Source organism: Corythoichthys intestinalis, chromosome 6 (assembly GCF_030265065.1).
Source record: "Corythoichthys intestinalis isolate RoL2023-P3 chromosome 6, ASM3026506v1, whole genome shotgun sequence".
Classification (NCBI taxonomy): Eukaryota; Metazoa; Chordata; class Actinopteri; order Syngnathiformes; family Syngnathidae; genus Corythoichthys; species Corythoichthys intestinalis.
The window spans coordinates 41089222-41211712 of record NC_080400.1 but is presented as its reverse complement, the minus strand read 5'-3'; the positions used below and the strand labels follow the sequence as shown (position 1 = coordinate 41211712).

The 122491-nt window shown below is 38.7% G+C and overlaps 4 protein-coding genes and 1 long non-coding RNA gene across 8 annotated transcripts; 1 reads left to right on the top strand and 4 right to left on the bottom strand.

The window, feature by feature from the left end:
• Positions 1-1395: 1395 nt before the first annotated feature.
• Positions 1396-47413, bottom strand: ubash3bb (ubiquitin associated and SH3 domain containing Bb). Its single transcript, XM_057839162.1, has 14 exons — positions 47187-47413; positions 30898-30951; positions 24246-24432; positions 23971-24169; positions 22346-22515; positions 21753-21961; positions 18291-18432; positions 17943-18069; positions 13753-13872; positions 13588-13680; positions 13358-13502; positions 11638-11744; positions 11269-11378; positions 1396-1883 (listed from the first exon to the last, which is right to left on the bottom strand). The coding sequence occupies exons 1-14, from the start codon at positions 47312-47314 to the stop codon at positions 1746-1748; spliced, it is 1929 nt and encodes a 642-aa protein (XP_057695145.1). The 5' UTR covers positions 47315-47413; the 3' UTR covers positions 1396-1745.
• Positions 31162-44106, top strand: LOC130917587 (uncharacterized). Its single transcript, XR_009063494.1, has 4 exons — positions 31162-31624; positions 32106-32184; positions 39803-39889; positions 43776-44106. It is a non-coding gene; the product is annotated as an uncharacterized LOC130917587 (long non-coding RNA).
• An 8403-nt stretch (positions 47414-55816) lies between the features above and the next one.
• gkup (glucuronokinase with putative uridyl pyrophosphorylase) lies at positions 55817-77948 on the bottom strand. 3 transcript variants are annotated; one of them, XM_057839371.1, is made up of 23 exons: positions 77779-77948; positions 69644-69753; positions 69496-69540; positions 69234-69387; positions 69088-69159; positions 68932-69020; positions 68704-68857; positions 68372-68449; positions 67937-68028; positions 67706-67811; positions 67551-67630; positions 67373-67441; positions 63440-63500; positions 63328-63344; positions 63146-63203; positions 62590-62682; positions 62191-62251; positions 61997-62110; positions 60336-60393; positions 60162-60230; positions 59557-59620; positions 59357-59428; positions 55817-56458 (listed from the first exon to the last, which is right to left on the bottom strand). In XM_057839371.1, the coding sequence occupies exons 1-23, from the start codon at positions 77833-77835 to the stop codon at positions 56363-56365; spliced, it is 1869 nt and encodes a 622-aa protein (XP_057695354.1). In that variant the 5' UTR covers positions 77836-77948; the 3' UTR covers positions 55817-56362. The 3 variants fall into 3 exon arrangements, 2 of the variants coding, with proteins under 2 accessions (XP_057695354.1, XP_057695357.1); XM_057839374.1 differs by having other exon boundaries at positions 69644-69750; XR_009063510.1 differs by lacking the exons at positions 55817-56458; positions 59357-59428; positions 59557-59620 and having other exon boundaries at positions 60336-60407.
• Positions 77949-78626: 678 nt separating this feature from the next.
• On the bottom strand, positions 78627-89803 carry usf1 (upstream transcription factor 1). 2 transcript variants are annotated; one of them, XM_057839375.1, is made up of 11 exons: positions 89731-89803; positions 89161-89243; positions 89033-89082; positions 87840-87952; positions 85443-85556; positions 83652-83805; positions 83428-83515; positions 83280-83338; positions 83115-83209; positions 82453-82581; positions 78627-81780 (listed from the first exon to the last, which is right to left on the bottom strand). In XM_057839375.1, the coding sequence occupies exons 2-11, from the start codon at positions 89166-89168 to the stop codon at positions 81691-81693; spliced, it is 900 nt and encodes a 299-aa protein (XP_057695358.1). In that variant the 5' UTR covers positions 89169-89243; positions 89731-89803; the 3' UTR covers positions 78627-81690. The 2 variants fall into 2 exon arrangements, with proteins under 2 accessions (XP_057695358.1, XP_057695359.1); XM_057839376.1 differs by having other exon boundaries at positions 89675-89737.
• A 13932-nt stretch (positions 89804-103735) lies between these two features.
• On the bottom strand, positions 103736-104056 carry LOC130917074 (dynein axonemal light chain 4-like). Its single transcript, XM_057838159.1, has one exon. It carries the CDS (start codon positions 104054-104056, stop codon positions 103736-103738), a length of 321 nt encoding a protein of 106 aa, XP_057694142.1.
• Positions 104057-122491: the final 18435 nt, after the last annotated feature.

Here is a 122491-nt window from a genome sequence, read left to right as displayed (position 1 = left end):
AAATACAATGATCCATAAATTAAAACAGTGGAAATTGTCAGGGCTGCCCACACTTTTTCATGTAAATGTCATCATGCTGCCTGCATTACCCACATTCACAATCTGTTTGTGACCACAATGCATTTACATAGCCTTTATTATAGTGCTTAGTTTTTCTTCCCCTTGAGTTCAAGGTTGCTTTCAGCTTTAAATGTCAATTTATTTGTACAGATCACAGAACCTGTTAAACTTAATGAGATATTAAACTATTTTCAAACGGCCTTTTCAGTTTAACCTGCTGTAAACACATCTATTTAAATAAAACTTGTGACCTGTTTTTTTTTCTTTTAACAAAAATAACTGCAAGGGCTTTAACACAAGAAGAAAGCCATCCTTCATGATTTTTTTTTTTTTAATTCAATTAAAAAAAAAAAAAAAAAAAAAAGAAATGGATTTCCACATCGATTCTCTTCCAGCATGTGCAAAGACCACAAACGAATGTACGTAAAATCCAGATCAATCCAAACAAAAAATGCTACATTGGATGTTTAAAGATATTTCAAGCTTCCAATGTCAATGAGAAATAAATACGTTTTACAACATGTTTGAGTTCGTAAAATAAATAAAATGCACATAGTGTAATATTATTGACAATTCATTTTCGTCTTATTACTCCTGGCGTTTACAATTTTTTTCATTAAGTACATTGGAAATCAATGTGAGATCTGCCATATAAGGCAATAATTAAAGTAACAGTGAAATCGATAAATTATACTGAAGAAAGTAACAAAAAAATCTAGTCAAGTACTGCCCGGACTGAATTTTATTTATTTTTTTCAAATTAATTTAAATATTGCTCATTACCTTGTTCATTTGTACAACGCAAAAACTGAGTGATGCTAATGTGTGAGTAATGCTGACGAAGCAAGCATGTGTGTGCCTGTAGATGTAAAAAAAAAAAAAAAAAAAAAAGTACTGCGCTGTATATCATGGAATACCAGAACAAATGACCTACAAAACAATGTCTTCATAGCTCAGGACAGACAGGTACACTGCAGCTATCATAGCAAAACAGACCATTTTAAATTTTTTCACCGAACTCTTTGGCGTGAGCTTGTTTATGCTGATCGCTGCACTCTGCCAAAAGGTTTTGACGGTACCTAGCGTTGTGTTAAATTTAGCTTTTTCCGCATATATATTTTTTCTTTTTAAGGTTTTTTTGTTGCTATATTTGCAGTATTTTTTTTCACTGTGGAACCTCCGAAATTGAACACAATCATCAGTCTGTAAAGGATAACACAGCTATTTCAAAAGCTCATGCAAACAGCGATTAATGTCATTACCCAGAAAGAAAGCTAAGTTGGAACAGTGTTAAACTTTTCCAGGAGTGTCAGGCCCACAAAAGGTTAAAAAAAAAAAAAAAAAAAAAAAAAAAAAAGATCCCACTTAATTTCAGTTTTTGCTGCTGAGAGTTGTCCAGTCAGTTACGTATTTTTTCTTTAAAAGAAAAAAAAAAAGGTTCAATTTGGAGAATCCACTGTAACTTCTTCAGATTTACAATGAATGAAGTACACACATGCTTTGATTTCAGTGACCTTTTACCCACATAGTGTAACATACAAAATGAACATATCCCTTATTTTAAAAATTGATAACCCCTGGCAGTGGCTAAGCCATTGAGGAAACCAATATCTCATGTGGCCAGTACCAGTACAATATTCGGAACGTTTGCTACATTCAGTTGGAAGCGCTTGGTGGAATGTTTGTTATTCTTGCAAAAGTGTCTCCCTCCAGTCAAAGCTGTGGTTTGGTCCATGTGTGAGTGGGAGGATGGGGGGGTCGACCATCTGCCACTGTCCTGAGTTTCCTTGCTCCTCACATGAGCACAAGCCCAGGTAAGGGATCTGAAAACCCAGCAAACAGACCAGTGATGAAGTGTCAAAGCAAATGTTTCTATTTCAAAAATTCTCAGACCACAATTTCCAAAGCCACATCACCTCATGACCATAATGAGCATTTCGACTGGGAGGTTTGGCAGTGATGATTAGCTGCCAAATTGATTTTTGATTTGTCCCATTTGCCATTTCAGCACTCAATTACCTCCCATGATAACCCTGTAAGGGCCAGTTTTCTGAGTGTTCTTCTTGTCTTTCTTAAATGCAATCTCATTCTATTATGAAGTGATGTGTCTCTATCCATACATCATTCATTGCTATCAATGGTGTGGATGAGTTCAGTGGCACGGGGAGTGAGGTGTTGGGGAGAAGAAAAGTGCTTTGGTAGATTTTTTCTTGTGTGTGGGGGGGGTATAAATAAATAAAACATATTGAAACAATAGTGTACTTACCTTTGGGGATTATATATATCTTTATTTATTATCATTATTATCAGTTTTTAATAAGATGGTCACCCCCTAGCACTTTGCTTGCTCCCGGGTCACGTTGAGTAAGGCGCTAAGGGTTGACTGCTTATTGGACCTTTCAGTTTTTTAAAATTGTGTTTATATCATTGCGCCGTCTAGCAGCAGAGAATTGGATTATAATACGCCTTTATTTCCAATACAAAACTCCAACACACACTGTAGGTGAAATAGTGTAGCATGTGTACTACAATGGTTCACGCCTTGTATGGAAAAAACGAGCTCACATGACAAATTTGGACCAAAACGGCAATTTTTGGATGGGAAAAACTACAACAACAAAAAAAAGTGACTTCCAGTGCCCCTGAATGACTTAGCAATGAAGAAACAAATATAATTTTCACTGGAACAAGCTAAGTTTATTAACGTTAACCCTTTCTGGGACATAAATTATTGTATTTATATGTTAATAAAATATCAGATAAAGTTATTCACTTCCAGCTCAGGTCACAGAGTGTGTTCTGGTAGTTTGTAAAAGCAGTACATTGATATTGAAAACACGTATTGACTCCAGTAGATGTCCAATCCATTTCAACTAGAAGGGGCTAGAAGCAATCGATGCCCCTCCCTGTTAGAATTGAATGTTCGTCCATTGCTGTCAAAAGCAGTCAAAGTGTTAAGCAACAAAGTCACAAAACCAATTAATAAATAAATAAAATCCCCAGAGCACAATATACATGGGCCACACTTATCTGAATTTATGTCATACTTTTTTTTTTTCAATTTAGTACTATTTTTTTTTATTTCATTTTATTTTATTTTATTTACAATTATTTATATTTTCTATGAATCATGGCTTGTTTTTATTTTTTAAATTCTTTTTCATTTATTGCTATTTAAATAATTGATTTCCCCCCCAAATGGATCCTTCATTTGATTCATTCAAAACATTTTCATATATATATTTATATATGTGGCGGAAAACACAGACAACACTGAAAAAGCAGCTTCTGCTCTTGCACTCCTCTTTAAAAGAAACTGCTGTATTTCTTTAAAAGAAACTGCTGTATTTTAAGTCAAAACAACTGTTGCGTTTGATAGAACAATATGTCTATATGCTCCCATAGCAGATTTCATGGCGCATTAAGCCCCCGAACTATTTTTAACCAGTCAGTTTTACCCTGGATACCCCCTTTTACGGACGTCGCGCAGCCGCTTTTGTTTCAACCCAGCCATAAAACGAAGGTAATTAATTATATTTATTTTTCAAAATGTCTGCCATTTTTAGCTTAGAATCAATAAATGATGTGTAATATTTCGTAAAAAAAAAAAAAAAAAAAACTTTAAAAAATTATTCACTCGCATATTTTAAACTTTCAAACAAATGACGTCACAATGAAAAAATTGGCGTCTGTAAAAAAGTCACGGATACCTACCTCATAACTGTCGCTTGATTGTATTTTTTTTGTTACTGTCGCATTTTTCCCGATATGTTAGATGATAAATAATCGATCAAAACATAGAAAAAATGAAAAAAAAATGTTTAAAAGGGTAAATATATGAAAAAGAATATCTCGACCACTCCTTGATGTCTGCGATTTCTGCTTCGCCACCCTCATTATATTACCGTGTTTCACCCATAAAATCCCCAAAACTCCAGCTGTGGCCATTCACATCTGTCTCTTGACACTCAGTGATACATGCTACATGGAGTTTTTGGATGGAAACGAGGTAAGTACGCGATAATATCTCGTTAAAGTCATGGCGTCTGTAATTCTGCTCTCACATGCTCTCACCTCCAGATAGGGTTTTGCTATTTAAAAAACATTTTTTTTAAAAAATGCCCTCCTGTTCCAAATTTTTCTTCCCCCAGAAAATTGAGACTTTAAGGTATCACACATGCATATTGGACAATTTTGAAATTTGGCCAAATGGGGGTCCCAGAGCGGAACTTCATGTCACCTGAGTGTTTTCCGCCATTAATATATTTATGTATATACTGTATATATATATATATATATATATATATATATATATATATATATATATATATATATATGTGTGTGTGTGTGTGTATGTATATGTATATATGTATGTATATGTACAGTTGTGGTCAAAAGTTTACATACACTTGTGAAGAACATAATGTCATGGCTCTCTTGAGTTTCCAGTTATTTCTACAACTCTGATTTTTCTCCGATAGAGTGATTGGAACAGATACTTCTTTGTCACAAAAACATTTATGAAGTTTGGTTCTTTTATGACTTTATTATGGGTTAGCAGAAAAAGTGATCAAATCTGCTGGGTCAAAAATATACATACAGCAACACGAATTAGCAATTTCTTGTGAGTGATTATTGACTTGAACAATCATTAACTTGAACAAGTCAGGAAAGTCACTTGGAGCCATTTCAAAGCAGCTGCAGGTCCCAAGAGCAACAGTGCAAACAATTGTTTGTAAGTATAAAGTGCATGGCACTGTTGTGTCACTGCCACGATCAGGAAGAAAATGCAAGCTATCACCTGCTGCTGAGAGAAAATTGGTCAGGAGGGTGAAGATTCAACCAAGAATCACCAAAAAGCAGATCTGCCAAGAATTAGAAGCTGCTGGAACACAGGTGTCAGTGTCCACAGTCAAGCCTGTTTTGCATCTCCATGGACTGAGAGGCTGCTGTGCAAGAAGGAAACCCTTGCTCCAAAAGCGGCACCTTAAGGCTCGACTGAAGTTTGCTGCTGATCACATGGACAAAGATAAGACCTTCTGGAGGAAAGTTCTGTGGTCAGACGAAATAAAAATCGAGCTGTTTGGCCACAATGCCCAGCAATATGTTTGGAGGAGAAAAGGTGAGGCCTTTAACCCCAAGTACACCATGCCTACCGTCAAGCACGGTGGTGGTAGTATTATGCTGTGGGGCTGTTATGCTACCAATGGAACTGGTGCTTTACAGAGAGTAAATGGGATAATGAAGAAGGAGGATTACCTTCAAATTCTTCAAGATAACCTAACGTCATCAGCCCGAAGATTGGGTCTTGGGCGCAGTTGGGTGTTCCAACAGGACAATGACCCCAAACACACATCAAAAGTGGTAATGGAATAGCTAAATCAGGCTAGAATTAAGGTTTTCGAATGGCCTTGACTTAAACCCCATTGAGAACTTGTGGACAATGCTGAAGAAACAAGTCCATGTCAGAAAGCCATCAAATTTAACTGAACTGCACCAATTCTGACAAGAGGAGTGGTCAAAGATTCAACCAGACGCTTGCCAGAAGCTTGTGGATGGCTACCAAAAGCGCCTAATTGAAGTGAAAATGGCCAAGGGACATGTTACCAAATATTAGCGCTGCTGTATGTATATTTTTGACCCAGCAGATTTGATCACTTTTATTCTGTTCACCCATAATAAAGTCATAAAAGAACCAAACTTCATGAATGTTTTTTGTGACAAAGAAGTATCTGTTCCAATCACTCTATCAGAGAAAAATCAGAGTTGTAGAAATAACTGGAAACTCAAGAGAGCCATGACATTATGTTCTTCACAAGTGTATGTAAACCTTTGACCACAACTGTATATATATATATATATTAGGGCTGTCAAACGATTAAAATTTTTAATCAGTTAATTACAGCTTAAAAATTAATTAATCGTAATTAATCGCAATTAATCGCAATTCAAACCATCTCTAAAATATGCCATATTTTTATGTAAATTATTGTTGGAATGGAAAGATAAGACACATGACAGATATATACATACAACATACTGTACATCAGTACTGTATTTGTTTATTGTAACAATAAATCCACAAATGGCATTATTAACATTCTTTCTGTTAAAGTGATCCACGGATAGAAAGACTTGTAGTTCTTAACGATAAATGTTATAGTTACAAGTTATAGTAATTTTATATTAAAACCCCTCTTCATGTTTTCGTTTTAATAAAATTTGTCAAATTTTCATTCAAAAGTAGAGTTATTATAATAACAATAAGAATAAAAATAACAATAATAAAAATAGAGTGAAAAGTTTTGCGTGTATTTTGCATAGCTAAATTGATATGGAATGCCAGTTTATTTAGCATTGTTGTTTAACTGTGTGTCAGAATAGGGCCTCATTACTATTGACTGAAGTGCTTTTCTTTTTTAGAACTTTTTTTTTTTTTGAGAGATAGGAATATTATTTTTGTTGTGCTTTCACTAAAGGATACTTATGTTTGTTGTGAAGGAGAAGCTTATGCCAATAAACGGCACGCCTGTGTCCACTCGCCTTTACTGTATAACATATACAGTGGGGAGAACAAGTATTTGATCCACTGCCAAAACCCATTGGCAGTGTATCAAATACTTGTTCTCCCCACTGTATCTGTACATATCTTACCCAAAATAAAACAAGAGACACATAATTGCCACTAAAAGAAAGAAAACTTACCGAAATATGTGTGGAGCACAAATAGCAATTTGCATTGCATTGTGAATACAGCATAAATGTCTCACAACTACTATAGGCTGTATTGGCTGAGCCAAAATTGTGTTGGTTCGTTCCACTGAAATGGATCTACGTGACCTCTGCATTGTAATTTACATACGTTGCTAATTACTACCAAAAAAAAAGTTCTACTCACGGTTTCCAGTCATTTTTAAGTAATTAGCGTTTTCGTGTCGGTCTTTTTTTCCCCCGTGGCGCAGTGATATTGATACGGCGGAGTCGTATCGTCAGTGTGTGAAGCCATTTTAGGTCACGTGCACCAATAGGAGACGAGGACTGTTGCTATGCGCTTCGATAAACAAACAATATGGCGGCGACCGTGCCAAGCTACAACACGAGCGAAGATGAACCAAAGATAAGAAAACCGCATTCGGAATTTAGTCAAAAGGCATCGAAACGACGCTATATGCATCTCTCAACTGTCCAAGGGTGAAAAAGGGCAGGAATTTGGAAAAAACGTGCAGAGCCCGCGTGGTTGCGTCAGACAATGGCTTTCTTCCCAGGCTCCGTCGAAGGATCTTGCTGAAAATGTGTCGACTGGGATTTTTAACGACATTCACTACAGGTAAGCCACACGCACGCCTTTACTACAAGGTTAATTGTTATTAACTTATGCTAAAAAAAATCTTATTTAAACTAGTGTCGTAACGATACCATTTTTTAGCCCAAATATCAATACCACTTTGTTATAAAATGTATATAGGGTACAGTGTGTCGAAAGTGAATCCAGTAGAACTTTTTATTGCATACCAGTTATGGGTGACAATGGCTAAATAAACCTTTTGGCTCAAGAACATCAAGCTGTAGTCAATAAAAGCCCTGATACTGACGTGGCAGTGAATGCTGTTAGTCTGCAGATAGATTTACAGTGTAAATTGCATTTTTTCACAGGAGGAGGCAACAGAACGAGGACTGACGTCTCTAAGGTCTCTGCAGCTCCTGGCACTAGTGTGTGTTCAGCACTCATTGGCATCCATACATTCACAGGTTGTGACTCTGCTTGTGCCTTTCATGGCAAAGGCAAAAAAAACCTTTTCTTTTGCACGTCATAAAAAAGAATACCTGACTGGGTTTGCAAAGCTGGGCAGCAGTTTTAAACTTGACCTACAAACATTTAACACGTTGTGTAAATACGTGTGCCACCTGTTTTGCCAGTCATGTGCCAAAAATGATGCCAAATGCAGATCTTTCTGTATGGCCTCGTCAGTCTTGCCAGAACATTCTCTCCCCCCCAAAACTGATGCTCTGTACCAACATTGCAGGACAGCAGACTATCAAGCAGCAATTATGAAACGTTGTCTGACAGTTAAAATGTGTGCCCCTTCACCCATTGGGAATGGGTGGGACATTGAGGATGGGCAGTTGGCAGTGACATGGATGACTAAAAATCCTGCCTGATACTGTTTTGCAAGTAGTCAACTGTAGTTGAAAGGCAACCAATTGTGACATGGGAAGATGTTCCTGTATGTCTGCAAAACTTTCTTGTACTGATTTATATCGGTGCCAAGCATGTGAGAATGTTTCCAAAGAAACAGAAGACACTTGGATGGGATGATGACTTTGAGTAAAGCGATTTTGAGGAGTAATGTTGTCATGTACAGTTTTACTATTCTTCTATTTCTATTTTTTTTATTCGTTTTTCAATATTTGTATGTGTAATAATGTGTATTTCTATAGTATGAGATACTTCCATGTTTAAATAAATGTTTACCAACAGTACTATACTTGAATGATTCCAACCTTTTGTGTATATACAGTGTGATTAAAAAAGGCTGTGCCAAAATCAAAATGCCATGTCAAAAACGAAAAACATAAAAAAAATAAAAAAAAAACTACCTTGGACAGATGCAGGAAGTAACTAAGTTTAATTTCATGTTTTCATAGTACTCAAGTATGGCCATCACCAGCAGCATGGACAACATCAAGTTGACATGAGAATTCCTCCCTCCCGCGTTGATTGCGTCTGTTATGTAATCTTTCATGTCATCAATATTCGCTGGAAGTGGTGGAACATACACTTAGTGTATAACATACGTTATGTGCCATAAAGATGGATAACGAACTTTGTCTTTAACATACCAACACGTCCAGCAAGTACTGATGATGTGAAATATCGAACAACAGTCGCAATCAAGACAATAACTGCGACATGCACACGTTTGAGAGGAATTCTCATCGTGGCTTGATTTTGTCCGTGCTGCTGGGTGTGCTCACATTTGAGCACTTGTGAAACATGAAATAAAACTTGGAAGTTATCTTCAACACGTGTCCATCACTTCTTTTGTGATGTCTTTCATTTTTTAAGTATCACCTTATGATTTTGGCACATTATATTTTTGATCACCCTTTAATTTTTTTGTCTTATTCCATTTTTGCCATGATTCACATCTAGGAGGGTGTGGTAGCAATTGGGTTGATTTTCAGCTATTTATGATCATGGCGTGCATTTTTTATTTTATATATTTCATTGCATAGTAGGTTGTGATATTTTTAATATGACACATAAGCCTTTAGCTTAATTCAATATATATTTCATTGTGCTGGGTGCAAATCATTAATGTTGAAGTGTTTCCTTCAAGAAATTAGCTACATTTCTCATTCTGAATTCACCTATGTGTATACTAAGGCACCAATACTTGTTTCAAATGTTTGGTAGATGTGTTTATGACATTTGATAAAGATTTTGTGTTGCCAGAATTAATATAACACTTAAAACAAGCAAAAACAGCAACACTAGATCTGTATTTTTGTGTATTCACATCAGGATACATTTCTGGCTGGTGACTAAGTTAGGAGGGTATTGGCTTTGAAAAAATCCATTTTCTAAGCACTTTTTCCATGGTCCCAATAAAGCCATATTTCCACAAGCTTGTCCATTCGCAGCACTTCCTGGTCAACTCTAATCTTTTAATGGACGACGGTCTCACAGAAGAAGTTGTAGCTGTCAGTGAAGGGTGTTTCAGTTCTGAAAAACACGCACACACACATAAACCATGTGAGAACTGTTTCATCCATATCATATTTACATAATCTTCCAATCCAAATTATATAGGCTTGTCTATTCTGCCATTTTTTCCTGAATAAAATTATCAGATAGGTTTTTGGAACTACGGTTAAACAGACTAAATACTATGTTATTTGTCAATCTAAACTTTTTGCTCAAAGTTAACAATCTAACATCATAATAATGACCGCTACAGCCCAGAACTCACATTGCAAGTCTTAACTTCATATGTGATCTGACCAGAAGCCCACAACTCCCATAGTTATTCACAACAAAAGGCGTGTGTGTGGCTTACCTGTAGTGAATGTCGTTAAAAATCCCAGTCGACGCATTTTCAGCAAGATCCTTCGACGGAGCCTGGGAAGAAAGCCATTGTCTGACGCAACCACGCGGGCTCTGCACGTTTTTTCCAAATTCCTGCCCTTTTTCGCCCTTGGACAGTTGAGAGATGCATATAGCGTCGTTTCGATGCCTTTTGACTAAATTCCGAATGCGGTTTTCTTATCTTTGGTTCATCTTCGCTCGTGTCGTAGCTTGGCACGGTCGCCGCCATATTGTTTGTTTATCGAAGCGCATAGCAACAGTCCTCGTCTCCTATTGGTGCACGTGACCTAAAATGGCTTCACACACTGACGATACGACTCCGCCGTATCAATATCACTGCACCACGGGGGAAAAAAAGACCGACACGACAACGCTAATTACTAAAAAATGGCTGGAAACCGTGAGTAGAACTTTTTTTTTGGTAGTAATTAGCAACGTATGTAAATTACAATGCAGAGATCATGTAGATCCATTTCAGTGGAACGAAATCCATTTTCTAAGCACTTTTTCCATGGTGCCAATACAGCCTACTAATTCTCCCACGTTTAGAAGACATAACATGAGTATGGGACGGCGCTGCCCCCAAGCGGCCGGTGGCATTCTCTTCACTCTTAATGTCCATAAACGGCCTCATTGTAATGTTTGAGGCAATATGCCAGCGGGTGCGTTAATTGCGTCAAATATTTTAACGTGATTAATTAAAAAAATCAATTAACGCCCGTTAACGCGATAATTTTGACAGCGCTAATATATACTGTATGTATGTACTGTGTATATATATATATATATATATACATACGAAATACATGCTGGGGACACTAATATTTCAACTTGATGTCAAATGGGGGCAGCTAAATATGAGACCCTGTCCTATATAAATGTAATTAAAATATTTAAGAAAAAAAAACATAAATCATGCATGAAAGGGTTCAATAATAATAAAAATAAAAGGAGACCTTTTTTTAAAGACACATAACGAAAATTACATATTATGTTTCCAAAACTAACTAAAAGTAACTATAATTACTTTTAAATTTTATACATGATCCTGTGTCTTAAGAGACATGCTGCATCGAGTGCAAAAGTCTTTTGGGAGAACGATAAATGAAAAAAGTAACCTTTCGAACTACTTGGATGAAGTCTTTGGCGCTCCGTGGGACGAAACCCTGCAGCTGGCGTGTGCACGCCTCTAAGGAAGAGGCGTGGGCTACAATCAGCACATTGTTTCCTAAAGGAGAACGGAAACAGGACGCAACAGTGGACAAATGCTTGACACAATACAATGTACAATACATGAAAAAGATAAGTATAGACCAGATACACTCCAACTTAGAAGCTGTTCTATTGCTTGTCTGAAAAACTGATTAAATAATAGTTCAAAGCATTCATTCCTAAAATGTCTCTGGCAGCTTTGTGTCAGGCATGCTTACTGTGCTCATTATAGTACATTACAGGTAAACATTTGCACTCAGCGTCTAAAATCTTACCAGCGTTTTTGCAATCTGATAGGATCTCTTTGGTCACTTGATGGCTTCGACTCATGTAGTTCTCATACGATTCAGACACAGTGAGCTTGCTGATGGGGATCAGCGGTCTGTTTAGAATAAAAAAATCCCTGCTCATTCATGTGTTTTTAATGTTATTATTTGAAGATGGCATTTGAAAATTACGTAGGCATGTGGAGAGCCTAAATTGTGATTTGAACCTGAGAGGACAGATTTGGAACAGGTTGTTCACACTGAACAACATGGAAATTCAAGATTTTCTTTAACATACATGTCAACCCGAGGCCTTTGGCAATCTTGCAAATAGTGACGTATGCCCTTACAAATTGGTGACTAATCTTACAACGTTCTTTATAGCGTGCAATATGAAACAAAAATAAAACTCAATTTTTGAAATAATATGAATTTATTGGTAATATTGTAACATATAACCTGGTGCAATCAAATAACAATCTATATCTTCAGCTACATCATGATTACTAAAATTTAACAGTGACTTTGTTTTAATTGCATGTAGCACTTTTGGCAATTTCTATTATGTCTTGATGGCTGCACTTCATGGCACTTCAGCTCGCAATTCAGTTTGACTTGAAGGTAGTTCGTTAGTGTGTCCAATCATAAATTAAAAAGGTCAATTGATAAAATTAATTTACCGATGCAATCTGTGAGTCAGGGAACATTTCTTTTGCTAATTCTGAGAAGTGATCAGCAATAGTTGCAGGTAAATTGTGTTCGGCAACAAATTGGCAAAATGAAATCTCCGCTTTCGTCACTTTTCATTCTGCAGACTTCATCTTTATGACCAGTGTTGTTAATCTTACTTTTAAAAAGTAATCAATTAGTTACAAATTACTCCTACCGAAAAGTTATTGAGTTAGTAACTCAGTTACCTGAAGGTAAGAGTAATGAGTTACTTGGCAAAGTAACTGGTGTTACCTTTCATGTTTTTGTTGTCATTTAAAAAAACAAAAACAAAAAAACTAACCTTTGCTATATTTGGAAATCGTTTAATGTTGTGAATCAACTGTTAAAGTTGTTAAAATTGCTACCATTTTTTCATTAGTTCCCTTAGGTCTACTTTCGACATGTTAAAGTTTTAAAGCTGTTTCATCATTTAAAGATAGATTCAAGTCAAGATTTAGCTGATTTAGGAGTATTTTAGATAAAAAGTTATCTAAGTTCGCTAGGAAGGTTCACTACAACAGAGCCTTTCTGAGAAGTCTACTGCTTCAAAATGGCAGCTGTTTGTTAACGCCGCTGTCTGTCATTTCGCATGTAGTTCTATAAGCATTTGATATCTAGGCGTAGTTTGTAGGCTGTCGGCTACAGTCAGGAAATATTGGAGCCACCTAGCCTAGCATCGCGTTTGCTACAGCGGCACAACACTCTTCTCTCTCAGTGCCTCTGACTTTTCTCGCGTAATTCAACCAACGTAGTAACGCATCGTAACACACATTGTCACGTTGCCGAAACGGTGACAAAATCCGAACGGAGAAAAAAAAAAGTAATGCACGAAAAACGTACAGATTTTGAACGTACGGCGTACACATTTAAAAATCAGTGCTCACTTGTACAAATTACGCCGAAACCTTACAACTTGACAGGTATGCTTTAAGTATATTTTTGAAAAAAATCTTTCTCCATTACCTTTAATTGAAAAACTTTATTCGCCCAAAGATACTGAAAAAATATGTGTCGTCACCTGTATGTTGTGTCGACACTGAACTGGGTTGCGGCCAGGTCAGCAGGAGGAATCCATGCTGGCAGAGAACTCCCAAAAACCCATTTGGTCCATTCAAATAGTCCCGGTTCCACACGTATTTTCAGTTTGCCGTCCAGCTGCATACCTCCCTCACAGAAACATTTTTGGTTATCTTGGGGAGAAGTGGGAGGTCTCAACTCCATGTGACTTTGGGAAAGAATCTTCCTTACCTTTAAGGATGCTCTGCGCAGTCTGTACGCATCGCAGAGCAGGAGAGCAGTAGACAAAATCAATCACAGTGTTATTTTCTGAAAGAGCCTCGCCTGCAAAACATGCGGGTATTTACAGCACAGCGCACACAGGTCAGCGTAACTCTTCAAAAGTAGGTGACATACCCACTAATTGTGCTTGTGTGGATCCAAACACAGTGACAGGTGCATCCATGTCATAATCCCTTTGTCCTCCCCATAGTGGCAAACTTGGAGGCATATTCAGATTGGACCGAACGTATCTACCTGCAAAAAAATATATATGGCGGAAAACACTCAGGTGACTTGAAGTTCCGCTCTGAGACCCCTAATTTGGCCAAATTTCAAAATTGTCCTATATGCATGTTTGATACATCATTGGAAAGCTTAAAGCAGTAATGTGAAGTAATTTCATAACATGCCAAATAGGGTCACAATTAAAGTAATTAAACATTGTCCAACAAATAAAGCATGAAAAAATAATTTATATGTTGTATATTTGACAAAATAATCGCGTTCCCGAAGTTCGAGCGTGAAAGGGGACGAACCCGGAAGTGATACGTCACACCGGGAACAGCGATGGCAGCTCCATACTTACGGCCGCCACACAAAGCCCTTCAAACAATGATTCAAACAGCGATATAAGCGATAGATCGAGCGCAAGGGAGGAGATCCAAGTTTTTGAAGAGTTGGAGGAAGAAGAGGACCTTGGAATTTTATGTTGGACCTAACATGTATTAGCCAGACGCTAATGAGGATGCAAACAATGTGCCTAGACTACCTGACATGGAATGGATACAAGACCCATCGAGATTACAAGATTGGTAAGATATAGGCTGTTATTATTTTCATGATTTGAAGATGCAGGCATTTGCACATAATTTTATGTTTTTGTCTATCTGATGACATTGTTAAAAAAAATAATAGTCAGACTTCATGTTCATTTTGGCAGATCTCGTGCATATAAAATAATAATATAAAAACGTTGGGGGGAAAGAAGGAGATGAGTCGTTGATGGCTTTCTCCACTTTATTGTGGCAACAATAAGAAAACAAAATAATAGCGGACTGCCGCCACATTCGACCGCGAAGTTTTGCTTCTCGCTGATCTCCTCTCGCCTCCTACTACTCCAGCGTCTCTTAAACGGATCGTGCATAGTGTCTTGTTATGAGCTTTTTGTTTTTGTTTTTGTTTTTTGTTTGTTTTGTATCGAACACACGACGTGCTGACAACTTTGTTTCTTTATTAACACATGGAGCTAACAGTACAACACGGCTCAGGGCTCTCGGGAGGAAGTGGCGTCTAATGGCGTGAGGAAATTTAGTTTTTTCACACAAGCGAACAGATTACAAAGCACCACTTCAGTATTGTCCCGAGACTACATTTCCCATGATTCACTGCGTGACCTGCGCGCTTGCTGATTCGCTGCCAGACATTGAAAGCAACACGCATGTTGTTGTCATCTGTCAGTGGCTCTTGTACGTAAAACACAAACTAGAAGGCTATCAAGCGATCACCGTGAAAGAAACGCCGAACCGTACAAATGCAATGCAATGCTTGACGCATGAAGGTGGAAATACATAATACAAATACAAATAAATGTGCACAAACTCACCGGCGGTGTGTGTCTCTTACTGCAACGTGACCGTGAATTACCGCGACGCCGACCCGTTTATATGCACATCCACACCCCTTTCCCAATAGACAGTGGATTAACCCTTTTGGACAAGATCGTAGATGACGCAAAATTTAAACACGCTTAACCTAGCGAACGCAAGAACAACTATGATCGGGGATTGCCACGAGTTAACTTTCAGCTAATGTCGCTAGCTTATACTGTTCATTCCACAACAGTTGGCAGCTCTGCTTTGACAAAGTCATCAGTCATCTATCCAAAAATCACACTTACTTTTTGGCAAATCCTTGATCATAAGCAGAACGGTTAAAGAAGCAGGCATCTTCGAAGTATTTGCAGCAGAGAACACTACTCGATGATAGCGTGAAATTGATTCGCTTCGTGCGAACGAAAGATGTCCATTTACGTGCCCTGCTGTCCTTTGGCCACTCATACAACTTTTCGTTTGAGTGAGAACAAAACATCGCCACACACCGCCGTGGCATCTTACCGAGAAGCAATGCAACAAACAATACTGTTCTATGGCGCACTTCCCGGTGTGACGTAATTTCCGAAGATTGTCGAAGAAAAGCATTTTCGTTGTCAAGGGCGTTGCTATGGCTTAAACAAAGAATCTGGAAGGGTTGCGTAAAAAAAAAATCACGAAAATATGCTTATAACTGTTTAGCCATTGGTATTATTCAAAAACATGGTTGGCCAACCTTACTTCACATTACTGCTTTATAAGGAGGGCATTAATTTTTTTTTTTTTTTTAAACAGCAAAATCCTAACTGGAGGTGAGAGCACGCTAGAGCATAATTAAAGATGACATTATTTTAACGAGATTATCGCGTTCTTACCTCTTTTCGGTCCAAAACTCCATGTAGCATGTATCACAGAGTGTCAAGACACAGCTGTGATTGGTCACAGCTGAATTTGTGGGGGATTTTATGGGTGAAACATGGTAATATAACAAGGGTCGCGACGCAAAAATCGCAGACATCAAGGAGTGGTCGAGATTTTCTTTTTCATATATTTACCCTTTTAAACATTTTTTTTTTCTTTTTTTTTTTCTTTGATCGATTACTTATCATCTAACATATCGGGAAAAATGCGACAGTAACAAAAAAAAAAATACAATCAAGGGATAGTTATGAGCTAGATATTTGTCACCTTTTTACAGACACTATTTTTTTCATTGTGACATAATTTGTTTAAAAGTTTAAAATATGCGAGTAAATAATATTTTAAAGTTTTTTTTTTTTTTTTTAACTAAATATTACACATCCATTAATGATTCTAAGCTAAAAATGACACACATTTCAAATAATAAATATAATTACTAAGCTTCTTTTTATGGCTGGGTTGAAACAAAACTTCTAACTTGAAATTCTACTAGCACAATTTTATAACCGGACATTACGTCATTTTTGGTCGGACTCGGCTGTCACATTCTGTTGGTCAGATCGTGTTTTGTTACAGAGCCAGTTGTGGAAGCGCGCAGCCAATTCAAGCTCATCATGACTTTTAAACCCAGGCGAGCCAAGAGATTGGTGCCGAGATATAAACTTGGTGGGCGCCATTTGACACCTTGTACTCTCAAATTTCGTGCATTTACTGGCTTGTTTGTCTGCAGGCCTTGTTTTGAAATCCCCTACGTTGTGCTGGTGTTTGAATGTATTTGTTTAGCTGTCTTATCGGCTCTTTGCCGATTAGATCTTAGGTTAGTATTATTAATCACTATCAACCTACTGTCACGGACCCATTGTGTTTATTCCCGCTTTTCTGCGCTCACGTGAATTTTTGTTTGTATTTAATAAACGCATCCCTCCGTTGTTTTCTGCTTTGAGGTACAACCTTTTTTCCGCAGTTACGGACCCTAACATCGGCAACAAAATAAATAACACATTTCCAAAGATGGACGATGGAGTCTCTTCCTCGGCTCTACGATCCAGTAGCAATTTGATTTTGTAATGTTTTGTTTAATTTTGCTATTTCCAGTTTGCCACGTTGAAAATTGTGATGTTTGTTTACCGCTTTTAATGTTACTGCGAAGAAAGAGGAAATGATGATCGGCCCGCCATGATATTTACCCTGGAATGACTACTTTACCAATTGCATTGTATGGAGTCACTTACTACATATCCTGACACTTATTCAATGACCTTCTGATAAATGTATTTTGTAATTAAAAAAATATATATATTTATGTTGACGCTACTTTGCCTTGTAATGAGGACAATGGCGTAAGGCAGGGGTGTGGAAGATGACTTCAAGGGAGGCGCAGTAGTTTGAGAAAATTCAGATTTTTATCTGTTTGTTCATATTAGTGACCAAGGCTATACAAGCCAAAACAGGAGTTAGGAGCGAGCTTTGGATACTCTAAATCTCGAGTGAAGTGAAAAAAAAAAAAAAAGCAATTATGTTACAGTAATGTTCATGCATGTGGACAAAGTGAGCCACCATTCCAAAGGCGGTTGGAAAAAAACAGCCAAACATATACTGTGTGTATGGTGACAGTGTTCAGTCAATCCCAGCCCTCCCAGTTCAAATGAATCAGTCTATCACAGCCAGTCACAGCCAATGAGTAAATGGCATTTCAATTCATTTTGAAAAATTGATTTGACAAACATACACAGTATACATAAACAAAGTTATGACCTCGGTTATGAAACAAGTCGCCATTCAAGGTAGCACTGTAAATTAGCATTTAAAGCTAACCTTTACTGTCTGAGCAAAGAGAGAGCCAGTGTTTTCCAAACACGACGTCCATCCTCTCACCGTGCCGACAAACAAAAAAAGACCGTTTGGGCTGCCGAGTGTGATTACCACTTATCCGTAGGACCTGCTGTAAATAATACACAAATTAGTAACAATTTTGGAAAATCTGCTTGCATGCTTTCACCTGACTGCAATCAGCCACGGATTACTTAGTACTAGTGGGATTAACTTTTACCCTGTTATTTTTCGGTCAGCGTTGGGCATCATCGTCATCATTTTATTCTTCAGTTCATCTCGGACAATGAAAGACAATAATATGTCTACCATCCCCGAAAAATATTAACTAACCTGCATTGGATGACAAATAAGACTGACGGTTGGCGTGTCACCAGGACTCATATCAGGGTACCGGGTGTCCAGCAGTCCATCAAACATCCCCCTCTCCCTGCTGGCCTTATCAGAGGGTCCACAGCTAAAGAATGAGTGGGAACTGCGGTAGACAGATACTGTATGTCACAAAAAGCGAAACTACCACATTCAGTCTTTCTTTACAGACTTATCTAAGTTACATTTAACAGAGGATAACTTCCAAGAGCTGTGTAAGCCTTTTTTAAAGTTCTTGCAATTGAGGTCAAAATCTGATCTTGTGCAACAGTTTTGCTTAAGACTGCTCTGTGAACACAATCATCATAAAACACTGCAACTGATGCAGTGCTGGCGATAACACCTTTCTGGCAGCTCAGCATGGTAAACCTTAACTTATTCATAACTTTTCATAACTTCATAACTCAGCCCAATGTGCTGCAGGCTTTTGTTGCGGCACTAGGGACAGGCGTGTGAGCCTTTTTGGGTTTCAAAAAGATCCTGTTCACCGCAAAGAATGGGTGAAAGAAGTCCGACAACTGTGGGACCATGGGACGGATGACGAAGTGAGTGTGCTTCGTGTTTTATATTATGTCAAATACTGGGATCATGGCACATGTTTTGATAAGGAGGTGGCTTGCATTTTGTGGGTGACTATGCTCCCTGTCCACCGAAAAGGCGGGAGCGGCCGCCTCCCTCAACCGACGACCGGCGGCTTGTCGCACACCATGGTCACCGGCTGATAAGCGTCCGTGCTCGGGCAGCGACACACTCTCGTCTGAGGTTCTTGATTGTGTAGAGACTTGCCCGCCGAGAGAGCACTATCCTCAGCTTGGGCTCGAGCAGCCACGCACTCCGACGTCATGTCGGCCAGTTTGTACTGGCCAATCGGTGAAGGTGTGTGACATGAGTCAGGGTAGTTTAGTGTGATTTTTCATTTTCAAAAGGCAAGGAATAGACTTGGAAGAGCCCCTCAGTTCAAGTTAACATGTAGCATATCTCTCACACTCTTTTGTTTACATTCTTTCCTTGTCTCTGAGTCCACGCAGGGAAATGACAAGAGCCGACTAACTACAGTGGCATAAAATACTGTTCTTGAGGTTTAAAAAGTTGGCAGTTTTGACCATTATGCAGTAATTTAACCCTCTCGTACTGAAAAAATGCATTTTTAATATTTCATATTCCATTTAGCATCAGACTGTTATTTGTCATGACCATACAATTTATTTAGCGGTGGTGTAACGCTACACAAAAATCTCGGTTAGGTAGGTACCTCGGTTTTGAGGTCACGGTTCGGTGCATTTTCGGTACAGTAAGAAAATAAAATGCAAAATATAAATGTGCTAGTTGTTTATTACACACTTTTGTGCTTTCAACAATAGGAACATTAGCATATACAATGCTAGAATTCTGCTCAAAATTAGAAAATGCAATATTCTGAAATGTAGATATTTTGAAAAACAAAATAAAAATAAATAACATTGGCTCAGACTTTTTCTTTAAAAAAAATATCTGATGTGCAAAATTGAACAGTTGCAACACTGAACAGTTTCAAGTTTGTCATATTAACTTTATGACCACAGTCTCGAAAAGTAAGGGTTACATAATAGGGCTGTCAAACGATTAAAATTTTTAATCGAGTTAATCACAGCTTATAAATTAATTAATCGTAATTAATCGCAATTCAAACCGTCTCTAAAATATGCCATATTTTTCTGTAAATCATTTTTGGAATGGAAGGCTAAGAGACTAGACGGATACAGTATATACATTCAACATACTGTACATAAGTACTGTATTTGTTGATTATAACAATAAATCTACAAGATGGCATTAACATTAACATTTTTTCTGTTGAAGACATTTTCTTTTTCTCTGCAAAAACAAACACACAACAGAGCCTTAGAGCAGTAACAAAAACAGTACTATTTAGAATGTGTGAAAAGTGTGTGTATTGTACATATAAATGTAACCCTCTTCTCTACTCATCCTCTAGCCAGTCGCTGAGGCAAACCAGCTTATTTACATTTTCTGAGAGTTGTTCCATCTATATTCTTTTTAAATTTGAATTCCCCACTCAGAGGGCCAACCTGCGTTTCTTCCATGTTTACATTTAACCGTTACCCACGCAACTCACTGCACTTTTGAGTGGTGCGACGGCCCTGGTCGTTTAATTTTTATCTTTTTTGAGACTGTCAGTCAGCTGATCGTCGCGTCCGCGAGCTGGCTGCCCCCCCTCCCAACATGACGTACTCTGATTGACGATGGACAGAAAGACGACATCGCCGTCGGTGATGGGCCACCCGAGGAAGGGTGCCAACTTCAAAAACTAGCCGCTGTCAACAGTCTGAGAGTTCGCATTTGACAGCATACGTGCCGCGTGCCTCCTCTCCTCGCCAGCTGTTTGCTCGCCATTCATTCACCTGTGCATTTGATCGCTACTTTGTTATAACTCCCGCTTTTTCGGTGAGGTCTTTTGTGTTCATTCGTTATTGGATCGTTTTTGTTCACCACTGTAAATAAAAGCACCGCAGAGGTAGGCGTAAACTGCCGTTTTCGTTCAACTCGTTTTCTCCTGCTTTGTTTAGTGTAGTTTAGTGTTGTTTTATGTTACGCCCTTACCGAGCCGTGCGTGGGACGTAACAGTGGGATTATGGTATGCATGAGCGGGTCATCACGCACTTGCGTTAAATGCGTCAAATATTTTAACGCGATTAACTCAAAAAATTAATTACTGCCCGTGATTAACTCAAAAAATTAATTACTGCCCGTTAACGCGCTAAATTTGACAGCACTTCACTACATTACGTCAGAAACTCGTTCGGTACGCCTCCGTTCCGAACCGAGCACCCCGTACCGAAACGGTTCAATACAAATACATGTACAGTTACACCCCTATTATTTAGCAATTGGGGAAAATACTAAGATAAAAAGAATATCCTGTAAAAATATTGGAGTAAAGAGATAAAAACAATGATGATTTTGCTGTTGTCTGTCGCATTTTCCTCGTTCTGAATCTTCCTCCTTTATTGGACTGAATTCTAAATCAGCTGAAATCGTTTGAAATCGTTACTCTGCCGACGTCATCACCCAGATAGCGGCGCCAGAGTGCTATAATGACAGGAGAAGCTAAACGGCTGATTGAAACACTCATTTCTTGCCATCTGCGATTTGCCAAATTGTTGAATATAGTCGAACCGTCTCAAAATGTGATTTTAATTAACATAATAATGCGATTTAAGATTTTTTTTATGGTTTCACAGGTACTCTAACGGGATAGATGCCTAATCCATTTTGACTGGGAGGGACCACCACCCATTGGACATCTATTACTATAAATCGCACAGAAACATGATCATTCACTGTGAGACCTCCCAGTTCAGCATCAGCTGTGCAAAATATGGTGACTTCAAGTGTAGTGTGATTAAATCTGTGTAAGCCAATTACCTATGGTAGATCCAAGTGTCAGACTCATCAGCTAAACCTACGTAGTTTTCGGGCAACAGGCCTGAGAGCCCGCTGGCGAGGGACGTCCCATACACCCATCCCTCCGTGGCATTATTCTGGTCCATTGGAGACATGAAAACAAAATCCCCTGCGACCAACTCCAGCTCATCTTCGTTTTGTGGCATGTAGGGGTACATCACTCTGAGAGTCTGCAAGTGGGACAATATGGAGCAGATAAACATTACATTAGGGGTTAAGCATTGGTGTGACTACGATTGTTTAAACAGTAAATACTGTATGATGCCCAAAACTAGTGAATATGTGGTGGATTGTAATTAAAAACGTAAAATGTTTACAAATTGTTTTAAACCTACAGTATATTTAATTATATTATTATATATTATATTAAAAAAAAAAAAAAAAAAGACATGATGCGGCATATAATATTCAACCTAACAAAGATGATTGATTTAGCAAATTTCACATTTTGAATTTGATGCCTGCAACACATTTCCAAAAATACACTACTACTACTAATTGTCACAACTCATGGAACAACAATGACCTATAATTAGTATGACTAAAAATCTTACCTCATGGTTCGCAAAACGAATATCCCGGGAGAAAAGGACTGCCATCCAGTCACAACCTAGCTTGACCTCGATGCCCTTTGCCAGTTTTTCCAGTGAAGCGAGATGATCAGTAGGGAAGTTGTAAGCCAGTGTTACATGGAGCTGTTTCTTATGAGGCTCCACACAGACCTCTGGATAAAACAGGAGAGCTCGAATCAAACTGATACTGAACATATAACGAATAGACTCAATAGAATGAGAAAATCCATCCATTCATTCATCCATCCATCCATCACACATCACACTTATCCTGTTTAGAAAAACTAACAGCACATCTGGAACTAGTTGCCACTAAAACAAACAACCAAGTTGATGCATAACAAATTAAATTACTCAACTGAATTCCTATTCAATTTACAAAATGAAAATCTAAATAAATTTTATTCTACATGAGTTAAAATGATATTATTAGGGCTGTCAAAATTATCGTGTTAACGCGCGGTAATTAATTTTTAAATTAATCACGTTAAAATATTTGACGCAATTAACGCACATGTCCCGCTCAGACAGTATTCTGCCTTTTGGTAAGTTTTACAGCAAGGCTTTTTGTGCTGTCTAACAGCGAACTCTTGTGGTCGCTTTGCGACATGGTTTATTGTTTTCTTGCCAATCCAGTATGGCTGCACGACGTCTCGGGCTGACGCCTACGTTGTAATGTTGTGCTTATATGATCCTTGGACAAGATTTGTCCGTAAGTATGGTTGTTGTAAAGAATGTACATATTATGTTAGTAAGCGAAATGTTATATTTTTTGTATGAGACGCTTTTTGTTTATGTTTAGTGAACCTGTATAGCGTGCTAAGCTAACGTTGTTGCTAATGCAATGCTTGTGTACTTTTTTTTGTAGTTTTACGACGGTCTAAAGAGGACAATGGTTTGAGGCCATTTTATTAATAAATCAGATGAAAAAGGGAGAAGACTGATTATTAAGGCGTCGTTCACTAGCTGTCTAGCTTTGGAAAAAGTAAACGCTTCGGAGTGAGGACAGCATAGACAGATTTAAATGACAGTAGAGTGAAATGCCCACTACAGTCCTTATGTACCGTATGTTGACTGTATATATCCATCTTGTCTTTTCATTCCAACAATTTAATTTACAGAATATATATATAATTTACAGAAAAATATGGCATATTTTATAGATGGTTTGAATTGCGATTAATTGCGATTAATTACGATTAATTAATTTTTCAGCTGTAATTAACTCGATTAAAAATTTTAATCGTTTGACAGCCCTAGATATTATTAAAACAAGAAAACTAGACTGATGTTGTGCAGCACTTTTGATAAATATTTGCACAATAAACTGTGTGACAGAAGTACAATTGTGATGACAGCCCCAAAAAACTGACTGTTCACCACGAATCACATGACTGACATAGAATTAGCACGGATCACACAATGTCTCAAATCTTGTTTGGCACCGAGTTAGAGGGAATAATTAGTTTCATTTTTGTCGGGGCTCAGTGAGTGCATTGCTAACCGAATCTGACATCCAATTAGTCATTGTAAAAAATGAAAAAAAAATAAAACATCACATGATTACCTTCTTTGTGACAAGCAATTATAGCATTCTGTTCTCATACCAGCTTTCTTGGCGGCCTCTGTGCTGAAATCAAATGCAAATTGCTTGAGCACATCAGCCACATGCTCCTCAACGAAAAGACCAATGAAGTTGGAGGATGTGTACAGTTTGAGGGGCAGTGGGCTGGGAAATCTACCCCGCCACTGCTGTACGGTATCCCGGAGGGCCTCACAAAGAGCCTCTACCTTGTGGTCTGCACACTTTAGAAATAGCAAACCAAATGAATTTTGATGCAGAAAACCCATCAATTGTAGTCAGATGAGTTCCTTTACTAACCATGAAGAACTGGCACAGGGTGATGTGAGGGAAAATGTTGTGGGCTTTGTTTTTGCCACATTTAACTCGACTCTGTTGCCAGAAGTGAGAGAGCTGGTTCTGGAGCGGTCCACTCGGTCGCAGGTACAGAACAAACTCCCGAGGTAATGCGTCGTCCAGGAATGGGTCGTCCACATGTGAGAACAACCTGGAGTAAGTGTGGTTCAGATGAGGGGAATATCTTGGTCAACAAATTTCATTTGCAATGCATTATGCATTTACTTTCACAGAAGAACCTATGTTTTCAACATTGTTAACAAGATCAAATGACAATGACATTTTAAAGGGGATGTTTCGGCAAAGGGGGTGTGAGACATCAATAGAACCGTTATGCGCCAAGATAACAAATATTGATAAAGTTAACAAAAAAATCAATCACATTAATGAGCAATTATCGAAAATAGATCGAAAATGACGAACACTACCGAAAGTGTTCCGGAAACAGCCGAATGGGGCGGCGACGTCACGACAAGTGATTGAAAGTCGAGGCGGAGCTAGGTGCCATTGTTTTTTAACGACGAGAGAGTAGCGTTGGGGTTTGTTTGACCAAAACATCACAACAATGGTTCAAAACTGCTGTGCTATGTGGTGTACAAATAGTTGTTTATCGGAATATAGTATCCATGAGTTCCTGAACGCGAAAAAAAAAAGCTGGACTACACAGAAAATGGGTAAAGTTCGTCCGTGCAAAGAGGGCTAATTTTCTAGACACAGCCTCCGGCACGCTTTTCTGTGGTGCGCATTTTCCAACTGAAAGCTTCTCGAACTATGGACAAGAGAAATCGGGTTTTGCTAAAAGATTGCTGCTCAAAGGAGATGCGGTGCCGACCATAGATGCACAGCCACCTAAATGTCCCGAGATATCAAGAGAGAGACGATGACTGCTAAAGGAGGCTAAAGCTACGCAAAGAAGGGAGCAGCCAAGCTTGAAATGGCCAGAGTGAGTACTCTTTTATAATTAATTAAAAAAAATGTCACGCCTTTGGATACAGGACTCGACACATGTATAAATGATCGTTCGTAAAATATATAGAACAAATCCTCTGATCCCGTTCATATTTGTGTCTGTTGGCAGAGCGAAAAGCTATGATAGCGCAATAAATTATAATTATTCTATGCATTCCTTTATTTTGCAGTCACGGTGTATCAGCTTCACAAAAAGAAATGCTAAACAAATCATTGGTGTTTCCCACACGATCTGCTGCCGATGTTTCATCAGTGTCATTGCTCCCCTCAATGACCGTTTCATTACGCTGCATTGGCGTTCGTTTGGGCTCAAATTGGTCACCTATAACACCGATTAAAGCTTTGCAACTCTCCTCGTCACCATTAGATGAACATTCGTTACGTCCTTCTACGTCGGATTCGTCGCTGAAACTAGAAACGAAATTGTCTGCCATCATCGCCGCCATTCAGTATTAAAGCACTGAGCCTTTTTCTTGTTGAAGAAACAGCCCTCACTGCCAACTCTGAATTCTCTTTTATTGACAACGAGCGGTGTTTCTTCATGAGGGAACCTGGAATATGTGCAGGACGAACACAATGCATCAGCATAAACAGCTCAAAACACCCCCAATTCTCCCCACACTAGAAGGAATTATATTGATGCAGACAGGCGCTGCCCCCCTAGTGGCCGGTGGCACTCTCTTCACTTGACGTGACGTCACGCACACAATCTGCCAGATCTCGGGCGCCGGTCGTTTTAGCTTGACAATCGAGCCAAATTTCTCTCATTTTCTTGTGTGTAATTACACGAAGTGGCATGATATGAATACAAAAGGCATGCGTTTATGGATAAATGATGGAATATCAAAATTTTCCCAGGGCGCTACATCCCCTTTAATGAGATGCTGAAGGGGCTGAGGAAGAATGATTCAGCTCTTTTTCAATGTCACTTACTCACTATCCAGAGATGGTTAGTAAGGCATTAAATTTACTCTGTTACATTTACTCGAGTAACTTTTTGAGAAAAATGCGATGATTCCTCATTTTTCGCGATTAATGGGGACCAGAACCTCCCGCAACAAGTGAAAAACCGCGTAATAGCGCCCCCCACCAAAAAAAAAAAAAAAAGTATGTGTGTTCAATGTACAGTATTTATTCAGATTTAGCTTTGGAAAGAGATACATATAAGACATGTTTTTTTAAACTTTTTTTTCCCCAAAGTATAATTAAAAAAAAAACTTTATGTATATACAGTGGTACCTCTACATATGAAATTAATTCATTCCACGACCTTGTTTGTAAATCGGAATAGTCGTATGTTGAGCAGGATTTTCCCACAAGAATACATAATAATTCCATTAATTCGTTCCACACCCGAGAACCTACACTAAATCCTTGATAAATACTGCTGGCACTATTACAAATGGCAATTATACGTAGCAAAAAAAAAAAAAATTATTACTAAAAACCGGAATAATAAAATGATAATGATAACAAATCGTGTTCTAATGTGGCGGACGTGTTTTGCGTGTTGTACCTGAACGCACCGCGTCACTGATTTGACAGAGAAAGGGAGCGATGTGGTTGAGATTTACTTTCTCTTTTAATGTTTTGTTGAGAACACCGTCAACTGCGGCGGACAGTAGGCATTTTGTGTTGCACAAGTTCTGAAATAAATTATAAAATACTGACGAAGCTGGCGAATTCTTTGGCAATGTTACCACAATAATAATTGTCACCTTTTTCCTTGTTTCACCACCTTCACTAACCTTCTTGGAACCTGTGCTGATTTCCCTTACAAGAAAATCTGCCGTGCGTCCGTTTGCGGCGTTGTCATGTTGTCGTATTTCGGTGTGTCGTCGGATGTAGAAACAAATGGACAGTCAAATTTTACATCGGATGTCGAAAATATCGTGTGTCAAAGCGGATAGAATAAAGTATATAAATCTTTGTCTTTATTATATGCTTCATTGAGTGAGTACACTCAAATCTGCTCAAGCTGTTCATTTACACACAATAAGTTGCCACAGCAACTGCTTAACAAGTTAAACAATGATTGACGCACGCAGCGCTTTTAAGCTTCGGGTTGCAGATATCTGTGGCTAGATTAAGCATTAAATGTCTGTCAATCATTGTTAACTTTATTAAGCAACTCTTGTACACTGCATGAGCAACAAAGAGCAGGGAGAGGGATGGAGGGAGAGTGACATTACCAGATCGGCTCAAGACAGCTTATCTGTATTTAATTTTTGTTGTTGTTGAAAAAAAATCCTCAACTGAGGGGGCGAAGTTTGAAGCGCGATGTAGCGAGGGACCACTGTGCTTCTAAGAGTAGTTTTACAAAGCCGTACTTTTTACTTTTACTAGAGTAGATTCATGAAGAAGAAACGTTACTCTTACTCCGCTACTTTGGGCTACACTAGTCGTTACATTTTTCCTCTTTATTCTACATAATAGAATCACTTTTTTTGTCAGAGATTATGCCAACAACAGCTCACCCAGATACACCAATGAGACGTCACAAGAATAACCATAACTCCATTATATTCATCAGACACAAGCTTGCCGTTCTAAAATCACGCCGGCTGTTGTCACGTGGTGTCTTCAAAGCACAGTAAAAAAATTAAGTATTTGACAGAGCGCTGCCATCACACAACTAGAGAGTGCAGATTTTAAACTCTCCCAGTTTTTATTTATCCCCAATTGACCACGGAAAACCGGAAATACTGTATGATCCTTTTAATTTCCATCCATCCATCCATTATCTTCCGCTTATTCCGGGGTCGGGTCGCGGGGGCAGCAGCTTTAGCAGGGAAGCCCAGACTTCCCTCTCCCCAGCCACTTCAGCCAGCTCCTTCGGCGGGATTCCAAGGCGTTCCCAGGCCAGCCGAGCGACATAGTCTCTCCAGCGTGTCCTGGGTCGACCCCGGGGCCTCCCGCCGGTGGGACATGCCCGGAACACCTCTCCAGGGAGGCGTCCAGGAGGCATCCAAACCAGATGCCCGAGCCACCTCAACTGGCTCCTCTCAACGCGGAGGAGTAGCGGCTCGACACCAAGCCCCTCCCGGATGACCGAGCTTCTCACCCTCCTTTTAATTTCATAATAGGAAATGTTTTCTCCATTAGAGGGCACTCATACTCTTTGGACGAACGATGCTTCATTTGTCTAATTTTTTTTCTCTCGTCGGAATTCAATTAGTATTTTTTTTGTATTTCTTTGGCTTAATGTGGTTATGGAATAGGTTATAGTACTGTATAATAAAAACAGTTCATATAGATAGCTGAAGGAAAAAAAATCATTGTTAAAACAAAATTCAAATGTCATATGCAGTTACTCAGATTTTTACTCATTACTTGAGTATTCTTGTCACCAAAAACTTTTTTACTTGTACTTGAGTACATTTTTTGGATGAGATTTTTTACTTCAGATATATTATTTTGATGTAATGCTACTCTTACTTGAGTAACATCTTTGGTTTCTCTACCCACCTCCCATCACACATTTGAAACTTTTTCAGTCCAGCGTTCCTGAGTCTCAGATAAAAATCTCACACATTTGCATGAAATTGATGTCTATTTAGAAGGACAAACTAAGAGCCAATTTAATCTCTCCTGACCCTCATCCAGATTGTGGTAGCCGTATGCCACCACCTCCAAGATCTCCAAGACCACTAAATTTGACCTTTTAGCTTCCCGTAGAATCAACCATGGACCTCCTCAAATTGGGTTCTAGGACAATCGCTGTAACTTGAAAGGTGGAAAAGCGCTATACAAGTATACCACCATTTACCATCTACCACCAGATTTGATGACAGTCCATTGAATCTAATCTAATCTCATTAATCAATCAAATTTAGCAATTCCAATTCGCTATTCCTATAAATTTAAGGGATTCAAGTGTTATCCCGGCCCAGACTTCGGCAAGGTGAGAAAACAAATTCTTTCTCATACTTAGAACTCCATCAACTGATGTGAAGATCCTTTTTCCTTTGCTGATCGATAGATAATTCACAGGATTAGGGATGGGAATTGATACGATTTTTACGATTCGGATTCCCTTATCGATATTGCTTAGCGATTCGATTCTTTATCGATTCTCTTATCGATTCTAATTTAGTGTGTTTAGTGTGCTTTCACGCTCAAGTGGGGGCGCCCTTGCGTTTCCTCACACGAAGAAGAACGCGCTCACATGAAGAAGAGCGCGCTTACACGCAAAGAAGAAGTGCAACTACAAAGCATCCAAGTGAGTGAGCGAGTTAGTGAGGGAAGGAAACAATACGAGCCTACGTTCTTTGTTAATGTTTGTAGAATATCTACAAAGGCAACGCCTGTATGTATCATCTTTTGTGTTGTTGTTGTTGTGTGTTTCCACTCGTGATCGGACACTTAAATCCAATTGTGTAGTGGTTTGAACGATGTGCTAATGCTAGCGAACGCATGCTAACTGTTTGTGTTATTACTGTATTAGCAGCTAATCATCGCTGATTTATGTTGATGCGAACCTGTTTGTTATTGGGGACGAAATTGATTTGTTTCATTTCTATTTTTAGTTTCACTCTTCAAGTGATGGTTGAATGAAGTCAGCAAATTATACCAACATCTTGTGCATCGTCATTTGGGAAATTAGCTAGCTGTATAGCCAGGACTGAGTTTTAGCGTCTCGGAGAGGACAGTACAGTCGTATTTCCTCCCGATGCAGTTATCTTCACCTTGCAATGACTGCAAGTCGCTTTGTTGTAATTTTTCCTCGTGAAGTGAAGAGACACTGTCCAGCGTTTGAACCTACGTGCTGTCATTGTTATGTTTACGGCTGCAATGCTCGTGCTAAACCATCGTAGCCTTTCATTTTCACCCTCTTTCCTGGTGAAGTGTAGCCAAAATTTGGAGCGAGTGGTTCTTGGCGCCATGCTAGTTTGATGCATCTGGACAACAAGACACGTCACGTGATGACACAATACGCGTCTCTAGGAATCGTTAAAGGGATCGTTAAGGCTTTTTCATTGTGATGTCGAGGCCTCGATACACTAGGAACCGGTTCGGAATTGGAACCGGATTTCGATTCCCATCCCTACACAGGATAGCAACCAGACTTCGAAACAAGAAATGACTTAATGACCTTCAGATTCCTTGTGATATGTTAAACAATGTGAAATAATTCTATTTGTTGCCCTTTGTGGGAGTGGACACGTTTTCCATTGCCGTGTGTCAAATATTTAAACAGGATTTTCATACCCTTAAGCATACTTTTGGGAAAACTGTTGCTAATGTTTTAACGTTGCAACCTCTTCTGTTTACATCTGATACTTTTATGTGGCAGCACTATTTGATACATTTCAAACAGGTCTATTCAATGTTACTTGAAAATAAGACTTTTTCTATGTCGCCCAACCAGTACCACAAGTGTAATTATAATTGAATAGTATTTTGCTTGTTTTCCAGCTCAGACCCCAGAAAACGATGAGCATGTAACACTACACACAAATGACTGCCTTCAAAAATATTTTCTGTCCTGTATAATTATTACTGTCATAAGTAGTTATTTAAAATGAGCGCACCAGTGGTCTTCACCAAAATAGGGCAATGTAATAGATTACTGCCTGAGTCATGTTGTTATTTATGTGTATTTCCCCAACATATACTGCATATTCCAACCTTTGTTTCCACTCACCAGTCGCAAGCTGCTTGAACACTACGACCTCCAGTTGACGCCATAGCTTTTAACCTGTAACACACAAGAAAGTACAATATGAATACAGTATTTCAAAATGATCTGTTTGTCATCAAACCAAGAAACAAATATGATCTTAATGCAAAAAATGTCTGTTAAAGAATAATTTACAGTAAGTATAAAGTTCTCATTAAAATCATATCGCAGAATTCATCCTATACTGTAGCACCAGGAACCACAGCTTCTGTATTAAGAGTGTGACAATATCTCGATACAGCGATATATCGCGATATTTTGCAACCCGATGGGTTATCGATATGCTCCCGCCAAGTATCGATACTTTTATTTAACATATTGGCCATACAATGGAGTATGGATGCTGTAAACTGCTCAATGTTTGTTGAGCAATTCCTTGGCGGTCCACTAGGGGCGCTCGGGAGTGGCTGTGAGGGTAAAGTGCGCACAAGTTGTCTAGAGAAGAAGAGAGGCAGCTCCAAGGGGGTTGAAAAAATAAAAAAGCCCCATGAGAAGGGGGAGGAAAAAATTAGAAAAATATTGCTACAAATCACACATGGGGACACATTTTAGATTTTACACCAACAAGAAAGGAAGTAAGGTGAACAAGGACTTTGCTGTATGCAAGAATTGTCTAAGAAAAATAAGTTTCACTGGGAGCTGGTGACGTAGTGGAGACCGGAGTTTGTGAGCTTCGCTTTCATCACTTGAGGTAAGAAAGTTTTGCAATGTAATTGACTTTTTAATTTACATGTATTATTTTGATGACATTTGATGTTGAATGATATAAAATAAACCAGGACCCTAAACTGGATGAAAATGAATATCGAACAAGCCCACATGAATTTACCGATTTATTTGATATTATTTCAGAACCACTTTCCATCTAGTTTACTACACAAACTGTTATTACTGTCATTTTGATACAATAAGCTATAAAAATGGTTTGAATAGGTTCCAAGATATATAAAGTGATGTGCATGATAATTAATGTAGCCTACATATTAAAAATAGGTAATTATTGATTTTATTTATTTTATTTATTTATTTATTGATATTATTTTTAATTTCTATACATTCAATTCATATTTTTTTTAATTCAATACTTCCAACACACACACAAAAAAATCAGGATTTCAACTCAAACGGTATGAAGTAGCTAATATTTTTTGTTTTATTTTGTTGTTTTTAAGGTGAGGAAGACTGACTGAGCAAGTCTGACATCTTAAATGCTGAAGCAGATGGCGGAAGTCCTCAAACCAAGCAACAAAGGTCATATACAAAGAAAAGACCCACCAATTTTATCATTGCCCCACTCCAAGCTCAACTGCTTACACCTATGGCACTTTTTATTTATTTATTTATTTATTTATTTTTAAGATTTAAAACTTTAAAGAAATTAAGGGTGCCATTCATCATGATCTCTCAAAGTGATATCAGTGGTCGTGGTTTGTTTCCTCTATATGTGCAGGGGCACAATTTGCAGTAGATTTATATTTTACAGCAATGTTGCACAGAAAAGGTGTCACTGTTTAATAAATGACTTAAACAGTATTTTTTCAATTTTTCAATTTTTTTTTTTGTTTCAACAGTTGTATCGTAGAATGTCATGTATCCAATTTCTGACCAATATATCGATAATCGCTGTATCGTGATATAATCGTTATCGTGAGCCTTGTATCGCGAATCGTATCGTATCGTGAGGTCCCCTGAGGTTCCCACTCCTATTCTGTATAACATTTCCAAGCAATGTGTGGTCACAGGGATGGTTTATTTGCAGTTAACACAGCATGAGGGAGAAAAAAATAAACTGATTAATTAGTGAATGTCAATCTCATGCCATAGGAAATGGTCGGTCACAAGTCACAGGGCACTTTCAAGAGACTCAGACTTTCTCAGAGTAGATTTGTTTTAAACGGCCAAATTGTGATAATATACTGCACTCCATTTTTGGACTAGGCGTATTAACAGTCATCAACATTAATGTTCTAGTGTGAGAAAACCACTTGTTCACTCTCGCCCACCAAAACTACATAAAAGTATTCAAGCATTTTCAAGCAGCTTCTCTGGCAGGCGCGCCGCTCGAAAGGTCGGAAGAAACCCTCCCACACAGCTTAATTCTACTCATCCTTGTTCTATGGATCACATACTCAGGGGCGTAGTTGAATTAATTCATATTTTAAATGCTCATGTTCACATACTGAAAAGTATTTATTTGAGAATGATTGACTCCACTCTCACAAGGGTTTTTGTGGCCTTCAGACCTTTTCAAATTTTTGTTTTAAAACTAGTTGACCAGTTACATTAAGCTCCCGAAATGATAATAATGAAATCATTTTTGAACGCTGAAATCAATAACATTCACATTTGTGAACATTTATTATTTCAGAAGTGGGTTTCAAACTAGTAGAGTTTGCATTATTTACACAGTTGGTAGGTGACAGTTTAGTTAATTACCGATTCATATTTATAGACACCCGAAACCACCATTTGGCCACGCCCACACCGAAACATACAAACAAATATATTAACTCATTGGATGCCATTGATGGCAATAGACGTCCAATCCATTTGAACAGGGAGGGCTGGCAGAAAATCAACAATTCACAACAGAAGGATGAAAAGAGCCACATGACTGAAAGTCTATCACCACCAGTGGCACTGAAATAGTTACATGTATCTCAACGTTAATGAAGTACATATTATCCTGTGTTTGGGTTGCAGTGTGGAATCAAAATTTCAACATTTCAGCTGATCATATGAAAAAGCCGAGGACTTTATTATACTTGGGGGGAAATTACGCATTTTTAATGTAAATGGAAAACAGAAATGAATCAGCACACCCAGTGGACATGCAGACAAACAAACATTGCAACAATAAATTCTCTAGATTCTAAACAGAACAAAAATTGCTCCAACAAGGAACATACACTTGCACACTCTGTTAAATTTACTGTGGGAAATCCCACAGACTGCATACATACTCACATTTCCTGTTTACTAACAATTCATACACAAGCATACATATAAATGCAAATGCAGCATTACTTACGTTAAAACGAACTAACAGCAATTAACACATTTGAATTCACTACATATCAGGTGTTCTAATCACTGTAGCAAAAAGTAGTGCGTAGGTTTTTCATATAAATGTACAGTGGTATGAAAAAGTATCTGAACCTTTTGGAATTTCTCGCATTTCTGCATAAAATCAACATCAAATGTGATCTGATCCTTGTCAAAATCACACAGATGAAAAAAACTGTCTGCTGAACTAAAATCACCCAAACGTTTAGAGGTTTTCATATTTTAATGGGGATAGTATGCAAACAATGACAGAAGGGGGAAAAATAAGTAAGTGAACTATCACATTTAATATTTTCTGGTCCCCCCTTTGGCAGCAATAACTTCAACCGGACACTTCCTGTAGCTGCAGATCAGTCTGGGACATTGACTGGGACTAATGTTGGCCCATTCCTCTCTACAAAACTGCTGTAGTTCTGTCAAATTCCTGGGATGTCTGGCATGAATCGCTGTCTTTAGGTCATGCCACAGCATCTCAATGAGGTTCAAGTCTTGAACTTTGACTTGGCCACTCCAGAACGTGTATTTTGTTCTTCTAAAACCATTCTGAAGTTGATTTACTTCTGTGTTTTGGATCATTGTCATGTGCAGCATCCATCCTCTTTTTAGCTTCCACTGTCTGACAGACGGCCTCAGGTTTTCCTGCTAAAACATCCTGATAAACTTTTGGAATTCATTCTTCCATTAATGATTGTAAGTTGCAGCCCCAAATCACGATACTCCCGCCACCATGCTTCACGGTGGGAATGAGGTGTTGATGTTAGTAAGCTGTTCCATTTTTCCTCCACACACGTTGTTTGTTGCTCCAAAACAATTCAACTTTGGTTTCATCTGTCCACAAAATATTTAGCCAAAACTTCTGTGGATGGTCAAAGTGCCTTTTTGTAAGCATTAAGCGAGCAATAATGTTTTTTTTTTAAAGACAGTAGAGGCTTCCTCTGCAGATTCCTGCCATGAACAACATTCTTGGCCATAGTTTTACATATACAGTAGTTGAGTTGTACACAGAGATATTGGACTGTGCCAGTGATTTCTGTAAGTCCTAAGCAGTCTAGGGTTCTCTTTACCTTCCTGAGTATTCTGCGCTGAACTCTTGGCGTCATCTATGGTGGACAGCCACTCCTTGGGAGAGAAGCAACAGTGCCAAACTCTCTCCATTTGTAGACAATTTCCTTGACAGTCGATTGATGAACATCCAGACTTTTAGAGATGGTTTTGTATCCTTTCCCAGCTTTATACAAATCATCATTCCTTGATCGCAGGTCTTCAGACAACTCTTTTGACCGAGCCATGGTGCACATTAGGGCTGCAGCTATCGAATATTTTAGTAATCGAGTAATCGACTGAGAATTCTATCGATTAATCGAGTAATCGGATAAAACAAATATATTTTTAGGTGAAGAGAAATTATAGATATACATGAGAAAACAAGACATTTTATCATTTTCAGTCAATCAATGTCTTTATTTTTGATGTGTATTGTTGAAAACGGCCAACAAGTGCATCTCAGATGTAACTAGGATTAAAAAAAAAAGACTAATTCACTATATATATATATACACATACACACACCTAAAAATGCCTTTACGCTTGATAACACACTTCGCTTAAAAGTTACGATTTTTCCCCACGTTTTTCAATTGAATTTTTATTTGTGTCAAGCCATTTTTAAGTTCTAGTAAAGTTTTAAGTTAGTCTAAACTGTAAGTCCTGATAGGATTTTGAATTTTTGTTCAAAATAAATGTATGATACAGGCTGTATTGGAGCACATTAGGGACTAGTGCTAATTGGTGTTTTATCCAGCAATGACTACTGAGCTAAAATTGATAGTTAGCATTATTGAGTTTTTATTTGACACCCTCATCACTCCACAACGCTATGTTATGTTAAAGCCTGTATGTAAGACACGTTAGCCACGCATCGAAAGTGGTCTTAATTAATAGAAACCTAGCCCTCCGCAGGGCTAACGTTACTTGAGCTAGTAGTGACAGTAACGTTAATCTTATATATTAGCGCTTAGCGCTCTTTGTTAGCGCTTAGCGCTCTACTGCTTTAAGATGGCGGCTGTTTGCTAACGCTGCCCAGACGCGGCCTAGTCTGTCATTGTGCATCTAGTTCAACATACATGTGATCTCTATGAGACTCACCAGAGCTAACTGCAACTAACGTAGCATGTGCAGGCTAGTATTTTGCAACGTCGGAGTCGTTTGTAGCGGCTGTCTGCTGCAGTAAGATTTTTTTTTTGCTTCTTCCTCTACGCACGTGACATCAGCGCGTTGTCCCGCATTAAAAGTAGTCCGAGCAAAACGTGATGCTTAGAGCTGTCAAAATAAACGAATACTCGAGGTGAATAAAATTACTCGGATCAGTTTTTAAACTCGAGTTACTCGAGTTGCTCGAGTATTCGTTTCAGCTCTAGTGCACATTAGACAATGCTTCTCATCAAGACAGTTTTTACCAGGTGTGTGTTTTATAGTCGGCAGGGCAACTTTAAACTACTCATCAGTGATTGGGTACACGCCTGACTTAAATTTTTTGGTAAAAAATGGTTTCAATTGCTCTTTAAGTCTCCTTAGGCAGAGGGTTCATTAACTTATTTTCCCCCTCCTGTCATTGTTTGCATGCTATCCTCATTAAAATATGAAAACCTATAAATGTTTGGGTGGTTTTAGTAAAGCAGACACTGTTTTTACATCTGTATGATTTTGACAAAGATCAGATCCCATTTGATGGTTATTTTATGCAGAAATGTGAGAAATTCCAAAAGGTTCAGACACTTTTTCCTACCATTGTATAACCTTTGAAGCTGGTGTCCCCACATCATCTCTAACACAAAAAAAAAACAGTTAAGATGTAAAAATCGGTTTGTTTGTACCCTTTACAGAGGGAACCTGAGGTGAAATCTGCTGCCCCTACATATTCAGTTCTGTTTTTAATATAATAAAGAACAGAGAAGTCTTTATTTTAGTGTGCAGTAGTTATCAAACCAATTAAATGATGGGGATTAATCTGGAAAAGAATAGTCACAGTGCTGTTTGTTCGAAATACAGTCGATAAAATAATTTAGTTACTTATTGTTGCTAAATTAATTTTATTCTGATTCTGCCCGGAAATATATGCTTAGCATTTTTTTAGTGACTGACAGACACAACAAAATTATGGGTTTTTTTCACAAGAGATGAGAAACATCATAAAAAAGAAGGCTGTTGCTCGAATGAGTCTTGTATTCCTCATATACTGACATGACCAAGATCGTGCCAGAGGAAGCCAACACGCTTCCCTGGCTGCTCACCAACTCCTGGAAAAAACTGCTAACTACTCCAGTGAGACCTAATGTTGAAAAAATGTTTTGGGGAAATAGTGTGTCTCCAAAGTCAAATAAAATTGTTTCTTGTTTTGTTGATTTTGTTTTGATAAAGGTAAATTCAGTTTTATGGTATGTAATGTCAGCTATCAAATGAAGAATATGTTCAGCAGCAGTTATTTTTTTCTAAATTCAAACTGGAAATGTAAAACCTCAATTTTGACATACAATAATATAAAATACTTTGATTTTGTGAAGATAAAATGTTAACAGTCATATCTAAAAGTGATGAGAATAATTATTTAATTTCTACAAATGCCATTTTCTCACCATGACATACAAGCAGTCACGTAACATTTCTCCTTAAGCCAAATAATTCCAGTATGCTCTTTTGGATTCATATCCTTTCTTTGCAAATCTAACCGAATGAATCGCCACCTATACACCAGCGTTTATAATCCCAAAAAGGACATCAACAACGACGAACTGTTAATAGCCATTGTATGGTAAATTACTATTATTGTTCTTGTTTTTACTATTTGTTCCTGTGACTCTGTTCAAGTACCTTTACAAACATGAGCATGTATGCTGAGGTTGCAGGAGATGCAGGATGCAATGTGTTGAAACTATTCCAATTATTGGTTTGGCAAAGACCCTAAAAGCAACAGATGGCTGCGCCATTACAAAACACACACGTGCCTAATGTCCTTGATAGAAGTCAACATGCTAACCAGTACCACATAAATATGCGAATGAGCACTCATAAGCACACACACACACACGCACACACACACACACACAGTGTACATCAAATTGGGCAAGAGATTAAATGCAACATCAAATCTACTTTCCTTCCTGATCCCTTCAACTCTGCCATGCCCTATTTACAAACTCCAAAAGGAAACATCCACAGTATTTACAGATTAGTTTATGTGCAGCTGTAAGTAACCGGTAAATCGTTACTGACAGTAGGACATCCATTCAAGAATGAGGCCAACAAAACAAAGCAGTGCTTTAAAATTGCCAAAGGAGCGTGATTTAAAACCGTTTACAATGAAGTATTTTGGTGTAATCTTCTGTTTTTCTCCCTTTCTCTGACAAATTAGAAGATAAAGGTCACACATAAACATATTGTGAAATTGAGAACTGAATATATTTTTGCATCAGCTGAAGATCTTTTCTTTTTAATATCAATTCATTATTAAATTCTAAGACCAAAAATGACTGTGTTCTTAGTGTTTTATAGTAAATTTAGTAGTTCATTAAGAAGTACTCATACATTTTTAGGAATGCAGTCACAAATCACTTTCATACAAGCACATTATCATAACACACACACAGACATGAGGTATCAGACTGCGCAGGATTGGCCAAATTAATATAATCGGCTCGGTAGGTCTACTGTAATTGCTCATGTAAATTGCAAGTCAAATTTACATTGAGCAAACCAGTTTCACTTTCTGACAGGTATAGCACGAGTTGCCCCATAGGTGTGCAGCCATTAAAGGGAATGGGAAGAAGCCTAGTGATTGATTTATCACGTTTTGGCTGGATTACTGCAATGCAATTTATGAGCATGTCGTCCTCCCTCAGAAGTGTCAATTAGTCCCAAATGTAAAGGATACAGTGAACACATCAATGGAACTTGTATCTATTGGTGTTTTTCAATTATTAGTGCATTTTGCTGATCATGTATGACAAGCTTTGTCTAATTTTTCCATTTAAATTGAATTTATGACGTTTGTCCACATAGGCCAGCCTGATTCAAGTGTGATGATATATTATAAATTCTATACTCTATTTTATTTTATCCGCTAACAGCAGTCTTGACACATATTGTGTCACTGGCACGGGCCCAGTTGACTAGGTGCCCTTGGCGACGTGTAGGTAGGAGCCCCAAAGAAAAAAAAAACATATCTATTTTCTAATTATTTCATATTATGCCAAACACTGTATAAGCTATTGTTTCTAAATATAAAAGAATAGCAAATTATCCTTATAGCATATGTTCATACAGTACAACAAGCACATTCATCCAATTTCCTTAAACAAATAGCCATAGAATTTTCAACACTGTTTGCCTCTTGGGCTTCATTACCACTTGATCGCACCATAGAGCAAATGAACCACCATGAAGCTTTGAATCAATTGGGTGCAAAGCTTCATTGCTTCAAGAAACTTCATTTGGCTATCACTGCTCGATGTAATCTCTCACTTCCCTTGGGAGAGACAAACAACCTCTGCTGCCACCTGCTGTCAACATTGTTGTCGTACAACAAGCCTCATGCCTCCCAGCATGCAATTCAGCACTACTAACGTTTAAACTTCATGTTCTGTGGTAATTATTTATTTGGTTAGTTGTACAGTTGTTTCATTAATTGATAATTATGCTATTTAGTTTGTTGTTATGTATTAATTTTAGTTTTGTTTTGAAACCGTGAGTTTGAATGACCTTTGATTTATTATTGCCATTATTTACTATTATTTATTTATTCACTTAGGATGAAATACATCTGGCTACATACAACTGTGGTGACACACAAACATGTACTATACCTCCCTGCCTCAATTGTACCGCTAAACACCAGGTGGGTAATACAATTCCATTTGAAAACAGTAAATATTATTTACATGTAGTAGGGCTGCAACTAATGATTATCTTCATAATCAATTACAGAGCAATTAGTTAAATGATCAATCAATCAATCAATCAATCAATCAATCAATCAATCAATCAATCGGATAACTCACTTTTTAAAATTCCCTTCACAATTTACCTTGAGGTTGTTTTAGGCATGATGGCTATTTCCTTCAAAAATAATATTTTATTACAGTTTTCTGACTTAACTGTAGTCTACAATTGTGTCGATTATCAAATTCGTTGGCAACTAATTTATTAATCGATTTAATTGAATAGTTCCTGTGGCGTTATTAAGAAGCTTGTTTAGACAGTAAGATGTCAGAAAATTGGCAAAAATGTGAATTGTTTTTTCAAAAGTAAAAACTGATTTTTGTTCATGTCCCACTCTGACTTAAGAAAAGTATAACGATGAAATCTGATAATATATACTATAACTAAGAAGTTATATGCATATTATAATTTAAAAAATATAGACAAGTTCAAGGTGAAGAAGGTCCTAAACGATTAATTGGTTATCAAAATAGTTGTTGGTTAATTTGATCATCGATTAGTTGTCAGTTAAATGATTAATTGCTGCACCTGTAATGTTATGTAGATTATTTAAAAGTGCATATTGATACGTTAGAAAACATTCTGGAGGCGTAGTGCGAGAACATTTATTCAGGGTATTTATTTCCCCCCAAACAATTTGGCGCCCTACGCAACCGCCTAGCTCGCTTATGCCCAGGGCCATGTTTTGTCACATGGCACAAGGCCTGTCAAAATAATTACTATATCAAATTATCGTCCAATATGATTACCGATGACCAAACTATGACAAAATGGCTATGTTTTTTTTTAGGGAAAAATGCATTATGTGTCGTCAATTTTCATTTACATGGTTTTGTTCTCTCTCCTTCTGTAAGCTAACTGGCTCTCTGTGGGGGGAACTCATGCATATACACACAGACAATGTATAGAATAGTAGTGTGCGGTGCTGGATTAATTTGGCATCAATCTGGCCCGAGTGACTACAGGGCCAGTATTGCCGATACAGACATTATTTTCTATTTATAGAACATTTTTATTTTTTATTTTATTCTTCCTGTGTTGCACATACAGTATTCAGTTCAAGCAAGCTATAATTACTCACTTATAGCCTTAGAGTATCTATTTTCCTATGAATTATTCTATTTTTTTTTAGGACTGTCAAAATTATCGGGCGGTAATTAATTTTTTAAATTAATCACGTTAAAATATTTGACGCAATTAACGCACAAATGCCCCGCTCAAACAGATTAAAATGTCAGCACAATGAAATGTGTACTTGTGTTTTTCGGAGTTTTGGCGCCCTCTGCTGGCGCTTGGGTGCGACTGATTTTCTAGGCTTCAGCACCCATGAGCATTGTGTAAGTAATTATTGACATCAACGATGGCGGGCTACTAGTTTATTTTTTGATTGAAAATTTTACAAATTTGATCAAAACGAAAACATGAAGAGGGTTTTTATTATAAAATTTTTATAACTTCTACCAACATTTATCTTTTAAGAACTACAAGTCTTTCTATCCATGGATCGCTTTAACAGAATGTTAATAAGGGTAATGCCATCTGGTTGATTTATTGTTATAATAAAGAAATACAGTACTTATGTACCGTATGTTGAATGGATATATCCATCTTGTGTCTTATCTTTCCATTCCAATAATAATTTACAGAAAAATATAGCATATTTTATAGATGGTTTGAATTGCGATTAATTGTGATTAATTACGATTAATTAATTTTTAAGCTGTAATTAACTCGATTAAAAATTTTAATCGTTTGACACCCCTAATTTTTTAAATTTTAATACATATTTTTATACTGGAGTGCCACGTCAAATTTCGTTGTTGACAACGTTCTTGCTGACAATGACAATAAAGTTCTATTCTATTGGTAGATGGCTAATCAAATCGCTAAATCAAAATTTTCATGATTTTCATGAGTTTCTCTATTAGTTTACGTTTTGTAATATTACTGTATTTATAAACAATGCTATCATTTATCCCAGCAGTTTCTGGGAAAAGACATCATCCTAAAAAAAAAAAATGTTATCGTAACAGACGCGACACTGCATGCCACATGTCCAGACTGAAAGGCAACCAACTGCTGGTACAGCAACTGTAGTTAGACATCTGTCTGGGGAACTGAAAATAGGCAGCTGCTACAAGCTACAGTTTACTGTACAATATACTGCATTTCAAAATCAAAGAGGCCAGACACTGGCATTTTTCCTAGTAAAAACGTATTTTTTATTTTACACCCTGCTTGCATGTATTTGATAAAAAGCACTCAGCACCTCTGCATTTAGTGTAAAATCAGCAGCATATGAAATTTGTGAATGCATAGCAACAATATTGGAAATGTGTAAACTCAAAAGTGAGTTGACACTGCACATAGTGCAACACAGGAGGAGCTGTCTTTTCTTTGAAAATTAAAGATTGATGATGCTATTTTCATCTCAAAATTTACTGATACTAATATAAATCCTATTAAATATACATGCGCAGGTTATCACGTGATATTTTTCAGTCAATTGCCATCCCAGTAGCTTGTAACTTACTGACAGAGGGTACTGTTCTGCCATCTGACCTTTCCACCGGAAATGCTTAATGTGTTTCACTTCATAGTGTCCATTTCTTCTTCCACTATAAACACTTGAGCAGGGGGAGAATGCTATAAAAGCTGTGGCACAGTTGACATTTTTGGTGTTTTGCTCAGGGACAACACAGCTGTGATTTGGGGGGTGATTGGGGCTGGACGGTCGACCGTAGCAGCTGCTGAGAACGTGAGACTGAGGACTTCATGATAACTTCCAGTGGAGATAGTTCTATTTCGCACTTTTGAAGCATTGCAAAAAGATTATAAAATCCAAAATTAGAACCAGAAAATTAATGTTTATCTAGTTTTGGTAAACACATAAAATACTGACTTGAACATAAATGCCGAAAACACCTGCTAAGACAAAACAATTTAGTCCAGCATGCTGAGCTATTGCATTAAAATATTTTCCAAGTCCTCCTCGTTCAGATTTTTTGTGCGAGTCAAAAAATGAGCTTGATAACGGAAACATAACTGACACGAGTTGCCCCTCCCCCGTGGTTTAAATAATGAGCGTTTTCAGTTACTTCATAACTGATAACAACTTAGCCCATCTCTACGTGTTTGCCCTACAGTTAGCCATCAAGCTATGCCTACAAGTTATTAAAAGAAAATCTCTCGGGTGTTATGCTTTGTTATTTGAGCAGAAGTCTTATCACATCCCAGGGCAAAACGAAAAGCAGCACCAAGTGAACTAATAGCTGACAATTTAATTTAAGCCATACCTGATAATGGCCATGATTGTTTGAGGTTTATGATAAATGTTCAACAACAATAAAGGTCAAACTCCAAAGTAGATTGTGCTACTCCTGGTGTGTGTGCCTTGGCCAAGTTGAGGTGAATAAAACAAACAAACAGTTATACTGTAAATTATACTAAGTTTATTTGTTATTTTTAAAAAATTATATAAAATATTATTTTTTAAAAAACAGCACTTTTTACATACAAAACAAAAAATTTTTAAAAATCCAGACGGCCAGCGCAACCAATGAGGTCTCCCTTATTTTTTTTCAGGGAGTTGGAGTTTATTGTGCGCTCAAATAGCCATTGTTCGAAGTGTTCTGTGTTTGTGAGGTCATGTACGAGAAAACTCAAATCACTAATACTTTTCACACGCGCACACACACACACACACACAACCACACACACAGTTGGACACTTGAGTGCCACCATAATCTGATAAGGTTGTCTGATTTCCTGCTTCCGCACAGAGCATCAGATGAACCACCATATGATCACCAAGCCTCCTTAATAGGCTCAAGATGCTGCACCAAAGAAAACAAGGGAATGACTAAATAATTCATAACCAACTCCACGGCACTGAAAGATGGACTGAGATGGCTTGTACACAGCTTTTACTGATGTAGCAGAAGTGTTCCACTGCAATGCATTTGCTTCCCTCATTTATTGTTGTAAAAATAAAAGAAAAGTAAGTTATGTCTACCGCCCTGTCATATGAGATGCTTGGAAAGGGTTTTATTATGCTGACAGTTTCACTTGGGAACAGATTATTGTTCAATGTTCATTAAAGTTGTTCTGTACAGTCGGCAAAGGTGTTGTCGCTATATTTGGGATTTTTGGCTTGCTTGGATAATCCTCATCAAAAACATTCTTTCACTTTGACTAACTCTAAGAGTTGACAATTTATACTGTTTACATCTGAAAATCAGAATTTTCAGTATCATGTGTAATTTTTTAAAACATAGTAAACCCAAGCGATCACTGCGTTAGGAGGCCAAAGCTATGGCCATCTCACTAGACAAGTATAATGGAAGGTGCTCATAAGATTTCAAGCAAGATTAGCAAATTAAAAGATAAAAGACATAACATTTAGAATATATTTCACTTCATCCACTTCACATTAAAACCAATCGATGCACGCTACAAATTGGGTTGGCTTCACAGTTTAGCTCAACCACATTTGATCAAAAACGAAATAAAGTTTAGTGAATTCTTCACTGAATTGAGAAGACAATAAAGTAGCAACAATACAAACACCAGAAACTGTTTAGGTAGCAGGGCTCCAGACTGCAACCAAATGGTTGCATTTTGCAACTAAAATTAGAGCCATTGCGAATATTTTTTCATCCACGCGTAAATGTACAACCAGTAAGATTGCGTTTTTGTTTTTTGCTGACAAATGCCTTCACTTGTTGGCAGTAATGTAACGAGCTGGATTGCCAAAGGAAAATACAACCGAAGAAAAAGAAGGTGTAGGTGGGCAACGTGTGGGGTGGGTTATAATTGGGGTAGTGGGAAAACTTGACAGCACTTGCGAACAATGAGGAAAAGAACAATAAGTGACTACTTTCTTTCCAACAAATCTGCCGGCAGTGTTTCAAAAGAGGCCGATGGGGGGAATAAGTCCGACACGGGCTCAACACACGGGAGGCGATATGCTATGGCAAAATGCAAAATTCCTCACCGATGAGCTGAAAGCCAACACAGGGGGCGTGATGCGACTGCAGCGGCAAGCGACTGTGGCAAGCACCGCCCTCTGCCCGTGCGTCATCGCTTGTTTCTGATTAGCTATGATTTTGGAGAGCATTTTAAAATTTTGAAGGTCCACAACTATTTTTTTCATACAAGCATGGGGCCATTTATTAATGTCGGTCAAGTACAAGGCAGGTCGAAGGTGGTAAAGTTGGTTTTCTTCTGACCAAACAAAAATACAATGCACATTAAGATTAAATAAAAATAAATTAACAAAACATTTTCTTGACTTAAAATAATAATTTTAAAAAAACATGCAAGTAAAATGTTTACACATGTAGACTAAATGATTGACTAGATCTGTCATTAAGGTGCAAACAATAACTTCACAGTACATTTTGTAACTGTAAAACACTGCTAGACAAAAAAGAAAAAACGTGCAAGTAGTACAGTACATGTTCACATGTACAGAACGTCAATAACAAGCTCTGTCATTAAGGTGCAAACATAACAATTATTGACAGTAACTTTAACTGTAAAACACTGCTCAATGAGAGACATGGCATTTGGGGTTCACAAACCTGTTTACTCACATCATTAACCAGTACTTTAGTGCGTCTTGTGGTTGGTGAATATGAGAGTGAGAGTTGTTTGATTTTTCCCTTCGGACATTGCTGCCATCACTTCAGTCATACACTCCTTTACTATTTCTCCATCAGAGAACGGCTTCTTATGTTTGGCCAACAACCACAACACTCTGAGTGAGCACTCTGTTGCAATTTGTTGTTGTGTCATAGATTTAACAATAACCTTGCTTGACTCTTGATAGGACTGCTTCAAACTGTTAATTTCTTGCCCTCTCAATTCTAATTTAGGAGGAAACTTATCTTCAAAAGAGGTGTGCTGTTTAAAATAATGGCGTTTCACATTTTCACTTTTTATCAGAGCAACTGTCTTTAAGCATATTAAGCACATAGGTTTGGTACTTGCAGTTGGTAAAATGGATGCATTATTGTCAGTCCACTCCTCATTGAAACAGCGATTTTCGTTGTCCACTTTTCTTCTCTTGGTCAACTTTGAGCATGCCATTTTGTTAGATTCGGTCTTCTACTGGTGGCATGTAAACATGACCGGTGACCGTCGCCGTTTCGCGCAATGCGCAAAGGAGTATAATGTAGGTTTTTTTTAACAATTAAAGATTTGTCTGCGAGCCAGATGTCGTCATAAGAGCAAGATCTGGCTCGCGAGCCATAGGTATGCAGGTAACCCCTGCATCAACCTGTGCAACAACCCCTAAACTTTAGGATTGTATATTCCAGATGTTTTACTATGTGGTGTCTAAACAGAATCATAGGGTGACGGATTACTTAACAGACAACTGTTGAACACTCATTCCATCACTGTTGTTTGCAGACACACAGTCACCACTGACTCATTATCTCATGTTCATTCACCCACGAAAAGCCAGGAATAGCAACAACGGGTACTGATTGACAACTTTATGCTTAATGTTTCCACAAAAAAAAAAAAAAAAAAAAAACTTCTCCCACCACACACACTCACTGGCCACAGCTGACAGAGATACTGCATCACATATTACAGTTCTATTTCGATTACAGCAGGAAGACCTGTCCAAAAACGTGACCACAATTTCTTTCTTTTATATTGCCCTATCTTGATTATTTTCTCCATTTATTTGAGATTTTTCTATTCTTATTTCGAAATGGGTAGTTTTAAATACTGTATCTGCAATGAATCATAAACTAGAGAGGAGGTAAAAGTTTTAGTTGACATGGAGTAAGTACGGGTTAATTAAACGACCGTTGAAATTTTCATTTCGACGCGGCAAACTGCCTGTGCAAGTACGGAATAAAAAAAAACGAAATTGTGGGATGCTAATATGTCATCCAGTACCGAATACAGTGCAGTATCATCCCATTGAGTTTGAGCAGTCTGGACTTTCCTGATATTTTTGAGCGCAGTATGTAAAGCATCATGAGTAGGCTCAAACTTTATGATGTTATTATTAGTATTCCTACATAAGATATCGTAGGTAGTACCGAGCCGCCGACCGTCCACTTCTAAGCACTCGAACTTCCCCGCTTAGTCATCCCACACATCGGCCAAATCCACGTCAGCCCCCCGTGCGTCTTGTGACATGCATGCAGCAGTCCACACCGGACACTTACGCCCTTGGCCGCGGGAAGCCCATTGACAACAGCACATCCAGGTTGGAGCCGCATTTCACAGACCCCGAGCGGTTCTGCCGGAGTCTCCGTGGAAGGATTTTACTGTAGAGGTCCTCTCTGGCTGCCATGATCCGGTGGATCCCCCCAAGGGAGTCCCAAGACACGCACAAGAGCCCGACAAGTCCTTGGGTCCGCAACTCCAAATCAATGAAGAATTACAACCCAGACAGAGCAGCTACTGCTCCGCCCTGGAGGAAGCAGCAAATGAGACGTGCTTACCATAGAGCGCGCACGCGTGCGCACACACACGGTGCACGGATAAAAAAATTCGAGATTTTGAAATTTGGAAACCATCCATGGGAATTAACCCGAATTAATGCGAGTGAAAAAATAAGCAAGAATTCACTAAATTGAAGGTTTACTTATGGGAAACTTCAAAATATAGTTTGGGGAAAACATTTGACCATAATTCAGACAAAAACAACAGAATTTCATTCAACTACTTGACTTTAGGAGGGCAAATGAACAGTTTTCGACGCATGAACTAGTACTTGATCATATTTTTACAAGCGTTAGGGCGTAGGTTTGGTCTCCACATTGGTAGGGACGATATTACCATAATGCACATAATGTAAACAATGATCCAAATAAGGGACGGCTAGCTTGACTTCATTGTTCCTTGTGGAGGCTGGCCTGACCGCAGTAGTTTTGCAGGTTGAACTTTCAGTAGCAAAATTAGAGGTGTTTCCCCCCACTTGAACAAAATTGACATCTTATTACATGATTTACAGTGGGGGTGGACTGGCACATTCAGCAAGTGAAAAGTGATAAATGTAAGTCTGAATATGATGAAAATAATTCACTTAATAATGGTAAGGTATATTCTATCATTACAAAGAATGGAAAGACAATCTAAATTACCTATATAACTGAACTCTTTATGTAATGCAAATAAGGTTGCGTGAAAGTTGGTGGGGTCAATTTGAGCATCCTTTCAAATAAACTGCTGCATTTTAAGCCGAAAGAACTGTTGTGTTTGATCGAACAATATGTCTATATAAGCTGCCATAGGAGATTCATGGCGCATTAAGCCCCTGAACTATTTTTAATTTGTCCATTTTACCCCGGAGTCCCCCGTTTACAGACGTCATGCAACCGCTTTTGTTTCAACCCAGCCATGAAAAGAAGTAATTATATTAATTCTTCAATTTCTGTCATTTTTAGATAAAAATGGTGTCTGTAAATAAGTCACGGATTTCTACCTCATAACCATCGCTTAATAGTAGTTTTTTTTTTGTTACTGTTGCATTTCCCCCAATATTTTAAATGATAATCAAACCAAAAAAAAAATGTTTAAAGGGAATGATAATACTAAGGAGCTGTGAGATATCAATAGAACCGTTATGTGGCAAAATAACAAATATTAATAAAGTTGACAAAAAAATAAATCACATTCATGAGCAATTATTCAAAAAAGATCGAAAATTACGAACATTTCCGAGAGCATTCCGAAAACAGCCGAATGGGGCGGAGGAGACGTCACAACAAGGAAACAAAAGGTCGAGGCAGGTGCCATCGTTGTTTATCGACGAGAGTTGCGTTCGTGTTTTATCAAAAAAATCGCTAAAATGGTTCAAACCTGTCATGTTAAGTGGTGTACAAATAGCCATTTGTCGTAATGTAGTACCCATGAGTTCCCGAACGCGAGAAAAAGAGCTGGACTACGCAGACAATAAGTAAAGTTCGTCCATGGTAAGAGGGCTAATTTTGCAGACCCAGCCTCCGGCACGGATTTGTGTGGTGTGCATGTTACACCTGAAAGCTATTCGAACTATGGACAAATGAAATCAGGTTTTGCTAAGAAATTGCTGCTGAAAGCAGATGCGGTGCCCACCATACACGCGCAGCCACCTAAATGTCCCGACATATCAAGAAAGAGGATGGTGACTGGCTCTGATGAGACCACCCCACCACCCCAGGCTAACCAAAGGGGCGGAGCAGCCAAGCTCAAAATGGCCAGAGTGAGTACTCTTTTATAATAAAAAACATATCACACATTGGATATATGACTGGACCCATGTATAAATTATCGCTCGTAAAATATATAGAACAAATCCTCTAATCCCATTCATATTTGTGTCTGTTGGCAGAGCGAAAACCTATGATAGCACAATAAATGATAATTATTCTATACATTACTTTATCCTTGAGGGTCCTCAAGGGTGCATGGGAGTTCGCCCAACCAGTCTACATGTGTTTTGTGGATCTGGAGAAGGCGTTCGACCGTGTGCCTCGGGGAATCCTGTGGGGGGTGCTCCGGGAGTACGGGGTACCGAGCCCCTTGGTACGGGCTGTTCGTTCCTTGTACGACCGGTGTCAGAGTTTGGTCCGCATTGCCGGCAGTAAGTGGAATTCGTTCCCAGTGAGGGTTGGACTCCGCCAAGGCTGCCCTTTGTCACCGATTCTGTTCATAACTTTTATGGACAGAATTTCTAGGCGCAGCCGAAGCGTTGAGGGGTTCCGGTTTGGGGACCTCAGCATTGAATCTCTGCTTTTTGCAGATGATGTGGTGCTGTTGGCTTCATCAAGCCGTGACCTCCAACTCTCATTGGAACGGTTCGCAGCCGAGTGTGAAGCGGTTGGGATGAAGATCAGCACCTCCAAATCCGAGACCATGGTCCTCAGTCGGAAAAGGGTGGAGTGCCCTCTCCGGGTCGGGGATGAAAACCTGCCCCAAGTGGAGGAGTTCACGTATCTTGGGGTCTTGTTCACGAGTGAGGGTAGGAGGGAGCGAGAGATCGACAGGTGGAGCGTCCGCATTACTGCAGACGCTGCACCGGTCCGTAGTGGTGAAGAAGGAGCTGAGCTGAAAGGCAAAGCTCTCGATTTACCAGTCGATCTACGTTCCTACTCTCACCTATGGTCACGAGCTGTGGGTCGTGACCGAAAGAACAAGATCCCGGAAACAAGCGGCCGAGATGAGTTTCCTTCGCAGGGTGTCCGAGCTCTCCCTTAGAGATAGGGTGAGAGGCTCGGTCATCCGGGAGGGACTCAGCGTTGAGCCTCTACTCCTCCGCGTTGAGAGGAGCCAGCTGAGGTGGTTCGGGCATCTGGTTCGGATGCCTCCTGCACGCCTCTCCGGAGAGGTGTTCCGGGCATGTCCCACCGACGGGAGGCCCCGGGGACGACCCAGGACATGCTGGAGAGACTATGTCTCTCGGCTGGCCTGGGAACGCCATGGGATCCCGCCAGAGGAGCTGGTTGAAGTGGCTGGGGAGAGGGAAGTCTGGGCTTCCCTGTTAAAGCTGCTGCCCCCGCGACCCGACCCCGGAGCAAGCGGAAGATAATGGATGGATGGATGGACATTATTTTGCGGTCACGGTGTATCAGCTTCACAAAAAGAAATGGAAAACAAACCTTTCGGTGTTTGCCACACGATCTGTTGCCGGTGTTTCATCAGTGTGATTGCTCCCCTCAATGATCCTTTCATTAGGCTGCATTGGCTTTCGTTTGGGCTCAAATTGATAACCCAAAACACCAAAGAAAGGTTCATAACTCTCCTCGTCACCATTAGAAGAACGTTCGTTACATTGGATTTGTCGCTGCAACTAGAAACAAAATTGTCCGCCATCATCGCCGCCATTCAGTACTAAGCACTGAGCCGGTTGTTTCCTTGTTGTGACGTCAAGCACACAATATGCTAGATTTCCGGGATCTCGGGCGCCGGTGTTGTGCCGAAAAATAGCCGCCCAGCGTGAAATGTCCTCCCTGACGCCCACACGTCACTCGTACAAACAGTTTTTTCTTACCAATCGATGGACACGGAAACGACTTTCTTTTACCGTGAATACAGTATGTATTATTTTACCCTTATTGATCTAATAAATATTGTATTGTGCATATGTTTTATTTTACTCTGCTTGAACTAATGAATCTTGTACTGTGAATATGTATTATTTTGCTCTGCTTGAACTAATAAATGTCAGACCTTTGTGATTGTCATCGGGATATGGTCGTGAAAACCTGTAGACTAATACATTTCTGTTCAAAAATGGTTATGTGGCCCAGTCCACGGACTTATTGGCTCCTGTAGGTTAGGAGTTAGCCAGTAGAGGATATGCGCACACTGCCTTCAGCCTGTAGTGTTCTATGGCTCACTCCCGCTTGTTTATTAGATCTCCCTATGGGAGGTCTCAAGTCATCGCTCACTTTGTTCTTGTTCTTCTTCTTCTTGGTGAGGGCCCTAAAATTGCTACTCGACATGGATGGATCAGATAAATTTTTGTACCTATGTTTTTGGGATGTACACAGGGATGGAAGTGGGGTGCTGGAGCACCCCCTGGTGTTGGGGAGAAAAAAAATGTTATAAACAAATAAATAACAAAATAAATAAATAAATAAATACATAATAGAGTATTTAACTTTGGGGATTAAATATATATGTTGATTTTTTTTGGGGGGGGGGGTTAATAACATGGTGACCACCTGACACCTTGTTTGCTAACAGGTCACATTGAATAAGGCGTAGTTGGAAAATTTAATTGTTGACAGAGAAGGCGTGATGATGGCGCAAAAACGAATTATTCATTTTTTTTCTATACAAAAACAGCGAAAATTTTCCAAAATTCATAATTCCAAGTTGAAAATGAGGATGATAATGAATGACCGTTCTATCTACCTTTTGTGTCTTCAAATAGGTAAGACATGCTTGCATTGTAGTCAAATTATTGTATGTTGGTGATGTTGAGTTGCCGCCGTACAGAGTGCTGTTCGATATTCATGTCCAATTTATTTCAATGTTGAGAAAAGGGAATGTTAAAATAAAAAGGTCCAATAAGCCTCAGTTTTCAAATGTGTTCGTGTGTAATTGCGCTGACTAGCTGCGGGGAATTGCATTATAATACATTTTTTTTTTTTCAATACAAAAACTCCCAACACACACTGTAGGTGAAAAAGAACACTGTCTTTGTAGTAGCCTAGTAGTGGTATGTAAACTATCCAGCATGCGTGTGTTCTGCCATTGTGCACGCCTTGTAAGAAGAAAACACGAGAGGATGACTTATTTGGATAGAAACAGCTGTTTTTGGATGGGGAAAAACAAAATAAAATCGTCAGCACGCCCTGCTGTGAGTGACTTCCAGCACCGATACTTGGAGTTGGATTTGATTTTTTTTTTCTTGTCTCAGAGCTGATTAAGTGTGGAATTAAAAGTTATTCATGGACAGATCACAGTAAAATTTGTTAACTCTATTCTTGGGATGTATAGGCATAGATCATGAGAGAGATTTTGATTTATTTCTGTCTCGGGGCCAATTGATACAGGCATGAAAATGGGTCAGGGGTTAAAAAGGTGAGAAGGGTGTGGAGGAAATATGTTCCGGTACACTGTACAACCCAACAAAATATTGAGCTCTGTCGACCCACACTCTGTTTCAGCAAGGCCGTGCAGAGACCGACCGGTGGAGGGGCGGGTGCTCGTAGATCAAAAGCGGCACATGAACAAGTACTTAATACACCTTAAAACAACATAACTTCAATTTTAATCAGCTTTAGATAATAATTGGCTGCAACTGTGCCACACTTTAATTGGGAGGGGCAACAGTGAATAGAAATCAACACTGTCATCAACACTTTCTGGCTGTGACTCAGTCAGTCTCTTTTCTTCCTTCAACCTCTGCATCAAAACTTCCTTCCTCAACTTGTTCATTTGAAAACAAACCACAACAGATGGTCACTGAGCCACCAACAGCACAGTTTTCTCAAAACTATTATTTCATTATTATCCATACTTAACAACTCTAGCACCTAAAAATTAATAAAGCAATGACATAAAATCTTATAGAAAAATAACATTGTAATTGTGTTTATAATTGTATTTTATACCCGACTATCCTTGCAAACTTATTCTTACCAAGTCTGCCATTCACGCAGCTGATGAGGTATCCACTGCCTTTAGCAGCTTCATCCAACATTTTTATCCCTCAATCTCCTTTCCTTACAAGGCATATCTATATAGTGAAATATAAATCTTTAAAAAAAAATCCTGGTGGCTTTTATTTTTAAAGCTTTCTTAATTTCTTTCTCTCTCAATAACTATGGAGGTGGATTTGTGTCTTTATTATTCAATCAAAAAAAAAAGTTATATATAATATATATTTTTAATCCCAAAAAAGTCACTTTAAAAAAAAAAAAAAGTTTTTGATTGCAAAAATAAATTTGAGACAAAAAAAGCATTTGAAAACTATTTTTCTTGATTGAAACAACTTTTTCCATTAAAGTAATGTTGTTTTGCGTTTGGGTCACATTTTGGCTAGGACCTTTGTGTCTATTATTATTCAATCAAAAAAATAAGTTGCTTCCAAAAAAAAAAAAAAAAAAAATCAATCATAGAAAAGGTTTGCACATGTGTCAATCATCGTTTAACAAAGTGAGCAGCCTCAGAGGGTTTGAGTAGCCTCACTATGAAGCATTTAATAAGGCCAAGCATTTTCTTACTACTTTATTCTTGTTTAAAAAGAATTCGGTGGGGCAGTAACATGCTTATAACTTATCATAATTCTTACATTTTGAAGTGCTTAAAAACCATTTATAAATGATACTTTGGGGGGGGGGGGCATGTCTTACATATGTATTTTTCTCACAATGTAAAATCTGAATAAATACATTGAACACGCACGAAAAAAATTGAGGGGGGCCGCTGCTTCGCGGTTTTCACTTATTGCGGCGGGTTCTGGTCCCCATTAACCGCGAAAAACGAGGGACCACTGTATTTCTGAAAAGCTTTAAGAAGCAAGAATCATTCCCACCACTCATCGGGCCGGTGTTGTGCCGACACCGGCCGTCAGCTCAAGTCCCAGCCGAAAATAACGCGTCTCAGGCGGACGACGGGAGCGATGCGAGGCGCACCCTCCATCCGAGAGCTTGCCGCTTAATCTGACTCAACAGTGGGTTCTTCGTTTATATTACCGCTAAATATATAAGCTTGAGGTCAATTTAACGGAAGCTATTTTTTCACGGGAGATTTGGCTAGCTCTGGCAGTGTTCGACGCAAGCTGCAACGAATGGCAGTAACTTTATTTATATCGCAAAATATGAAAACGATTGAAACCATTACTCACCAAATTCAATCTGCTGGCAAATACAGGCAAAGTGTGTATGCTGCGCTCTGGTCTGCCCCGGTGTGGATAAGGCCTGCTTTTTGTTTTCGCAGCTTTGCAATGCAACGAAAGGCTCTCCAAGCACTCCACGTACACGTAAAGAGTGTGCGCGATTGGAATAATGAAACGCAGTTTGGGCCGATGATTGGTTCTCGTCAGTGAAGCATCTAGAAGGATTTGCTGACTGTCCAAGTGTGACTTTTGAAAAGGACCGATTTCTGAATTGCTCAGTTTACGTACTTAGTTAATCACATGATGATAATAATAATAATAAGTAATTAAATAAAATCTCCCTAACCCCCCCCCCCCCCCCCCCCCAAAAAAAAAAAAGAATTTCTCCTCGGATCTACGCAATTCACGTAGGTCACCCTTTTTAACTTCAAAACGGCGAATTTCGCCGAAAGGTGAGAGATTTTCATGCCTGTTGATAACATTAATAGCAGGGATATTGTTGCCAGTAGGTTCTGAGTTAGTCAATACAGAGTATGCATTTTCTTCGGTTGTGCTTTTTATTTCTCGGTTGATGTGACATTTAGGGAGCCATATATTCTTTTACACGGAAACTTGCTTAACTAAATAAAATGTTTCAGGCTTAAGTGTAACACTTTTCCATTAAATCATGCTCAAAAATCTGCAGCCCAGACAGATTCGAATCTATGGATTGAGAGGCAGCTACACGACAGTGCCACCACATTGGTAAATATTTGCAAAATTCTGCCGCTTAACTAATTGGGCTCCCAGTCCAAAGGAATTGGAATTGGTTTATTGTCATCAATGGCAGACAATGTTAGTTCACTATGGAAATTTACTAAATGTTTCCCAACCTTATGCAAACATATCTACAGTATTAAGTAATTAAAATGACAGACAATATTTTAAAAACATTTAATTCCCAAAGAAAATATAGATTTTCAACTGTACAATGTTTACATGATATATTCAGTTATAAACAGTAAAAAGTGATGACTTTTACATGAATCAATATAACGCACAGTAAGAGAATTAAATTAGGAGATACAATTGTTTTTATAATCTGGCTTTTTCTTTTTTAGGGTGTCAAACTCATTCATCAGTGGGTCAAATTTATATACTGGGATAAAGCCAATATTGTGAGTTAGTCCAATTATTTCTGGTCCCTCAAAAAGAGCCACATTTAACAGTGTTGTAATTTCTTCACTGTTCCTCTAATTTACCACAAAAACTCTTAGATTACTATTTAAGGTCTGCAGTTAAAGATCATCCTGTTCGTTTTATTTCCAAGCCATTGCAATGGTGTTTAGTCAAATATTTTTAGGGGCAACAGTGGCGCATGTGGTAGCGCAAGTTGTTAATTGACCGAATGGTCAGGGATTTACATCCTGACTCTCCACTGTCCTCTGTTGAAGTGCCCATGGATGGGAAAGACACTTAAGCCAGATCGTCAATGTAAATAAAAAAGTAATATCAATGCCCTTACCGGGTTAAATTATTTAAAAAAAAAAAGAAGAAGAAAAAGATAATGTTTGTGACATGGCTGTATTCAAGCTGTTTGCTAAAACCTGATTTATTTTGCTGCATACAGGTTCAGAGTTTCACACCTTCTTGTGTTACTTGTATACCATTTCATTAGAGGCACGTTGTCTTCATACATACGACCAAATTCTTCACATTCTTGGACAGATAACTTGCAACCTTCCTGTCTGGTAAACTTCAGTTTTCCATCATTTTGTCTGGCCAGTTTTAGGAAGGGGACGTGTCAACTTGGTATCAAGATTGAAAATGACTGCAACAGTATCATTGTGTGGCGCTTGTCGGTCTCAACTGACTTACCAATACACTAGTAAAGCTTTCCCAGCCTTGTAGTATTAACTACATGCCGATAGGCCATCTCTAATACACATTGGATATGATCTTGGGGGACAAATGTATAATCGGCTCAAGTTCAAGTACCTATTTACATATTTGCTTTTAGATTTGGGGATATTTCTCCAGTGGCCAATGTTGGCTTTAAGCAGCCTGACGTGAATCCTGCAGAAGCAGTTACAGTTGACTGTTGCCAGTGCTGGCAGATGGGTTGTATGGCGTGATAACACAGAATACACAGCCAGCCTCCTGGAAAGCTTGTCTCATCTCCACCTGATAGGACAGAGAGAGGCTGCGTTATACAAGCAGATACTGCTAGATTACTTGTAAACAAGATGCACCAACTTGGACTTGGTGTTAACATGTTTGGAGTCAAAACAACAAAACATGCTCGTCTCCGGTGAAAGGTAGACTACATCGTGGCCTGAACACGTCACTTTTTCGTCAAAGGGTATACAGAGATGGACAACTATTCGCATTCACATTCATTCTGTCATTGAGCAGAAATTGACCCAGCGCTGCCGTTGCCGAAGACAGGCAAACCATCCCACACAATTGTAATTTTACATTTTAGTGTATATATGTTTATTATACCCAACAGCTTTTCCTTTTTCTTTATCATTCATCATTTATCAATCCGAAGTCCCCCGGGAGTCAGAGCATTTTTAGACAAAACAGAACCTGTATTTGTGTGCATTTGCCAATAGCCTATTGTAAAGCAATTTGATATCGACAATGTTTTTTTTTTTTTTTTTTTTTTTAATAGTCAATTGATTTTACTTTAAAAGTTTTAGGATGTTCTTACAACAAACTGTTGATGCACCTTTGGACATGGCTAATTTAAAATAACAATATGATTTATTCATTAATTACATCTCTTTCAGCAGACATCAGTGCTGCTTAGCATTTTTGCAGTACAACATGGAACCACGTCAAAGACAAGGTACTACATATATACTGTCGGGCAAATAACTATTTAGTTAACCACCAATTGTGCAAGTTCTCCTACTTAAAAAGATGAGAGAGGCCTGTAATTGTCAACATGGGTAAACCTCAACCATGAGAGAGAATGTGAAAAAAAAAAAAAAAAAAAAACAGAAAATCACATTGTTTGATTTTTGAAGAATTTATTACCAAATTAGAGTGGAAAATAAGTATTTGGTCACCTACAAACAAGCAAGATTTCTGGCTGTCAAAGAGGTTTAACTTCTTCTAACGAGGCTCCACTCGTTACCTGTATTAATGTCAGGGTTAGGGTTAGGTGTTTTAACTCATTATCGGTACAAAAGACACCTGTCCACAACTCAGTCAGTCACACTCTAAACTCCACTGTGGCCACGACCAAAGAGCTGTCGAAGGACACCAGAGACAAAATTGTAAACCTGCACCAGGCTGGGAAGACTGAATCTGCAATAGCTAAAACGCTTGGTGTAAAGAAATCAACCGTGGGAGCAATTATTAGAAAATGGAAGACGTACAAGACCACTGATAATCTCCCTCGATCTGGAGCTCCATGCAAGATCTCACCCCGTGGCGTCAAAATGATAACAAGAACGGTGAGCAAAAATCCCAGAACCACACGGGGGGGACCTAGTGAATGACCTACAGAGAGCTGGGACCACAGTAACAAAAGCTACTATCAGTAGCACAATGCGCCGCCAGGGACTCAAATCCTACTCTGCCAGGCGTGTCCCCCTGCTGAAGCCAGTACACGTCCAGGCCCGTATGCGGTTCGCTAGATAGCATTTGGATGATCCAGAAGAGGACTGGGAGAATGTGTTATGGTCAGATGAAACCAAAATAGAACTTTTTGGTAGAAACACAGGTTCTCGTGTTTGGAGGAGAAAGAATATTGAATTGCATCCGAAGAACACCATACCCACTGTGAAGCATTGGGGTGGAAACATCATGCTTTGGGGCTGTTTTTCTGCAAAGGGACAAGGACGACTGATCTACGTAAAGGAAAGAATGAATGGGGCCATGTATCGAGAGATTTTGAGTGAAAATCTCTTTCCATCAGCAAGGACATTGAAGATGAGACGTGGCTGGGTCTTTCAGCATGACAATGATCCCGAACACATAGCCAGGGCAACAAAGGAGTGGCTTCGTAAGAAGCATTTCAAGGTCCTGGAGTGGCCTAGCCAGTCTCCAGATCTCAACCCCATAGAAAATCTGTGGAGTGAGTTGGAAGTCCGTGTTGCCCAACGACAGCCCCAAAACATCACTGCTCTAGAGGAGATCTGCATGGAGGAATGGGCCAAAATACCAGCAACAGTGTGTGAAAAGCTTGTGAAGAGTTACAGAAAACGTTTGGCCTCCGTTATTGCCAACAAAGTATTGAGATGAACTTTTGGTATTGACCAAATACTTATTCTCTACCATGATTTGCAAATAAATTCTTTAAAAATCAAACAATGTGATTTTCTGTTTTTTCCCCCCACATTCTGTCTCTCATGGTTGAGGTATACCCATGTTGACAATTACAGGCCTCTCTAATATTTTCATGTGGGAGAACTTGCACATTTAGTGGTTGACTAAATACTTATTTGCCCCACTGTAACTTGCCTGTTTATTTAGTTGATGAATCATGATATGGAGCACTTTGAATTCGTCCATTGTTGTGAAGGACTTGTAGCCCATTCCAACTGACTTGAAAGAGTGATAGACTACATCCTTGTCTGATGACCAGACTGATTAATCACACAGCAATTGTGGTTGGGGCACTTCCTGGGAAGCTACAGTACTTGAATTCAGGCATTTTGTTCTACTACACTAACAATGGGATCATAAAAGATTTAGGGAATATTCCATCTGCTTTAGAGCAAAAGGTTATCGCTCACCAGTTAATCACAACTCAAGTTTGGCAGCGGAAATGAGCCCACACAATGCATCAGAACACTTGTCATAGACATTATGATGAGAAAGAGGAAAGGGAGTGACAGTGACTCGTAATCCAGTTCAAATGAAATTTTAGAGACATTTCCTGGACTTCACATTGCATAAGGGAGTATGATGTGTTTCCATGCTCAGTTGTACAATAACAGCAAGTTCAAACAGCATTACATAGATTTGTTTTCAATATGTGTTGTGTTTTCATCAAAATATTTATGTTTTCTCAAAAATATCGATAAAGGCTACTGCATGTGAAAATGTTCTCTGGTGTAGTCTTACTAGTTTTGCAGGATCTAGACACAATCCCACCACTGCGCCACCACTGCCTGGTAACTTCACTGCGGAGCCAAACTGCATGAAGATCAGATCATTACAATAATAAGCATAGGACTTATGAAAAAGAACATACTTGTGAAGTTGAATATTGTTCATGTATAAACTTTATACCTATATAGAGACATAAACCACAGACTACCTACCTGCTTTGCTAACGCCACCATCTTGAGGTTGCCAGGACCAAGGCACTCATCAGAGTACACGGACCTATAGGAAGTATTGTTTTTGCTGTTTAGTATTAACATGTTTATCACTACTTGCAATGCAGTGAAATTAGCTATAATGACACAATACTGAAATAAATCATAATACTTTGAAAATTAAAAAAAAAAAAAAAACTTTTTTTTGACTGGATCATTTTGTCACTTTTTGTGAAATTTGTGAGTATGAGTACTCTGGTTCCTTCTTCAGTTGATACGTTAGCACATTTCAATCAATTACTCAAAGTTTTATTCATACAGCACGTTTCATACCAGAAAATGCAGCACACAGTGCTTTACAATACATAATAAAATGGGATCAAAAGCAGAAGTGATGTCATATGTTGTTTTTCTCAATTGGAACCATAAATTGAATGAAAAAGGCACTTTGATATAAAAGATCTATCTATACTTATGTTTAATTACTATGAGAAACTGTCAGTAAAAGTCCCAAAAGCTTCACAGAACACTTTTATGGGTTAAATGTTTAATATCGTGCCATTAAAATGTGTCCCAGCCGTACAAATGTATCAGAAAAGACAGTTTACCTCCGTAACTCAAAGTTCTGGTCCATTAGCTGTGCTAGATGGTTCCAGTTTTTATCCATTAGAGCAACTCTGAGAGATAAAATAGAAAGTTTATTTTAGGTACTGTTGAAGTGAAATAAAAGTTTCATCTAAAATGTGTTTTAAGACCAAATCTTCACGTTGAGATTGCTCTACCTGGCTTGATCAGTAAATTCAGCAAACGTCTTCATCGCTTCGACCACAAGAGGCTCTCCTAAAGATAGACAACTGTCAGAAAATACAAAAGAAAATATGCCATCACCTTTCACGATAGACAACAGTGATGAAATATTTATACCATTAACAATATGGATTATAAAACCACCTGAAATTCAATACTACTTTTTATTGACAATAGTAATCTAACTGATCTTAAAGAGAATTATAATACTAAGGAGCTGTGAGATATCAATAGAACCGTTATGTGGCAAGATAAATATTAATAAAGTTAACAAAAAAATAAATCACATTCATGAGCAATTATCGAAAATAGATTGAAAATTACGAACATTTCCGAAAGTATTCCGGAAACAGCCGAATGGGGCTTTGACGTCACAGCCAGGAAACAAAAGATTGAGGCAGGTGCCATCGTTGTTTATCGACGAGAGAGTTGCGTTCGTGTTTTATCAAAAAAAAAATCGCTAAAATGGTTCAAACCTGTCAAGCTATGTGGTGTACAAATAGCCATTTGTCGCAATGTAGTACCCACAAGTTCCCGAGCGCAAGAAAAATAGCTGGACAACGCAGACAATGAGTAAAGTTCATCCGTGCAAAGAGGGCTAATTTTGCAGACCCAGCCTCTGGCACGGTTTTGTATGGTGCACGTTTTACACCTGAAAGTTATTAGAACTATGGACAAATGAAATCAGGTTTTGCTAAGAAATTGCTGCTGAAAGCAGATGTGGTGCCCACCATACACGTGCAGCCACCTAAATGTCCCGAGATATCAAGAAAGAGGACGATGACTGGCACTGATGAGACCACCCCACCACCCCAGGCTAAGCAAATGAGGGGGAGCAGCCAAGCTCGAAATGGCCAGAGTGAGTACTCTTTTATAATAAACATATCACACATTGGATATAGGACTGGACACATGTATAAATTATCGCTCGTAAAATATGTACAACAAATCCTCTAATCCCATTCATATTTGTGTCTGTTGGCAGAGCGAAAACCTACGATAGCACAATAAATGATAATTATTCTATACATTACTTTTTTTTGTGGTCACGGTGTATCAGCTTCACAAAAAAAAAAAAAAAAAAACCATTCGGTGTTTCCCACACGATCTGTTGCCGGTGTTTCATCAGTGTGATTGCGCCCCTCAATGATCCTTTCATTAGGCTGCATTGGCTTTCGTTTGGGCTTCAATTGATAACCCAAAACACCAAAGAAAGGTTCATAAGTCTCCTCGTCACCATTAGAAGAATGTTCGTTACGTCGGATTCGTCGCTGCAACTAGAAACAAAATTGTCCGCCGTTATCGCCACCATTCAGTACTAAGCACTGAGCCGGTTGTTTCCTAGTTGTGACGTCACACACACAATATGCTAGATTTCTGGGATCTCGGGCGCCGGTCGTTTTAGCTTGACAATCGATCCAAATTTCTATCATTTTCTTGGTGTTGCGATGTGTGTAATTACACAAAGTGGCATGATATAAATCCAAAATGCATGCGCTTATGGATAAATGATGGAATATTAACATTTCCCCACGTGTTTTCATACTCTTTAAGGTCATTAATTTTATGATAGCTGATTTGAGCATTTACATTTTTCATATTAAAAAATACAGTCCGAAAAATAACAGTAGCCTACCGCTGAGCCAGCGTTGTCGGACATTGTTATGAATGCGCCCAGAGTCACTGGGATCATTTAAGTAGGCCAACCAGAATTGAGGCAGGCTACTCATATCCAATGAGATGTAGTTGCCTAAAAGTGGAAAACACCACATACACAGAATATTTACAATATAAATCTTTTACACATATAGTGTATAGTGATGTGAATACCGTAGCCCTGCTCTTCCATGAGGTTTTTACTGAAGTCCATGTACACTAAACCCTCGTAGACCTGCACATGATAAACCATAATTTCTTTTGCTACTGGTTGGACAAAGGGACACAACAGTAACATTTGACTAATTAGGTTAAGCGCTGACAAACAGAACATATAGTTTTGTCAATCTGATGGAGCATTAGTTCAATGCCCAAGTGTTACCATGATTTTGCTATGTTTTAGCATGTGTTAAAAGTATGTGCCCCCCCCCCCAAAAAAAAAATCAAATATTTTAATTAATCCCACTCGAAATTATTATTGTGAGCTGTATACTGTGCATGGTAAGCAAGTAATATGTAGTCTCTTTTCTTCCTCCTCAACTAACATTTGCCCTGTTTACATGCAATACTAACCTGCACAACTCTGTCTTGAAGACCTGCAGTAATGAATAGTTCATCAGTTTCCACATTGAGAATAAAGTTGGCTCGGACTGGCTTTGGGAGATCCTGGTATGCATATAAACCAACAGCTTGTCAATGTTTACAGTATATTAACTCATTAGCTGATCATTCACTGCCACCCATTCTAAGTTCAAATAGATTTGACGGGTTTTGCCACCAATGGCAGCCAACGAGTTAACGAGAGTTGCAAATGAAAGCTGTTTAGGATGTTGTTTGGACTCCCACTAAGTGTGAGTGTGCCTGTGTTTATTTGCAATATTGCTCTCATTGCAGTTTTCAGAAGTAGTGGTAACAAACACACAACTGTTGTCACAATCAAAAATATAAATGAAATTGTAAATGTTGTTCGCAAAATGCAATCTTAACCTTTAAAGAAGGTTGAACACAAACTAAAAAGCTTTTTAAATTAATAGAATTTAGAATGGGGTGGAATCAATGGGAATGACAACACAATGTACAAAGTAGCAATTAACTCAGGCCTAAGTGTCAAGGAGGAGGTTTCACTCACATTATCTGTGAGGTTGTAAAATTTCATGAGACTCTTCAGTGTAGCGGAGACGATGGCGCTGCACAGAAAAATGCACTAGTAAATGATTTCCAATTAGCTATATGAACCACATAATATACCTTGGCAAATTGCATTCAACAGTAAGTAAACATGTAGTATGAATTGAAAAGAAAGTTATTAACCTGCTCCCAGCAAGGCCCTAAAACAAAGACAGACAAATAATTATGTTTTATTTTTTCTCTTAATTTACTCTCTATAAGTGATGAACTGATGAGTACATGAGTGGACGCTCACCACTTGTCGAGGAATGTTTGTGTCATACTTTAGTGTGAAATTCTGCTTTGTCAACGCGATGCTGTGGAGAAAAATTGAAAGAATACATTAGTGGTGACACACTGCAGCGCCAGTGTGTCATCACACAGTCAAGGATTTAAAATCTGCTCGCTTTCAGGGATGTTTGAATTATCGATTGCATATTTTTGCACCCACGTCCGAGTCACCTGATTGTGAGAATCTGCTGATACTGGAAAAAAAAAAAAAAAAAGGGTTTTTTTTGTTTTTTTTTTTTATTTCAACAAAAGTTCCAAATATGTTGAAGTACTATACTGTTTTACAGTACTTCCTATTACTATTATATTTATTTCTGGGAGTGTTCTGGAGTATAAAACGTATATATTTTTGTTTCTTTTGGCTATTTGGATTTTGGCTATATATGTATATATTAGGCATGAATGATGTATTATATATATTATATATATATGAATGATAACATTGCGATATACTGTATATTGCAAAGGCTCCACACTTTTTGCATTGGTTGCTTTTTTCTTACGGTGCACCAGCACAAAATGTAGGTGCACAAACATTGCATCACCTTTGATGCCATACTTTATTTACTCTCCATAACATTCATATAATTCAAATGAGTAAGTTCACTCAAATTCACTCACGTTTTGACGCTCATGCTACTGAGATCAGCCTTAAGACAATGAAGATTGATTAAACAATGATTAACACATTTGTGCCTTTGATCATAGAGCTACCGAGCCTTCACTTGCCAGCTCGAAGCTACAAACCTGTCAATCATCGTTAACTTTAAATACCAAACGCCAGCTGCACTGGTGACCAAGAAAAGCAGCAGGAGGGAGAGTGAGAGGCTATAGACCCCAATCACGTGATGTCACAACTCCGCCCCCCTGACTGGTGCCGCCATATTGTCCGTCAACTTATCGTGTTTACCAGTGACGTGCAGTCAGGGGAGGCAGGTGAGGCAGAGCCTCACCTGTCATCATGACAAAAAAATAATTATAGCATCAAATTTATATTAATATTTGTCCATTGCTCTTTATGTATGACTCATTTCAAACATTTTTATAGTCAAAATCGCTGAATTTGCCTATTTCCTGTTCAAATAAAGAAATGAAACTAGAGGTGCGGCAGTAAAGCCTCACCTCTGAATGCGCAATCCATAACAAACTGGGTTGACACATGGAATTGGAGCGTGCTGGTTGCCGTACATATGCATGTCGCCATTATAATGTTTCCAGATACGTTTATTTGACCTGATTTTCCACAGTCTGGCTAATGTCTTTAACCCTTAAAGTTTAATGTTTGTTAGCGACATATTTAGTTTTGCTGATGGGAAATAAAACTGCAGTGAAAAGGCACAGGTTGCGGCAGATAGTACTCTGCCGCACTGAAAGGGGGTGTACGTGAAACTGGACTTTCCGTCAAAAGTGGACACAATTAACACAACACCGGAGTTAAAAGGCTTGCTTCAAACTACGGGACAGAAGATAACTCGCTCTTTTCAAACGGACTGGTACACCCGAAAAGACTGGCTATGCATCTGTCCTTCGAAAAATCGCCTTTGCTGCTTTCCCTGCCTTTTCTTCTCAACTTGTGCCAATGTCTGGACTAACACGAGATATTGTGACATTAAAAAACTACCACGAAGCCTCAGCAAACATGAGAGCTCGACCACTCACATTCAAAGCCTGATTGCTTTAAAAACTTTTGGAAGCTCAAGGATCGATTTGGCTTTGACGAACAGCGGAAGCTCAACGGTAGCATCCACAACACTAAGGTAAAGGAAAACCGAAAGAGTTTGAAAGACCTCATTAATGCAACCTGCATCTTAGCTAAACAGGAGTTAACATTTCGTGGTAACGATGAGCGTGTAAGCTCTTCTAAACGTGGCATATATGTAGAACGATTATATGGGTTTGCTGAGAAAGATGAAAGGTTAGCTAGACATTTGGACACATTCACTGTGTTTCCTGGCTTGTCAAACAGAACACAGAACGATCTAATTGAAGCAATCCTCTCCAATGAGGCGGAGAGATTTTTTAAAGTAAAGGAAAATAAGGAGGACTTTTACAAAAAGGGCGTAGGTTTGCATAGGGACGATAGGGACATAACACTACCAACTTTTCAGGATGCTAAAATTGTCCCCACCAACTTTTAAGCAACCTTACCTTTTTTGCATGATATAATGTTCAGTTATATAGAGAATTTAGATCTTTCAATAGTCCCATATGTTGTAAGGATAGAATTGACCCTACCATTATTAAGTGAATTTTTTTCATTATGTTTATGTTTGCTAATAAAAACCAGACATTTATTCAGGAAGTTTTCAAAATGTTTCTTTAGTATTTTTTGAAAACAAAGGTTTGAATCGAACAGTGTATCATCTGAACCAATGCACGTAAAAGTTATTATCAGTAGATAAGGATTTATTTTGCATTGATCATTTTGCCTATTAATTAATTAGGTTCATATACATGAGAAATGTGGCCCTTTTTGGTTTATATATTTGGAAATCTGACACTAAAGGAGTCAGGAGGACATTCCTCCTATTACTGCGTGTTTTTCTGCTTGTCTAAGGAATCACCGCCTAGTAAACGAACCCAAAAACCTTCCTGACAATCGTGAATATTGATTAATCAAAATGGTGAAGGCATGTGTGGCGGTTGGTTGCAGTAACAGAGAAGATAAACAGTCATTTTAGTAGTTGCTGTGTGCCCATTGTTAAAAGGGCAAATCTCTAAAGCAGCATGGTTTGTTTATCTCGGTCCATGAAGCATTTGTGTCGACAGCCGTCAGACAGTGGCGAAAACATCAATATAATGCCAACACGATCGCAGACACCAGACGGAGACTACGAAGCTCGTCGCCACGGTCGCGCAGCAAGAAGGTGAGCGCAACAACAGGTGTTGTGCCGAAAAATAGCTGCCCTGGGTGAAATGTCCCCCCTGACGGGAGCGCCCACACGGGAACGACTTTCTTGTACCGTGAATATGTATTATTTTACTCTGCTTGAACTAATAAATGTCACACCTGTGTGATTGTCATTGGGATATGGTCGTGAAAACCTGTAGACTAATACATTTCTGTTCAAAGATGGTTATGTGGCCCAGTCTATGACTTGTTACTAAAATACAGTACTAATATTTTGTGTAATTTAATTATTTAAAACTGATCTTACAGTTGTAAATCCATTACTGTAATGCGTCCATGAAAACATTTGATGTTTTCACGTCAATAAAGCGTTATAAATAAGCGCTCCCGTCAGAGGGGACATTTTACGCGGGGCAGCTATTTTTCGGCACACACCGGGCTGTTGTCGATCAAGTTTCATTTTACAATCGTAACAACGGTGACGTTCAGATGACCAAATGTCGGTTTATATTCGGGCTGGTGCCGATTTTGGGTACCCGACTCCTTATCGTGACATAAACTGGAGTATGATTGGAAATTTTGTGGTCTCAGGAAGACCTCTAACACACGGGATGGGATCGGACAGGAGGAAACATTGGTTTGGGCATCAAATATGGATCTGGCGACTGGATCGACCGAAGCTTTTCCAAATAACGGCTTTTATGCAACTCATCCAATGAGTTTATAGCGTCTGAAAGCACCGGGGCTTCCATAATTTGCAAGTGAATCCCCCCTTTAGAAACTACGAGCATTGACAATACGGACACCCAATGACGGACAATATGGCGGCACAATACAGCAATCACGTGATTGTGTGACGTTGGTGATTGGGGTCTATACGAGCATGAAGCAGAATAACATATATATATTTTTAAACCCGATCATTTTCACCTGATCCCAATCCTGTGAAAAATGGCGCAATCGGCCCGATTTCCAATCACGTGATTGGATCACAACATCCCTATTACAAACAACAGAATACAGACTTCATCCAGGTCAAGCACTCACCCTTGTTTGCAGCAGAACTGATAGAACTTCTTACAGGTCGCTTGCAGAAGCCGAAGGCCTCCAAGGTACCTGCAGTGGATGATCCATACAGTTTAGTGCATGATATATATGTGACAAGAACAAAAATGAAAAAACAGGTTTATGTGTTGCAGGTAATATATTATTTGATCATACACACCCTTCTTTTCTACTGATACTGAACAAATCTTGCAAGCTTCCAAACTCTGTGGGGTCATTAAGTGGGTGAGGAAGGAGAACCTGTAATATCAAACAACTTGACATTCTCTGTGATGATAATGTTGAGTGCACCAATGTATGTGTGCTTTACTTTACCAAAGTTTGGCTTTTCACTAGGGTGACATCAGCCCAGAAGTTGTTGATAGTCATAGCGATGGTTTTTCCATTAAAACCGTCTGATGGATTTCCGATTAATCCAACCCTGTGTAAGTATCAGTCACTTATTTTAAGAATCACATGTTCTTTGTGTTAAACATGTAAAAGGTTAAAAACACACTAAGTAAAGATAATCTCTGTTGAGAATATTATCGTTATTATGATACAAACCTGGCATAAGACCGACATGTGATTGGTTTGGATGATTTGTCTTGTTGTTTGGCAGAGAAACAATTGAGCCACTTGGTGTAGTCTGACAGTGTCTAAGATGTTGAGAGATGCGACCGTCAAAAAGGATGGATTCGTGAAATTCGGATGTTTTTTAAATCAGAATCCAGTTCAACTTTGAGGACACTACCATTAGTGGTAAATGTAAATGAACATTAATTCAGGTCAGGTAAAGTTGCACTGGATTTGGATGATATTTTGGAAATTCTAATAAATTCATGACAAGTTTACTCCTATTTAATAGATTATTTAATGTATCAATGCACTAATCTCAAACATGCGACAAATTATTAACCGAGCAAAATTTAAAAAGGTTATGCAGTATCTATTGCCATACAATTGGGGATCTAAATTATGATGTAAAGAAAGAAAACTTACCACTTGTCCTATTAGCTGGAAACCAGTTGGAAGCTTCATTCCAAACACATCAAGGAGATTCTTATTAATCACTTCCTCCTAAACAGAAATTGATGTATCAGCAACAGCTTGTCTGATCATAAGAAGTAAATACAGTAGAACCTGTTTATGAGTGGAATTGTTTATATTTACTTCACCAGTCGATTTACGTTGGGCATTTTACCCAGATGGGGATTTGAGGGTTTTTTTTTTTTACCTACTTTCTTAAACAGATGCCACTTATCCCCTGATGCCCCACTGTACTTTAGAAAAAGTGATCATGTTAAAAAAATGCACTATGTTTTTTTACATACCCAGAATCTTCCAAAGGACCCGTCTGTGACTTCCATCTGACTAAGGATGTCAGATAGGACGGGTAGAGTCTCTTTCTGGATGCAGTAAAACACCACGCTGGCCAATCGAGAAGATGTGAGCCCATCCTTGGCTTTCTCCAAGAAACGAATTATCCTATAAAGAAGGCAAAAACCAGTCTCGAGGTGAGATGATTAGGATTTCAATGTTATATTCTTATTTCTCATCACCGATGGGAATCAGGGCAGACTTCTACAATGCCTCTGGAGGTGCTTTTCTCTCCTTTTTCCATCTCATAGTAGATGATCAGCTCTCCAGGCTTTGAAACAAAAACAGTAAGTACAGTTCCATCAATATGTCATTGCAATGAATACAATTATCGTTACCTTTGAACGGAAGAAACGGATCACTTGAGCGACGTCAAAGTTTTGGTCTTCACACAACATGTCTCCTGCTATCTGCTTACACAAAGGTTAAATGAAGCGCAGAAAAATCACAAAAAACGATTTCATTTTAGGAAGGCTCATATTACCACCATGATGTCATCTTGCAGCTTGCGGCTGCGAATGACCAGCTCCAGATCAGCCACAGCGCCAAGAGAGTCACTCAGTGTAGTGCTGCCATCATTTATTATGTTTTCCACTGGAAAATCATTAGCTGTTGCCCAGCGCTCAAAATACTTGTACCTAATCAGAGGAGATAATTTAACAGCAAAAACAAATCATTGGTTTAGTTTTCTTTTGGTAGCTTTCTGGTGTCTAAAGAAGGTCAATTGGAGCGACATGTGCACTCACTTGTCTGCATTAGTGACAATATACACCTCTGTAAATAACTGACGCCTGAGGACAAAGCAGGCATGCAGTTAGCAAAATGAAGTTGCGTAAACATTAAAACAACGAAGACAAAACTATCAGTTTTGAAGCTAATATCACTGAGACTTACATGTTGACCGTTTTCCACCAGAAGTCCAAAATCTTCATTCCTCCGATGCCTGGAAGCAAGCTCTTTGGTACTCCGATTAAGTGACTGTACAAGCCTGTCTCATCATTCTGCTTAAGAAGAGATGAACAATAACATGATTTGTTATAGTACCTCATATTGTTAATATATGATACCCTAAGATTTGCATTAGGGCTTCTGATACAGACACTAAAACATGCTAACATACAGTATTTTTGGATCAATTAATCAGTGTTCAATACACTGTACTAAAACTACACTGTTGAGTGTAGGGACACTAAACCCTTCATACCAAAATCAGGGATTATACAGCAAGGTTTGTGACCTTGTACTTGTAATTCATTTAAAATTGGGCATCATGCCAAATGGAGACCACTGTAATTTTTTTACCCAATAAAATTGTTTGTGCAATATCTGTTTACTTACGGAATATTTTTTTTTTGCCTTGTGGCGCTAAATAACGGATACCGTAATTTTCGGACTATAAGCCGCAGGATTCCAAATGAAGGAAAAAAGTAGCGGTTTATTTGTTGATTTATTTGGATTAATAGGTTACACTTTTTTTTGACAGCGGCGACTCATAACCGTCATAATTTTGACATGACACTATCATGGCCATTACTGAATGCTTATGACAGATGTCATTAAGTGTCATCCACAAATTATGTCACTAACTTCATTTATGTCCAGCTCGGACCATTTTCATCCATTCCAAAGTGTGATAATTTGCCAGATAACACTAAATGACATCTGTTATAAGCATTCATTAATGCTCATGACAGTGTCATGTCATAATTATGATTGACTAACGACAGACTTATGGCACCACTGTCAAATAAAGAGTTATCAAATCCCATAATTAGCAAATCATTAAACAATTGGAACAGTAAGTGAAGAAATGATCAGCACATAACATGAACTTTGATTGTTATTTACATCTGTAGCACTGCAGTGCATGCTTGGAGGCATGTTGGACAACAACAGTGTTAACAGCAGGTGGCAAAAGAGGTTGACTGTTTCCCCCAAGAGAGCAGTGATGGCCAAGTGAAGCTTCTTGAAGCAGTGAAGCTTTGCAGCCAATTGCTTCAAAGCTTCATAGTTGTTAATTTGTTCTTATGACAGTCCTATGATGCCGCTGTGAAATAGAGTGTTACCGGTTAATATCTTTTGGTGTATTTATCCCATAATACACAGAGTACAGCTGCGGCTTATAGTCCAGTGCGGCTTATCTAAGAACAAATGTTTCCGTGTCAAATTTGGTGGGTGGCGGCATATAGTCTTATCGTGCGAAAATTATGGTACATCTTAAAAACACTTCATTTTTCACCCGATTCTCATCCTGTGAAAAACAAGTGATGAGGCCAATTTCTGAACAGGTAATCGGATTGGGAACCTCCCCAGTCAAAACATTATCTAATGTATCAATAGCAGGTGATACCCAGGCAACCCACCCGCACCCACCCCGTGACCCGCCTGACCCGATTTTCTCATATTTATGGATAATATGACTGCAGACAAAAACACCGTTGTCATGTCCACTCCATAAATGCTTCCAAGTTTTCAATAAACTTGTGAAACACAATGATGTCTGCTACTTTCCATTATCTACAATACAATGTAAACATTAAAAGAAATTCTAAAAAATAATATAAAATATGAGGTTAGTCGTGGTTCTCGAACCCTGGCTGGGAAAATTTAAAAGCATGAACAGAGCTGAGTGTGCCACAATAGGCACAATCCTTACCTCTAGGTTTCAGGGATGGCTCGAAATTGATCAAGCGGCCGCATCTAAATTATGCAGTCAGTGACACCTGTACTATTTAGCCGATCAAATGTGAGTATCCCAAATTTCCCGCCCTTTCTGGTTATGTCATCAATACCAGTGTTGTCAGTAACGCGTTACTTTGTAATGCGTTACTGTAATCTGATTACTTTCTTCAGTAACGAGTAATCTAACGCGTTAATTTTTCCAAGCCAGTAATCCGATTAAAGTTAGTTTCCCTAGTGCCCGTGCGTTACTATTTTGTTTTTGTCCTCATAATGTATGTAGAATGAAGAATACTGTAGTCATGTACGAAGAGCATTTCTCATCGGGGAAAATAAAACGGGTCACGTGTTTTACGGTGCTGTTTGAGGCTGAGCGCTGTCTGCCACGGCGGCCAACAACATAGCATAGGCAGCGAGGCTAACAGTGAAAGGCAGGATATGTACCGCAAATAGATGCCTTTGCTCACTGGAAATACAGCCATTACTTCACATTTCTGTCCAGTAAAGATGACAAAAGTATCTCCGTTGGATGTCACGTTTTCTCATCGGGGGGGGGATTCGGTGTAGAACAGGTGTTCGGCCATTCCTTACTACTCGGCGAAACGTGCCACACAATGCTAAGCGCGCTTGCGCATGCATCCACACGCATGCGCACATCGGTTAGAAGCGGCGAGTACTCACTATTTTTGTTTTTATTTAGTTATCTAGAACCTTTTCACTGCCTCAAAGATACTTTTTGCATGTATTACCCTCTCATACTTTTAACCATTGTGTTTTTTGTGTTAGCTTTGAAGCAGTTGACCACATTAGTCACGTAGTGTATTTAAACCGTCCTTATTTGATATAACTTCATTTAAATATTTTCTGCAGGCATTTTTTTATTACGTTATTCCTGTATGCATCTAAACAAAACAAGTTTAGAGCGCACAGTAGTACTTTGGGTGTTAAATTCGACTAATGTGGGACGTTTCGCCGATGTAGGAGATTTTGGCAGAACACCGGCTCACGGGTTTACCATGCTATGAGCGCTGTTGGCGGCTAACAAACAACTGGGACCTCTCAGGATGCTGAGAGTGGAAGACGTAGGAGAAGAACCACAAACGGCTGCATTTGCTTATTGGACATAGAGCCATGACTTCACATTTCTCTCCAATAAAGATGCCAAAAAATATCTCCGTGCGTCGCAAATTCAAGGAACCACTTGGAATTACAGCACAATGCGACAAAAATCGAAACAAAGCCAACAGGTTACGAGACAGCCAGCACTTTTACAGTTTCTAACCAGCCTTTACGTACGTTTTATAGTTATAGTTTGTACCATAGGCGAAGTGTGACGTTGTGTGTGTGTGTGTGTGTATAGGTGTGTGTGTGTGTGTGTGTGGGGGGGGGGTGACAAAAGAGCGAGTCAAAAGTTTGGACACGCCTCATCATTTATGCTTTTTATATATTTTCACTACTATTGTAAATTCTCAGTGAAAATATTAAAACTATGAATGAACATGAGGATTAATGTTCTTGAAAACAGGTTTTATATTGTACATTCTTCAAAGTGTCCACCCTTGAGGTGTATCCAAACTTTTGGCCTATACTGAATGCATTCTGAAATACTTTGTAGGATTCTTGTTCATTTCTTTTGTTTTTGTTGTTTGTTTTATTGCTTTACAACTTTTATAGATAGCATTTTAATGGCTAGGTCTTTATTTTAAAGGGGGAGTTCAGAATTTTTGACATTAGGCTTAATCTTCGAGTTAGTGGGGGTTTAATTAGTCGTTGGAGTTGTTTTGAACAAATTCTGTGCAGTTTGTCAGTTGTTTGTTAGTTTCAGGGCTCCGGAGTGGCTGAGCTAGCGCAAGTCGGTGGTGGTTGAAATCAACTCCATTAAAACCCTGCTAACTCGAAGATAAAGCCTTATCTATTACCATCCATCCATCCATCCATCCATTATCTTCCGCTTATTCCGGGGTCGGGTCGCGGGGGCAGCAGCTTCAGCAGGGAAGCCCAAACTTCCCTCTCCCCAGCCACTTCAGCCAGCTCCTCCGGCGGGATTCCAAGACGTTCCCAGGCCAGCCGAGCGACATAGTCTCTCCAGCGTGTCCTGGGTTGACCCCGGGGCCTCCCGCCGGTGGGACATGCCCGGAACACCTCTCCAGGGAGGCATCCAGGAGGCATCCGAACCAGACGCCCGAGCCACCTCAACTGGCTCCTCTCAACGCGGAGGAGTAGCGGCTCGACACCAAGCCCCTCCCGGATGACCGAGCTTCTCACCCGATCTCTAAGGGAGAGCCCGGACACCCTGCGGAGGAAACTCATTTCGGCCGCTTGTATCCGGGATCTTGTTCTTTCGGTCACGACCCACAGCTTGTGACCATAGGTGAGGGTAGGAACGTAGATCGACCGGTAAATCGAGAGCTTCGCCTTTTGGCTCAGCTCCTTCTTCACCACAACGGACCGGTGCAGAGTCCGCATCACTACAGACGCTGCACCGATCCGCCTGTCAATCTCCCGCTCCCTCCTACCCTCACTCGTGAACAAGACCCCAAGATACTTAAACTCCTCCACTTGGGGCAGGATCTCATCCCCGACCCGGAGAGGGCATGCCACCCTTTTCCGGCTGAGGACCATGGTCTCGGATTTGGAGGTGCTGATCTTCATCCCAACCGCTTCACACTCGGCTGCAAACCGCCCCAGTGAGAGTTGGAGGTCACGGCTTGATGAAGCCAACAGCACCACATCATCTGCAAAAAGCAGAGATGAGATGCTGAGGCCACCAAACCGGACCCCCTCAACGCTTCGGCTGCGCCTAGAAATTCTGTCCATAAAAATTATGAACAGAATCGGTGACAAAGGGCAGCCTTGGCGGAGTCCAATCCTCACTGGGAACGAATTCGACTTACTGCCGGCAATGCGGACCAGACTCTGACACTGGTCGTAAAGGGACCGAACAGCCCTTACCAAGGGGCTCGGTACCCCGTACTCCCGGAGCACCCTCCACAGGACTCCCCTAGGCACACGGTCGAACGCCTTCTCCAAATCCACAAAACACATGTAGATTGGTTGAGCGAACTCCCATGCACCCTCGAGGACCCTGCCGAGGGTGTAGAGCTGGTCCACTGTTCCACGGCCGGGACGAAAACCACACTGCTCCTCCTGAATCCGAGATTCGACTTCCCGACGGACCCTCCTCTCCAGCACCCCTGAATAGACTTTACCGGGGAGGCTGAGGAGTGTGATCCCTCTATAATTGGAACACACCCTCCGGTCCCCCTTTTTAAAAAGGGGGACCACCACCCCGGTCTGCCAATCCAGAGGCACTGTCCCCGATGTCCACGCGATGTTGTAGAGGCGTGTCAGCCATGACAGCCCTACAACATCCAGAGCCTTTAGGAACTCAGGGCGGATCTCATCTACCCCTGGGGCCTTGCCACCGAGGAGCTTACCAACCACCTCAGTGACTTCAACCCCAGAGATTGAAGAGCCCACCTCAGAGTCCCCAGACTCTGCTTCCTCAAAGGAAGGCGTGTCGGTGGAATTGAGGAGGGCTTCGAAGTATTCTCCCCACCGACTCACGACTTCCCGAGTCGAGGTCAGCAGTACACCATCTTCACTATACACAGTGTTAATGGTGCACTGCTTTCCTCTCCTCAGACGCCGGATGGTGGACCAGAATTTCCTCAAAGCCGTCCGGAAGTCGTTTTCCATGGCCTCACCGAACTCCTCCCATGTCCGAGTTTTTGCCTCGGCGACCGCCGAAGCCGCAGTCCGTTTGGTCAGCCGGTACCTGTCAGCTGCCTCTGGAGTCCCACAGGCCAAAAAGGCCCGATAGGCCTCCTTCTTCAGCTTGACGGCATCCCTTACCCCAGGTGTCCACCAGCGGGTTCGGGGATTGCCGCCACGACAGGCACCAACCACCCTACGGCCACAGCTCCGATCGGCCGCCTCAACAATGGAGGTGCGGAACATGGTCCACTCGGACTCAATGTCCCCCACCTCCCCCGGGACAAGGGAGAAGTTCTGCCGGAGGTGGGTGTTGAAGCCCTTTCTGACAGGGGATTCTGTCAGACGTTCCCAGCAGACCCTCACAATACGTTTGGGCCTGCCAGGTCTGACCAGCATCTTCCCCACCATCGGAGCCAACACACCACCGAAGGTGATCAGTTGACAGCTCCGCCCCTCTCTTCACCCGAGTGTCCAAAACATGCGGCCGCAAGTCCGATGACACGATCACAAAGTCGATCATCGAACTGCGGCCTAGGGTGTCCTGGTGCCAAGTGCACATATGGACACCCTTATGTTTGAACATGGTGTTCGTTATGGACAATCCGTGACGAGCACAGAAGTCCAATAACAGAACACCGCTCGGGTTCTGATCGGGGGGGCCGTTCCTCCCAATCACGCCCCTCCAGGTCTCACTGTCATTGCCCACGTGAGCGTTGAAGTCCCCCAGCAGAACGAGGGAGTCCCCAGAGGGGGCACTCTCCAGCACACCCTCCAAGGACTCCAAAAAGGGTGGGTACTCTGAACTGCTGTTTGGTGCATAAGCACAAACAACAGTCAGGACCCGTGCCCCCACCCGAAGGCGGAGGGAGGCTACCCTCTCGTCTACTGGGGTAAACCCCAGCGTACAGGCACCAAGCCGGGGGGCAATAAGTATGCCCACACCTGCTCGGCGCCTCTCACCGTGGGCAACTCCAGAGTGGAAGAGGGTCCAACCCCTCTCGAGAGGACTGGTATCGGAACCCAAACTGTGTGTGGAGGAGAGTCCAACTATATCTAGTTGGAACTTCTCTGCCTCACACACCAGCTCGGGCTCCTTCCCCGCCAGAGAGGTGACATTCCATGTCCCAAGAGTTAGCTTCTGTAGCCGGGGGTCGGACCGCCAAGGCCCCCGCCTTTGGCTGCCGCCCAAATTGCTACGCACCCGACCCCTTTGGCCCTTCCCACAAGTGGTGAGCCCATGGGAAGGCGGACCCACGTTGCCTTTTCGGGCTGTGCCCGGCCGGACCCCATGGGAAAAGGCCCGGCCACCAGACGCTCGCCTTCGAGCCCCACCCCCAGGCCTGGCTCCAGAGGAGGGCCCCGGTAACCCGCGTCCGGGCAAGGGAAACTTGGATCCTGTAATTTTCTCCATCATAAGGGGTCTTGTGAGCCATTCTTTGTCTGGCCCCTCACCTAGGACCTGTTTGCCATGGGTGACCCTGCCAGGGGCTTAAAGCCCCCAGACAACATAGCTCCTAGGATCATTGGGACACGCAAACCCCTCCACCACGATAAGGTGATGACTCAAGGATGGAAGGAGGAAATTCAATTACATGCGATGAAATTTTTCTGTTGAGGCAGCAAAGGTAGAAAAATTGGGAAAAGTAACTGACAAATTACTTTTAAAGTAACTTAGTTACTTTGATGATAAAGTAATCAGTAAAGTAACTAGATTACTTTTTTGAGGAGTAATCAGTAATCAGTAATTAAATTACTTTTTCAAGTAATCTGTGACATCACTGCAATACTCATTATCACATGCACCTGTGCTCAAGTCTATTAGTGTGTATGTCGCTGGGTTGGCATATACAGTATGACATCACAAAATGGTTGCACCCATAAAATGTCTTTTTTATTTAAAAATTATTTTCTCCATTATCAGAGGGCTAACAAATTTGCAATTTTCTTACTTAAATACTTTGAGCAACTGTCTTTTATAAGAATGACATTTAAACTCGATGTTGTGATGCACTTTGAGCTAAATGCTTCAAAACTCATTGGCTATATTGCTTATATATTGGCTAAGTCGTAGCAGAGACATGGCAGAGCATCACCAGGGACAAAACAGATTTCCAACTGATTGTCAATAGGTTCAAGCCTTTTGGCTGTCATTGACACCAAAAAGATTTGCAACATAGTAGTTACACTTTGAATTTGTCCAATTACTTTGAATCCCTTGTTAAAAAAACAATAAGAATAAAAAGAACAACAAAAACAAAAAACGAAAACAAATAAGGCACACTGACGTATTGTTATTCCAACAACGTTCGTCTGTTTTGAAAGTAAATACAAGTTAAACCTGAAAGTCTGCACGTAAAGCATATCATGTTCGTTTTATTTTCTAATCAACTGCAGTGGCATCTGAAGCCGAAAGTTGTGCCGGAGTCCCAAAATTTATTAACCTGACTGTACAGTATCGTCATATATCCTAGCACTAGCTATGGTGCAACTATACATTGCAGATCTTAAAACTTTCAGAAAATGAGCAAAAATTCTCTGTGATGGTAACAAGTTAGGCGAACAGTACACCAACACTGACCCTGCGAACTTTGCCCCCAGTAAATTTGTCTTTTTGCAATGTATAATCTGCTCACCTTAATTTCAGTCTCTAAAACTGTGCCGTGACCGGCGACCAGAAGTATACAAATCATTGGAGCAGCTTCTGGTTACAGAATAGAATTTCGGATGTTTCTCTGCAGTCGTGTAGTTCAGAAGGAGCCCGTCCAGAGCTGCACTCGAGCACAACATTAGTACTGACCACGCCTCTCTAGCAAACCTTTCCACCGGAAATGCTTGATTTATTCATATACATTTGGTCCATTACTTCCGCCGCGTCGTTTACAAAATAAAGGGTACTTTCATTTCAGAGCGGCGTTTGTCTCCCGTAACCAGACGAGAGGACTTTCGGAAGGCTGGAATAGTGTGGGGCAGATAGTACTACGTCTAGCGTGTCTTTCAAATTCTCATACAAGCAACAGACATCAACAAGTTAATAATTTCCGCACCACAAATACGGAGGAAAATTTGTGTCTTTATTATTCAATCAAAAAAAAGTTGCTTCAATCAAAAAATATAGATTTTCAATTAAAAACGTCACTTAAATCAAGAAAACAATGTGTTTGAATGCAGACATAAACTTGAGACTCAAAAAAAAAAAAAAAAAGAATTTTAAAACTATTTTTCTTTGATTGAATTATTTTATTTTTATTTTATTTATGTGAAGTTTTTTTTTTTTTTAATTAAAACTACTTTTTTGACTTTATTATTCGATCAAAAATTAAGTTCCTTCAATAGAAAAAAAAAAGTTGCTTCAATCAAAATATATATTTTCAATTAAAAAAAGTCACTTCAATCAAGAAAATAATGTGTTTGAAAGCAAAAATAAATTTGGGACTCAAAAAAAAAAAAAAAAGCATTTGAAAAAAATTATTCAAAGAAAAAATATTTTTTATTTTTATTTAAGTGAAGTTTTTTTAATCAAAAACTATTTTTTTGATTGAAGTAATGTTATGCATTTGGGCTACATTTTGGGAGATTTGTGTCTTTATTATTCAATCAAAAAATAAGTTGCTTCAAACAAAAAAAAATATTTTGAACAGAAGAATCACTTCAATGAAACTTTTCAATCATAGAAAAAAGTTTTTGAATGATAAAAAATATTTGAGACTAAAACAAATGTATTTGAACACTTAAGGTTTTCAATGAAAATGTTTTCTTTGAATGACACAATCCTTTTTGTGTTTGGCCCATATTATGGATATGACATTTGTGTCTAAATCATTTAATCCCCAAAAAGTTGGTTCAATCAAAAATATTTTCACTCAAAAAAATTCATATGCAAAAATAAAATTGCCGTCCCCTAAAAATATTTAAAAAAAAAAAAAAAAAAGTTTTTATTTTAAACTTTTTTTTATTGAAAAAGTTTTGAAGTCACTTTTTTTAACAGTACTTCAATCAAAAAAGTTTAAATAAATTTAAAAAAAACACTTAAATAATTCAAAGAAAAAGTTATCAAATGCTTTTTTAAGTCTCAAATTTATTTTTGCAAACACATTTTTTTTATGATTGAAGTGACTTTTTTGATTGAATATATATATTTTGATGGAAGCAACTTTTTTTTTGATTGAATAAGACACAAATCTACCTCCATACACAAACTACAAAATAAAACGGCCTTTCAAAATACAGTACTCTATGTTGATTTAATTTACAAAGCAAATTTAATATACAAAGGTAACGTGACATACATTTATTGTCGTCTACTAACATTATCAAGACTTAACTGTCCTCAGTTGCATGTATTTTGTTACATTGTTACAATGTAATTACAATCCAAGGTGAGGCTAATAAAACAGCATGGGAAAATAATAATACAAAATATAAACTCAGAAGGGTGTTGCAAAGCAATGTAAATAAATGATGCAAAAATACATTATTTGGAGACAACATTGTGAGCATATAAATAAAACTTGGATAATAAGTAGTTGGGCTACGTTTAAACTGTGTTCCCAGCATCCATGGTTTCCACGGGATTTTGAACATTTTCTGCCTGTTTTTTTTCAGTCTTACAAAGTTTCCTCACAGCCAGTACCAATGTTTTTGTGACAGGCTGTGAGTAAAAGCATTTGAGTCTCAGGGGTTCAAGGTTAGACTGCTGCACTGTGTTAAAAAATCTATTCATCTTGATTTTTGTATAAGATTCGCTGCACCTGTTTGGGATTTTGCTCTGTGTTTAATTGAGCGTTCCTATGTAGCGAGGATGTGTCCTTCAAGATATACAATTTGGTTGCAAAAAGTTGGCCTAAAGGTGGAGGTCATCAATCTTTACCTCAAAAGCCATTTGGGTTTGCTTGGCTGCGGGTGGCGGTTGTTAGATTTGCCTTGCACTTGTCTAATAAGGCTCCCCTCACACTGCTTGGCATAATGCTCAATTCCCATTTTCAGTTAAATCTGATCTGTTAATGTTTTAGCAACACAATGCTAAATCTATATTCCAGCGCACAGAATGACATGATGTAGCACAATCGGTCGACAGAAGTAAATATGGACCGTAGGTAGGTCTAAGTACGGATGAACTTGTGGCAATTTCAAGAATTGTGTGCTGCTTCAACAGACTGAGGTCTTCCAAAAGAGCTTGTTTTAGACTGAGGCAGCTGCTGAGTTTGTTCCAGGGATGGGAGCATAAATTCCAAAGTCTATTGTTTTTGACACGGATTTCTTTGTATTTGTATTTTTCCATCCCACCTTGCTATTAGTGCTAGTGTTAGTCTGTTTTGGTGAACGAACGTCAATGACACATAGGACATATGAGCGCGACCTCAGTGTCTATACTGTATTCACATCAGACATCCCATTTATATCGACATACGAATGAGGACAGATTGATTAAAAAATTTTTTTTCTTAAATAGTGAATTGCACTGTTCGCTTTGCACGAAAAAAACCCCAAAAACAAATACATTTTGCATTTGGGCAAAACATTAACTAAGCCCTGGCTTGAGAATTGGGAGCTGGGGTACATAATTTACAAGAGCTTTGCAGACATATCCAAGTCAAAAGCAGTGATCTCCAGACGACCTTTCTGCAGACTTGTTTCCATGAAAAATGTGAGTTAGCTACCTTTAAAAAGGGAATACATGGTGCAGCTGTGATTGGCGGCAATTGTTTCAGGCCCACAGCAGTTCAAACCTCCCGCTTTCAAATACACCTGCTTGTGGGTGTTCACCAAATTACAAATAGCCAGTCTATAATAGCTCTTTGTTGCTTGGAGCGCGGAACAAAAAAAGAGCCAAGAGTCTAAAAGATGTACCGTCTACCACAGATGCTTTCCAGCCAGTCACGTTCTGATGGGCTCCCTCACATTACTGAAATTTTAATCAAGCAAGGTATGACACATTCTTTCCCATTCTGCTAAAACTTTCTAGATAGGAATCGTGGCAATCAGGATGCTTTGGAGCACTAAAACTAGAAATGAATTTTCCTGTCTCATTATAACATATACAGTATGTGCAACCGATTTGAGTGATAAGTAAAAAAGTTGAAGGGGACAAATCACCTTTTAAGTGCATTACATGTCTACAATGGCTTTTGCCTAACAGAGAAAGCCACCAAAAAGACAATGTTGTGCCACATTCGTCTCCGTTTGAAGTGCGATTGCTGTGACCTCAAGGAACATAATGTAAGACGTAGCATTAGTTGCTCATGTCAGAGTTTTCTACACTGACTGTTGAGATAACATCTGGAAGAGCGAGGTATTCGAAGAACATTTTTTTCCTCTTACAAATGCAATCCAATTGTGATTGGCTTAAAATAAGTAGTTTTTAAACCTTAGAAATATTATAAGGTGTAGGTTTCTGACACTGCGTTGAATATTTTGCACAATATTCCGTTATTTCTCTACATATCATGCATGCTTGACAAGTCTCACAGGTCTCAGTCAAAGCATTTCAAGTACTGTTTTGCCCTGTGTGCGGATGTTTTCAAAGAAAAGTATTCCAAAAAGGCGTTTCACTGTGGGTCCGTGCTTGATGATCCTACAATGCCATGCTGACGTAACACATTCCTCAGGATCTGATTCTTGGATTTCCAGTCTTCTACCTGAGTAAAAGAGATGCCGAGAGAACAGGCAGGCTTCACTTAGCAGACTGATCGGTTATTATAAACGAAACAGAGCCATCAAAAATACTTTGGAATTTGCAAATCAGCTGCACGCTATAAGAAACCTTTATAAATTGATCAACTTTTCCAAAAGGAATTTGGCCATCGTTACATAGTGTATGGTAATGACACATTTAAACTAAATTGTGGTTAATCTTCATCAGACCACTTAGCCTTTTACCCTACATCAAGATCACATTAAAATAATAAATACCTTAACATTATGGTCAATATCCATCTTTAATATGTAATTAAAAACATTCTTTTCCCCCACAGCAAATACTGCAAACAGTAATTCCATACTAAACCAGACACCACTACAAAAGCTTTGGAATCAAATGTCGTATTTGACACATCTTCACCCCCATTTTCAAATTATAAAACCCAAACAACCCTGAACAAACTATCAAAAGTATACTTCTGAAGGGGACATAAGCATGTCTAAAGATGTGCCTGGTGAGGGGCTATTCCGTAATTGCCAATTTGTAAATGTAAACGCTAAATATACCCATCATTTTGTAAGTAATGTATGTTAAAACACTGTAATTTCATCAATAGGGCCCACTGTATAATATTAAATTATACAAGTGCCTATCTTACACACAAACGTACCTCCTGTCGGAGAAGCTGATTATCAATCCTAAGTCGATCTAGTGTGCTGAGATCTTCCCCCAATTTAAGGTTGCTCTGTCGAAGTTCCTTGATGTAGTCACACGCTTTGGACAAAATCCCCCCCTTACTCTAAACAAAACAGGAGCAGTGAGACGTTAACATCACTATCTCATATTAAAGGCCCTACAAACTGGAAGCCAACATTAATAAAGTATTTGATTAGGCTAAAGAAAAGTGTTGTTAACAAGCCTGATAAATATGAATTAGTATAAACACTAACTTTATGTCAAATGGCTTAAAAATGGGGGATAAGGCTGGTTCGTCAGATCTGATGTTGTAGGCATGTTCAGTGAGCATGTTCTGTGCATATGCAATCTGCAAACTCCTAGGAGTGCTGAACCACAACTCTCCCTCACGGAATGAGAATCTGCATAGCCTAAAATGTCAGTATTTTTCTTACATTGCTGACAGTCAGTTTTAAGACAACTGTGGCACTAGGCACAATTCAAACATAGGGAAACATCTTGCTGACAGTTATTCAGATTTATAGACACTTCGTGTTGTATATCACTGATTACATTTGTGTCTTTTTACAACTAAATATAAAACTTAAACTGAAGCTAGAATGCCTAAATGTCTGAATACAGTGGTAAACAGCTCACCTGTCCCGTCTTGGTATAATCTATGTTACAATCTGGTATTGTCTTTGACAGCTGCACAATCCAGTTATTGATTTTGTCCCGACGTCTGCGTTCAACTAGGATGAGAGATGTAAACATCTTTTTCTTCAATCAAACTGACTTCATCATGTTCATGAAGTTGCTTACCTTCGTTGTGCTGCGCACGTCGTTTCTCATCCCTGGAACCCCGAGGAGCCTCTTGTTTTCTGAATATCAAGCCAAATTAAAAGATTTATCAAGATTAAAATATTATAAGCAAAAATGCTTAAATTGTGTTGAATAATATTGTAAATACGCTATGTATGGTTGAGTTCGAGGTGCGATTGTCCTTTGACTGGATCCTGTCAAAACCTCCTGGGGTGACATCATCACATAGAGTTGCCCTGGAACAAAAAAAAAAAAAAAAAAAAAAAACAATTTGCTCGGTATAATTTAGCATTTAGCAACTCTGGAACTTTTTCTAGCTCGGGGGGGTCAACTGTTTTTGGGTATACACAAAGCACATAGGGGATTTGTTACCTGTGGGTGTGGTCTGGCTGAGCAACGTGTCAGATGCTTGCACTGTGGTCACCATGGTTCCTGTTGTGGCATCAGCAATGGTAGCAGGATAGTACGTGTACTGTGTCTCAGTGCTGCTATCTCCCTCGAGCCCTTCTGACTGGGAGAACACAGCCTGAGATAAAAAGTAAAATCTATTTACTACACAAAGAAATTATCGTTCTGATCCAACTGTCATTAATCTGAATTACTACTGAACCAACATTGAACTATCAAACTATCCAATGCGTTGGCACAGCAAGGATTGCTTTGAACTAATACCCTACGTGAAAATTGAGTTTTTTTTTTTTCTCCAACAAGAAGCTTGTTTTCTCCACTAACTGTTCAGAAACAGATGTTTTTTTTTTTTTTTTACCATCACAGAACACAAATTTCTGTGAGTCTTGAAAAGGCAAGCAAAGGGAAGGTCTATACATGTATATGGGCATAAATACCCATTGTTATATGGTTTGCCAAATGCTGTTGTTATTCAGTATGGGGGTTGGGTGGGTTGTTTCGTGTTTTTCGTACATTTTTGTATTTTTGGGGGAGGGGGATTGTTGTTTGTCACGTTTTGTATTTGTACATTAAAGAATTGAAAAAAAAAATTTGAATGGAAAAGACCAGTGCAAAATGAGCAGTGCAATATGCACTATAGGCTGAAGGTTGATGGCCCATGCAGGAAATAAGGAAATGATTTGGAGAATCTGCTGATACCGACTCCCGATCTGATACCAAAAAAAAAAAAAAAAAAAAAACTTTTTTTTTTTTTTTTTAAACTAAAGTTCCAAATATGTTACAGTTCTGTACTGTTTTACAATACTTCGTCTTACGTTATTTCCGGAAGTGTTCTGGAGTATAAAACATATATTTTTTTATTTCTTCTGGCAATGCCATTGTATTTCTGGATTCATTTGTCACTTTTTAGCCCTTAAAAAACAATAGCTTGGATAGCCTCCAAGTTTCAAGATCAAGACAATTGGTTAACGAATGACAGAGGAGTAGGACTTCAAAGTTAGTATCCACAAGATAAACAACTACCTTGACAGGCCTTCAACATGTAAAAACTGATGGCGAAAGGCAGGTCTTAAAAATGGAAAAAACTGGGATCTCATCCATCCTAGTTTTTATTTATTCCTTGTCTGTACCGCTTATCCACACAAGGGTCACTGCCACGCCACCAAACCCTGAACAAGTCGCCAGTCGGTCACATGGCACATACAGAGACAGTAAAGCATCTCAACACATAGTCACACCATCACCGACCAGTTCAAATTCCAAACCGCCTGCACCGAAGTAAGACCAATGTACCACTAAACCATCGATGAATCCCAGTCCTAATTGTCTCTATCCCTCTCTCTCTCCCCCCCTCCCTCTCTCCAAACCGTCTGCACCGAAGGAAGACCTATGTCCATTACATACATACATATCCATTACATATGTAACCATTGGTGAATCCCAGTCCTAATTGTCTCTCTCTCTCTCTCTCTATTTTATAAATATATATATATATATATATATAGAGAGAGAGAGAGAGAGAGAGAGAGAGAGAGAGAGATACTGTATATATATATACAGGTGTGTGTGTGTGTGTGTGTGTATATAGACAAGCAGCACATAGTGTAATCCTGGGTTACATAGGGAAAATATCCAAAAACACTGTCCACACACAGAAACCTCCTTTGCCCATGGTCTTGGGACTACCTATGCTTTGTTAAGTTAAACGTTGAAAAAACAGCATGGGTTATCCATGCACGATGTCAATTAACTCACCTGCGTGACAGCCTGAGTAGTTGCAGGAAAACCAGTGACCAGACTCACTGCTGCAGCTCCATCTGTCTGACCTTCTAATTGTCCGTCCGACACCTGAATAACTCTGTAAGTCACCTGAAAATGAATAACAATTAAAAAAAAAAAAAAAAACAGACAAAGTCTTGCATTACCCCTTTACAGGCAGCACAAAGACATGTGAAGCACCAATTTAAAGCAGCTCGACATATAGCTAATAAAATAATTACCAATTTTGCAACTCAAGTAATATGATATCGTAGATAATCTTTGCACAAAAATCTTTTGTGACTTCAAACATTATTAACCACAACATGTTTTTAAACTGTGCACCCCTGTCTTGATGCAGTAAAATCTGCTTTGGAATACCCGTACCTTTTAATTGTTTGGTTTTGAAGACCTCAGCCAATGAGTTAACCCAGTACTTCTCAAATAGTGGGGCGCGCCCCCCTGGGGGGGCGCAGAGCGATGCCAGGGGGGGGCGCATGTGTCCTCGGGGAACATGCTTTTTATTATTTTATTTTATTTTTGCCGTACTGGAATAAAGTGTACTTGCACATCCACTCAGTGGGTGGCAGTGGTGCTCTCATTTTCAGAGTGCGTGCAGTATTTTTGAACTAAGGAAGAGCACTCAGCACACAGATATGAAGAGCAGTGTGCCGCCGCCGTTTTCGAAAGCCGTTTTCCGACCAGTGTTGTGCCGGAAAATAGCCGCCCCGCGTGAAATGTCCCCCCTGACGGGAACGCTCATTTATAACGCTTTATTGAGGTGAAAACATCAAATGTTTTCATGGACGCATTACAGCAATGGATTTAGGACTGTAAAATCAGTTTTAAATAAATAAATTAGACAAAATACTAGTACTTTATTTTAGTAACAAATCGTCGACTGGGCCACATAACCCATCTTTGAACAGAAATGTATTAGTCTACAGGTTTTCACGACCATATCTCAATGACAATCACACAGGTATGACATTTATTAGTTCAAGCAGAGTAAAATAATACATATATTCACGGAACAAGAACATAGTTTCCATGTCCATCGATTGGTAAGAAAAAGCTGTACGAGTGACGTGTGGGTGCTCAATAATAAAATAAACAAACAAATAAATCAAATAAACGCTCAATGAAGCGTTATAAATAAGCGTTCCCGTCAGGGGGGACATTTCACGCGGGGCGGCTATTTTTCGGCACAACACCGGACTTACTCACGCAGGGACCCACTGTCTTGTCCGGTTCTCACGTCGCCGCCCGAGAAGTGCCATTTTCGGCTTGGGATCGTCACGACGACCGCCCTCACCTACGGTTCTACCTCGGCCGCCGAGAATGCGCTTTTTTCATGCCGTTTGCCTTTTAGCTTTGACTTTTAATACAGTGGATGATGAGGAAAGACCACTGTTTACTGTGTCTAAAAATAATTATAGCGGACAGCCAGAAGCCAAGTCAATTAAGACGCCACTTAAAGACATTCGACCCCAATCTCATTGATAAGCCGCTTGATTGTTTTTCAGCGAAAACGTGCCGAATATTGCCAACAATCGTCCTGCTTTGTCAGTGTTATATCAGTAAACCAGTGAGCATTGTTAGCATGCTCATTGCAAAATAACTCCACACCATTGCATAGGAGGTAATACTGAGTGTGAGCAGCAAAAATAAAAACTGTCCTTCTGTCCAAGGACACTCTTTTTTTCTTTTACTCAGTTTTGTTTTTTCGGTCAAATTTTTTGGCATATTGTCCTCATGAGTGAATGTTTCTAATCTAATGAATTTGTTATTCTTTACTGATTTAATTACATTTTATTTTTCTGTATCAAATGGTCAAAAATGTACCTTGAGTGTATTTTTACAGTTTGAATGTGACTTTTTTTTTTTTTTTTAAATTCAGGCAAATTGATGCTCGTCAAGTCTTCTCTGTTACAAACAAAACAATGTTAATAAAGTAATACTTTATTATAAGTGGATCTATGTTACTTTTTTTCTTTATTAGAAAAAAAGGACACAATGTTAGACAGATGCGTATTTATAATAGTAATTTTATAGACAAATGATACTATTTACAGTGGCGGCAGAGAGTTGGGGGCAGCGCGAAACATTTACGTCTTGCTTTAACAGAAAATAATTGAGAAGCACTGAGTTAACCAAACGCACACATGTGAGAGAAAGCCAAGATGAAAAAAACAAGGGGTGACCATTGAAAATTCCACTCAGGAAGACTTGATGATTTGGAAACCAAAACTTGACAATTATTGGGCAGAAGTGCAAAGCACTGGTTCAGTGTGCTACCATCAACATTTGCACCATGTATAAAATAAAAAAGAATACCAAATATTAAACTATTACATAAAACATGGGTTAGAAGGTCATCTGTCACCTTCCTACCTGTCCACCTCCTCCTTCTGTCTTAAATAAGTATTTGATGGGTTGATCTGTGAATGTTGAGGCAGACTGAATGGCTGCAATTGCTGCTGGGTCCTCTGCAGTGGCCACTGAACCTGTTGGAGCACATAATCAGCCGGAATAATTATTAAAATTTGTTTCCACAACTAAAACTACAGAACATTGTATACTCAGTGAATGAAATGAAGCATATATCCAAATAACCAGAAGCAGGTAATTACGCATTACATGTACTCCATTACATTTGAGTACCTTTTTGAGAAAAATTTACGAAGAGCAATTTTACTAAGCCATACTTTTTACTTTGAGTAGATTTGTGGATTTAAAAAAAAAAACAAACAAAAAAAAACGCTCTGCTACTTTGGTCTACACAAGAGTCGATGCCAAGAGCAGCTCTACCAATTTCACCAATGAGACGTCGCAACAATAATCACATGACTCGATTATACCAATTAGACACAAGCTTGCCGTTCTATGATCATACCAGCCTGTTCAATCACAAGATGTCTTTAAAGCACCGTAAAAAATAAAGTATTTGACATAGAGCGCTGCCCTCAACATGACTCGAGAGTGCGGATGTTCACCTCTCTCCCAGTCTTTATTTGGCACAGATTGACCACGGAAAACCGGAGATATGACCCTTTGAAACTCACAATAGTAACTATGAAGGAACTACTGTATTCACTATTCAAACTAGGAAATATTTTCTCCACTAGATGGCACTCATGCTCTTTGGACAAATAATGCTTCATTTCTGTCATTTTTTCTCTCTCGCCAGAATTCAATGATTATTATTATTATGTTTGTATTTCTTTGGCTTAATGTGGTTATGTAATAGGTTATTGTACAGTATCAATGTAACAACAATTCAAATAGATAACTTTGTGCTGAGAAAAAAAAAAATCAAACAAATCTGTAAGCAGTTACAATGTTACTCATTACTTTTCTTTTCACCAAGTACTTTTTTATGCTTGTACTTGACTACTTTTACTTTTGTAATATTATTTTGAAGTAACACTGCTCTAACTTGAGTACAATTTTTGGCTACTCTACCCGCCACTGCAAATAATGTAATGTCAAAGCGGTGCTTAAGGGGAGTTACTGAAACAGTTTGGACAGTTCACACCCATCACAGCGTATAAATTATTTCCTTGTTGGCCATTTGACCTCCTCACCTTCCTCATTGACAGTAATACTACCATCTGGATCAGGGCTTTTTTGTTGACTGCAAGACAAAGCAGACGCTCGCATGTAAGTGAATTAAACACGAACAATATTTGCAGTCGGCTTTTGGCCCACTCACTTCTTCATTTCTGTCGATAGTCCTGGACGAGGAGCCCGCCTTTACTCGCTGGCACACCCACGCTGTGGGGAACGTTCACGAGCCTGACAGAAAACGCAGAAGTGACTTCTAATAGGACTTAAAAACAAACTGACAGCACATGTGTGTGTTCTAAAACGCCTTTACTGGCTCATGCGTGTGTACTTTTTTTTTTCTAAACTGAACTACATTGATGTTGTTGACGGATTTATAAAATTGATTGTAAAGCATAGTCATAAAATAAACCGATTCATAAAATGTCGTATTCTATATGCTTTATGATGTACAACAAAAATAGGTAATACACTTTCAGGACCCAAACCGGAAGTTGGGCTTTTTAGCTAACTGGACGAGACTGTTGTCGAAAACGTTCGGCCCCAGCGGTTCTTTGCAGATGTTTTACAAAAGACCTCGTCTTGTGGGTTTTAATTAAATGCACATTGCAGTGAGTCATGCCAACAATCTAAATGTAATTGTATGTCGATAGACGACGTACCGCCAGCTACATTTTGGTGAGCATATTTTGCTGAGGATGAACAAAGATCTACTTACACCGAGGTTTGGATCCTCCCACAATATTTGTCAACAGCATTAAAGTCGACTTCGCGCATGCGCGACAGGAAATTACGTCAATAAACTCATGCCCACACAGACCAGGGAATCCAAGCCACCGTGTTTGCTGGATGATGTGCACTGCACTTTCCAGTTTTGTGTCCTTCAGTATTAACTTGTATTTGCAACTTGCAAGTCACTGAGCTATATCAGGGTGACAGTATATTTTATATAGTATTTTTATGAACCACCAGTTCTGTGTTCCAACAAATAAAGTTTTGAAAACTAAAAACAATTTAATGATTATTTTAAAATGGGCAAATAAAATTACCTGCCACATGCTTCTGATGGTAACATTTTAAAGAAAAGCTTACATTCTTATTAAAGGGCAGTTTAATTGGAAAAAAAAAAAAATCAGCACAATAAATACGGAAATGGGAGAGTGTCGCTCGACCGCCTGGAAGACTTAGGACGAAAGACTAGATAGTGCTGCTCAACTGACAATAATATAGATAGAACGAGATGCAAAAACTCAGATTCAGTTGAATATAGGCTGACCCATTATTTTTCAACAGCCTGGATATCGATACTGTACTCTCACTAGTTTTTAAATTGAACGTCAACATTGATTTACCCATATTACAGCCAATAAGAGACGCTGTTGAGTCACTTAGATCACGTTTTTCTTTACCGTTAATTCTTCATGTAATCAGTATTTAACGAATGATCAACATGTACTTGAATTGACAACTGTCTACAGTGAAAGTTAAACGTAAACTGACATTGTTTTATCTATCTATTGTATATACCGTTGACTTGATAATTATAAAATTGTTGAGTAAAAAGACTTGGCACGTGCTTCTCGGTGTCAAAATTAATTTATTAAGAAAGGGTGACATTATTATTAAAGAGGACAGTTTAATAAAAATTGGAAAAGCACTGGACGGCGCCAAGTACTTATTTTCTACCATGATTTGCAAATAAATTCTTTAAAAATCAAACAATGTGATTTTCTGTTTTTTTTTTCCACATTCTGTCTCTCATGGTTGAGGTTTACCCATGTTGACAATTACAGGCCTCTGTAATATTTTCAAGTGGAAGAACTTGGACAATTAGTGGTTGACTAAATACTTATTTGCCCCACTGTATACATGTTAATAAATGGTTTTTCAACACTTCAAATGTATCGTAATTAAAGTTTTAAACATGCTACCCACCGAATATTTTTAAAACAAAAATAAAGTTGTAGAAAATTTGGCTTTATTAAGTGAGTCCACTCAAATCGGCTGAAGCTGCTCACTTACACACAATGAGTTGCCACAGCAACTTTTTAAGAAGTTAAACGATGATTGACGCATATGGCGCTTTGAAGCTTTTGCTTACAAGCATTTGTAGCAAGATAAAACCCAAAATTCTGTCACCATCGTTAACTTTAATAAGCAACTCCAGTGCACGGGCTGATGAACAAAGGGCAGGGAGAGGGAAGAAGGGAGTGAAAGTAAGACTATGCGATTATGCTCCGGACAGCTCATAATTACCTTTATATATTTATTTATTTATTTAAATTGAAAATGAATCTGCCAATTATGCTCCGGACAGCTCATAATTATCTTTATATATTTATTTATTTATTTAAATTGAAAATGAATCTGCGATGGACTGAGGACATGAAGTTTGACATTTTTTAGATGAAGTGACCTCTGAGCTGTACCAGTGCGAATGCATAATGTGAAAAGACATTTTTATACAACACTCTAGTTCGGTGTTCCACCAAATAAAAGCTACATTTGAAAACCAAAAACAGTGAAATCGGAGACTGTTTCATGAGAATCATGACTGCCTGAAATACTTTGGATGACAGACTGGATAGTGCTGCACTGACAACTGATAATAATGTAAATAGAATGAGATGCAAAAAAGTATAATTCAATTGAAAATAAGCTGAGTAACTCCATTTTGAATAGCGTGGATCAATACAGTACCCTCACTGATTTTCCAAATGAAAGGCAACATTGATTTACTATAATACCACCAATAAGAGTCGCTGTTGAGTCACATGGATTAAGTTTTTCAAGTCGTATTTCTTCGGTAATTCTTCTTGTTATCAGTAGTTAATCAATAATCGACATATACTGTCATGGATTTACAACAATCTACAGTGAATATTCAACTAAAACTCACTTTATCTTCATCTATCTGTTGTATATGCCGTTTGCTTGATAATTTTAAAATTGTACATAAAAAGACTTGGCACGTCCTTCTGAGGGTCGAAATTAAAAGAAAAGTTTCCATTATTATTTAGGAGGACAGTTTAATAATAAACGAAGTAAGACTGAGTTAGAAAAAGCACTGGACCGCGCCCGTGGTTCGATCCCAGTACGGGAAGGAATAGATGCGAATTCTGAGTGAGAATTGATTCTAGGTGAAGTAACCACTGAGCTAAACCAGTGCGACTACTCTGGATGAAAAATAAATATAAGTAATTTGCACGTGCTTCTAAGGAGCGAAATTAGATAAAAGTTTCTATTATAATGAAAGATGGCCGTTTAATGATATATGAAGTAGCACAAGAATATGGAGAGCACTGGACTGCACCCGTGGTTCAACTGCATGGGAAGAGTAGATGCGAGTTCTGAGTGAGAACTGATTCTAGAGGAAGTAACCACTCAGCTGTACCATTGCAAGTACGTTGTGTGAAAAGTTTTCTAAATACAATACTCTATCTAGTTCAGTGTTTTCAACCTTTTCTGTGTCACTGCACATTTTTACATTGGAAAAAATCTCGCGACACACCACAAACCAAAAATGTTCCAAAATTACTTTCTGTATAGTATATTTAATTATATAAAAATAATTTCTCAATATTTATACTTACTCAGTGTGAAACTAGAGCCTGTATGGGTGATCACATAGCCGATATCATGGCAGCAATCTTCGTCAACAACTCTTAGTCTTTCTCTGTTTTCATTTTTTTTTTTTTTTTTTTTTTTTAAAAGCAGTTTGACTTGAAAAGCTCAGAATTGTCAGACAGAGGGACTTTAGAAATGTCTGTAATCGCATCAGGGGCAAGCATCTCTCCGACAATGGCTTTGCAGGCCGGTAGTATTGTCTCTTTTTGGATTCAGCAACAAGTTTAGCAACATGGTAACTGGCTTAGAGGGCTTTATCATTTACCGTACTGTTTCGAAAAAAAGTTGCCTGTTTCTCTGTGTGCTGTTGTGTTCATGGAGGCGAACAAAATAGTAAATTGACTTGTTTTGAAACGAGGGCAAAATGCAACTTCTCGTGTCACGTTCAAGAACTGCTCGGATTTCTAGCCATCACCCACCTTGCTGTCCTCAACAATGTGTTGGAAATTGGAATAAAACATAGGGGCAGGATTGACAGTCTCACATATGGATGAAATAAAAAGGAAACTTTTGTGTTTATTGACACTTGAAAACTCTAATCAAATGATGTACAGTAGACGTGCTGGGGTCCACAGTGTCTCGGACAGCAAGGTGGCTGATGCCGATAAATCTGAGCAGTTCTTGAACGCGGCATGAGCAATACCTTGCTCATTTGCACACGACCGCAACCTTCTACCTAATCCTTCTTACAATAAAATAAAAAAATGCGATATTGTATAACTTCTCGAGGCACACCTGACGATCTCTCACGGCACACTGGTTGAAAAACACTGCTCTTGTTTAGTGTTCCACCAAATGTAACCAGTATTTGAAAAGCAAAAACTGAAATGAGGAACTGTATTTTGACATCCTGAAAGACTGGATAGTGGGCTCTGATAACTGAAAATAATGTAAATAGAACGAGATGTAAAAAAAAAAGTCTGCACCAGTGGTTTGACCCCAGGATGGGAAGGAGTAGATGCTAATTCTTAGTAAGAATTGATTCTAGATGAAGTAACCACTGAGTTATACCAGTGCGACTGCTCTATAAGAAAAGTGAGTGTAAGTAATTTGCACGTACTTCTAAGTGACGAAATTAAACAAATAGTTTCCATTATTATGAAACAGGACAGTTTATTCATGAATAAAGTAGCACAGTAATAGGAAAAGCACTGGACTGCACCCGTGGTTTGATCCCAGGATGGGAAGGAGTAGATGCGAATTCTGAGTGAGAATTGATTCTAGATGAAGTAACCACTGAGCTATACCAGTGCAAGTGCTCTATATGAAGAGTAATTATAAGTAATTTGCACATACTTCTTAGTTGAAATTAAACAAATAGTTTCCATTATTATGAAACAGGACAGTTTAATCATGAATGAAGTAGCACAGTAACAGGAAAAACACTGGGCTGCGGCCGTGGCTGAATCCCAGAATGGGAAGGAGTAGATGCAAATTCTGAGTGAGAAGTGATTCTAGATGAAGTAACCACTGAGCTATACCAGTGTCACTGCTTTTTAAGATAAGTAAATATAAGTAATTTGCACGTGCTTCTAAGGGTCAAAATTCCACGAAAAGTTTCCATTATCATGAAACAGGACAGTTTAATCATAAATAAAGTAGCACAAGAATAGGAAAAGCACTGGACTGCACCTGCGGTTTGACCCCAGGATGGGAAGGAGTAGATGCTAATTCTTAGTAAGAATTGATTCTAGATGAAGTAACCACTGAGTTATACCAGTGCGACTGCTCTATAAGAAAAGTGAGTGTAAGTAATTTGCACGTACTTCTAAGTGACGAAATTAAACAAATAGTTTCCATTATTATGAAACAGGACAGTTTATTCATGAATAAAGTAGCACAGTAATAGGAAAAGCACTGGACTGCACCCGTGGTTTGATCCCAGGATGGGAAGGAGTAGATGCGAATTCTGAGTGAGAATTGATTCTAGATGAAGTAACCACTGAGCTATACCAGTGCAAGTGCTCTATATGAAAAGTAATTATAAGTAATTTGCACATACTTCTTAGTTGAAATTAAACAAATAGTTTCCATTATTATGAAACAGGACAGTTTAATCATGAATGAAGTAGCACAGTAACAGGAAAAACACTGGGCTGCGGCCGTGGCTGAATCCCAGAATGGGAAGGAGTAGATGCAAATTCTGAGTGAGAAGTGATTCTAGATGAAGTAACCACTGAGCTATACCAGTGTCACTGCTTTTTAAGATAAGTAAATATAAGTAATTTGCACGTGCTTCTAAGGGTCAAAATTCCACGAATAGTTTCCATTATTATGAAACAGGACAGTTTAATCATATATAAAGTAGCACAGTAAAAGGGAAAACACTGGGCTGTGCCCATGGTTGAATCCCAGATTGGTAAGGAGTAGATGTGAATTCTGAGTGAGAATTGATTTTAGATGAAGTAAACACTGAGAAATACCAGTGCAACTGCTCTATAAGAAAAGTAAATATAAGTAACTTGCACATGCTTCTAAGGGTTGAAATTAAACAAAAAGTTTACATTACTATGAAACATGAAAGTTTAATAATAAATGAAGTAGCACAAGAATAGGAAAAGCACTGGACTGCACCCGTGGTTTGATCCCAGGATGGGAAGGAGTAGATGCGAATTCTGAGTGAGAATTGGTTCTAGATGAAGTAACCACTGAGCTATACCAGTGCGAGTGCTCTATATGAAAAGTAAATATAAGTAATTTGCACGTACTTCTTAGTCGAAATTAAACAAATAGTTTCCATTATTATGAAACAGGACAGTTAAATCATGAATGAAGTAGCACAGTAATAGGAAAAACACTGGGCTGCGTCCGTGGCTGTATCCCGGAATGGGAAGAAGTAGATGTAAATTCTGAGTGAGAAATTCTAGATGAAGTAACCACTGAGCTATACCAGTGTCACTGCTTTTTAAGAAAAGTAAATATAAGTAATTTGCACGTGCTTCTAAGGGTCAAAATTCCACGAATAGTTTCCGTTATTATGAAACAGGACAGTTTAATCATAAATAAAGTAGCACAATAATAGGAAAAACACTGGGCTGTGCCCATGGTTGAATCCCAGATTGGGAAGGAGTAGATGTGAAATCTGAGTGAGAATTGTGTCCCGATAAAGTAACCACTGAGCTATACCAGTGTGACTGCTTTGTAAGAAAAGTAAATATAAGTAATTTGCACGTGCTTCTAAAGATCGAAATTAAACAAATAGTTTCCATTATTATGAAACAGGACAGTTTAATAATAAATGAAGTAGCACAATATTAGGAAAAGCACTGGACTGCACCCGTGGTTGAAACCCAGATTGGGAAGGAGTAGATGCGAATTCTGAGTGAGAATTGATTCTAGATGACGTAACCACTGAGCTATACCAGTGTAACTGCTCCATAAGAAAAGTAAATATAAGTAATTTGCATGTACTTCTGAGTGTCGAAATTAAACAAATAGTTTCCATTATTATGAAACAGGACAGTTTGATCATAAATAAAGTAGCACAGTAATAGGAAAAACACTGGGCTGTACCAATGGTTGAATCCCAGAATGGGAAGGAGTAGATGCGAATTCTGAGTGAGAATTGATTCTAGATGAAGTAACCACTGAGCTATACCAAAAAAAGTGAAATGCGAGACTGTTTTATGACTGCCTGAAATATTTTGGAGAACTATTTTAGTGTTCTCTGACAACTGACAATAATGTAGATAGAACTAAATACAAAAAAGTTTGATTCAAATGAATATAGACTGAGTAAGTTATTTTTGAACAGCCTGCATATCAATACAGTACTCTCACTATTTTTTCCATTGAACGTCAACATTGATTTACTATTTTACAACCTTTGAGAGACGCTTTTGAGTCACTCGGATCAAGTTTTTCAAGTCTAATTCCTTACAGTTAATTCTTCATGTAATCAGTATTTAATTAGTAATCAACATGTACATGGATTGACAACAATCTATCGTGAACATATAACTAACACTGACATTATCTTCATCTATCGGTTTTATATGCTGTTTCTGTGATGATTTAAAAATTGTAAATAAAAGGACTTGGCACGTCCTTCTAAGGGTCGAAATTAAAAGAAAAGTTTCTCTTATTATGAAACAGGACAGTTTAATAATAAATGAAGTAGCACAAGAATAGGAAACGCACTGGAATGCACCCGTGGTTGAATCCCAGATTGGGAAGGAGTAGATGCGAATTCTGAGTGAGAATTGATTGTAGATGAAGTAACCACTGAGCTATATCAGTGTAACTGCTCTATAAGAAAAGTAAATATAAGTAATTTGCACGTGCTTCTAAGGGTCGAAATTAAACGAAAAGTTTCCATTATTATGAAACAGGACAGTTTAATAATAAATGAAGTAGCACAAGAATAGGAAAAGCACTGGACTGCACCTGTGGTTTGACTCCAGGATGGGAAGGAGTAGATGCTAATTCTGAGTAAGAATTGATTCTAGATGAAGTAACCACTGAGCTATACCAGTGCGACGGCTCTATAAGAAAAGTGAATGTAAGTAATTTGCACGTACTTCTAAGTGACGAAATTAAACAAATAGTTTCCATTATTATGAAACAGGACAGTTTAATCATATATAAAGTAGCACAGTAAAAGGAAAAACACTGGGCTGTGCCCATGGTTGAATCCCAGATTGGTAAGGAGTAGATGTGAATTCTGAGTGAGAATTGAGTCTAGATGAAGTAACCACTGAGCTATACCAGTGTGACTTCTTTGTAAGAAAAGTAAATATAAGTAATTCGCACGTGCTTCTACGACTCGAAATTAAACGAAAAGTTTCCATTATTATGAAACAGGACAGTTTAATCATGAATAAAGTAGCACAGTAATAGGAGAAGCACTGGACTGCACCCGTGGTTGGATCCCAGAATGGGAAGGAGTAGATGCGAATTCTGAGTAAGAATTGATTCTAGATGAAGTAACCACTGAGCTATACCAGTGTCACTCCTTTTTAAGAAAAGTAAATACAAGTAATTTGCACGTGCTTCTGAGTGTCGAAATTAAACAAATAGTTTCCATTATTATGAAACAGGACAGTTTAACCATAAATAAAGCAGCACAGTAATAGGAAAAGCACTGGACTGCACCCGTGGTTGAATCCCAGATTGGGAAGGAGTAGATGCGAATTCTGAGCGAGAATTGATTCTAGATGAAGTAACCACTGAGCTATACCAGTGTGACTGCTTTGGAAGAAAAGTAAATATAAGTAATTTGCACATGCTTCTAAGGGTCGAAATTAAACAAAAAGTTTCCATTATTATGAAACAGGACAGTTTAATAATAAATGAAGTAGTACAATAATAGGAAAAGCACTGGACTGCACCCGTGGTTGAATCCCAGATTGGGAAGGAGTAGATGCGAACTCTGAGTGAGAATTGATTCTAGATGAAGTAACCACTGAGCTATACCAGTGTAACAGCTCCATAAGAAAAGTAAATATAAGTAATTTGCACGTACTTCTGAGTGTCGAAATTAAACAAATAGTTTCCATTATTATGAAACAGGACAGTTTAATCATAAATAAAGTAGCACAGTAATAGGAAAAACACTGGGCTGTGCCAATGGTTGAATCCCATAATGGGAAGGAGTCGATGCGAATTCTGAGTGAGAATTGATTCTAGATGAAGTAACCACTGAGTTATACCAAAAAAAGTGAAATGCGAGACTGTGTTATAACTGCCTGAAATATTTTGGAGAAATATTTTAGTGTTCTCTGACAACTGACAATAATGTAGATAGAACTAAATACAAAAAAGTTTGATTCAAATGAATATAGACTGAGTAAGTTATTTTTGAACAGCCTGCATATCAATACAGTACTCTCACTATTTTTTCCATTGAACGTCAACATTGATTTACTATTTTACAACCTTTGAGAGACGCTTTTGAGTCACTCGGATCAAGTTTTTCAAGTCTAATTCCTTACAGTTAATTCTTCATGTAATCAGTATTTAATGAATAATCAACATGTACATGGATTGACAACAATCTATAGTGAACATTTAACTAACACTGACATTATCTTCATCTATCGGTTTTAAACGCCGTTTCCATCCATCCATCCATCCATACATCCATTATCTTCCGCTTAGTCCAGGGTCGGGTCGCGGGGGCAGCAGCTTTAGCAGGGAAGCCCAGACTTCCCTCTCCCCAGCCACTTCAGCCAGCTCCTCCGGCGGGATTCCAAGGCGTTCCCAGGCCAGCCGAGCGACATAGTCTCTCCAGCGTGTCCTGGGTCGACCCCGGGGCCTCCTACCTGTGGGACATGCCCGGAACACCTCTCCAGGGAGGCGTCCAGGAGGCATCCGAACCAAATGCCCGAGCCACCTCAACTGGCTCCTCTCAGGAGTAGCGGCTCGACACCAAGCCCCTCCCGGATGACCGAGCTTCTCACCCTATCTCTAAGGGAGAGCCCGGACACCCTGCGGAGGAAACTCATTTCGGCCGCTTGTATCCGGGATCTTGTTCTTTCGGTCACGACCCACAGCTCGTGACCATAGGTGAGGGTAGGAACGTAGATCGACCGGTAAATCGAGAGCTTCGCCTTTTGGCTCAGCTCCTTCTTCACCACAACGTACCGGTGCAGAGTCCGCAAAACGCCGTTTCCGTGATGATATAAAAATTGTAAATAAAAGGACTTGGCACGTCCTTCTAAGGGTCGAAATTAAAAGAAAAGTTTCTTTTATTATGTAAGAGGACAGTTTCATAATAAATGAAGTAGAACGGGAATAGGGAAAGCAGTGGACTGCGCCCGTGGTTCAGTCCCAGGATGGGAAGGAGTAGATGCGAATTCTGAGTTAGAATTGATTCTAGATCAAGTAACCACTGAGCTGTAACTGCGGTGAACTGGTGCCAGTGCGAATACAGCATGTGAAAAGTCACTTTTTAAAAACAATACTCTATTTCAGTGTTTCACCAAATATAACGAGTATTTGAAATGGATGGATGGATGGATGGATGGATGGATGGAAAAGCAATAACTGAAATGGGAAACTGTTTCCTGACTGCCTGAAAGACTGGATAGTGCTGCTCTGATAGCTGACAATGATGTAGATAAAACGAGAGGCAAAAAATATGTCTTGATTCAATTGAAGATAGAATGAGTAATTCATTTTTGAAACGCGTGGATTAAGTTTTTCAAGTCTTGCTTTTTAAGTTAATCATTAAATAGTGATTACATGAAGAATACTAGGCCTGCAAGCAGGACTGAACGGGCCCTCGCAATCTAGCGCAACTCGGACGTCACTCAACTCGGACTGTGTGCAGGTCAGGGTGGTGGCAGATCCTCCTCTCTAATCATCTCATTAGAACCTAACAAGCTCGAAAGTCGCCTCTTTACATTCACACACCTAACAGATAAAAAAAAACCTATTGGAGAGAGTACTACAAAAAAGGAGGTACTACTGAGCTGTGCAGCCAAGTCCGTATTCAAAACCAAAATTAATATTCTAACTGGGCCAATTCGGCCAAGTGTGCCAAATATTGTGGCTCTATAAGCTGCCTGAGTCTCTGAAAAAAAGTATTTCCTTTAAATGGCGAATAAAGGGTCGTCACGGCAACAGACAGAGACACGTGGACATGGGCCGTAAATAAGTATTTTAATAGGTCTTGAAACTACAATGACCAACCTGAAAAGAACTGGACATGTATTGGAAAAACGAGTGACTTTCTATTGCCACTAGTTGGCGCTGTACGGTTGATGCAAATGACCCCTACAAGGCCCTTCAGGGTATGACTCTCAACAAGCACGGGAAGTTTGGCGCAGATATGTTGTATATCTGCCGAGTTATGACTGTTCAGTTTTTGGAGAGAAAAATTGTTGACAGTCATTTTCACTTTCCTGTTTGGACCCCTCCGCTTCAACGAAACTTCAATATTTTTCATCAGGCACCTGAAGACAGGTCTTAAGGCTTCCCTTATGCAGCTTTGAGGTAGATTGATTTTTTCTCTTTAGAGGAGGAGTGTGTCCCGTAAAAAAAGGGCATTTCCTGTTCCCACTAGGAGGCGCCAAGCACAAATGGTAAATTTTCAATCCAGTCCTGCTCAGGCTGGTATACCTCACACACATGCCAGATTTAAAATAGATTGAACGTTGTATGAGGGAGTTATCAGTCATTTTCCGAATTCGGTGTTTTGGCGAAAAAATGGCCGACTTTGGCACCCCGCCCAGGTCAGGCCCGTGAATGAAAACACACCATTTTGATAACTTAAGATTTCATATGCCTCATGAACAGTCTCGCCAATTTTGAGAATGATCAAACTAATTCCCTAGGTGCCGAGGTGTAAAATGTGCACACTGTAAATCGATAAAAATTTCACATTCAATCCAAAATACCCGATTTCCTGTTGGGTTTGGAATATGCATGCAAGAGACTTTTTGGAGCAGTTTTGTACAAGGTATCGACTCTCCGAATTTCATCCCTCTACGTTGAAAAAACCTAAATGGAGAGGCCTTTTTGAAAATTTCAAGGGGGCGCCACTGAGCCATTTTGTTACATGTTTTCGTAACGTTGCAAGATTATTGAACGTTATGCAAAGCCACATGTATGTCCAAATTTTTGTGAGTTTTCGTGCATGTTCAAGCCTCCAAATGTAAACTCCTACTGTGAACCGATAAAAATTTCACATTCGATCCAAAATACCCGATTTCCTGTTGGATTTGGAATACGGGTGCAAGAGACTTTTTGGAGCAGTTTTGCACAAGGTATCGACTCCCCAAATTTCATCACTCTATGTTAAAAAAACCTAATAGGAAACGCCTTTTTGAAAAATTCAAGGGGGCGCCACTGAGGCATTTTGTTACATTTTTTCGTAACATTGCAAGATTATCGAACGTTATCTAAAGCCGCATGTATGTGCAAATTTTTACGAGTTTTTGTGCATATTCAAGCCTCCAAATGTAAACTCCTACTGTGAACCCATGAAAATTTCACATTCGATCCAAAATACCCGATTTCCTGTTGGATTTGGAATATGGGTGCAAGTGACTTTTTGGAGCAGTTTTGCATAAGGTATCTACTCCCCAAATTTCCTTGCTCTATGTTGAAAAAAAAAAACAATAGGAAAGGCCTTTTTTAAAACTTCTTTCTGTCGCCACTAGTTGGCACTGTAGAGTTGATGCAAATGACCCCTACAAGAACCTTCAGGGTATGACTCTCAACAAACACGGGAAGTTTGGCGCAGATATGTTGTATATCTGCCGAGTTATGACTGTTCAAAGTTTTTTGCGTGACAAATTGTTGACGTTCATTTTCACTTTCCTGTTTGGACCCTTCCGCCTCAACGAAACCTCAATATTTTTCATCAGGCACCTGAACACAGGTGTTAAGGCTCCCCTGATGCAGGTTTGAGGTCAACAGATTTTTTCCCTTGGAGGAGGAACCTGGCATTTCCTGTTCTCACTAGGGGGCGCTAGACCTAATGGGTAATATTTCAATGCACTCGTGTTAAGGGTGGGATACCACACATACATGCCAAATATGAAAAAGATTGAACGTTGTGTCAAGGAACTATTAGTCATTTACTGAATTTGTCATTTTGCCGAAAAAATGGCCGACTTTGGCACCACGCCCAGGTCAGACCCGTGAATGAAAACGCACCATTTTCAAAACTTAAGATTTCATATGTCTCCTGAACAGTCTCACCAATTTTGAAGATGATCCAACTAACTCCCTCGGCGTAAAGGTCTCAAATGTGCACCCTGTAAATCGATAAAAATGTCATATTTGATCCAAAATAACCGATTTCCTGTTGGGTTTGGAATATGCGTGTAAATGCTTTTTTGGAGCGGTTTTGGACAAGGTATAGACCCCCCAAATTTCATTGCTCTACGCTGACAGACCCTAATGTTATAGGCCAATTTTAAAATTTCAAGGGGGCGCCACTGAGCCATTTTGTTATATTTTTTTGCAACGTTGCAAAATTATCGAAATTTACAATTTTCCGGACGTATGTGCAAATTTTGGTGACTTTTCGTGCATGTTCAGGCCTCCAAATTGGCCGTTTTCATTTGCTCTGGAAAAAAAAAAAAAAAAAAAAAAAAAAATCCTTTGCAAAACAATAGGGCCTTCGCACGCTTAGTGCTCGGGCCCTAATGAACACGTATTTACATGAATTAACAACAATCAACAGTGTACGTTTAATTAAAACTGACATTAGCTTAATCTATCTTTTGTATATGTCACTTGCATGATGATTATAAAATAGTTAAAACAAAGAAAAGTTTCCATTAATATTAAAGAGGAAAGTTTAATAATAAATGAAGTAGCACGGGAATAAGGAAAACACTGGACTGCGCCCGTGGTTCGATCCCATGAACGGGAAGTAGCAGATAGTAACTCTGAGTTGATCCAAGTCGAAGTAACCACTGAGCTATACCAGTGTAAGGTACGGAGTGAAAAGTAACTGTATTATATGAGCTAATGTCTCTCTGTTACACCAGGTAGTCAAGACCGGTTGAGTTGCAGTAGCTGTCACCGGCCTCAAAGTGGCGGTATTGGAACGATTTTGTTGATCAGAACTTCATGTCATTGTCTGCGCCATCTGACTTGAAGCTATTATATTCTTATTCTGGCCGAGATTTAATAATAACCAAATTGTTCATAGTTTAAAATAGGTCATACTATTAGTGCATATGTCATGAACCACCATTCAATTTTGGTTCCGTTTGTAAGTCATTAGGTCAATGATCGTCCATTCAATTTCACACTTAATTGTTTGTTTTACTAACCTTTTCACTGACCAAAAGTATGAGAAAACATTTTGATTAACAGAAAATTTAATTATTCCGTTCACTTCAAAGTATTAAAAGAATAAAATGAAAGATAATAATATGCTTTAGCTATTTAGTTATGTAGGTAGGCCTACAAGCCTAGTGTTTTATACATTGGAAATATTTTCGTTGGCTAACAGTAGGTGATGATAATGAGAAAGCAAAACAATTGCTGCCATGCGCAAATGACGTAAGCAAGGGACTTGTCTTCATAGCCACGTATTCTCCCATTTCCAAAGATCTTATCAGTAATGTCAGATAATGGTTCATTGCTCATTAGAGGACCTTGCGTCCGATGATGAAGAAGACAAGGCGGTGCTAGAAGCACTTCCAAACACAAATTGCCAAGCTCCCACCATAGAACATGTAGAGCATATTTTTCGCCTCATGAGTTACGCCAAAGCCAAAACTTTCACCGATCACGACGTGCCACGCGTTGCCGAATCTCTTGTCCATGGAGTCCTTGACCATCTTTGCTGCATTCTCGTTGTTGTTAGAACACTTTTCGAACGCTGCGATACACATAGCTATGGCCTCTTCCTTCATTTCCTCAGGCATGTCCGTGTGCCTGACAATTGGGAAACTATATGCTAGCTTCTTGCCTCCTTCTTCGGGGTCAGTTTCGCCAGTCTCTGCCATCTTAAGCGATTCGATCGGGTTTCTTCAGGGCGAAGCTACATTTATCTCGCTCAATAAACACTGTTCATGCGTTTGCATAAGTATTGTCCCCAACGTATGGCAGCACAAAACACATCATTCATGTCTTTATGACACAGTTCTTTGTAGTCGTTGTGTACGTAAAGTACTTTGCTTGTGTCAGATTCTCCTAAGGATGGACTCTACGTTTTGTTACAATCCTCAGTCAAAACTAGTTACAAGTTAAAATGAACCAGGACTGCCAGCCAGTGGCGATCCTAGCCTACATGGTGCCATGTGCGATGCTAAAAAAAACCAAAACAAACAAAAAAAAAAACACAAAATACAAAATACCAACAACGGTTGATCCACAAAATACAGCAAAAAAAAGTATTTTTAGCACAACCCAACAACCAAAACACAGTATTGTATTTGCTAAGACTGTTACCTTTTTTAACGCTATCAAACCAGCTGGGAGTGCACAATAATAAATACGCGCAAGAGATTATTAATTATCATCATAAACATTAATAGAATATTGTAGAAACATAGACATCATAATTCTATTATGAAGTCTATGGTAGAAATAATAAAGTGTGGAAGATTCTACTTGTGACTAGTTGGCTCAGATGTGTTGACCACTACCGGAGCTCCAGTTAGAGAGCACATGAGATGAATTCAAATACTTTCTTGGGCTCATGTGCAGACTGTGCAGACATGTACACACATTTAGTATCTGGTGAATAACATACAGACATATAGTCAACATTCACAGATCTCTTAATGTGTTAAGTTCATTAAACATTAAACCACATCATTTTAACTATAAACCAACTATAGTGAACATTTGCACGCTATCCCCCTTTCCAACTCCTACATTAACTGCTCACTTTAATTATTTTTGATATGATGTTAACAGACGGAGCATGTAAAAAACAAGCGACGAAATTACGAGTGTGAATGATAAAAAAACCAAAAACAAAAACAGAAGCAAAAACACATTAAACACAACTGTTCCTTCACCGAACATTGTGAGGAATGTTCACGATCTATGTAGAGTGCCTTTAACCCTTGAGAGTCGAAGGACGCGCCGGCGCGTCCTCAGCGCACGTCGTCTTTGAAGAGCCCTCACGTTTTAATTACGTCACCCACATGCCGTTGGTTGGTCTCGTTTTAAAGTGCGGAAGTTGCGGTTTACTCTCGTTATTATTTGAAGTCAATCGACCAACTAGAACGTGAGATATTGTCATTTAAGTTTTATAGTTTTATTGTCCTCTCAAAAAAACATTAAAACGCTGCATGGATCATTTGTTTATGTCTATATTTCCATCATTTCTAGTCCTTTTTCAAAACGGAAGCTCCATGAAAAAAAACACAAATCAAACGAACCCTTTCGAAGTCACAGTGGAAGCACAAAATGCGTTTTTTTTTTTTTTTTTTTATAAATATAACTGCGGTGCGAGGTTGAAGCAGCGAGGTGGCGAGCGACGGCCAGTTGGATACTCCTGGATCGAGCAGCGACTTTGTGTGACTTTGACAATGAACGGAAAACTAAATTTAGCGCAAGCAATTGTGCTTCTGATCAACTTGAGGAAGAGAATGGTCCAAATTCGTCATCATCGTCTTCTTCGGAAGAGTCCTCGAGTGAAGATAGTGACGGATTTGAACACGTGGGTGACGCCATCGACGAGCAGAGGTAAACCAACTCACTCTTTTTTTTCATGCTGAAAACGTTTCTTTTGAAAGTTTCTTTTGATATTGCAAGACAAAGTTAATTTTGATGCAATATAAGTGTGTGTTTGTGTATATAATAATTAAATGTGCATATCAGATCAAAGTTGTACGTGCACTGTGTGTATCCAAGGCAGGAATTTATAATTGTGATGATCTTTCTATATGAAGATTAGGGATGTAGCACATATTCAGCTATGGTATTCTTTCTATTGTCATACATATAGATTTCCATTATTATTTATTGCTGTATATATTTTTATTTTATACTTTATTATTTTCATAAATACTGACTTATTTTCATGTACATTTATAGTGACAATGAAAGTAAAGTGAAATGAAAATGGAAGGGTGGAAAGAGGACCGACACCCCATGGAAGTGTGAGCTGTGTGATGTAGCCGTGTCTAATTCCAGGACGAAACTGCTTTTCGGAGTGGCATGACTGAAAAAAATTTAACTTGTTTATTGTAAATATTTTTGAAAATGCTTTTTTCCCCCCAATGTTATATATATATATTTTTCCCACATCAATCTTCTCAATTTGTGTATATAAATGTGTGTTCAAGAAGCTTGATTGTGTGTACATAGTTTTCATCAGGCGATGGGCCGCAATACCTAAACTCATAAAGAGATGGCCTCTAAACACTTTTTGTGTTAGATGGTATATATTTTTTCACTGTTCTTCACTGTTAGGTCTGCTGTATATAACCTGTTTTGACTGGAGCATGTATAAAGGCAAAAAACGCCTATGGCTATACCTGTTGTTTATGTTGAATTGTCAACTATAAGACTATTTATTCTAATTTTTTTTTGGTTGAATGTTCATCCTAACATGTTGAATAAATATTACAAAGTTTCAAAACGGTTCGTTACGCATGTTTGGTTGTCAATTGGACATCAATATTAAAAATTTTGACAAAACGATTTTGGAATTTTTGGTCTTTTTGGGCCCAAAATGATGATTTATAATTGATCAGTGAAGGAAACAACAATTTGGACATGAAGTTCAAGGTGTCACAAAAAAAGGGACCAAACCAGGCCATCGTAAACAATTCTTTCTTTGAAATATAAAGGCAACTTCAAAGGCATGCAAAATCAGACAAAATAGGCCCAGACCTTAAAGGGTTAATTCACTTTACAAGGCATACTCACATCACTGAAGGAGCAGACGCATGATCCGTGAAACGCAGAAATGGAAATAAAAGCACGAGCAGTTTCCAAAATAGTGCCGCTCTAAATAGAAAGTAAGTTAGATAATTATTAATTTAACTATTAAATTACTTGAATAATTTTTAACTGGAAAAATAAATATGGCGGAAAACACTCAGGTGGCTTGAAGTTCCGCTCTGAGACCCCCAATTTGGCCAAATTTCAAAATTGTCCTATATGCATGCGTGATACATCATTGGAAAGCTTAAAATCTCAATTTGCTGGGGGGAGAAACATTTTGAACAGGAGGGCATTTAAAAAAAAAAAAAAAAAACACACAGCAAAACCCTAATTGGAGGTTAGAGCATGAGAGACCATCATTAAAGACGCCATGATTTTAACGAGATATTATTGCGTATTTACCTCTTTTTTCGATCCAAAAACTCAATGTACCATATACCACTGAGTGTCAAGACACAGCTGTAAATGGCCACAGCTGGATTTTATGGGTAAAACATGGTACTATAATAAGGGTCGCGATGCAGAAATCGCAGACATCAAGGAGTGGTCGAAATTGTCTTTTTCATATGTTGAACCTTTTAAACTTTTTTTTTTTTTTTTCCAGTTTTTTGTTTGTTTGGATTGAATATTTATCATCTGAAATATTGGGGAAAATGTGACAATAATAAAAAAAAAAATTTAGTGATAGTTATAAGGTAGATACTCGTTACTTATTTACGGACGCCATTTTTTTCATTGTGACGTAATTTGTTTAAAGGTTTAAAAATATGCAACTGAATAATTTTTCTAAAGTGTTTTTTTTTTTTTTTAAACTAAATGTTAGACACCAATTAATGATTCTAAGCTAAAAATGACAGACATTTTGAATAATAAATATAATTACTTACCTTTTTTTTATGGCTGGGCTGAAACAAAAGCGGTTGCGCAGCATCTGTAAACGGGGGTCTCCGGGGTAAAATGGACAGTTAGTTAGTTCGGGGGCTTAATGCACCATGAATCTGCTATGGCAGCATATAGACATATTGCTGTATCAAACCAAACAATTGGCTTAAATTGGCAATTTGGCTTAAAACACAGCAGTTTATTTTAAAGAGGGGTGCAAGAGAAGAAACTGCTTTTTTCTGTCTTGTCTGTGTTTTCCGCCATATATATTATACAACTAGGTCAAATATTCAAGTTAAAAAAAAAATTCTTTTCACATTAAGAATCAAAGTCAACCCTAGGTGAGTGACACTCTTTTCTGATCCAATCCCTGCTCCCACCTCCTTCTCCTTTTGGGGTTGGGAGTAGACAGTAACTGCAATATGCGCCATTGCAAGGCTCTCATGCGCCCCTAGTAATTTGCCGCCCCGGGCGACTGCCCAACCCAAAAGTGCCAGGAACCGCCATTGATGCCATCTCGCTCCCTAAATTCTTCATCAGCCAAGATAAATGAAAAGGGCAAGCAAAGAGTGCGCTCTCTACTGGCTTACTACAGGCAACACAACCTCTGCAATTAATTTATGTAATTAATGAGCTCTTAGACAGAATTTAAAAACTGGGCTCCAAGGAGCAATAGGTATACATCTCTAACTACTACCAACTCTCTACTACTCTACTTTCCAAATTTTATTGTGATACATCCATTAAGAATGGAGGGGTAACAATTTTAAGTCTGCAATTAATTAATTAAATTCCCTGCGATAAAAAAAAACAACAAAAAAAAAATCAATAATCCAGCTGTTAGGATCAATGCTTATACATCCCTATGATATACCAACCAAATTTTATTCTGATCCTTTCACAAATAACGGAGAAGTAGCAGTTTTGTTTCCATAATTAATTAATGCAATTTATCAGCCTTGAGAGAAAAAAAAAAAAAAATCAAACACCTGGCTCAGAGGATTGATACGTAAAAATCCCCAGAATACACCTACAAAATATCATTCTGATCCTTCCATGAAAAATGGAGGAGTAGCCTCTTCCGTTTGTTTCTTCCCCAAGAAGAAGAACAAAGTGAGCAAGATCTTGAGACCGCTCCGGGCAGTCTAAAAAACAAGTTACTCAATGGATCACTTCTCTGTTTACAGATAGGCAGCACAATGAACTAGTGGTCAGTACTGCCACCTCACAATTCAGAGGATCAGGTTTGAGTTTAGATTAATATTTTATTGCTCTAAATTTGATCTCAGACCATCCTATATGGAAGATGCATGCTCTCCCATAATTTGTGTATTCTGGCTAAATAGTTGTTAGTTTTCAATTGACTGACTACCAATGTCTCTTTGCCTAAGGGGCCGTTTACATGGTGACGTTCCGAGAATACAACTACTTTTTATGTTTGCATTTACTTGGTTCCATCTCCATTTGATCGATGTCGCAATTCCGCGTGAAAATGATGCAGTATTCATGCAAGGGCTTAGGGAGCAGTGCAGCTATACAAGGTGACTGTTATGATCGTGGGCTGAGAACCCTCAAAACAGGCACGAGCGATAACGAGGATCTGAGTTTATTGTAGCAGCAGTTTATTGTTCACAGGGCTGTGGAGTCTGGCGTGAAGATTCCGGGCAAAGGTACCAATAACGAGAGGCGTAGGCAAGATCCTGGAACAAAGCAAATAAGTCGATTAACAGTTGAGTCCACACAGAAAGATTTAAAACAAGAGAGGGCACTAACAGTGAACTGAAAGGGACGATCCAGCGATGTGGTGGAGCTCTGGCTGGCTTATGTCGGCTGTTGATGATGATTGCAGGCAGCTGCCGTCGCTCCGCCCGTCAGGTGCTGATCCTAATTGAATGACAGACACTTGCCTGGCCCTGGGCCTGACAGTGACAGCCAATGATACACTTCCATGACAACAACCTCCTCAGCCCAGAAGACAACATATCCGCCCGCTCAGAGCGGTGGCCTCCACATGTTTTTTTTCTTTTTCTTTTTCTTCAAAAGGCACAGAAACGCGACTATAACATATATTTACATGAAAAATATAATAAAAACAGTCAAATCAAGCCGACATCCCACCACGTTTGCTGTTTTGAATGTTTACTAGCAGCGACTGTGCATGCCCAAAGTGACATGTGTGAGTGCTGACACCATCGGAGTGAGTGCCTTACTGTTTCCTCAGCAATATGGCTTGAAAATTCAATGCATATTGTACAACAAAGCACAACTTAAATGTGAAATAATTTGTCATTCTCACCAAATGTCTACATACTGTAGTCATTTGGCCTTTTTCTCAGGACTGACAGCTGGACTTTGTGCACCTCAGGGCAAATGAGACTCTCTTAAATGGACTATAGTGCCCTAAAACAGCCCCGCATTGCTTCTGTGTCACATGTACATGCATGCACGCTCCTTGTCCTGCTCTTACAAAACAAATAGAAAGGCTGTATTTTTTCATGCGGTAGTAATTGTTCTAAAGTCCACAATGTCAACTGGAGGTCTACTGTTAACACATTGGTTTGTTGAAACATGACAAAGATGTGTCTTTGGGAATTAGGCTCAACTCATTCAAGCACAGAATCAAATAGACAAAATCTGTTTTTATTATCTTGAATCAGAACAATTTGTTGCGGAAGTCATGTACCTCTTTCCTTTTGTTTTTTTGATTACCAAGACAGAAATGGCCAAATGTGTACTTGAATTTAAGAATCAAACTACACTAATTGACCACTACTTAGAAACACGTACATCTTTTTTAATCCAACACTGATTGCAAAAAACAAAAAACAAAAAAAAAAACAGTCATTGCAAAGGGATTGACAAGAAATCATGCAATGCAACATAATTGTCCTCTTATTCCTATTGAAATGAATATATTCTTATCTAGAGCTCATGGTTTTGTTGTCTTTTTAAAATAATAATATTTTTCTTGATAAAGCATAACTATAAATAGAAAATGATTCATAAAGCCTCTGGTAATTGAAATATGCCTCTGATAAACTCTTACGGCAACAGCAGGCCAGATAGATTTTTAAAACCTAAAAATACAGATACCGATGCAGAGTTTTTAATTCACAATGAAACTAAGGCTAGGTTCATACCACAGGTCTTAAAGCAAGCATCCGATTTTTTCATGTTTTTCCGACTCAAGTGAATCATTAACTTGACGGTCTGAATGGAAAAATCACATAAAAAGGGACCATTTCAAATCCTATCGAGGTCACTTTCATATGTGGTTAAAATCTGATCTGCGCCACATTTTTCCTGAATGTGGCTGTGGTCTGAACTGTCAAGTCCCCCAAATCGGAATTAATGCAGCAATTACGTCAGCAAAGAACGAGAGAGACACAGCGCTACGGTAGTGATTGCAGCTGTACATTAGCGTTAGCGCCTAGCTTAAACGCGGCTTTTGAGGAAAGGGGTTTAGGATAGGCCTGAGAATGCTCGGTTTTCTCTCTGCTCCAAATGAGCAATAGTTCAAGATTGCTTACAGTCGGGGAAAACTGTCCGTATGTGTATGTGTGCATCATGTGTAGTCATTTGTTTTGATGCTCGTGCGCATGCGGTTCAATTTGCGCAGCGCATCTCGGACTGCGAATTAGTGCGCCTGCGTGATACTTGAACAGGCTAAATGGACAAAGGCAGTCTGATCGGGCACGCCAAAAAACCAGATATGACAAAAATTCAGTATTGTGCATTAAGCCCTGCGGTATGACCCTTGTCTAACTGCTTCTTGTCAGAACGGGGTTCTTATAAAAGGGATGGCGTGGCTCAGTGGTAGAGTAGTTGTCCCCCACCCCAGAGGGTGTGACTTCAATTCTCTGCCTTGATGAACTCACCTAAGTGTCCTTGAGTAAGATACTGAACCCCACATTGCTCCTGGTGCTGTGTCACCAGTAGGTAGGTAATTATGTAGTGTAAAGTGCTTTGAGCGCCTTGAAAGGTGGAAAAGTGCTATACAAGTAAACACCATTTACACTTGTAAAAACAAGGCAAGTTTATTTGTTGTGCTTTACCAGCCTTGGTTTCACAATAATACAGTGTGTCAAGTCTGGACACAAGTAAAATACAACTTCAAACAAAAATTTGAATATGTATACATATTCAAATTTTTGTTTGAAGTTGTACGTGCATATATGCACGTATTTTACTCAAAGAACATCTTCAATATGATACCATTATCTGCAACGCAAATGTTGATTTGTTTCACAAAATTTCATGAACTTGTTGCATTGAATCTCCATTTGCCTTCAATTTCGGTACATTCACTTTTGATTTATTCTGTCAAATGTATTTGATCAGTGATTTTTGTTTAATTCACCTCCTTTAGTATAGTCCAGAAAAAAGAAACTTAAATTATCCCGTGTCCACAGTGTACATCTTAGTTCACTGTCATTATCAAAACAAAAGATAATCTTAAAGGGCAGCTGAAGAGCTTTTGGATGAGCCTTTTACTCGGTTAAATTGGCCTGAATTCATCATTCGCTGTCTCAAAACTCACATTACCAAAATTTTTTTTTTTTTAGAATTGACCGAGTAGTTTTTGAGTTACTGCCATAGCAACACCTGAGCAACGAGGGACGCGCCTCGCTGCCAGCTGCTACCTGATGACGTCATTTCCCCAAGAACTTCTCTCCTGGTCCTCAATCGCGTCTTTGTATACGACATTTAAGCGACGATGTTAAAAAGAACTGAGGAAGAGAATAACTGTGCTAGTGTGCAACGTTTATTTAATTTCGCACAAGGCTCGGAGCAGCGCACGTGCACGACGGGTCGCAGCAGTCAAAAGTTGACAGCCGGTCAATCAGCTCGGGATCTGGCACGAAGAATTCTGGGTTGGAACAAGAAGTCAAATTAGCTGAGTGTTATACAGTAAGAAAAAAAACCCCTTAATGCTGGACGCAACTGACGGGTATGCTGAAAGTGCTGGTCTGGCGACAAGCAGCAACAACGAGCAGGCTTATGAAGGCGGCTGATTGTGATGGGTCGCAGCTGTCATCGTTCCCCCATCTGGCCTACAGCCTGCAATCAGGGAGCCCTAAGAGACTTGTCTAGGAGGATACAACGTAAGTAGACCCTTACTGACAATTTGATATATCTATTACTTGATCGCGACCTGTTTTTTTGTTGTTGTTTTTGCTTGCCTGTCTCAAGACAGCTGACAGTTTGATGAAACTGTTTAAGGAATTGTATGTTCAAGAAGATCTCTGCACAATTTGGGTATGCAATTGACATTTTTCAAGAGCATTGCCCAGTATAAAGATTTAAAATAAATAGCAACACTTGTGGAGTAGCTGACCTGAAAGCAAAAGAGATATGCAGACATAGCATGTGATGGGAGATTTAATCAGACCTGTTAAGTTTCACGATTTGGTCGGGAGACTCCCGATTTTGACCCCAATGCTCACGCCTCACGATTAGAAAGCCAAATCTCCCGATTTTCCAAAAATGTCAATTTTTTTTTTTTTTTTTACGTTTTTGTTTGTCACCGTTTTGTAACGATACCATTCGGCCCGATTCGGAAAGTGACCAACAACGAATAGCCTTAGCGCCGTCATTTTATGCGACGCTCGAAAATTTTTTTTCGTAGGCCAGCTTAATCACGTGCTTTCACGAGGGAACGAGTTGATCACGTTCATTGCGAGAATTCAATAGCAGATGAGCAAGATGGCTGACGGAGCTCCCAGAAAGAAGAGAAAATATGAATCGAAATATCAAGTAGCATGGCAAAAGGAATATTCTTGGTTGGCTAAGAGTGACAGAGGAGTAACTTATGCATTTTGTTCCGTCTGCTGTGTGCATATCTCAGTCAGCCACGGAGGTAAAAACGATGTTGCGAAACATGACAAAACATCGCAACACGGTGAAAATACAAGAATTCGGTCTGGCAACAAAAACATTGATTCCTTTTTAGGGAATCAAAATTCGGACATAGCAAGTAATGTACTGAAAGCAGAGATTTTATTTGCATATTATGTGGCGGAGCATAACTTGCCGTTTGCAATGGCAGACCATTTTACCAAACTTGTTAGAATAATGTGCCCAGACAGTGAGATCGCAAAAAAATTCTCTTGCGCAAGAATGAAGACCACAATGATCGTGAAAAATGCTCTTGCACCTCAAGCAACAGAATCTGTCATTGAGAAATGCCAAACTCAGCCATTTTCTTTACTGATTGACGAATCGAATAATGTTGGGACAGATAAGAACCTTGTAATATTAGTGAGGTTGGCTGATGGAACCATTGGAAGATCGGTTACAAGATTCCTGGATATGCCTGTGTGCAACATAGGCACTGCAGCATCAATATTTGATTGTCTAAATCAATCGTTCAGGTTTGTTGTTACTATTTTTTTTACTTTAATATATATAGATTTTTCTTTATACTTATTAATTCATTTGTTTTCCAGAAAATTCCAAATTCCGTGGGCCAATGTTGTGTCATTTACAAGCGATAACTGCAGCGTGATGAAAGGAAAAAATAACTCTGTTCTTTCCCGAATTCGAGAACAACAACCATCAGTGCTAGACATGGGGTGCTTAACACATCTGGCAAACCTCTGTTGTGTAGCTGGTGTCAAGCAGCTTCCTCTCCCAGTGGATGATCTTCTTGTAGACATCTTCTATCACTTCCATCACAGGTATGTAGTTATTTTAGAATATTTATGTCACATTCTGCCTTACCAAAACCAATTCTTTAAGGTAGACAATATTTACATTATCACTAAAATTATGCTAAAAATTTTAATCTCTACTAATTTTTTATAAAACAAATTTGTCTGTTTTGTCTATGTTTATAGTTCAAAAAGGAAGGAGGAGTTCAAAGAGTTCCAGGAGTTCACTGATGTGGAACCAGCCAAACTGCTGAAGCACTGTGAAACTAGATGGCTCAGTTTGGAAAAGTGTGTCAAAAGAACCCTGGAACAGTGGCCAGCACTACAAAGTTATTTCACGAGCCATGATCAAGCAGAGAAGCCTGGAAGAGTGCAGCGTGTGGCCAATTATCTGAATGACCCTGAAATGAAATTGTATTTTCTTTTCCTGAAGTTTATCCTAAAGCCTTTGAATGAGTTCAATACTCTCTTTCAAGTAAGTGACAAAGATACTTTTAAAAACAAATATGATTAATTTTCTAAATGATGTAATTAATGTTTTTAATCTTGCTGATTTAGTCTGACGAAACCCTAATTGGAGTGATGGTTGATGAGATGAAGAGGCTGCTGAGGAAGCTGATGTCCAAATTTGTGCAAATGGATGTGATCAGGAAAGCTGAGGATATCCTAGATGTTGATTACAGGAACAAGGAGAAGTGGCATGACACAGGCAACATAGCAGTATCACATGATGCCAGACAATACATGGAGCAAGTTGAAGACTCTATCTCTGATGCCACCAAAAAGAGGTTCTTTGACAGTGTAGTTAATTTTTACACAAGTGTTGTGACCACAATGATTGTCAAATTTCCCTTCAAAAACAAAATACTACTGGACCTAGCATTGCTGCACCCACCTCGTGTAAAAAAATTGGATGCCTCAGCAGTCATTAGAATTGCATCACGTTTAAAAGTGACTGAGGATAATGAGAGTTTGGATGCTATCACTGAAGAGGTAGCAGATTTGACTCTCTCAGTTGACTTGCCACCTTTTGATGAAGAGAAAGACAGAGCAGATGAGTGGTGGATGAAAGTGATAAGCACAAAAACTGCCGCAGGGACTGGGATGTATCCACTCTTAGCAAAAGTGTTCACAGCTATATTGTCAATTCCAAACAGTAACAGTGATAGTGACAGAGTTTTCTCAATGGTGAAGAAGATCCACACAAGCTATAGAGCAGACATGTTAAATGAGACTGTGTGTTCAATCTTGGCAACAAAATTAAACATTGACAGTGAATGTTTTAACCTGCAAATCAATAAGGAATTAATGAAAAAAGCAAAGTCAGCCACATGGAACTATGTGCAAGAACATTCAAATAATTAATCAGTATGATAAAAACTTTAAATGACAATGTCATTGAATGATTAACTCAGAACATCAACAGAATGCTATTTAACTATAAACAGAACACGATTGATTAATAGCTTTATAAAAGAAATTTGCAGTACAAAATAAAACTTGAAAAAAAATGGTTGCATTTTGTCTTAGCGATTGTCGCGCGTGCGCGTCATCGGGGTTGGCAAACAGAAATCTCCCTATTTGCAATTTCTACAACTTAACAGGTATGACATATTTGAAGTTTTGGAGTCAAATTTGTCTACTCAGGTTCCACCAGTTCTATTTTATTCAGAAGCCATTGAAGGCATTAATGTTGTTTCTTTTCAGTTTAAAACATGCACCCACCACCGTTATGATGAATATTTTCATAACACAGAAAAATAAAGGACAGATTGTGTTTTTACGAATGCATTAAAATTACATGAACATGTTGCGAAGAAGATGAATAAATCAAGAGAGCACAATGTTCTTAACTAAGATACCCCCCGAAACAAAGTGACAGATATCGTGTAAGATGTTGTTGGGGTGCAGAGTCAAAAAGGCATACCAGCATAAGTAATTTTGCAAGACTAGCTTTGCACGCATAAAGGAGGGAGTCCCCCCTTTCCTGACGCACACAACTATACAAAGCAAGGGTGGGGGTGTATTTGCTCATCTGCCGAATGAATAAACTATTCCATCAAGCATGAAGAGCGTTTATTGTAGCATATCTGATACACAGCAGAGACCTTCTTAATCCTTGTTTCTGTCTCCTTCCTCCAGTGCGTTGCTCACTCTCTTGGCTAAGTGAATCCCTACGCCTTTAGGCTGGCCACCATCGATCCAGGAATGATGGAGTTATCGCTCATGGCTGCACAGGTAAGAGAGCGCAACCAATTGACTACAAATACTGACAAAATGAAGTCACTGATGACTGTTGCTATCAAGGGCATATACAGTCAGATGAAGGTCAGATAAAGAACTTGTAGTAGACTTTAGAAGTGTTTCAAAGTTATGTTTTTTTTTTTTTTTTTTTTTTTTTTAAATATTGATCTGGCCCCAAAAGCCAACGGTAACATTTATTTACACAATTAGTTCCACTACATGCGTTTGGTTTGTTTTCACATAGTTAAAATTCTAAGAGTACAAAAAGTGTGGCATATGCATATATTTGTCTTTTAATGGCCGCATGAATGTAAATTGAAGAAGCTATGAACATGACTGATGCAAATAAAAATGTGCAAATTTAAAAAAATAATTGAAGCAAAACTGGCAATGTTGGAAGATGAATGAATGAATGAGAAATTTCATATAACTATATGGAAAATCTAACAGTAAATAACACTGAGTGGTAATGAGGATAAGAGAATAAAGATCTAAGCACAAGATACTTAACATATCTGTTAGGTCAACTAACTAGTTTGCATCAAATTGTCTGATAAAATTAAATAAAAAAGAATCAGCATCTCAAATGTATTTATTAAAGTTCTTTTTTTGTCACCTTCATGTGCTAGCGGCCGATCAAATAAAAAATTGTAAATGCTTAAAATACAAATGTAGAAATAAAAACATACTATGTTACGGTCACTTCTGTGATCCTCTTTGTCCCTTAGGACATCCACCACACGGTGGTGCCTCTTTATGTTCACTTTCTTCAGTTGCTACCTACTTTTTGGAGAGTCAAGTGTGATCATGTGTGCGTGGGCCATTACACTCCCGAGTGACAAGTGGTTGAGATGAATTTATTTAATTTTTGTCTATTAAAGGTGCATAAGTGGAAGTCTGCTCCCTTTTTTACTTTTTTTATGCACTCATCCTGCCCTGCCACGCGTTACAATTAGATTGTAGATTTTGAGGTAAGCATTTCAGAGTCAGGTTTGCTACACATTAAAAAATTAAATCTCCTTGCTTATTTGCTTGCTTAGTTGTGGCATTAGCGATTTGTTTTATCACTGATATAACGATGTTAGGGTGACATTATTTTTTACAAATACAATTTTTTGAGATATGGGTTTCGTCAATGAGAAATGATTCAAACGAGTACTTCTTCTCTCCCAAAAGGAGATATGTCAGAAGGGGCTTAATTTTAAAAACAGAGTTGCCTCAGATCACTTATTGTGTCTTCTTTGCTTTTTTAAAAGGGTCTTTAAAAAAAAAAAAAAAAAAAAAAAAATTGCAGGAAAATATCTGTATCAGTTGTAAAGTCTGACAGTGATGTGTCTCCTTCCATCATGACCGCTCCTTTGGTTTCATTGGATGATAGTCAACAGTACGCCTCCTTTTTCAGCCTGTTATTCTTCCTTTCATAGCTCTTTGATGAGTGCTTGAAATAGCCAGAGGGCAGTGCTTGTCGTCATTATCAAGGCTTAGTGAAGTGTAGGGTTGTGTAGCCTTTGGATACATTTGGAAAGTCATTGCTTTAGCTGTACTCTAGAAAAGGCTTACCTTGACCACATACTTCTTTTGATACGTTTCATTGGGTCCCTTGTGTTCCTTTTAAAGGAGGAAGCATGTACTACAGTTATGTTTAAAAGTTGAAACTTGTGTGTTCATGTGTACAGTTAACACTATTAACTGTTGAAAAATAGAAGGAAAAAAAAGAATAAATGTTTATGATAATTATATTTTGTTATCATATATTGAGCTGTATGTCATCCACATGAATATCAAAGTGGATATTTTGTTTGAAAAAGATATTTCAGATTTGACGGAAATATATGATGAAGATGAGTGGTCTCAGGACAGAGCTCTGGGCTACACCACAGTGCTTTGTGATACAGTATTAAGATAGTGGTATATAAAAATGTCTACCTCACGATGAAACCATCTATCGTTTAGCGTGTTATTTTTTTATGTTTAGCGTATTGGATTAATTACCATTGAAATAAGACTGAAAAAGTATGGAGGTAGATTTGTGTCTTTATTATTCAATCAAAAAAAAAGTTGCTTCAATCAATCAAATAAAAAGTTGCTTCAATCAAAATATATATTTTCAATCGAAGAAAACGTCTCTTCAATCAAAAAAAAAAAAGTGTTTGAATGCCAAAATAAATTTGAAACTCAAAAAAATATATTTGAAAACTTTTTCTTTGATTGAAAAATTATTTTTTGATTTAAGTCAAGTGTTTTTTTGATTGAAACACAATTTTTGATTGAAGTCATGTCATTTTGCGTTTGGACCACATTTTGGCTAGGACATGTGTGTCTTTATTATTCAATCAAAAATTAAGTCGCTTCAAACAAAAAAATATATATTTTCAAAAGAAAATCACTTCAATCAAAAATTTTAAAAATATTCAATCGTAGAAAAAAAGGTTTGAATGTGAAAAAATATTTGAGACTCAGAAATTCGCATTTGAACACTTTATTTTTCATTCAAACCGTTTTCTTTGATTGAAGCAATCCTTTTTTGTGTTTGTGCCATATTAGGGGTAGGACATTTGTGTCAAAATCATTCAATCGCAATAAAAGTTGCTTTAATCAAAAAACTATTTTTAATCAAAGAAAAAACTCATTTGCAAAAATATATATATTTTTTTAATATATTTTTTATTTGAATTTTTTTTTTTTTTTTTTATTGAAGTATCACTTTTTTGAAAAGCAAAAAGTTTTAAACTCTTTTTTTTTTCAAAGTGGAAAAAGTTTTGAACACACTTTTTTTTTGAAGTGGGAAAAGTTTTGAAGGCACTTTTTTTTCGATTGAATCATTTTGACACAAAGATTCAACTTCAACGCTAGTTCCGGTGTGTTTGAGTGGCAGCTGATTGCGCCAATGGCATAAAAGTATGAAGCAAGAATAATGGCCACCAGGGCTCCATCCAGCCATCGGAGTCTCCTGGAGTCCAAGCCGAATATAGGGCACCGGTACGGGGGTGTGACATCGGCATTTCACCGGAGTACGGTGCCCTGCTGCTTAATGTGATTCAACACGGCGAACTTCACCCGTTGCCCTGACGTGACGGTTGGCAATTGGTTCCAACCGGAGTGTCCGCGATGCGCCGGTACAAGAGTGGTCGGCGAGTGGCCCGACACTAGCCTGCCCAGTAAGAGAGTGAACTACCGGCGAGTCGCCGTCGTCCACGCCTGGAGCCCCGTTGCTTCAACTTTGAATGACTGTCGTGTCATTCGCGGACCGTCCACTCGACAGCTGGCCTCCGCGCCTGGGGGGTGATATCGGGGTCCGACCAGTATGCCGCGACAGGGCAACGTGCCGTTGCGGGTACTCCGGTGAAATGCTGATGTTACACCCCCGTACCGGTGCCCTATATTCGGCTTGGACTCCAGGAGACTCCGATGGCTGGATGGAGCCCTGGTGGCCATTATTCTTGCTTCATACTTTTATGCCATTGGCGCAATCAGCTGCCACTCAAACACACCGGAACTAGCGTTGAAGTTGAATCTTTGTGTCAAAATGATTCAATCGAAAAAAAGTGCCTTCAAAACTTTTCCCACTTAAAAAAAAAAGTGTTCAAAACTTTTTCCACTTTGAAGAAAAAAAAGAGTTTAAAACTTTTTGATTTTCAAAAAAGTGATACTTCAATAAAAAAAAAAAAAAAATTCAAATAAAAAATATATTTTAAAAAAATATATATTTTTGCAAATGATTTTTTTCTTTGATTAAAAATAGTTTTTTGATTAAAGCAACTTTTATTGCGATTGAATGATTTTGACACAAATGTCCTACCCCTAATATGGTTTGAACACAAAAAGGATTGCTTCAATCAAAGAAAGCGGTTTGAATGAAAAATACAGTGTTCAAATGCGAATTTCTGAGTCTCAAATATTTTTTCACATTCAAACCTTTTTTTCTACGATTGAATTTTTTAAAATTTTTGATTGAAGTGATTTTTCTTTTGAAAATATATATTTTTTTGTTTGAAGCGACTTAATTTTTGATTGAATAATAAAGACACAAATGTCCTTGCCAAAATGTGGTCCAAACGCAAAATTACATGACTTCAATCAAAAATGGTGTTTCAATAAAAAAAAAAAAAACTTGACTTAAATAAAAAAAAAAATTCAATCAAAGAAAAATATTTTTCAAATATATTTTTTTGAGTTTTAAATTTATTTTTGCATTCAAACACATTTTTTTTGATTGCAGAGACGTTTTCTTCGATTGAAAATATATATTTTGATTGAAGCAACTTTTTATTTGATTGAAGCAACTTTTTTTTTTGATTGAATAATAAAGACACAAATCTACCTCCATAAAAAAGATGGGGTAGTCTTATATTCGCGGTCTAGACATTATGCCCATTCACGACGCTAGATGGCGCCAGATATCATTGAAGCGGTGTTCTGTCATGAGACATCTCAGCTACTCTAAAGTTTAGCCAGTTTGCATTATTTTATTGCAATATTTTTCCCTATTTAGATTTGTTTCAAGACTACAGTACAGTTAGACTTCACTTTGATGTTTAATGCAGTTATTGAAATTTTATTGTTTTATCACGATAGATTGGTTTATTTACATTTCAAAAACCAGAAGCCATTCATTTACGAATGTGATTGCACTTTAGTTTACATATTTAAATGTTCAGATATTAAGATTTGAATGAAGCAAAATAACATGCTTTTTCTCTCAAATATGTTGTTATAATCATTTGTTTAGGATGTACTGTAATTATTTTCTGCATAAAAATTAATTTGGTGTTCAAAAAGTCTTTTTTCAAATTTGAGTCTTGAAAAAGAGGGGGTCGTCTTATAATCAGGGCTGTCTTATATTCGGCCCAATACGGTATGTTGCTTCACTAAAGCACAGGGTGTCTAAACTCATTCTTTGTCAGTCAAAAACTTAAACAGTTCAGGCTGTTTTAAACTGGCGTATTGTTGTGTATGTAGGAGGGCACTTCTCAGAAAAAAAAGCGAGCGGCAGCGGTTGGTTTGGATGGAGCGGCAAGTCTTAAGTAAATTTTCGTTGAGGGGTGTGGCCCAAAATAGAGACTTGTTCTAGTTTCACAGCGCCGACGTCAACACCGTACTTATATCTGTGCTATCAGGCTGTTTCGGTAGATGGATATATGCAAATAATGGCTGACGAAACCTTGATAAATGCACTTTTTTAAAGGTTGGTGAGCTCTGGGACACTCGAAAAATGACCTTTATACGCCTCCTTGATAAGCTAAAATGTACCATGATGTGTGTTATGTGGAAACGTAGTTCACGAACAACAAAACAAACTATTCATTTTCTCACTGTAACTAGTAAAACTCTTTACACAGCTATTATAATGCCCCTTACTCCTTGAAATAGGAAAAGTCGCTGTTTTCTAGTGCAGCAATGAAAAATAAACTCATTGGTGCTTGGGATTATAGTAAATATTCTTGCTGCTTTTCACTTGCTGACAGTGTCTACGTCAGGATGTGGGGCTTCTCCCATTTTACACTTGCTGTAGACCGCTCTTCACACTGGCCTGATGCTAGCTTGAAAAGGCCTTTATACTTTTTTGGATTGGACGTACCAACTCCCTTTTAAGGTCTCAGCTCACACATGAAAAGTGCAACAAAACAGTGGTCACCTTTTTGTATCAGCATTCTTGTGTTTTACTGTCCAGAAACGACCAACTGTTACATTAATGGTAATGGTATATGAGCATGTCTAATGTATGTTTTATTCTTGAGTTGAGTTCATCGGAGTCGG

What these genes read in the sequence shown, in the direction of transcription:
- ubash3bb (XM_057839162.1), bottom strand. Translation starts at nt 47,314, where the DNA reads ATGGCAGCCAGAGAGGACCTCTACAGTAAAATCCTTCCACGGAGACTC. An exon ending in GGCTTCCCGCGGCCAAGGGC is followed by an intron (nt 30,952 to 47,186) that starts GTAAGTGTCCGG and finishes TGTGTGTTACAG; the next exon opens with GTTAAAAGCTATGGCGTCAA. An exon ending in CCCTGTGCCAGTTCTTCATG is followed by an intron (nt 24,170 to 24,245) that starts GTTAGTAAAGGA and finishes CTATTTCTAAAG; the next exon opens with TGTGCAGACCACAAGGTAGA.
- gkup (XM_057839371.1), bottom strand. Translation starts at nt 77,835, where the DNA reads ATGATTTGTATACTTCTGGTCGCCGGTCACGGCACAGTTTTAGAGACT. An exon ending in AGTATCAGTAGAAAAGAAGG is followed by an intron (nt 67,442 to 67,550) that starts GTGTGTATGATC and finishes CATCCACTGCAG; the next exon opens with GTACCTTGGAGGCCTTCGGC. An exon ending in TTCAAGACAGAGTTGTGCAG is followed by an intron (nt 62,252 to 62,589) that starts GTTAGTATTGCA and finishes TATCATGTGCAG; the next exon opens with GTCTACGAGGGTTTAGTGTA.
- usf1 (XM_057839375.1), bottom strand. An exon ending in CAGAAGGAGGAGGTGGACAG is followed by an intron (nt 85,557 to 87,839) that starts GTAGGAAGGTGA and finishes ATTCATTTTCAG; the next exon opens with GTGACTTACAGAGTTATTCA. An exon ending in ACGTGCGCAGCACAACGAAG is followed by an intron (nt 83,210 to 83,279) that starts GTAAGCAACTTC and finishes CTCTCATCCTAG; the next exon opens with TTGAACGCAGACGTCGGGAC.
- LOC130917074 (XM_057838159.1), bottom strand. Translation starts at nt 104,056, where the DNA reads ATGGCAGAGACTGGCGAAACTGACCCCGAAGAAGGAGGCAAGAAGCTA.